Source organism: Schistosoma haematobium, chromosome 3, assembly GCF_000699445.3.
Source record: "Schistosoma haematobium chromosome 3, whole genome shotgun sequence".
NCBI classification, from domain to species: Eukaryota; Metazoa; Platyhelminthes; class Trematoda; order Strigeidida; family Schistosomatidae; genus Schistosoma; species Schistosoma haematobium.
This window is the reverse complement of record NC_067198.1, coordinates 27,382,081-27,526,259: the sequence shown is the minus strand read 5'-3', so window position 1 is coordinate 27,526,259 and position 144,179 is coordinate 27,382,081. Positions and strand designations below refer to the sequence as shown.

The 144,179-nt window shown below is 32.9% G+C and overlaps 4 protein-coding genes across 4 annotated transcripts; 3 read left to right on the top strand and 1 right to left on the bottom strand.

Moving 5' to 3' along the window:
• Window positions 1-30,799: 30,799 nt before the first annotated feature.
• PGAP3 (Post-GPI attachment to proteins factor 3) lies at window positions 30,800-34,759 on the top strand (the record flags this gene model as incomplete). Its single annotated transcript, XM_051213485.1, has 6 exons — window positions 30,800-31,108; window positions 31,144-31,296; window positions 31,329-31,391; window positions 31,429-31,624; window positions 32,619-32,829; window positions 34,678-34,759. The coding sequence occupies 6 exons, from the start codon at window positions 30,800-30,802 to the stop codon at window positions 34,757-34,759; spliced, it is 1,014 nt and encodes a 337-aa protein (XP_051069466.1).
• A 9,113-nt stretch (window positions 34,760-43,872) lies between these two features.
• Window positions 43,873-53,210, top strand: LRRC47 (Leucine-rich repeat-containing protein 47). Its single transcript, XM_051213484.1, has 6 exons — window positions 43,873-44,165; window positions 44,801-45,229; window positions 45,273-45,713; window positions 49,314-49,553; window positions 50,925-51,176; window positions 52,448-53,210. The coding sequence occupies exons 1-6, from the start codon at window positions 44,154-44,156 to the stop codon at window positions 52,796-52,798; spliced, it is 1,725 nt and encodes a 574-aa protein (XP_051069465.1). The 5' UTR covers window positions 43,873-44,153; the 3' UTR covers window positions 52,799-53,210.
• Window positions 53,211-54,740: 1,530 nt separating this feature from the next.
• On the top strand, window positions 54,741-95,749 carry MS3_00005410 (uncharacterized protein). Its single transcript, XM_012942015.2, has 2 exons — window positions 54,741-55,599; window positions 95,627-95,749. Exon 1 carries the CDS (start codon window positions 54,845-54,847, stop codon window positions 55,457-55,459), a length of 615 nt encoding a protein of 204 aa, XP_012797469.1. The 5' UTR covers window positions 54,741-54,844; the 3' UTR covers window positions 55,460-55,599; window positions 95,627-95,749.
• Window positions 71,564-130,274, bottom strand: MS3_00005409 (uncharacterized protein). Its single transcript, XM_051213483.1, has 5 exons — window positions 129,355-130,274; window positions 100,363-100,445; window positions 93,826-93,928; window positions 77,494-77,618; window positions 71,564-72,538 (listed from the first exon to the last, which is right to left on the bottom strand). Exons 1-5 carry the CDS (start codon window positions 129,929-129,931, stop codon window positions 72,338-72,340), a joined length of 1,089 nt encoding a protein of 362 aa, XP_051069464.1. The 5' UTR covers window positions 129,932-130,274; the 3' UTR covers window positions 71,564-72,337.
• Between the last annotated feature and the right edge of the window lie 13,905 nt (window positions 130,275-144,179).

Genomic DNA, 144,179 nt, shown 5'->3' with positions numbered 1-144,179 from the left:
GATTTAATGGGCGATTTGTGAAGTGAATGAATATGATGGATCATGAATATAACTCGGACTGTATTTTTGCGGAAATATACTAACTTACTTAATTACTTACTTACACCTGCTACCCCTCGTGGAGGAGCATATGCTGCTCACCAACATTCTTCATCCAAATCTATCATGGACAATCCTTTCCAGTTGTTTCCAGTTCCTATTCGTATTGAAGATTCTGAGTTGATGTCGACAGACAGTTGTTTCAAGTTCCATATATTCTTCAATTGTAGGAATATGGACTTTGCTTTGTCAATCCTCATATTTACGTCTGCGCCAGATCCTCCTTGTTTATCGATGATGTTGATGAGAAGCTACGTGAAACTTTCCACCTCTTCCATAGCTCCTCCATTAAGTGAGATTGGATTGGTTTTCTCCCTGTTGTATTTTATGATCCTGCTTTTTCACTTGTGTGTGTTGAGGCTGCTGTCACACCAAATGTTTTCATCTGCATTTGTTGATGCACATGGGATAGAAGAGCTAGGTCATATTCGAAGTCCAAATCCTCTAATTGATTTCGAGCTGTCCATTGTATTCCGTGTTTCCATTCAGATTTAGAGGTCTTCATAATCTGGTCAACCACCAGATGAAAGAAAGAGAGTGAGATTAAGCATGTTTGTCCGACTTCGATCCTTACTCGGAATGTGTCTGTCAGCTGTCCTCCATTCACGAATTTACATTGTATTTCGTTGCATGAATTCCGGTTGATGTTGATGAGTTTCTTAGGTACTTTATAGTGTCGAAGAAGCCTTCACAACAAATTAATCCGTAAATTGGCACATATGCCTGGAAGTCAAATAACCTTTTTTAAATATATTTTTTTTGTCTCTCTATCCAGTGTACTTGATATTGCATGTACAGAAGTAGAGATTAAATACCGATACGAGTTTTCTGTTTTAAAATGGGAGTATGTTTAATTTCGTAATGGACAGTCACTAAATTTAATAAAGTTGGAAGATAAAAATTTCTTGCCTGAATCTTTACCCAAACATTTTTGACTGGGTATCTTGAGGATGTGGGTATAGTGATAACCACAAATTTAGAAGAAACAAATGTCGAATTAAATCGAGTTTAATATTATCTTCCAAATGTTATAAGATCTTTATGAAATCTATTTTGAAAATATATCTGTGCGCAGTCTTCAACATAAACTCTTTGTTTAATTTATTAATCAATTCTAATTCACTCTATATTGCATTTTTATCATCCATGCATCTTGTTCAACGCTAGGTTTTGAACTAGATACTGAAATGTCTATAGAATAATATGTCACTTGAGTACGTCAGTAATTAGTTTAATGTATGCCTTCACGACAATGGTCTACCAAATGTTTAATAAATAACACATTAATTTTTTTAATCTTTTTAATTCCCAATGTGTTCTGATTCTGGAGTGCACTTGGTTTATTCACTAAAAACGCCATCAAGAAAGAATTATTTATGTTCCTTCAGTATGTTCTAATGACGTCTTCTCAATGATGTCTTCTCAACATATGGTTTGGATGTTTGAGAAACGATTATGTAGTAGTTAATCACTCACATTAAATAAAAAGAGTTAAAGAAAACTATCTTAGAAATTGTTTTTGCCTATTGAAAGAACTAAAAATAAACACAGACAATGATCTTCTTTTCTGCGTCAACTAATTATTTGAACATATGTTGATGAATGATATATATATATATATATATATATATATATATATATAATTGTTTGTTAGAAGTTTTGTATTCCATGTCTTAACTCTTAAATAAATATTACTCTGTTTGTAAATGATTTTTATAAAATGAATTTTAAGAATCTCTTATATAGTTATATTTGTAAAAACGTTGTACATAAGTAGAGATTAAATACATACGGTTTTCGTTTTAAATGGGGTTTTTATTTCGTATGGACAGTCTATTAATAAAGTTGGAAGATATTCAGATATCGGTGTATATATTTTCTAAGAAATTCGCTTTGATACTTAGCTTTGTCATTATCAGTTTTAATCTCTTATTTTGTCACTGAGATAATAATAATTATTATTGAATCTCTGAATACAAAACTTTGGAAAATTATGTTTCCATAATAATTAATACCAATAAAATAATTGTAATATTTGTTTGAAACTGAGCTATTTTCAGCTAAACTAAATTAGTTTAGACAGAATAAATAATACTTTCTCTATAGGTTTAGTTTTTATCTCCTTATGTCTTTATGTAAGGTAACAAAATCAACTTCAGGTGGTTTTATAAACACTGGTAACTTTAAATTGGAATATTAATGATATGGTGTTTGTCAAGTACTTGAATTAAATTCTGTTAATCAAGTTTCAACATGAATACTATCCCAAATGACTCTATGTTATAATTTCTTTACCTGTAGTTTGATTGAAAGAGAGATTAGAAAGTTACTTCATCAATATCTATTATTCCGTGAATAGTGAGAAATGAAAGCTTAGCAACACAAATAATAAAAGCATTCAGTTTTTTTAATCTGGACAACTAAAACTTGAATAATTGACTTAGATTGGTAGATATGTTACCTAATGACTTTTTATTTATTCAATGTGATTTTCTAAATCAATATTAATCATTGTGAATGTTAACTGGAGTGTGCTAATTGCAGTGTAACGGCACATAATTTTTAAATAGTTTAGATGGTACATTTTATTATTTGGAGAAATTCCCGTTTTCATTTCTCGAAATTAAATATTCTACTTAGTTTTGTAGAAAAAAATTTTGTTTTTAAGGTCAGTTGACTACCATTGTAAAATTACCCTAACCCAGAAGGGTACATTAAATAACTGTGAATGAACTGGTTAACTATCTATTCAATAGCATAAATATCTATACTAATTTAATCATGTCAAATGATTTACGTTGAGTATTACAATTTTAGTGTTGTTTGTTTACAATCAGTCCATATGATAAAGGTATATCACTAATTAAAATGTTTATATACTTTTACTCACATAAATATTTTGAGTATATCAATATGCATGATATTCAAAAAAAAGAAAGGTTAAAGATGAAATATTAACTTATCAACTGGTTATATACTTATATTATTGTGTCACATAAACATTCACCTAAGCTAATTTTAACTAACAGTATAATTATGAACTTTCACGTCTATTAGCGAATGATATTCATTCTGTTGGGGATGTTAGATTCTCAGTAAACTGAAAATGCAAAATTCAAAGGAAAGGATATCTTTTCTTAAAATAAACTAAGTAAATGACATATATTATCGACATTTATACTTTATAAAACAATCCGATGTTTCCGTCGATTGTTTGAGTGAATAAACAATGTATGATTATGAAGATATGAGCACAATTCGCAGTTATATGATATAATTCTAAGATGTTATTTTCATTCTATGATCTCATTGGTATAAATTGCCACTTTGATCACAGACCTATTGCGCAATCTGTATGACATCTCTAGTACTCAAAGGACTGGGACAAAGTGCTAGTAGCCTGATTCATTTGCGTCAGTCACTAGTAGATCCCAACTCGTCAATATAAATATAATGAACCTAAGACAAGGTTTTGTAATCTTTGATTCGATTCCCAGATAGGTCTTCACTGTTCATGGCGAATGGGTTTTATACAAGAACAGAAGAGCAATCAAATGAACCCCAAATTTCTATGGTTTTCTGGGTTACTTTCTTTTGATATAAACTGTCTTCAAAGTTAACTAATATAACTACTCGTTTAACTTAGTGTTTTGATTCTCTTTGAAAACATAACAGCAAAACACAGGTGTCTTGCGCGTCATTAAAACCTGTTTAGAATAGCTTGTTTTTGTATTTCTGTACACATATTGTTCCACTTATTTCTCAACTAGTATGAAACTCGGGTTTACAAGTGACTGCTTCGAGATTGCCAGCAAACCGGCTATCTGAAGTGAATCTAGTACACTTTCTTGTTTCCGATATAAATAGACACTTTTCTTTAGAATGACATTTATAACTGCCTCTTGGAAGTCTCTATACATGACCGAATTTCGCTTTGTGCTTGTGATAACTGCAGCAGTTAATTAAAAAGTAACTAGTTATAAAAAGATAGAACAATTGTAGTCAAAATGTTTCAGACAAAAATGTGTAAACTATCCAGTCAAACTATTTTATACAGTGGAATAAATGTCCTTATGATTCACTAAATTTTATAAGATTTTTTGTGTGAAGTTCATTTAAATTGTTTTGTTATTTACTTACTACTTACTTTCGCGTGTTACTCTTAGTGGAGCATAGGCCGCCGACCAGCACTCTCCATCCCACTTTGTCCTGGGCCTTCTTTTCTAGTTCTATCCAATTGTTATTTATTTTTCTCGTGTCCGTCTCTATTCCTCGGCGTAATGTGTTCTTTGGTCTTCCTCCCCTCCTTTGGCCTTCAGAACTCCACGTGAGAGCTTGCCTTGTGATGCAGTTGGGTGCTTTCCCCAATGTGTGTCCTATCCACTTCTTCCTTCAATGGAATCTGGTTTGTCGCTCCCACAGTAGGTTGTTGCTGATATTGTCTGGCCAACGGACCCGAAATATTTTGCGTAGACAGTTGTTAATAAACACTTGTATCTTCTGGATGATTGCTTTTGTAGTTCTCCAAGTTTCCACCCCATACAGTAGAACTGTCTTGACATTTGTATTTAAAATTCTGACATTGGTGTTGGTTGCCAATTGTTTTAAGTTCTAGATGTTCTACGGTTGTAAATATGCTGGCTCTTGCTTTGCCGATCCGCACCTTCACATCTGCATCAGATCCACCGTGTTCATCAGTGATGCTGCCCAGATATGTAAACATTTTTACATCTTCCAAATCTTCTCGGTCAGGTGTGATTTGATTGGTGCGCGTTTTGTTGTATCAGAGAATCTTGCTTTTTTTATGAATGTTGAGAGTTACTGCTGCTGAGGCTGTTGCTTCACTGGTCGTCTTCTCCTGCATTTGTTGTTGCGTGTGCGATAGAAGAGCCAGATAATCTGCGAAGGCTAGATCGTCCAGCTGTCCGCTATATCCCGTGCTTCTTCCCAGATGTTGACGTCTTCATAATCCAATCGATCACCAGGAGAAAGAGAAAGGGTGAGAGTAAGCAACCTTGCCTGACACCGGTCTTTATTTCTAACGAGTCTTTCAACTGTCCTACATGCACGATTTTCCAGTTTAATCCATTATAGGAATCCTGTATGATATTGACTATCTTCTCAGGTGCACCGTGGTGTCGAAATAGCCTTCAGAGTGTTGTCCTGTCCACGCTAGTGACATTAAATCAATTTGTTTTATATTGTATTTTCAGAGGGAAAAATAAATTTATGTAACAAGCAATTTGTCAGTATAGGGTTGTGGAGATTGTTGGGTTTAGATTGTCATCATGAATGGAATGATGTTAGACCACCACTGAGAACCTGGAAGCACTGGAAGGCCATTTCGTCCTAGTTTGGGACTCCTCAGCAGTGCGCATCCTTGTCACTGTTTATAATTGATTTATAGGGCTTGTTTATTTTGAAACTGATAAAGCGATTATATGACACAATGAATATTCTGTTTACATGAATTTTAAATCATCAATACTTGTGTGAAACGTGATCAACCAAACAAGTGTCAAAATAAAATTAGTAGGAAAGATCAGATTGAATGGTTTTAATTTAGAGGATGGAAAAATTGGAGAAAGCGAAGACAGTAGTACAGTCAAGTCTATGTCAAAATTTTGAAGTAGTTTTAAGCATAAACAAAGCATTTTCTGAATGTATGGAGAGAACTCGAAATTCAATATAGTTACATTTTCAGTACATATGATAGAGTGTTTGACAACCAACTATTCTATGGAGGTATTGAGTCATCACTCAATTTTTTCTGATAATTCTATGGAAATACTTGGGTTTTTAAATTCTGTAATCGTTTTTAAACAGCATGTTATCCAACATTTAGGCTGAAGCTTCTCACTGAAGATGAAAGCATTCAAGGAAGTTTAATTAGAGTTCTATTATGAATGCTGGTTTTTTCATCAAAAAATGTTACACCTCAAAGAAAAATTGATTTCTGTTCCTATGTTTGCGCGTGATTTTACTGATTGGTTGATAAATCGATCCAATTTATCAAACCAATGAGAGATACAACCAAATCAAAGAAGTAAACAATTACAAGTTTAAGGTCAACAAGAACCAATCAACATCGAAGTCTACAGGACAAGATGTGAACCACATATACAGAAATTCTAACGCTTCACTTCTATTTGGAGTTTGTGTTGATGATGTCGTTCAGAATAACGATCAAAGCTCCAACACCAAATCATCCAGCTCAGAGAACAAAACTCCATCAAAATCACCCACCTGAGCTAGAAATCTTCTCTACTGTAAGAGCTAGTCGTTAAATACTGATTTAATTAACTATTATAAACAATGTCATATAATAATAACTTATTATTACAATAAAATTATATACATAACATAATACTTTTGTGATGGAATTCATATTTTAATAAAAGCTGATTATTTTATCACTGTTAAATAAAATAATTGGAATAATGAAAAATATATTCCCTAATAGATCTATGAACAAATTATAACACAATGAATAACATATCAATTGTTAGACAAGTAGAGTTGTATTGTTTATGTAGACACAATTCGAGTGACAATAAATACACTGACAATATTAGAGAATAATTATTTGATTGTAATGAAACTTTTGTTATTTTATAGTGAGAAAATATCAGAGAAAGACTGAATAAATGTATCTCCATTTTCAGCAAGCAAACAATGCATTATTCGTTACTATAACAAGTATGATGGATAGAAACTTTGACGGAAACTCACTATCATTGATTCTGAATCTAGTCATTTTAAAATATTTGAAAACAACAGATTATATGGTAGTTATGAGGGATAACTTAACTCCGCCTATAGCTCTTCTAGTTTTGTTACCGGTCTGAAGCCCAGGTAAAGAAAGAGGGTTTGGCATAGGATCAGCAAACCCATCCCGTAGAAAACAACCTTGCTAAAAATCACTAACCAGGATGAACAAATTAAACTATTTAAACTCATTCCTCCGAATTCAATGATATTCTTTCAGAAGAATTATGGCGCCTCATGGTGGAAACCGAGATTTTTCGGAAGACACGAAACCAATGCCTCTTCTAACTACCGGAGCAGCAATTAATATAGGTACATGGAACGTCTGGCTAGTGTGAGAGACCGGGAGGAACAGTCAAATAGCAGCACAAACGAGGAGACACAAATTAGCGGTCTTGGGATCAGTGAAACCCATTGGACCCAAGCTGGACAGCAAAGGTTAGGTACGGAAGAAATGCTGCTATACTTAGGTCACGAAGAGGTAAATGCTCCACACACTCAGGGAGTTGCTCTGATGCTGTCCAATGAGGCACGTAATGCACTTATAAGATGGGAATCTCATGGACACAGGATTATCAAAGCATCTTTCAAAACAAAGAAGGAGGGAATCACAATGAACATTATCTGATGTTATGCACCCACCAATAAAAACAATGACGGCGATAAAAATCAGTTCTACTCGACGCTGTAATCGATCATAGTGAAGTGCCCAGTAAACGACCTGACCATCCTGATGGCAGACCTAGGTCGGAACGGACAACACCGGATATGAATGTATCACGAGACGACAGAGACTGATTGATAGAAAGAAACGAGAATGGGAAGACATTTGTAAATTTATGTGTATTCGACAAATTAATTATAGGTGGCACAGTATTCCCCCATAAACGCATGCACAAAGCTACATTGGTCTCACCGGATCATACCACGGAGAATCAGATAAATAATATTTGCATGAGTAAAAATTCAGAAGGACATTGGAAGACATGAGAACCAGGAGAGGAGATGACATAGCTTCAGACTCCTACCTGGTTGTGGCCAAGATGAAACTGAAGGTAAAGAAACACTGAACAGCTAGGGAAACAGCATTATGAATGTTTATTACGGCCTTCATTCAAGATACTGACAAGCTCAATAAATTCAAGAATGCTTCCAACAGAGGTTCCAAACCTTGCAAGGTAAGAATAAGAAACTTCTATAGAGGTCAACTGGAAAGGGATGAAGGAAACACTAACTTCAACGTGTCTGGAAGTGATGGGCCGCAAGAAGCAACATTATATGGAAAGGATCTGTATCGAAACACTGGACAAGACTCAAGAAAGAAAGAACAAGAAGGCAGTAATTTAAAACAGTCGAACAATAGCAGAAGAAGTGAAAACACAAGCTGAATACACGGAAGGAAACAAACAAGTACAGAGGAGCATAAGAACCAACAAGCAGAAATACGTGGAAGAACTAACAACAATAGTGGAAAATGCTACAAAAGGAAGAAATATAAAATAACTATATGACGCAACGAAGAACCTGGTGAGGAAATATAGTTAACCAGCGCGACCAATGCAAATCAATCATTGAGATTCAAGAACAGAGGAATAGATGGGTAGAACACTTTGAGGAACTTCTGAATAGGCCAGCTCCATTGAATCCACCGCACACCGAAGCAGCACACATAGACCTTACCGTATATGTTACGTCACCAATGATAGAAGAAATCAGCATGATTATCAGACAAACCAAGTGTAGAAAAGCAGCTGGACCTGACAATATACCAGCTCAAGCACTGAATTCAGACATAAAAGTAACTACAAACAAGCTCCATACTCTATTCGGGAAGAATTGAGAGGAGGAACAAGTGCTGACAGACTGGGAAGAAAGACACCTCATCAAGATACCGAAGGAAAGAGCTCTGCCAAGCGTCGGAATTACATAGGCATCGGTACCAGAAACGTTTTTTCAACAGTGTTGCTGAACCAAAAAGAAGATTCAATAAACACCCAACTATGAGATTGACAGACTGGATTCCGTGAGGATTGGTTATGCAAAAACCGAATCGTGACACTAGGAATCATCGTTGGACATTCAGTTAAATGGAACTCGTCGCACAACTTCTTTGTCTACGAAAAAGCGTTTGACAGTCTGGATAGGAGAACATTATGAAAGCTCCCTCGACACTATAAAGTACCTAAGAAACTCATCAACATCAACCGGAATTCATGCAACGAAATACAATGTAAATTCGTGAATGGAGGACAGCTGACAGACACATTCCGAGTAAGGATCGAAGTCGGACAAACATGCTTAATCTCACTCTCTTTCTTTCATCTGGTGGTTGACCAGATTATGAAGACCTCTAAATCTGAATGGAAACACGGAATACAATGGACAGCTCGAAATCAATTAGAGGATTTGGACTTCGAATATGACCTAGCTCTTCTATCCCATGTGCATCAACAAATGCAGATGAAAACATTTGGTGTGACAGCAGCCTCAACACACACAAGTGAAAAAGCAGGATCATAAAATACAACAGGGAGAAAACCAATCCAATCTCACTTAATGGAGGAGCTATGGAAGAGGTGGAAAGTTTCACGTAGCTTCTCATCAACATCATCGATAAACAAGGAGGATCTGGCGCAGACGTAAATATGAGGATTGACAAAGCAAAGTCCATATTCCTACAATTGAAGAATATATGGAACTTGAAACAACTGTCTGTCGACATCAACTCAGAATCTTCAATACGAATAGGAACTGGAAACAACTGGAAAGGATTGTCCATGATAGATTTGGATGAAGAATGTTGGTGAGCAGCATATGCTCCTCCACGAGGGGTAGCAGGTGTAAGTAAGTAATTAAGTAAGTTAGTATATTTCCGCAAAAATACAGTCCGAGTTATATTCATGATCCATCATATTCATTCACTTCACAAATCGCCCATTAAATCAGTTTACTATCAAGTTATACTCATAAAAGTTCGTTTAAGCGTTTCATAATGGTTACTAGCGAAATCCTATAAGTTGTAAAGGATGAGTTTGCTGAAATGATACCATGCGATACAATATACTAAATTGTGATAAGAATAGTAACTGTTCATAAAGTCATGTTTAGGAAAGCTTTTTATATAACTTTATGTAATAATAAACGAATTGACATAATTATCTAGATTATTCGTCATAACACTAATTTGTTTGGGTGTGTTTTGTTCATGAAACGAGATTCTGCGTATTAAATTAACTTAAACTATGCTCAGCATGACTCTCAGCATGTGATTTATCATAATTCTAGGTATTTTTCATGTGTGTGACTTTTTGTTAATTAGTAGACAAAATGGGTGAACAATCAATATATCAATATGTGTATTTCCGAATAGTGTCGCTGTCATGTTCTGGGTTTATTAAATCTTCACCTGTACCAATCTTGCGTGGATCACCCAACCGCATCATGTAGCAAGAGCTAACTTAGATGCCTGAAGGGAAGAAGAAAGTAAGTATTGGAAGCAAATATAAAAAGATGAATAGGGACTGGAAAGAACTGGGAAGGATTTTCCATGGCCGAGTTGGATGGAGAATGCTGGTGGGTGGCCTTTGCTCCTCCACGCGGGTAAACAGGAGAAAGTAAGTATGTAATGGAGGATGGCTTGATTCAGTTGGACGTTAGCCAACAAGGCTTACAATAAAATAATTCAAATACAATCGTAAGGTTCAAAATTCGCTGTAAACAATTCATATCCAATGAAATATTTGAAGTAAGTTTGAATGGAATAACGAATGTATCGAGAAATAATGAGGTGGCTCATAACAAACATCGATAGATTGGAAACTGGTCAGTTTGACTTCGAATTTGAAGAGAGAAGAAACCATTGCAATTTTTATGATAGATCAGATGAAAATAGAACAAATATTACATTCGATGAATTTTCTTTTAACAATTCCAATAAACTTACCTTTCAACCGAACTAACAGCATATCTGTATTATCTTGGATATTATTAGAATATTTGTAAGAGGAATCAGCACTCCTACTAGATTGTGGAAGTTGTGATTATATAGTGTACAGGGTTAGAAGAGGACATAATGACAGCCTAATTTCATATTGCCATTCATCATGGCCTAGATAAGTATTTATATTCCCAAAGGTGAAAACGTCTGTAAAATCGAAAATACATTTAAAAGATAGACCACTTGGAATTTTCGTGACTGGAAGGTACTGTCTTAATTATGTCGAAGGTCTTACAATCTACTTGATGTTAGTGGTCGCATCAAAGGAGAGCAAATGCTGATTACAAATGTTTCGTTCATAATGATTACTAGTAAAATTCTGAATACATTTCAAGGAGAAGTATAAAACAACTGTATGAACATGGTTTAAAATATTATGAAGTGAGATTCAGATTCTCCACAATCACAGAATGATAAATATCCCAGAAATCTCCAATACTAGTTCATTGTTAATCAGTAATTGGAATTAAGTTGGTTCGAAATGTTTATTATGCTTTTCCAGTGAGTTTGAATTGTTTCTTCATCACATAAGATTAGTTTGAGTTTCTTAACATTTGAGTTATGAAGTGACTATCCAATACGAAATTAAACGTACCTCCACTTCAAAACAGAAAACTCGTATCGGTATTTAATCTCTACTTCTGTACATGCAATATCGAGTACACTGGATAGAGAGACACAAAAAACATATTTAAAAAAGGGTATTTGAATTCCAGGTACATGTGCCAATTTACGGATTAATTCGTTATTCATAGTTCCTAGTCCAAAAATGTATGTTCTTTTCAACAAGTTGAGTGAATATCTCTCTCATCTGATTATTGTTGTGTTTCGAATGTAAAGTTGTGTTTACAAATGAAACTAATCGTGATTAGCTTTTTGTTATAATCAAACAATTATCTGTGATTCTATCTGTTTCACATTCCAACTCTTCATGTCCAGTATGCTGTTGATACACATAATGGATAAATACACATGTTTGATGCTAATACACAATGCGAAGAGATCTGATTTCCAAGTCACATATAATGCATTGATTTAATTTGTTTCTGATCATGGTTAGTTATATGAAATATAACCAAGCGAAAACAAATGCAGAAATGGAAATTGGACAAGAGATATATTTATTATTCAGATCATTATCGATCCAAATAATGAAGAAAATCAAAATCCAGTAACAGAGGTACATACATATAGAATAATTCGCTAAATAGGGATGCATCGATGTTATGACCTATATAAGTGATTTATTTAACCTTTCAATTAACTGGACATGTGTGTGTAAATTCGTGACTGGACCGGACTACATGGATTATTCAATGTTAATCGGGCATGCTAATGAATATTAATTTCTAGGTAATCATGATATTACTGTTGAGTTACTGTAAGAAATGGGGTAGTGTAAATGTGCTTTGAGTTCCTAGTTACTTCAGGTTATGGAGAGCAAAAGTTTGTCTTATGTCCAACGATTCACTCTTTAAAATCGCTTGCGTACTACAGAGATTTGATGAGTACATACGTGTTTACGACAAATGTGAATGTTAAGAAATTGTAATTTTCTTCTGTTGAATATTTTATCTAAATAAATGAACCATATAAGTGATATAAGTTTACTTTATTTCAATAGATTATGTACATTGTATTATATACATTATGAATATTATTTACGAATTCCGCTCCTCGTTTTGTCGATTTGGTCACGTACATTACTCTGATTTTTGTATGAAACGAACTTCGGAATCTGGAGAGCACATGGGTTGACTTCGATAAAACTAGGAGGAAATTCTCAACAGATTTTACTAAAAAGAACGTTACTAATCTGATACTTTATGTTGATAGTTGTGTTCGCAATATTTTGTGGTAGTGCTAATTTCCAGTTAACCGTACATGACGATAATTTAGAAGTGATCGAGATTTCACCAAACCCATAAATAATTGTTGCTTTCAAATGATATCAGTCTATTGATGATGATGATGATGATGATGATGATGATGATGATGATGATGATGATGATGATGATGATGATGATGATGATGCCATCTTAGTTGGTTAAAAATGCAACTGAAGATGCTTTGGTCGCAAATAATAAAGCTGATTCACATTACTAATTTCCAGTATTCAAACTATCATTCCATCTAGTTGAATTAACCCCAAACAATAAATTGTCTTCAAAATACACAAATGATGAGGAGCAATTCGTCGATCACCTGATAATTGCTTCGAATTGTTTAATTGCCAACATAACTGTTGATATATCCAATATGATTTGTGGTGATAGTGATTTAGTTTCAGAATTTAGGTAATTTGATATTTAATATACATATATATATTGTCGAATTGTCAACAGTTAGCATAGTGTTATCATATTGAAACGTACTGTTGTAGGATATTGTTAGTTGACCATTTTCCTCCTTGTTAAAAGACCAATTAATTTATTGTTTTGCCGATTATCTTCTCAATTTCGTGTCGTCATATCAACCCTGTTTATTTGTAGAATAGGGACTGAGATTAAATCATGATCTCACTTGTGAAATGTTTCATTTTGAGAACAAATGAATGTTCGAATATCTGTAGTTTCAAATAACTAATTAAGCCTTACAATGTGGATCTTACATGGAAATACATCTCCCAAGCTTTTCCATTATTCAGGTATGGTTAATGAATTCACATATAACTACTGTTCAGTACATGAAGCAGGTGAATGTTAGTCAACTGGATGTCATAATTGTAATAGATTCCGCAGAATGTTAACTACACATTTTGATTTATTAAATTTTTTTTATTGATTCCTAATGCTTGGTAAGTACTAAGCTATGAACGCTTCATTGTTGATTAATATTATTCATTATCAACTTATTGAACATTATTTATTGACAGGTTAGTAACAAAATTATCAGTGAGGCATTATGTGAATCTAATGATGTATTTTCTGGACAGCTGAGTCAATCAGAATATATGGAAAGAAAATGTAATTCTTGATAAATTATACAGTAATTTTTTCTATTCTGAATGGAAGAGATTTAGATATTCATCAATAAAATAGACTCTTACAGTGATAAGTAGAATAAGTTACACAGACTCATCAGTCTATTTTTAAGAGTCACAATTCATCTTTTTCATGAGTTAATGTAATCATTCGTATACTATATTTGCGTCAATAGATTTTCATAAATCTACGAAAGTAAAGTATTCATCAGATAAGTCCACTTTAAGTTGATATACAGCTCGAAGTTTATAAAAAATACAATAATAACTTTTATTCTACAATGACTATACGTACAGATGGTTTTGCTGAAATTAATGAGACACTGTCTTATGACTCGCTTATAGACAATTACTATTAATACAATGTAATCCGATGATGAAGCAAATATATACTTGAGGCTAAACATGAGTAAGTAGATCTAAACACATGAAAAGTGTGATTTCAAAATCATCGGTTATCATTCAGCTTAGATGTCTAAATTTACTTTTTTAAAACTGTATTTGACCAAACCGAAAAAGAACAACAACCTGGTATTCAACAGACTGTTAACACTAATAGAAATAAACAATGAGAGTCTAAGTCACAATACTACAGTGCTTCCACGTTTTCCATGGTGATCTAGCTTCAATCGACTCATGATTTCAACTATTGAAATTACTAAAATCTCCACAAAACCCCTTCTGATAATGAATAAAGTAAACAAATTTATTTATTTCACCTTAACTCTTTAATTATGGCTGTCTTATATGAAAGTTATTTGTTAATAGAAAATTGAGTTTATTAGGTCAACTCATAATAAAAATTTGATCAAATAACACTTATCGTTTAAAAATCTATTTCATACTAAAACATAAGTTGTTTTCTTTACCTTTATAATATAAAAGACTATTTAGTTAAATTTCTATTAAACTATACTTTATGATAATCTACTTTATTAACTTACAAAATAGAACATTCAATGTTCAACTGTAAATTTTTGCAAATTGAAGAAGGTCATCTTAACATTAAGAATCGAATTTCAGTCAATATCTTAATACACTCGAACAATGACAATAAATTATTGTATAATAAAATTTGAGAATAACTATTACTTTCTTTAGTATTCAGTATGAATAATTGAACATTAAATCATATCTTTCACAAATTTCGTATTACTATATACATCTCTTGACAAAATATTAATATTTGTGATAGTCTGTGTTTAATATAATCCTTAAACTTCGTGTACTATTCGTCCTGATAACCATCACTAGATAACGCTTCAATGGTGTATTAATCAGAAGGTGAATATGAAGTGTTGATTAAGTTTATTATTGCACCATGCACAGATCACCAGAATTACAGGTATGCTAAGTAAGTATGAAAGAGTAGTGCCGAAAAGCAAGCGGGTAAGCAAGTGAGCGAGAGAATGAACATGATTAAAATGTACATATATATACATGATGAAATTAATGAATCATCGAATCAATTAAGAGACTATTAGTAAGGCTAGCAGAATAAATATATGTGTAGGCAATAAGTGTTGCTCAGGCATACATATTCATATAAGTGAAACAATAATAAAGGTACAATGGTATAGATAAGTTGTTATTAAACGAATGACTCTGTCCGTTAAATAAGTTAACAAAATAACTCAACCAAATTAAATATGAACAAGCTCAATTACACGTGAGCTACCATGTATTTTTCTGCTTAATAATTTTATTGTTTTTTTAATCATAACACACGAAACAGCACTGTTATGAAGTCCAAATCTTACTATTTTAATCCTTCTAGGTATGTACCTATTAAAAAGTACAGTCATATGGTATTACCGTGTATAAGTAACTTTTTTTAAAGTTATTCCATATGTGCTTGCCTTTTATTCAATGTATTGCTGAAAGCATAATTTATTTGAGGGTGAATTTTAAACTTTAAATATGGGCTGTGATAAATATGAGAGTTGCAATAAATGTTTCAAACAAAACTAGAATATTCTATCTGATAATGAAAACCTTTTGGTTAAACGGAATTTACAAGAGTCTATTTTAGTGAGCAAACAACACGAGTGGAGACAATCGAATGTATTCGAACACGAAATTACAGAACATCTCACAAAAATAAGAGAACCATACAGTAAATAGTTAATTTGCAAAATATCAATCAATTGTCTCAAACTTAACTGTTCCTTTCGCAAATATCAGTCTATGGCTTCGGATTTCATTGTTCATTCATTTTCGTACCAATTGCTTTCCGTTCCCATTCTTTCCTTCTCGATCTATCTACTGAAATACATTCTATTCCTGACCATCGTTGCATACTACTTATGTGGATATAAGTAGCTCACACCACATGACTTTATAATTCATAAATAAACGAACGCTATATGAATGATTTATTATTCTTTCAGATATCTGTGAAATTTTTACTACACTTAAAGATGGAAATACACTCACCGCTTTAATTCTTTAAACTTCTGAGGTGGAAATTAGGAAAAGACGTGGGAAGTGGATTTGATATACATTACGGAAATCATCAAACGGCATCATGAGGCAAGCACTAACTTGGAATCCTGAAGGGAAACAGGAAAGAGGAAGGCTGAAAAACACATTGGGTCGACAATTGGAAGCATACATGAAAAGGATGAATAGGAACTAGGAAGGACTGGAAATGATTGCCCAGGACAGGGTTGGGTGGAGAGTGCTGGTGGGCGGCCTATGCTCCTCCACGATGGCTAACAAGCGTAAGTAAGTAAGTATTACTCCTGAGTACAATAAACTACCATGAAACATCGGTAAGGTTATGAAATATTTTGTAATATGATGATCATGTTTAAATAAGCACTGGTTCTCATGTCCTACTAAATATTTAATATTTCATGTTTTACTTCATATAACGTTTTCTTCCTTCAGTGGTTCTAATGAACCTATACAAATATGAAGAATATGATGAGAATAACGATTAGAAGGTTAACCTTTTAAAAAGCTTTTCTCACAATTTACAGGGTGAAATTATTACTCATGTTATGTCGAAGTATATTAGAAATATTATTTTTAAGTAAATGTGATTGTGGAAGTACTGTACTAGTATTTCGTTAGCATTCAAATATTTTACTTAGAATTTGCCTCGTAATCGTTTCATAATTTACATGAGATGATGTATCAGTACCTCTTACTCATGAAATAATCCATTAGATGAAGAATAATATATGTCCATATAAAACTCATCTTTCATTTTCCTTCTAAACAGTTTCGTTTCAACATATCGATCGATTTTGATTTTGTTTTTAGTGTTTTGTTTCTTACTGTGAGACTGTTTACTAGTTGAACATTATCTTTTTTCACAGGGAAGAATTAATGTAAAACTACTGAAAAACTTTTCAGTGAACATTTTTCCCCGTCAAATGACGTCATACTATATTTGAATATGACGCGTTACGGTTACATAATGAGGAGTGTAGTAATTAGTCATTCCTAGTATTATTTCAATAATCATCTAAATCATTGCGGAAATCATTTTTTGTAGGTAAAAAAGTCATTTCAATGATTACTGCATGTGTTAGTGAAAATACTCTTTTCGGCAACAGAATTATCAATGTATGAGGACTTTCGTCTAAATTTGATCGAATAGCTTCACAGAATTCGGGCGCATTAGTTCATAATTTAGGGTTTAAAGATCTCCTTCCCTTTTTCTTCTATCTAACAATAAGTTCTGATTGTTTTCCGAGTTTATTGATTTGTACGATATAGAAATTACGTAGCTCAAAGTTATATAAGGGATTTCCAGTGAACGCATAAATGGGAATGCTTATGGTTTCAAACGTATTTGCTATACCTGATAGCATTGTACAGCGGACACAAAATCATAGACTACATAATCTTATTAAAGTATAGATGTTAATCATATTGCTTGAAATAGACAGTTGATTATTAGTGATACTGAACAAATACGAATATTTATCAGATAATAAATAAAGTGAAATATCATTCATGAAGTCATCTTACCAGTTCAGTGGATAAACGAAGATTAATCAGAAATAGTTTGTATATTTATTCCATTGTGTAATAGAGATTGTTTTATTAGAAAACAAATTTTCTAACAACTTTTGATGCGAAATCACTAATAAATGGCTATGAACTTAGTTAACGGGCGAAATAAAATACTACTGCTTCTAATGTGCAGTCAATTTTTATAAATTCTGGCTCTAAACTGATCACGTTATTTTGTTTTATTTCATAATAATGCAGATAAAACATATGAAACAGAATAAGTAGCTGATTGTTAGTAACCACATAAACAAAAGCATTTGTGTTTAAATTTATGGGTTCTATTCTTTTAATAAACATGATTTGAAATTATTTTAGTTTGTTGTGAAAAATAGAAATTGCATAATTGAATTTGATGCATCTAGTATTTTTTAGGACTATTCAATACCGACTTAAGTACTGATAAATCGATCAGCATTCAAGTCGAAAAGTAAGCAGTGAACACGCTCGAAAATTTAATGTTTGTAGTTTTAATTAAACGCCTAATAATGTTCAAAGTAATTACCCGTTAGCATAAACGCAATATTTGTCAAATCCTAGAAAAATGAGATTGTGATGGTTTTATGAACTGATAATTACTTTGTACTTGACTACGAGCTAAATTTTTAATTATCATATAATACTTCTACGTGTCATCACTGTGCTATTTCTTACCTGAGTGTTAAGCTGTTTGTAGTTACCGCAGTATGTATTGAACAGATTTAGGAAGTACTAGATAGCACATTACAGTTAATACTATTACTTCTAATTACTAAGGAAATGCAGGTGTAGTTGACACTATGTTTACATATTTAACAACAAAAGCATAGCTTTTGAGGAGGTGGTCAAAATCGGTAGACAAACTATTGCTTTTCGTTTTATTTTGCTCTGACCAAAAGTGTCATTGGTATTTTTCACTGATGGAAGCTGCAAACTTGCGTTCTATAATGTATATGTTTCACATCTACTTAGTTAACTCATCTGCATAAGGTTATTTAACGACCAATACTACACCATCCATTTTTGCTTATAATGCTTGTGACTGAAGACAATATCGAGGTAATACGCACAGGATGCACATATGCCAATAAGGGAATGATCAATCACAGTCTCAAATATCAATGGGAAGATTCAAACAAACAGTACAATATGACAAATAGTCTGTAGTGACTCACTTTTATCACGAGAACACGATTGGTTTATTGAAAACAGATATTATTATAACCAATTGTACCAGTGACTGCTTTAATATGCTTCTGTTTAACTGTGCTAAAAAGCATCCATTATTCACACACTTTGATTGTGACCTCGCGCGAATTCGGTTACGTTCTGTAACGAAGCTTGTATCCTGGCACGATCTCGGTATCCTTTCGATACCACGAGATCGCCAGCAAATATATCTCGACTTGGTCCATTAACTGCCTTCTGATATTTAGCTTCTCGGGGATTTTATGGATTTATTTGGTTGCGTTCAACCTTCGCCTTCTGATTTATTTGGCACGTGTTTCTCTGTAGCGGTGTTCATAGTTAATCTCGACACGACGCCACGCTACAAGTCCATCAGAATTATTACTATGAGGTAGTCATGTCTGTTAGTTGTTGATTTTGTTGCGGTAGGAAATTCCTTAAAACAAGCAACTTATGTGTATTTAGCATTGATTCTGACCATTTCAGTTTAATTAACCACACAATTAGCTGAAAACGTTCGCTCAAACATTCTCACCAAATCACTTTCCAACTTATTTTGGGAGATATCTCTTCATGTACGTAGCTGTTGAGATGGTTAACATAGACTCGTTCTGCTAATAATTTTTTTCATCATTTACATATATATAATTTCACTAAATCTGTAGGGGATGTGTAATAAGCAACTCAATCAGTTGGCTGGGATTGTCGTCGGAGTAAATCGTTGAATGAGTTTCATATAAATTCTCGGCTCATTTGACTTCCACCAATCACCAACTGCATGATTAAAGGTATTGATCCAACCAACTAATCAATAATCCTAAATCAGAAATTGTTTCTTTCTAAGTTGCTAATGTTACACATGAAAAATAAGTAAAGCTATGGGTCCGCGTGTACGTGTTGCATGCCATCGACTAATTTGGATGTCTTTGTCTTTCAGCTGTGGACGTCATTTTTATCGCCTTAAGTCAGTTATCGTAGTGTTTTTGCTTGTTATATGGCTTTTGCCCTAAAAAGTAGTAGTTTGACGTGGTTGTTGTGCCCTGCCTAGATGAATGTTAAGTCAGCTTTAATATGTTTATTTGTATAAATCTAAGCTTCGGCAGGTAAAATGCATTGTTTATCAAGTCGGAGGTATTGTCAGATGTGTTGACAAAAATGGACTTTTAAAATCTCTTAAGCATGATTCATCATCCCAAAGAATGTTGATGAACGAGGACGTCTGGTAATAGTCTAATAAATCTAGGTTGAGGTGATTCTGAGTTCAGTTATTTTTAAACGTTATATGAGCTTGTAGTATACAACCAGAAGCAATCCTAACCATTATAAATATCATCATTTTTGGTGGAACTGCCATAATGATATGTAACTGATCTAAGAAAGAAAAAGTATTGGAGTAATATTTGACATTGATAGTCTTTTTTACATGCTTACTGAACACATACAGCAACTGTATATATTATTGCTGTAGGTATCGCACTAATTAGTCACATATTCTTCATAAACATAATGTTGAATGTGTGCTTTAAACACGATAACTGAACGATGTCACTAGTTAACACAAACGTATCATGTGTCTGTTATAGAGAATGAGGATGGATTTCTGTATACAGCATCTACAACCATAGACAAAATAGAAAGTTAAATTAATGCATACTGAAGAGTAACTGTTAAATTGTGCTTTCCAATGATATTATACTGTATTCAAACCGTGAACCTGTAGTGACCTACTTTTGCCAAGAGAACGTGATTGATTTAATGGAAGCAATCATTATTATAACCAATCGTACCAGTGATTGTTTTACTATGCTCGCTTGTTTAACTGTGCTAAAGACAGCCATATTACTGCCCCATTATCTTTCGATTATGACCTTGCACGGGCTCGGTTACGCTCGGTAACCATGCTTGCACTCCTTTGGCACGATCTCGGTATCCTTTCGATACCACGAGATCGCCAACAAATACATTTCGACTAAAGTCATCAACTACCTTCTAATATTTGGCTTACGGGGTATTTTGTCGGTTAACTGGCACGTGGTCTTCTTGTAGTGGTGTTCATAGTCAGTCTCGACTCGACGCCACACTACAAACCAATGACAGTATTATGGACGTTGTAACTGGATTTCTTCCAAACGTCATGATAATATTTCAAGTTTACGAATCTGTTTATTTAGTGCCTAAAATTTTTTTACAACAAGTAAAACACCCATAGCTGCATTCTATCAGCTGCCATTCTACTTACGGTTTGAATTTAATACACATTACGAATATAATCATGTTTCTATTAAAGTTAGTTGTAGACCTTTCTGAGGTTTCGGAGGTATTAATCAGGTCGTTGGATGAATTCATATGTTCCATACATGTGTTCTTGGTGATGTATCACGACAGTGCTCAAGAATATGTGAATAGTCACTTCTACCCCATGATTCCTAATCAAATCATGTCACATCCGATAAAATAATGACCTACAATACTGATGTAAGAAAGTACAAAGACGTAAGTAGTTCAAAGAATATGGAGCTCCACTAACACACCAACGAATCACCAGTATTATAACAGCTAAATCACAATGAAACTTTCCAGTGCCATCATACATCATTGTTGGGATTTTACAATCGTGAAATATCCTTGACAAAATCGATAATGTTATTAAAACAAACCCCACCGACCGATTGGAAAAGTACATGAAATATTCTTTCATGGTAGGTTTTACCTAAAAGACGACTTTGTTGTAAGGATGCCACAAGTATTCGGAGTTTGACAACACCTTAACCAGCAACTCCTTTTATGATCAGAACATGCCAATCCAGTAAAATAAGAAGTCAGAAGCGAAGAGGCTCAAAGTTATCTTTGACAGAATATCGATGAATCGAGAAGTGATCAATCTAAGCTGGCTAGCGGTTGTAGGAAATATAGAGCACTGCGTACCCACTCGTGATCTGGTGCGTATGTACGGTCGAGCGCCTTCAGCTAAGTGAATTCACTAAAACTAATGTGGTCAGCACCAAATGTCGAAAACTTACAGAGCTATCGGCGTTGAAGGTTTATTAAGCGCTACAGATCACTCTCCCTAGTGCGGTGGTAATGACCCCAATATTTTGCCAGCTACATATTCAAACCCAACGTTTGTTATTGGTAAACACTTCTAGTGACCTACTTTTATCAAGAGAACGCGATTGGTTCAATGGAAACAATTATTATTATAACCAATTGTACCAGTGATCGTTTTGCTGCACTTGTTTGTTTAACTGTACTAAATACATTCTTCCTTCCGTTGACTGTGACATTGCACGAACTTGCGCTTGCTCAGTAGTTCCGCTTGTACTCCTTTGGCACGATCTCGGTATTCCTCAGATACCACGCGATCGCCAACAAATATATCTCGCTAAAACCTTCAATCGCCTTCTGATTTCTGGTTTACTCAGGTTTAGCCTGTTCTAGTACGCAACCTTCTTGTAGTGGCGATCATAGTTAGACGTGACTCGACGCCGTATTACAAGCTCTTCTGATAGCTTGCTATGTTCAAAAGCGTCTGGTTGTCTTTCTTTACAATAAGTGGCCATGTGCTACAATACAGTAATGAGAAAGAGGTAAACTCCGTCGAATTACACTCGTAAAGACATTGTAGCGGTAAATAAATCCCCAAAATAAATAGCTCTGTAAGTTTTCAAGATTGGATGCTGACAATATGTGTTAGTGGACTCATCTAGCTGAAGGCGCTCGGTCATGGATCCGCACCAGATCACGTGTGGCAACGCTGTGCTCAACACCTACCGCAATCGCTAGCCAGATTAGATCAGAGAATTCCGATATATTGGTTATCGCCAAATACACTCTTCCAATCTCCCTGACTCTGTCTTTTGATTTCTCTTGGGAGTTACGAATTATATTAGAAGGTGTTGCTGGTAAAAAGCGTTGTCAAACACTGAATACCTGTGCCATCATCGACACAAAACGGACGAAAAAAGGAAAACGAACTCATAAACTTCAGTCTCGTAAACATGCAATAATGTGTAAACGATTTTCGCAGAATGACTTTTTGTTCATTTTGAGTAATTAAAAATATACACATATGAGCAAGGATATTAGCAACAAAAATGACATTTATCGGAAAAAATACATGCGTATAACAAAGATAGTTTGCTTATGATGTGGTATTACAAAAAATTCGAGAGGAAATAAAATGTTGCTTTGACGATAAGTCCCTTGATTGTGAAGAACGCTTTTCGGATAAAGAGACGTGCAATTCGGTGTGAACCGTCGATAAAAACCTATTAAGTAATTAGACTTGAGTAGTTGCTTGATTGTGGTCGGTTCCAGATGATTCAGAATAACCGCCAATTTGCTCTCCAGGGGTTGGATGCCTTGGGCGTCAATAGTATGTCCGGGAAAATCTAAGGAGTCAGTGACGATCTAACATTTCTGTATGTTTATAGTAATTTCGTGTTTTTGAAGTCGCTTGAAGACAAGGTCCAGATGCTGAAGATGAGATTCTCTACGCGGACTTGCGATCAAACAGTCATCAACATACGCATATATGAAGTTGAGACCATTAAAGACTTCGTCGAAGAGTCTCTGGAAAGTTTGTGCACTATTTATCCAACTGAGAGGAATGCGCAAAAATAAGAAGAGTTCAAAGAGGATGATGATAATGGCTTTAGGGATGTCGTCAGCAGTCAATAGAATTCGGTCATATGATTTAACCAAATCGATTTTTGAGAAAACCGATGTATCTTTCAAAGTAGCTGCCAAATCACAAATGTGCAGCGACGAGTAACGGTCAGGAGTAGTTTACGTATTCAGTAGCCGATAGTCACTAGTTGGACTCCAACCATTGCTGTTCTTTTTAGGAATCGTGTTCAGGAAAAATGGCCCTAGGTTGTTCAATAGCCGGACGATTCCCAAGTCTACCCTGCACTTGAGTTCACTTTTGGACAACCTTGACTTTTCAGGAGCTAGCCGGCACTCTTTCGAGAATATATATGGTCCCGTGGTCATGATGTGCCGCGCAAAACTGCTGCTTCCACACAGTAGGTTTGGTGGTGTTTCACAAAGTCCAGGGTGTTCGCCGAGTACCCGTTGAGTGTATGAATTGAGATTATGCTTTACTGTGACTGGACATAACCTAAAACCTGAAAATGGTGTTCCAGAAACGGATAATTTAGTGTTTGCGTCTATAACCACCATTTGCGCGTGCCCATAAGCAGATTGTGGTATAATAGCAGACCAATAGCAACGGTTCAGGTAGAAACATCTGCGACATCTTTTGCTGTACGTGTCGATCGGTTTTCCAAACACCGCCTGTATGTTGAAACCTGCTTCATGGAGTTGGAGGTTAGAATTAGCTGAAAGAACACGGTCGGTTGCGCCGGTGTCGACGAAGTAGCGAACTTTCGTCACCACATTAGTGACTTATATCAAACGGCTATGTTCGCCGGCCGCGGTTGCTGTTAACGCGTGCTGACTAAGAAGTCTCCTTAAACTTTTTTCGTGTCAGTTGGTTCGGAGCTCGGAAAACTACAGGGTTTTTCTGCAGTTTTGAGACTCACCCTATTTATTATGATAAAAACATCAATCATAGTTACCTATCCCTTGTGATTTAGAGGCAGATAGTTTTCATGAAGAAGTTTGGGAGTGTCTATGGTCGTAGCAAATACTAAGGTAATTTGTCAGAGTATGACAGAGTTCCGTAATGACATTTCGTGTCGTTTGAAGTTTCTCTTTGACAGAATAGACCTCAGCGTTGGAATTTCTGTTGATCTCCGTGGTCAGCAGATGTACCCAGCTCGTCTACAGCGTTATTTTAAATGAGATAAGCATTGTCTTACATGTTAGAGAAGCCTAGACAACAAAATTCGTCTAAACGGGCCGTTGACCAATGACCTCTCTCATTGGTAGTCACATTTCTGTTGTTGAGCCATGTTGTAGACTGATATTGCTGAAGAGTTGATCTCACTTTGTCGATCAGTTGGAGTTCAACGCTTGAGGATAACCTTTTTTAGAGCTTCGTAAGTTCATGCAACTTCACTAGTAAACATACTATGTGTGGCGTACCTGTTGAAATCTCGAAATAATGCCTTCACTCCTGCAAAGAAATGTGCGCGTCAATATGTCACGCCGTGTTCGTGGAAGTCAGCTTGTGTGTAGCAGAAACAGGCCTCCTCATTGTCGGGTTAAAATGACATTATCTGGAATGAGGGCGGCGAAAGATCTTCGATCCTGAATAACTACTCAAGCAACATGATGATTTGCGCAGATCGACCGTTGACGGAGTAGAGCGAATCTTTAGCGAACTGAAAACAAAATTTTTGCGCCTACTCCAACAATGACAGTACTGAGATTGATTCACGTCACGAAGTAAAGCTGTTTGTTTCACCACTGCTTTTTTTTCAGAACTGCTTCGGTGGGGCTGAAAAGTTATTAATATTTTTCTATGCAAATTATATCCTCTATCCACTAATTATAAGGCTAAAGCCCTTGTTACACTAAATTCTAGACTAGTGAACATCTCAGCGAATTGCTAGACATGAAGAATTATATGGACAACGTTCAAGTCGACGATAGCGATGTGTTATGTCGACCACGTGCATGTTCAAGCATCTAATGAATATTTTGTGTGTATGAGTTCAACAATTATAATCAACGGTTTCAGTTTTTAGGGAATGCATGATACACGTTTAGGACGCGCAACGCCTCAGATCGTGTGAAAGCTTGATGGTGCTTCGTATTATTCTAAACCACAAATCTCCCTGGTAGTCTCCCGGATATCCTGCCGCTGCGAGTTAAATTGAAACATGTACGATGACACGCCTTCACAAATTTTGTTGACTGATATAGTACTTTCGTTCATCATACCCATGAATAGGCATTCCTTGCTTAATCGGCGTTTCAAGGTATTAGTATTTACTTTCACAACAGTATGAACTTCTGCAGATCTATACGGCTATCAGTAAGAGTAGATGCTTACTATGAAACGGCAAGAGAACGATGAAAATTCTTCCTCAGCGTTTTTGTTGTACAGAACTGTCATTTGTCTGTTTCTGCTCCTTGTCTTGTATTTTAACCTTTGTTCAGATCTCGTTTAACCACACCTTTTGTTCTTCAGTCTTCCTCGTCTAAGCCTTTATTATGTGGTTTTGATTGAAGACTTATCTTTTGTTACCTAAGCTTCCATTGCATGTTGTCGGACTATTGACAGTACGGTCGTGTTTGACTAAACTCAAGGTCACAGGTGGTTCAGTGTGTGACTGTTAACCTTTTGACTATCTGCTTCAGAGGATTTTTGGAATCCTGCGGACAGATATTTGATCCCATCTTATTGGGAATATTTTTATCGATTCTCAGGTAGCAAACACTTTAGTATTAACTGTTTCTTTCATTGTTTAGCGCGCTACTTTGCGTTAGAGAAACTTCTGACTGCATAGCATAGGATGTACCGTTTGAGGTATTTTGTACTTTTGATATAATTTGTTCTGTTTTCTAAATCAGAACCTACTATATTTAGCACAGAGTTTGTGTTTTGATATTATATGATACAAGTATCTCAAAAACACGTTGTACGCTATACAGAGGAACGTAGTCTGGTCTAATCGAATAAATTTTGGTTCGTCAGTCCGGCGTTCCAACCGAATACTGGTTGTTCGGTCGTTACATAATATTTGATGAAACTACTTCACGAACATAGAAATTCGCGTAACGAAACAGCCGGTTATAGAGCGAGTACTTTCCAAGTGTTGGAAACAATTATACATTAACAACGGTTAACCTCCTTATAAAACGTTAGTATATTTATAGTTTTTACATGAGAAGATTCCAGAGTATTCTCTAACTATCGGCTAGTGCTGATTGGCTAAGAATTAACCTATCAGTGTGCACTAAAGCAATCATGCATTGAGCATGCTTTAATTCAGTCTATGTCCCGCTAACAGATTTCTTGTAGTATACTGAGTTCATGCCACATCTCCACACTTTCTCATACCTTAGGCCATGTTTCATACCATAAAACAAAACTATACAGATATAGATGCTGGGGAAACTGGAGTCTTGCCTAGTTACAAGTGATTCTTAAATAATCACTGTCGACTTTTCTTTGAGATTCCATCACAAATTACTCTCTATTAATCCAGAATCTGCAGTTTGTGACTTCCCTGGATCCGTAAAAGCTGTAAATACTGCTTTCTTCGTCATGGAAATGATAATATTGTGTTATTATGGAAAATGTTTGTGCCATCTAGCTTCAATGGAGTTCATTGTCCTTAAATATCATTAGCAATGTACCGTATACTTCGTAAATGATTGAGCTCATCTGCAAGAGTTTATCTCCTTATGTACGCTAGAAGGATATTTAAAGCCAGTGAAATCTTACGAAAGCCTAGCCACGTCATCTGGTAGTCAGGTCATTGAATACCGGACAGTTTACTGATCCTCATCACGGTCAAGGACAAACAATTTACACCAGTTAATTGAGTGCGATGGACTGGTCTCTACTATGGTGGCCTCACTCTGTCTCTTATATCCGCTCTGAATAACATATTTCCGTATTAAATCCGTTTATGTTGTACGGTCATCAAAGTAGTCTTAATATCTGGATACGATGAAAGGGTAATCCACGTCAGGTACTAACCGTAAGGTGTGACTTTGACGTTTGCTGGTTGGTCACGTCATTCCTGTCTAGTTCGAGTAGGCCTTCAGTCATTCGACACAGACTATCTATGTTGGTTAACTACTGATATGGCGGTTGGAATACTGGCATGTCACAAACATTGGACAATTTCAGTCACAAGTCTCCCATGATCGACCATGAACACCTAATCACTGTTTCCGTATTCAAAATAGACGTGACTAATTTATTGCAGTTCCAGTACAACTTTCTTCCATAAGAAAAGAGTAATTTGGCCGACAAAAGGAACTATTTATCGTGACGTACCTACTGACTATTATTTTGACTTCAGTAGTTCTCGTTACCGATGTTATGGGATTCCATCTGGTATTACGTCGTTTTCTGAACATAATCAACTTTTAAACCAAAGCGATCGGGCTGTGAAGAGCATTATGTTTCCAAGATCATGTTGCGGAGCCACAATCAAGCTAAAGTATAGGCTTCATTAGTAAAAATTGAGATTTAATGTTCTTTGGAATGATTTCGGGATTTTGTTGCAGCAACAGGCTACTCGAATATGGGAACACCTTGAATTCATGTAATACAACGGGAACCAAACCAACTCAGCAATCCAAGTACGGAATGGTCGCCTAAACCGTTTTCAAGGTTGGCGGGCGGGTTGAGAATGTTGGCAAAGTGTTTAGCTCACTACATTTAGGTCAGGAACTCCTTTTACTTTTCCAGTCTGTCGCCACACGGTGACCTTTTTGAAGACATTCGCTATATATTTAAAACGATCTAAACTATTAGTCTTTGAGAACTTGCCAAACGAAATCCAATTACAAATGAGACACCATGTGTGTACATATACACGTGTTTGCACACAAATTTGACGTCATTTTCGAAATATTTCATCCAAATTGTAAAGTGACTTAAAAATAACCCGTCAAGCTGAAAAGTCTGATGGCGATCTCGTAGTTGCCTTCAGTTGCCTGGTCATAATTCATATGTCCTTACAACCAGTAACCTGGGGTGAATCCATTACATTTATTGTGTAGTCATTTAAATCGTGTCGGTGAATAGTTTGCAATATTACATAATTTTGAGGGCTCATTTTTGACATCTACTGCAAGTAGGGAATTCAAACCTTCCTGTAGTTTCGTCTTATTGCCGACTCATGTGGATTTTCAAACATTAGTCGAATCCACTAATAATAGGACCAATGAGTTTGCTACATTTAGTGACTTGGTCACTCAAAACAGGAGGAGATTCACGGATTGTCTTTTGGGAGATCCAACTCTTCATATATTAAGATGAAAATTCACTGTCCATTCGTACACTTTACCTCCCACCACTAAAAAAGTTATTAATTCAGTTTTTAACTCTGTAACCAATTCTGAAATTTAGGTTTAACCTACTTTAAGACCCAGCAGAGAGACCTTATTAAGGGCTCTATTGAGATCTATATCTGCCGGACCACTATATTTTCTATAAGGAGACTGATCAAAAATACCAGATCTGTCTTAAGGCCGTGTTATCCCCTCACCAGGAGAATATTCCCTTCAGTGTGACCTAGAATAACAGCCCCAGTAGGTTCTTCCACTTCTCTGACCACTGTACTAGTAAGTTTAACTGGGAGATATTGACCAAATTTTTATCCTGTTTTATAAATCTAACTAATCGTATCATCCTTCCAATCTCTTGGTAGTTCTGACTGCTTCAAAGACTTATAAAATACTATTCCCGGTGGTCCAGCAGTTTCCATCCAAGTATGGATATTGTTAAGACCGCGCGACTTATCTGGCTTGATTTATTTCAGTGGTTTTACGACAACTTAATAATCACAGAATCCATCGACATTGTGTCATCATTATAACTAACAACTAATCGCTTATCGTCCACTGTGAAAACCACGGCCATATGACAGCATTAAGTGAAACTGTCTCATTACATTTATTGGCACCTCTACATGTACTGTGACTCACCTTGCATGATTCAGTGGATTCATTTTTGATAAGATGGAAACCCAGACTTCCAATATCAACAAAGTATGATAGTTTAAGCAGATATTTGCAAGTATATAAAAACTGGACAGTTTAGTTTCAAACAAAATAAACCTATAGGAAATCTACACTAGCTTACAAACCTGGCAAAGTGAGTGTAAGGACTTCTGGGAAGTGAATGGTACTCTACATCGTTAGTTTTTAGACCTCCCCATGTTATTTGTCATCATGTTGCTTTCTGACTGACAATAATGCATGCGCCTACCCGTGATATTTGTGTTCTTATTTTCTGTGTTCACATAACATGATTGGTCTGATCATAAATAATGGTTTGTTTCTTAATAATAAAATAGATTTATTCATAATTGTAAACTCTGTTACAGCACTCTGTTACACTGCAATATATTTCTCGTTTTTCTTCAAAGGATAGATGGGAAAAATATTTCACTACGAAGTACAGTGTTTCGGTATAAAATTTCCAGTACTTAGCATCGTGATAGGTTGTAAGCCTTTCATAATAATGTGTGAATGCAAATAGTTAGGATTGATAATTATTCGAGTCAAACAATTTTAAAACAAAAAAGTTTATGGATATATTAATAGAACCGGAAAATAGGTGACCCAAACGCTTGAATAGGTCACTGGGTTATTAGCGAATCGGAAGTATGTACTGCTTGTGGAGTTTTTGAAAACACTTAGATCTTACCATTTCTCTTCTAATGTATTACTTTTGTTTGTAGCAGATCCAATATTCCAGCTTCTGCCGGTCTAATCATTTATCATTTTATTGCTGAAAATGTACCATATCCTTGTGATGTACATTTTGGCTTGTTTTCTTTTAAAATAAATAGTTTTGTAAAACCCTTATTAATAAATCATAACTTCTCTAGTTAAGTGTTTTAAATACCCGTAATTTCTAGTTTGTCAGCTTTATGGAGCAACAGTTATTTTTGTCGTGTAATTTTATGTTTTTGGTGATATTGCTCATGATCCGTTATCCAATTTTATCCGTTTAGGTATCACATTGTTGTGAGCATTTCAGACTCGTGCTGATTAGTCATCTTGTTGCTAATTGTCTCTCAACTTTTCCCCTCTTACTGTTCTTTAAAAACGGTTTGGCGCCTCGTCATGTAGTTTGATTGCATTGGTACACATCTATTATGTATTTTGATGTGATCCAAGCATTTGTTTATGTTCTGTTAGTTGTCATACCTTCTGTAGTTTCATCTGTAGGAGATCAGACTCTTCTGTTTCATGAATGCAATCAGAAGTGCAGAGAGGAAATATGTGAATCTTCTTTGTCAAATAGACGAAGTTACTGGGATAAACACTTTAATTCTTCTCGAGTTGTAATCTTCGAGAATTCAATTCTTTGGGATTGCGAGTCTGAGTGCAAATATCGCTGCATGTGGAATACTGTTTCTGCACTTGAGAAAAATGGTTGGCCTGTCCCTCAATTTAATGGAAAGGTGAGTTAATCATCTTTCTGTAATCTTATTACTAGTGGCCATTCATTCGTCTCTGTGGTATACAAGAACCAGCATCTGCCATATTTTCCCTCCTGAACTTTATGTTTAATTGTTACATGTTCAATAAATTCTACAGATATGTTCCATACAATTCTCCTATGTATAAAACTTGGGTGATGCAAATTATCGTAAGTTTTTAAACACTAATTCTGTATCCCAGTTTTCTATGAACGCGTGGGTTTGGTCAACAATATTTCACACAAGGGACACATCGTTTACTGAAGCAAGTTCATTTTTAAAAATAACATGTGATTTCACAGAAAATGGATTATTTTAGTGCACTTGCATTTGTTATTGCATCTGTTATGGTTTTACACCGGAGAATTTTCAATCCAAATCGATTTATTACTATCCTGTTTTCTGCTCTTCTATCAGCCTTTTTTGTGAACCATGTAAATTACATGACTTTCGTTAATTTTGACTATGGCTATAACTTGACTGTCAACATTTTATTCGGTAAGTTTATTTTAAATAATCTCATGATTCATACACTGTATTTCTTTCTTTATCCCAGGTATTTCAACTAGGTTAGCTACTATACATAAGTTACTGATCCTCTTATCAACAGATTATTTGATTGTTTGATAGCGATGTCTTTAGTCTCCAAGTGATTGTTTAGAATATCAAGAGGAAATTCAGCTTACCTTAGTGAAAATAAAGTGATGAGCGACAGAATTATGGAGAAATGGGGTTGATGTAGTACCATTTTGCACTCTTGATCAGCTTACGGCTGATTAATTACTGAGGTTCCAAGGACAGTAATACGTGAGTTCACATTATCATACCTGTAAGCACCCTAGTAAGTTGAAAGGAGCGAGGATGGAGGAAATTTGAATACTTTTTAAAACATGATACTTATGGCATGTATGACATTTTGGTACATTAGAGGGCACTTAAAATATACTTTAGGTGTGTGATGTCATTTTCTAGTAATCATCATGTATAAGCTGTATCTGTCCGAATTCCACAATAATTAAATTTACAGAAGACTACTGAGTCATATATGATCTCCCAATACGAAAATTCTGTTGAGTGACTAGCCCTTAACCTTATTCGTCTCAATATAAATTTATTCAAATCTAATATAGCTAGCAACCAGTTAAATCTAAGTTTGACTAATGTTCTTCCTCTACTTCAGTACAAAGACCTGATGAGCAATAAAATATGGTAAGAATGGTGATGGTTGAAAGCGTTCAGTTTTCAACTAGTAGGTCTTTAAGCAAAATCGTGTCCTAAGCATTTTAATTTGAGGAATCGGGTAGTTTCAATATCTCAGACCTAAAGTGAGACTGAAGATTGAGTACACCGTCTTGTAAATGAGTTACAATAATGTTATTAGAGGTATAAAAGTGGCTCTCTTAAGTAGAGTACATTCGATTCCTATAACCTATAATTGACATGTTTATTCTTGTTAACATTATGATAATTAGTCGTTGTTTTAATTCAACAGGTCTAATCAATTGTTTTGGCTGGTTATTTTTCTGCATTTACTTTTGTGATTATAAAAGACAACCATATATTATTTATTGTTGGTTATCAGTTACATCCTCTATGGTTTTCATGCTGCTAGAATTATGCGATTTCGTGCCAATCGGTTGGATATTTGATGCTCATGCCTTATGGCATGCTTCTTCCATATTAATAATTATTCCTTGGTACAAGTGAGTGTAATTTATAAAGTAACGATTCCTACAGAATTAAATACTTCCTTCAGGAACAGGCATTTTTAATCACGAAAAGATATTATTTGGGTCCATTTGTTTCGTGTTAGTTTAGAACTTTACATTGGCCAATAAATCGTATTTAACATGTAATAGTTGTACAGTTGTTACTACTTCGTGATATTTATGAGTGGCTTCATAGGTTTCTCTTGCTTTTTGTCTTGTGTAATCTTTTTAGCATAAAATTAGGCGTCACTTTTACGGTCATCAAATTGAACTATGGGAATATCGCGTGTGATCGCTATGCAGAGATTTTGTACGCTTTAATGGTAATTTTTGCTACGGATTGATATTGTCTAGGAAGCCACTAATAAGCAAGGGGTACTGAGAGACAATTTTGTCCTATTTTGGGTTTCCTCAAAACTGTCTGCCTTCTGCTTCACATAGCTTAAACCTAGGGCTCACCAGGTTTCGCGGCGAGTAAAATTCTAAGTAAATGACTATATGAAATCCCATATACACTCCATCCACTTTGTGACTTCACAGTCCTCATTCGTTGTTATATGTGCCTCATCATCTCTCAAATTTATTGACTCCATGGCTTTTCACTGCTTAAAAAACATAAACTGAAGGATAATAAGACTGAAAAGATTTGGTAGTAATCAAACTTTCCTGTGTTCTTGACCAATAGCAAACTACTTGTCAGTAATTAATATCATTCAAATTTTTCTTTGAAAGAATCATTAATTTGTTACCGATTCGCGAATGTATTCTTTCCGTGTTGATTGTTTCCGATCAGTTAGTGATATTCAAAATTCGTTGGAAATTCTGTGAAACGGTGAAGTGCACTCGACTATCAGTAAAGATATACTCCCCTACAATTCTAGTTTGAGTGTATTTTCATTCTATCAAGTCAGTTATCTTGCTAAAACCCACCTCCATTTCATGCTGCATAGATGATGAGACACGTGTAAGATTCTTACTCCCATTACTGTTAAGTTACACTAATTGCTGTTGGGTATGTAATCATGATGCTTAAACTTCTGTTGATATACTGGTAATTAATTTGTAGAAGCGCACTCTGTTGTTCATTAGTCATCAAAAATAACGGGTTTCTCAGTGCTTTGTCTCGTAGCAGCTATCCTGTGATATATTTTCACTTACAATAGTTGTCATCCAACCAATAGATATGTTTGTAACCCACTTCACGTACTTTAATTTGTGTTTAGATAACAACAGTAACTATCATAATAGATACACGGTCTCGCATTTGATTCCGGAGTTAAATTTCAATCAGAATTGACCTTTGTGTCTGTCTAATAATCTCTATCTTAACTCAGTGGTTGTAAGCTAATAGATTCCAAGGTTTTTGAGAGTATTTCAGTTAGAAAAATTTGACTTTTGGATTGTCAGAACGCAATTTTCTTCGTGTAATTAAAAACAAATAATCGATTACTGAAAAATTTGTTTGGCTCAATGTTTCGGAGTCAAATTAAGTGAATTGGAATAACCAATATAACAAATCTGTAAATCACTAATTTCAAAAATTCATTAATAATATGTGCATCAACTTTTTGTATTATCAAGTGACTAATTGTGTCATCAATACCCTTGATTTTTGGTCTAAAAAAATCGTACCCGTTGTTTGGAGTGAGGTGAATTGAAACCACTGAGAAGGTATGGAAGTACTTAAGCCTACAGACGTAGCAAACTTTATTTGTCTAGTTTCATAAATACGGAAATGTAATTTGAAGATTTTCGTCAATTTTATTCAATCCTTATAGAAATTGATAAGGATTTCCTTGGTATCAGTCATATTATTAGTATCCCGTTTCATTATCACTTCAGATTTATCATTGCTGATTGTCTTTATCTATTGGGACAAGCTCCTTCAAAAAGTAAACCGAAATTCAATCGTCTGTCTGCCTAAGAAATTAGTATCAGCAGTGAACCATGCTGTGATTCTCTAACGATTTTCCGATTGATTTGCGTTTATTTTTGTTTCATGATTTCTTTATACTATGATTTTTATTTCAAGTGTCATGATTACTTTATCATGACCGTTTGTCATTTTAACCCAGTTAAAGGTTAACTACGCCTTTTAATCGAATATACAGCTTGATAATAAATTTCTTGTATTGTTTCTTCTGCATTTTTTTAGTTTTTTTAATTCCAGAAAAAGTAATATTGTAAAATTCATTAATATTACCTAATGTAATTGAGTATGTTAGCCAAATAAGTTACATCAATCATATTACGTCGCAACTCATTTACCATCTAATGTTTGCGCACTGGGGTTTGTGTCACACTGTATTAGTTGAATGCTTGCGCTAATGGTTACCAAGATGATGGGGTTGTGTGTATTCACAATTGATTGATCACTGGGTGGTGACCAATATCATGTGTGTCAAGTCCTTATTAGTGCAGATCGATTGCTATCGACCATGATGCAATGTGGCCACCAGTCTAGGTGACTCGACACTGCGTGCACTATTGAGATTAGATGGTGGTTGGAGGTAGTCGACAGGAAACCCTAGATCCGAGTTTCGTGCTACTTGGCGCTCGTCAGCAAGGTGTACCTGTAATCTTGAGGGAACTGGTGCTCCCTGACGGGTTCGATCCCGTGTCACCCAGCTTCACAGTCAGAGACGTTACCACTGAGCTATCCGGGCCGCGACCAACCTCCTGTAGGACTGAGACGTAATCACAATTGATTGATCACCGAGTGGTGACCAATGTCATGTGCGTCAAGTCCTAATTAGTGCAGATCGATTGCTATCGACCATGTGTGTATTGATAGCAGACTGAAGTGTTATGTTTTAAGTTTTATAAATCCTATCGCTAACCACGTTTTAAGTTAGATGGGTGATATTTATAAGACTGTCTAATGCTTAAAACATTTTTGGATATTAGGTTATCCATTCAAAGACATGAAAAGTGAAATCGTAACCAGCCAGTACAGAAGTAATGTAGTTCCATCGGGTTTTGTTAAAAATACTCCACTTTGTTCAGTGATTTACACATGTGTGTTATTTATTTATATTGGTTTGTCAATGCATTACAATTTCTGTTGAAAAGTCAACAGACCCTAGTGATCTTAAGTACATAAAACTATGTGAATTAGTACGGACCATAAATTACTCATCAATATTAAAAAGACTAATCCACTAATGACTTATTAGCTGTGAATTTGAAGTAATATAACGGAATAGTGTAAAAGAAGGCAGAATAAGTGTGTTTATTGTGAAAAGTTATGAAGCATTTACATGATACATATACATAGCCTCCAATAATCGTATCTCTCGATGTATTCCGCAATCCGAACTGAATCGTTTGGTCTCCATATGTTATGCCGACGCCGTTCTTCCTAAATACTCAAACTGCACTTTGTCTAACAACTTCTGCAACTCCAATGCCATGTTCCGCTACTTACAAATAGTCTTTTGAGTAGCACCTACTACCATATGGAACTAGTCCTAATGGATCTAGAACTTCAACAAAACCTAATCGAGAACTCAAAGTATGCAGCATGAAGCTATATTGTATTATTGTGATCGTTTTAAACACGTAACTGTATAGTGGATGTATTGGCTATTCACTCGTTGGCAAAATGGAGATATGTCTTGATCTCCACCTAGTTATTCTGTGTCTATTAACAAAGCCCAGTTATCCAAATACTGGTCTATTTATCATCAGATATTAAACAGCCTAATATAATTCACTAGCAGGTAGATGTACATGTTAATGAAATAACAAGACGTGACTTTATATAACTATTTGGTTAGTTTAGCTTCCCGACATGCTTGCATTCCGATGTTAAGTTTTACAGCATGAATTCAGATATTCACTCACTATTACCTCGTGTTGCTGAAGATTTGAGGGAGTTCCGTTGACTGTAATTGACTTCCTGTCTTTTTTAATGGATTAACACTTTAACGTAACTGAGGCGGCTGTCTTGCGCCATCATTTTTGATAAACAGATGAGCACAGTCTTCAGACGCGATTATGGATGTCTCACATCTCAGTGTGTGGAGAGAAATCTGTTTAAATTTTGAGTATTGTTTGAATTGTTACAAGTAGTTGACTATTCACAGTGAAGACATTTGCGCGATTAAAATATTCAGCTGGATAAGATTGTATTGTTCTGTAAACCAACTCGGCAGTACCAGTTTCAAGCGTTACTAAGGGACGTTTCTAGAGCAACATTAGATGTGACAGAAACAGACAAACCTGATACCCCAGTGCCTTCTAACCAACTAACCAAAAGATAAGAAGAAAAACCATAGTTGCGAGGAAAGGTGTGTTCAGTTATATTCAGGGACAAAGGAACGTTATACCGGCTATTTATCAGAGTGAAAGTGTCTTACATCATGTCATGCTGTAGTCTTCTGGTGGTATTTAACCAAGCACTTCAAACTAACCTTACTTCTCAAAACCAACATGGCTAGGGTCAATGCTTGACGCTTACTGAACTAGTTATTTCAGAGGAGCAGGTGTTTACTGTTACACTTCTTATTTCACCTGGAGTCATTACCAATCGATGTCATTCTAACCTCGAGTGGACAACTGAATCCCTTCAAATTCATTTATGGCAGAGTGGTAGGCACTAGTGTCCATTTACTTTTAGCCAGGCACTACTGTAATTTTTCGAAATGACAGCCACTGTAGACCAAGGTTGTTAGCCTAGTGTGGTCACAAATCATTTCGAGAGTAGTAGTGGTTGGATAGTGTCAAGTTATACATTATGAGACCTGGCAGCCGACGAACATTGTCTCTAGATTAGGTGCATCGATTGGATTAGTCTCCGATATCTAGCACTGCAGCTTTGTTCCAACTATCCTGAGTTTCACATCAAATTTAATATCAAAACATCCCCGGAAATTAATTTTTCAGTGACACTAGGACCTGAATGTGGAATTTTTGAGACATCCTGCATTTTATAGGGCTACTAAGTGTAGCCTTCCATGTGAAGGGTCACACATTAGTCTGTAGTGGATTGTTATTAGTCTCCCAGTTCCATTAGGACACATACTTTCTACTATGACCAACGTCTTAGCCTAGAGAATTTAGTTTTGCTTTTAAAACCATCACATTTCTAAGTATTGAATGTAGCGACAAATGAATCCACAAAATAAAGTTTTGTGAGTCTTTGACATTGATCTTGATCTCATTAGTTATTAGTAACCCGACATCTGACTCTAGTTAGATCGGACGAATAATCGTTATCAAATGATTGTTACCGAATTCGGTTGTACCAAGAGGATTCGATTTTACATTGTATTTTGAAAAGCCGAAGTATTGATAACTCTGGGCTTTTACGACCTAGGGCTTTATTCTCCATAGTCATAAAAAGCTTGTATTTAGATTAATCATTTCTGTCTATCAAGTTTATTATACTCTGAAGTGCATACACGTCACGATGCTTATGACAGCGGTGTTTCAATTTCCTCGGCTTTTTCTTAAAGATTTTAAAAGTATTCTGTCCCCTTTTTGAGCTACAAGCCACATGGCTGGTAATTGGAGCATTGCAGTCAAAGCAATGCGCCAGGATGTTGTATAAGTCAGAAAGCATATTGTCAACATTATTATTTTGGCGAGATAAGATTCCTATAGTGAGCATCGAAAAAAGGTTCAGTGCGCTTTCAAGTTTGTTGATCAAACTTCCTGCTTCAGTACATTATTGGAGCTTTAGAGTTCAATTGTATAGTGTTTAGAGAATGAATAATACGTGTAGGGTCAGTGAAATGTCACTGAGCCCTAGCCAAATCATCCGGCAGTTGGGTCACTCAATATCGAACAGATCATCGATCCCCTTCAAGGTCAAGGGCAACCAGCGCGCATAAGTCAATCGTGTGCCATGCGCTGGCCAATGTGGTGATGGTCTCACTATATTCTTTGTACTTATTCTTATTAATATATTCCCGTAATAACGTCCTTTGTGCTGTACGGTCTTCAAAGCGTCCATAGTACCTTGATACGACGAAGTGGTTATCTACGTTGTGTTGACCGCGAGGTGTGATTTCGACTTAAACTGCTGGTCACACCACTCCCGTCTAATTAGAGTAGGCCCCCAATCATCCGACTCAGATCATCCACGTTGGTGATTTACATGCTCAATATGACTATGATCACTGGTAAAAAAACTGATAATCGACGTGCATTGCGATAGAGTCTATATTGATTTTAAGTAACGGGTCAAATATATTATTCTTCCTAGTCGATTTTCAGACCTGTTAGACCAATCCACAAAGTTCTGATGTTTGAACTAACTTGTTAAATCGACCAGATACCGAAGTAGAACTCCAGATTAAAATCACCTCCGATGATTTTAAGCGTATGCAGTTGATGCAAAGAGATGAAAAATATGTTTGTTGGTAACTTACCAGAGTCAGTATTTATGTGAGGTAGTTTGCATATGTATCCCGCCAGTAGATAATTTTGCAGTCCACAAGTTATGGTAACCCGAATGGAGTCATCTATAGCATCAAGACATTCATTCTTAAATTTACACGCCTGAACGTTTGAACGGATATTGATAATTGTACCCCCTCCCGTTCCGTGACGTCTGTTGGTTTGGTAGAAAACGTAGTTATCTACGTGTGGGGAGTAATCGGATATAGGTAATTTGCACCACGTTTCCGTAATAGGTACAATGCTTGGATCTATAAGGAATAAAAAGATTTTAAGATGAGTAATTTTATTAGACAGAGAGTGGGCGCTGAATGAAGAAATAAGAAGCCGAGAGGTGTCATAATGAAGCAGGCTAGAGTATAGAATACAAGTGGTAGTTCCATGAATACTCGTGGGGTTGGCTAAGGTAATAGTTATGCTCTGTGATGGAGGAGATTATGCAACTTTGTCATCATTTATGATATATTCACCGTTGCCGACAGGAGGGCCAGGGGAACCGCAACAAAGTCATCTAATTGTCATTCATTATAATATCTGATAGACGTATAGTGTACATCTTGGAGGCCGGACCAAGAAGGGTATTGGGTCTATTTATGAGACCAAGTGGTTGTTTATAATTCGAATTACTTTTTATACCTGATGTATGTGTAACACGTTCCAGGTGTTTATTTCCAAGGTTTATGGTTTGTTTTAGCTCCTTCGCAATTTGGAGAGAATCAAGTGTTGTTAAACACGCGATGGTTTGCAAGGTCCGAATATATCGACGTTCAGTGTGTGATCGGTTATATAGATGTTATGACTATTTTGCCCATTAGACGTTGCACAGTTACTGTATCTATGTACTGCACCGTCAGAAATTCGAACGGTATTATCTGATTTGTCAACGGCACAACTACTTGGGGTTAGATCTAAGTCAACGTTTTTAAGGAGGATGGACGTTAACTACATTGGGGTTACTTCCTTCTGTATTTTAAACGTTAAGAGACTTAGGAGACCTTATCGTTGGTGGCATATTTGTAATCAGTGGTCCTATTAGCATCAAACTTGATTTTATGACTTTTCGGATTGATACTTTTGCGAATTTGACGATAGTGGTCTGTAACTAGCCCTTCTTGCTTTTTGCTGGAATGGTGTTCTGTCTGAGAGAATCTCAATATCCTTGAAAATCTGTTTCTGTGTCATCGTATTGGAGAAAGTTAGGAACTCACTGGCGTCTACAGATGAGTTGAATTTGAACAAGATCGGTGAGTACATTCCAGAATGACTTCTTTTTAATCTTGTGTACACAAATGGTACATCTATCATATTGCTGGCTCCAAGCAGACTAGACTTGGTATTTTTAAAGGCACATGTGTCCGTTATATTAAGCACAACTCCATTCCTAGATCGCCTCATTCTTTCAAATACTTCAAAAGCAATGCGATCTGCGAAATTATTTTTGTCATTCATCTGATATAGAGCCTCTGCGAGGTTGAGGTTGATGAGATACTTAAGCGAATTGAGAATGTTTGTATCAACCTGTAACTTTTCTATATCATCCGTTCGGTTGAAGATGTGAGTATCATGATTGTTTATCAATAGACACTTCAACATGTCTGGTATGGGGGGAACTGGCATAAGCTTGTCTGCTTCTTGATGAACGGAGTGGACCGTTCCCTTGAGACTGCCGTAAATCGCGTCGGTAGTGTCGTTAGGTCGTGTCATTTTCCTACGTTTGGCTGGACGCCTAGAAGCAGGGGCTTTCACTTCTCTTTGAGGCATGATAAGCAAATGTTAAGTAGCAGATGGATTGAATAATGTGTTGGAAATAGAAACGAGTTGAAAAAATTGAGGCCGATGGCCCGAGAGAGTCTGGAAATCAAAACCTACGTTAGAAACAACAGTGAATTTATCGTGAGGATTGGCGAAAATGTCAAATACAAGATAGGGAAATGGCAGGGAGATCGCAGTAGAGATGTCGTATGTATATTAGTACATGTATGGAGGGAAAATAGAACATAAATGTGTATATTGGGTAAATTTTAACATGTATTTTACACGGAAAGATAGTTTTATATGATAAAGTATACTAGAACCGTCGATTTTTAGTACAAGACGATCAAAGTAGATACGCTATGTAGTACATACATAAACTGAAAGTCTGCACTAGTTAAATTTGAAGGTGAAGAGATAAGTGGTTTATAAGAGTCAATGACGCATACACAGATCGTAATTCCAATATTTGTATCTGACTAGAGTGATCACTTGAGGATCTAATCAGTCGAATTACTTAATTTAGTTAAGAACTCGAAGGTAAAATGGTGGAACAAACAGGAATCTACTGATGACTACAAAATTTATATCAATATAAACATGTCACAGCAATCTCAACGGAAAGACAGCCAGTCGATACTTGAACATTGTGTTTCGCGTACGTGTGAGGTAGCTTGTTGCACCATGGAATATAGACTCGGATTAGTAACTATGGGAGAAATATAGAGTAGTCCACGTTGTCTCGCTGATAACTTTGTCCGAAATCATACCTATTCTTGGAGTGTTTGACTATTGTCTCATCGTTGGAGATTTCAACGCTCATCATACCAGGTAGACAGCGGTTGCAGCTTCAGGTGGACGTTCTGGCGGCAGCCTCCTGTCAACCATTATTGGATGTGCCATTGTACACCGTATCATAGAAAACCGATAAATATTAACCTGGAACAATGTTCGTCATTGCTCGGCTATGTCTTTACTCACCACTGTAGTGACATCGCCGACATTTAGTACCCCTCCCCACTAACAAAAAGTGATCACGTTGTACTGTAATTTAGATTCCGGACACATAAAAACAGTACCTCCCCCACCCAGTCCCAATATCTGGCGGACTAAAATTCCGGCCATCAGAAAGTGTACTATCTCAGCTGGGTCGATCAATACAGATGGGTCAATCGAAGAAAAATGGAATAAGTTTGAAGCCGTATGCCAGTATGTAACATCGCCGTTAACCGCTGGTCAACACGTAGACTATCAAATTGCCCTATATGGATTGACAAGGAAACGCGAAAGCTGCTAAGACGTAGGAAGTACCTCATGAACTCGTGCTTGTCAACAGAGCACGAACTGTTTAGGTGTGGATACCAAGAAATTCAGGGTGTATGTTAAAAGGCCGTGAATAGATGATACACCACATACAAAAAACAGTTAGCGTATGATACTCTTCCTTACCGAAATCGATTATTTTCATACACTAGACGAAGAACAAAACTCAGTGAGGGTATTTTTATAGTACTGTTGCGTGGAAATTCAGACATATCGGCTGAATCATATCTGGACACGGCTGAAGCGTGATCAAACTATGTCAGAAAAGTCTACTCTACGAGTATTGTTACCATTAGTTGTCATAACCACACCACTGAGATATCAGCTATAGGACCTGTACATGTGACTGAGGAAGCCGCTCTTCAATTTCTCATTAGCCTCAGACTTAGTAAGACACCGGGTCCTGGTGAGTCACTTTCACGAAAGCTGTCATCTCTCGCAAACACTATTTCAAAGCCACTCATGATGCTCTACAACGTGTCTTCTTCCCACGCTCAATTCTCTAGGCATTGGAAAGATGCTATAGCTAGTCTTATATTTTAAGATGATCTGAGAAGGATCGTATCTAACTGCTGACCTGTCAGTCTAGCCAGCATAGTAGTTAAGTTACTCGAAAAGACGATTCGGGTTCAGTTACTAGGTCACACAGAATCATACAATTTGCCAAAAGTCCAGAGTAAAAGTTTGTCTGTCGATGTGATATTCTTAGATTTCAGCGAAGCACTTGAAAAGGTTTCTCAATTATGTCTTATGCAGAAACTCTCGAGCATTGGAACAACAGGTGCAGCACAAGAATGGGTAAGAAAATTCTTCTGTGGCTGAATTCAGAGGGTGAGGGGGAATAAGACACTATCTGAATGATAGCTGATCATAAGTGACGCACTTAAAGACACTGTCTTAGGTTCCTCGAGAGTGCTTGAGTTAGTGACATTATGCCAAAATATAGCAAACATTAAGTGGTGAGGCTGGTCATCTTGGTCTCCAAGCTTCCCTCAAGGAATTAGTTAAACGACCTCAAAGTTTTGGCCTGGAACTGACTTTTAAAATGTGTGTGCGCATTGGACACGGTAACAGTTATCAGTATATTATCAACAGATATCGCCTACATGAGTGCAGGGAGCCATATACTTAGAACAAACAGCAACTCAAGAATTAAAAGCATTTGAGAATTGCAACTTGGCAGCCGCCAACAGTTTCCGGGCATTATGGTCACTTCGTCTGACATCCAAGTGCTTTGACGAGATGTTTCCGGTTTTATACCTCACCCATGTTTGACTAAACCTAGAGTATTGTGTCTAGGCAGCTATTCTATGTTTTGGTAATGATATTAACACAATAGAGCGCGTTCAGCATGTGAGTACAAAGTAAGCAAGGGGTCTTTTCCAACTCTCTTACGATGAGTGCCTAAAACGCTTGAACCTACCCCCTTATCATTACGTTGAACGTGATTTGACCTTATATTGGTATTCTGTATCTTTAATAAATATTTGCGTGGTAAAGAACTAATCATCTCGAAAGCCATAGCAAGGAGATTCAAAAACCGCGATCTCATAAATTTAGGATGGTATTCACTTTTTCTTATCTAGTAGTCAATAGTTGTAGTACCCTACCAGAACAAGTGGTATCACTCATATGAATGAACATTTCAAGGAGAAGCTGAACGTTCACTGTAAAACAAACTGTAAATATTAACGCAGGTTCATCAATCTACTTTCCTTATAACTGAAGATTAAAGATTTTGGATATTGGATATAGGTTAGATTTATGAGGCGCAAAGGTTGATGGTGACGTTGTACTTTAAAAACGTGGGGATCCAGTCATCTATTGTTTCTTTATAAATGGCTCGTGAAGTATGTGTTTTCGTACCACATATGTATTATATTATTTTAAAGCTCGTTATGAAAGATGGGCATTTATTTTGAATGATTACATGATGTTGATATCATCACGAAAGATTGTTTCCTTTGTATAGCATAGAATTCACAGCATATAATACCTCAAAAAGTTCCTCTTAACCTCCTCATATGTCTCGGTAGATATATAAATGCGTAATAATTTTTTGTTTTCACTTCACTACTTTATATTTTGCTTTCCAATCGTATCTTCGATGCCTAGTCTTTCGTATTACCACTGATACTTTTAGTACCCCTTCTATTCTAGGATTTGGCCTGCTAACTTTATTTCTGTGCTAATGTGATATGACAACATGAATTAATGTACATGCCTACCTGGCTCTACGTTGTTACTGACTGACTGACTGACTGAACTTCTATCCAGCCAGTCATAATCCGAGTGGAGCCTAGGACATTTGCACCTCAGCCCATTAAACTCTCACTAAACACTGTTCACTGGTCGGCTATCAACTTGTTTAGGTAACATCACCAATTACAGAGATTAAGTTTTAATCGTTTATTATCTCGATCATGTCAAAACAATAGTTTTCATTTTCGATATCTTGTTCTTTTTGTATGTTTTGTACTTTCAGTGGGGTATTGTTTCGACAGCTCTCGAGGAAGGGAGACGTGAACTTGTGATTTCTGGGAAGGAAATTTCAGAAATGGTCGAAACGGTGGGGCTTGACCAAAGGATTTATGATCTAAAGAAGCTCAATTTTCTGGAAATTTCACATACTTGTTTAGAATTTCTGTCCGATGATATATCGAAGCTTTCAAATCTTGCGCAACTATGCCTTACATCAAACATGCTAAAAGCTGTCCCATCTAGTCTTGGATCTCTCCATTGTTTACGATCTTTGGACTTATCCTTTAACAACATTTCAATGATCCCTGACATTTTCAACCATTTACCTAATCTATCTAGTCTTATTTTATCTGGCAATAAAATACAAAATATACCATCTGTTCAAGGGTTAAAATCACTACATGAATTCTCAGCTTCTAAGAATCAATTGACTGTATGTTATCTTAGGTTTTTTTGTTGACTGTTTCGGCTTTTAGTTACTTCCCGAAGGAATCGAGTTGCTAACTAATCTGGCAGTCTTGGATGTTTCATATAATAACATTTCTAATTTACCGAAGGATTTGTTTAATTTATCAAGTCTCAAGAGTGCGAACTTTTCAGAAAACTCTTTAACTGATTTTCCGGCCAATATTCATCGTTGTCGCAAACTAAATGTTTTAAAGATTCATGGAAACCCTTTTAAAGATAATCGGTTGAAAAGGCTTTCTGTCGATGAACATTCACCAACTGCGCTTTTAGCTTATCTTCGTCGTTTGGACGAAACAGGGAGCAAAAAAGGAAAGAAAGTTAATGACAAAAATTCGTCACTGAAAATTTCAACCGAACCTGAAGAAATGAATAATTCCACCACTCGACTACCGGAAGTTACGAGAATTTCAATACCGCATATTGTCATTCAGCGCCCAAGTGACGATGAAGTATGTTTGTTCCCCTACAATTCTATCAGTATTTCGGCAAATTCTTGAGATTATTTCAATCTATAAATTGGTTAAATAGTTTTATAAGTTGTATATAAATTATAACGCCTATATCTGTCTTTAACTAATAAGCCATAATGTAAACACAGATTCTGCTTAAAATTATTTACACTGAAAACCTAACAGAAATCAGTAACACTAATACTAAATTTCCAACGGATTTATAATATTTTTTAACTCAGTCCTGCCTAATCTGAATTCGTCGGAAAATTGCTTTTAATGAGGTCATCCTAAAATTAATGTAACTAAGATTTTGTTTTCAAATGGTGTTTTAGCTACCTACATATTAATAAATCGTATAATTAGGGTTTCAGTACTAGGATTTTTTAAATATTGTACTCTACATTCTTGTTGAAATGGTTAACTTGATTATTTCCGTTGAGCGAAACTGATATTCTAATATATTATCAACAGGTTGTTTCGAACCTTTGAGTAGTTATGTTGCTATCAGTTGATACTGTCCTACTTTTTGCATATTTGGTATCATTTTTAAAGTACTTATTGATTCAAATACAAGTCAGATTCAGTTTCACTACTGTGTTTTGTATAGGTGAATAATTTTAGTTTGGTTTTTAACATGGAGTAAAGTATAGATATAAACACTGTTGGAAATAAGGAAATGTTAATTAAAATGTTATAAGAGTTCTGAATATAACAGGATATCCTAAATATATTTCCAATAAATAAGAACTAGCACCAATCAGTCTCTTGAATAGGGAATAGGGTTTTGTTACCTTGTCGTACTAATTGTAAGCACAATAGTACGTTCATAAAATGAATGTCTATTGAACTAATGAGATTGGTACAAAAGCAAAAAATATTCAAAAAGCGTCATTAAATTTTTAGAAATAATCTTTGTACGACTAAACAAACACCATAACTACCAACCAAATTGTTGGCAGAGAAAATCATTTAGTATCATACATTGGGTGTTAGACCATGAGATGATTCGGTCGTTCGACTAAACCTGACAGCTTAGCCCATTTAAAGTGTGAGTGGAGCTACCTTGTAGGACTTGCTGTCTGTCCAATAACTATCATAGCTGGCTGGTTTTTGTTCTCAATTGGTACGAATCTTAAATCATCCATAAGACGTAAAACCACCCTTTTTACTTCAGTTGTGTTCGTCGGCGGTATACATAGGATATACAACCAAAGTGGGATAAAAAATAGCCCCTCCACAAACCGAATACATGTCATCTGAATAATGACTTTCATCCGAGGGATTGCTTAAACAGCTAACTTCCGTTTCAAGTAGAATGAAATTCTCGGTAGGAGGTTGCCGCGGCGTTAGGATTTGCGTGATAGATTGCTACTCATCAGCATATGATGTGAAACAATCGTTCAACATATCTTAGGAAAGGTTAGGTTCCTTATATTAAGATCACTAACCGCGGCTTGCTATCCCGTTTCATCGTTGAGAAATAACAGAATGTGATCAAAATGGTGAGAGATCGACAAGGGTGATGTTATTCTCAGTTTCCATACAGTATTATCTTATGTGGATTAAAAAGTAGTCAGGTACCTCAGAAGAATTCAGTTGTCTGCATTGACATCAGTTATAGATGGGAAAGTGAAGGTTTTTAGTCTTTTATAGGGTTCATTTCTAATAAACACTTCTGACACCAAATGTAACAAATGTTCTAATTGTCCGTTGTGAGCTCGTGCTAGGGAATGATGGTAAATCAGTTGATGAGGTTGTGAATCTTCATCGACTGAGTTGGTTGGGCAACGTTTTGCGCATGCCTGAACACCGATTACCACGACGCGCAATGCTAACTAATGTTGGGGACGGTTGGAAGAAAGTAAAGGGCGGCTAAACCAGAACGTGGTATCAGTGCTTGAAGTCACTAACTTCTAGTCTAAGCCATGTTTGTAGATGCAGACTACTTGGTTGGGGTCCTCGTGACTATCGTAACCAATGGTTGGAGACTCTAGGTAACATGGCTAAGAATCGATCACAATTGTGTAGGTGTATACACTCTTTGTTTTCTCTTAAACCGCGGGATTAAGATTAGTTTCTACCTTTATTTTTACGAACTAATTCTTTCTTCCTGTACTATATATGCAATCTTTTATATATTACCACCACTGAATTCACTACTTCTATGAATCCGGTATTCAACTTGTTTTCCTAATGAGGTATGGCAACTTGGACCGATGCACATATGTGCCTGGTCCTGCGTTGTAGCTGACTGACTGACTTACATTTTTGATGAAAGAAGTATCGTAAACTCTGTGGGCTCTGTATGTTAGATTGCAGTGATCTGAAAATAATACATTCTGTGTATTATCTGATGTCATATTTTGCTCTGACCACTAAAGTATTTCACCTCATCTCTGTCAAAATTACATAACACATACTTTTAATTTAAATTTACCAATCATCTGAAATGGCTAAAGGTCGTAGAACCACTTTTGATTCATGAACTACAAGCAAAATCTTCATCCTAATTGGTAATTTCCAAACAACTTTGAAAATGGTCAGTTGTGGTTTGTCACAACGTTTTGCTGGTTACAGGTGGCATCGTTTTCAACCTGTTTCCTTTTTTATAGCTTGAATATTATTAAAGTAAGTATATAGTATGAGTTTAGAGTCTCTGAAAACAAAAAGATCGGTTTACCAATCAAATGATCTACTGGTCTTTATTTGTTTGTTACATTTTATTTATAGCACAGAAATTAAGGTAGTGCTAAGCACAATGATATGCACCACACAAATGTAATGATAATTCGGTAAAGGAAAACAAGAGGTGAAGGTCGTACAGTCCATAAATAAGTGAATACAAAAAACAGTTAATAAAAATTATAGTTCAGTTTAAAATAGCCATGAAAAGGTTTTTTTATATTTAAGGCAGTTCGTCTAATTAACTTGATGTATGTAATGAAAAACAAAAATTTATAATACAAGTCTCAGATATCCTTGATGCATCGGCACCAAATTTTCCAGACATAGCCAAACCTATCCTTTTTCTACCCTGTTAATGTTGGAGGTGACAGGTTTGAATTACACACGTAGCTTCAGGAAAGTTTTACCCAATTTCGTCCGTTCTAACGATAGTTATAAAATCGACCATTCGTTAACTTGAAACAGTTTAGAGAAGACTGGATTTTAAAAAGACACAATCCCATGGTATCCAGTGACTAAAATAGGTTTTTATACTGTTTGTTTCATTAGAATTTTGAAGTTCATGGTCACCGTTAGATTAGAATCATGGTTTTTCAACTTCTCTATGTGAATCTTCCGTATGAACCAACAACACTGGATGTTTCCTTTTCGTCCTCTTAGTTTCTTACAAACACTACGTGAATCCAATGAGTATGACTTCTCTGTTTAAGGCTAACACTACTGAAGTCTAGATTTTTATATTAGTGTGGCAAATAACGTCACCAATAAGCTTACATTTGGTTAACATTCAATCATTTTTAAATTAGATTTAAAGAATAATTATTTGACCACCCTGTTTATTGCTATTGTATTTGCTAATATTTTCAGGTTTGTGTAATTCGTCGTTTTTATACTGTTTTTTAAATACTTTAGGAATATCAAATTAATCAGACTCACTCAGTGAAAACTGGCCCACGTCCTTACATCGTTGCCTGTACGGTTCATGGTGTAGAATTTCCTTCTGAAACTAAACTGAAAGCTTTTCTTCGAGCTCAAGAAAATTGGCATCGTGATATTGGCCAAATGCGTCATCATGCAACTTTAGCTACTCATGATTTACAACTAATCCGTTTTCCGCTTGTTTACACTTTAAAGGAAGCAAAATCATTTCTAGTAAGTAAATATTATTGTAAATATTATTATATTACGTCTAATAATCTTTGTTCCTAGTTAGCATAGTGAGTGTTATATAGTTTTCTCCCTTGATTATAAAAATGAATTCCCCTAAAAATCTTTTGAAACGTAAAAGAGTATCATCAGTCTAGGGGACAGTAGAAGTGCTTCATATCAGTAAGTATTTTCAAAAGTAATTCTAACAAAAGATAAGCAAATAAGCAAAAAATAAGTTCTCTAATATAAGCTGTCAAGTTTCAAAACAACACATTAAGAGGGAAGTAGAGAGATAAACGTACATAACAAAGTATGTAAATTAAATTAATACCAGGAGTAGTGAAGAAATAAATGGGAAAGACTTTAAAAATAACGATTAGATCGGTAAAAGGCGGTACAAAATTCCAATGTAATTTTAGTCTAATGCATTGGCTAGAGCGCATCAGTTTCATATGCCCACCGCTTTACGCAACTTTATCCAACAGTCCTAAGTACTTGGAAGACATCACATTGTTACACTAGGAAATGAACTCAATGGGAATTAGATTATTTCGCTCACAGTGTAAATGGTGTAAGTTAAAGATATTATGACAAGGCTTTTTAAATAGGTTTTTTGAATTTTTTAAACTACGAATTCTTCAATTCTAATGTAATATTCTCAGGTAAGTAATGGTTGCTATGCTACGGCAGATGTTGATTTTCACGAAATCTGAAGCAACATATTAGGGAGCGATAGAAACTCATTTGAAACGTTCTTATTTTTGCTCAAGATATCCATAACAAATGGTAAATTTGATCATTGAGCTACTAGGTTACAAACATTGATTCAAATTTACTCAGTAAATCTGATCAATAGCTCTCAACAATTCATACTTATCCACTCTTAAACATCTAGTCTTTTTAAGGTTTCTGAAATCTCATTTTCATATATGAGCTATATTTATTTGTTATAAGGGTTCTTTTTTTTTAAAGATTATTTTTATCACATGTAATTTTACTCTAAATAGAAAATTACAAACACTATACAGAATACTGATATTAAAATCTTGTTGATTCAAACAGTCTGTTCTCCATTACAATTGTTTTGTATTGTGTGAAGTATAAAAGTTTGAATGTATTTGTCTGAAGTTTACCAAATGATTTTCTTTTGTATATCACCAATGCTTACATCAAAACAATTGTCTCAAAGTCGAATGTATAAACCTGTATTTGAGTTTGATAGGGTACATTAATTTCATTAACACTATATCTATCAATAGTAATTGTAAACGTTTATGAAAATTTTATTTAGGCATTATAGTATATGCCTTTTATTTTAACATGTTTGTATATATGAATATAATTTTGTGTATACATTTTTGTTTTTCATAACAGATTCATCCGTTAAATAGATCTGTTAATGGTACTGGTGAAACATTTTTAAGACAATTAGTTCAAGAAGCACAGTTAGATAGAAAATCTCGTAAACAAACAAAATTTAGTCAAGTTTATCGTTATTTGAATGTATTGGATATTGAAAGTGCAATAGCTTCAAATGTATTCAGTGATGTGTTGGTTCCTATTGTTGTGGATAGTACACCAGTGGTTATCTCAGTCCCTCCACTTACCAATAGTCATCACACACGTGTGGGTTATTACTGTGGTTTTTATATATTGCTAATAAATAATAACCTTGGTGATTATCAAAGTAAAATTCATTTTCTATTATAATCATAATAAGTGTGTGTAAACAACGGTCGCTCACATCGGGTAGCATAAATATCTAGGTTAAACTTTGATTAGTTCTACTCTGGCTCGTTTTATCCTCAACAACTGTGCAGTATCATTGTTTTTTACACAGTGTTAGCTAAAACTATCATCATTAACCTGTGTAGTAAGTTGCACAGAATTACATTCAAGTCGATCCTATCCGAAATGTGTAATAGGTAGTAAGGCTAATTAGACTACATAAATAATATTATTTCAAGGTAGAAATACTGTTATGAAGTATTGTTTTATGAACAGGTTTATGGATTGTTAAAATGAAAGAAATGCATGTTGTTTGTTCGATGAAATTTACTTGTAAAAGGCAACTAAGCGATGTTCTCTCACAACAGTGAAATATTAACGTCTAAGGTTTATTCTTTCTCTTTGCATGTACAATATTATATTAATAAAATTATTCTTAGGGACCATTGCAAATTAGAGTTATGAACCAGTCCACTTCTTATTAAAACTCAAGGTATATTGCTGATTGATATAATATATGCATGTTGAGTCTAGAGAACTAGTAGCCAATCATAATTGACTTTTCGAAACAATGCATTATATCATAAATACTCAAACAACTGGATCAATATATTTTGTTGAGATTTCTGCAGGTCAGAAACATGTAAAAACTGTAATCTAATACAATTTGGTGTTCTTATTGTTATAGAGTGAAAATCTAATTGTGAATGCAACTATTGTACTAAGTTAGATGACCGAAAATAATCGTAACATTGCTTCAAGTAACTTTTTCCTCACAAATAATATCCCGAACCCAACATTACTGCTTACGCGATAAGACAAATTCATGAGGACATTAATAACCAAACATAGCCAATTATTCCGTGTTCCTTTTAATATCGAACGGAGGATCATTAAGTTGTTACTGAAAAAAAGTTAACATAAATATTACAGTAGCGTACTATGCATACATTCTATCCTTGTGTGTTATTGTAAATCGCCTGACTACGATCTTCCGTAAAAATGATTTAATTGATTAGTAAGATTCTTAAGTTATTCATATCATCTTTGTTTTCTAGGTTGTTGTTATTGTTGTGATTACTTCTATTAGGCAGAAATAGATCATGCTTAGACTCATTTTGTGTTGTCGCTTGTTATACTTCCTACTCAATTTTCTTTTATATTTATAGTTAACTGTAGACACACATAATATACTGATTGAAGTTTCTGGAATCAATTTACCTTTATGCAAACAATTTGCTGAAGTAGTCATCGCTTGGTTATTAGAAAATGCTTGTCCACAATCAAAGGAAAATAAATCCAGTGACAAACCAAATACCAGGGAAGTTAATACAACAGAACAATCACAACTTGTTGACGAAGTGGATAAAAGGTTAACAATGAAGTCGATTGTCGTTCCACCTAACTCTCTTGTGGTACGCCCAATCCGTGTTGTCGATGTTGATTTCGATTACAATCTATGTGTCATGTTTCCATCACGATCGGATTTAACTGATGCAAAGTTTAATACCATTCGTTAGATATATTATTTTTATTACTCATATGTTATCAGAAACGAATTTATATCTATACAGATACTTAACAGAGTGGAATAATTATTTTTAACTTTTATTCATTATTGATAATGAGTTTTCTCGTTTAAAGATCCCCATCATATTAAGAGATTAATTATATTAGTCTTTTAATAAGTTTTCTGTTTATGACACGTTTCTTTTATCACCATTAACCGTCATCTTCGTTATTGTTACTGGATCATGTTTCTCATTTAAAGGCAATAAACATGTTTTAATGTATGTGTGTTTGTGATTTTGTAAGTTTGATTCTTTATTCTATTTATAACGTCTTTATTATGGTTAGGGAGACATTATAATTACTTTTCTTCATATGGAATTTGGGGAATCGAAAAAAATAAAATAAACTATTGGTTTATCACTTATCTGCTTGTTGTTTTATTTCTGCTGACAGAAATTTTCAGGGTATTTATCTATTAATTTAACCTTATTTGGTGACTGAAAGAAAATCATCAGCATAACAATGTAATCATGCGTGTAGTTTTATGTATCGGTTGTGAGCTTCACATGTAAAAATTTTGACAATTATATTTATAACCATTCACTAATTGTATAGGTAGGATTATTGAATAAAGTAAAATTCGCCTCATAAAAGACAACATTACTATAGTGATGAAAGGAGACTTCGGGACCCTTTGAATGGAACATTCAAATTCAGTTCCACTTACTTTGCTTTAGGCATGCTTTAAGTTTCACTAGCCTTCAACACAGTAAAGTATGACTCGTAGTTGATTGTATAAAGTTATTCTTAATAAATGAGTTACATAAAGTGAAATAGAGGTAAGTCATTGGGAATTACCATTTGGCTTACTCATATGATGCACTTAGGTGAGGAACTGACTTCTTAATTCATAACAAAATCATCTTGAATGAGATTTTCATTGTCTATAAAGTCTTATTCTTTGGAATTGTAACTACTGTCTCTAGAGATAATAACCCAATCTGTTTCAAAACATGCAAAGATATTCTTTCAGTAAGAATGACCGGATACCTACAATAAGCACTTTTATTTGTAATATAATTTATCTCCCTATCAGTTTAAATGCTATTGACTGACGTCAACTATATGAAATCATTGAAACTCAGTGAGCAGTGAAAAATTACATTCAGTTTACGATATCTCAAGTCGAATTATGTTTCTGATGTGCTTATCAATTAACAAGTCGAAAGTATCTTACCAGTCATGAATCTTGAAATAGGATGGTATTAGTATAATGTTTCCGTACGTTTATCAGTATTAAGTTTATTCAAATTAATTGAATTTTGGCATGATACTTTAATTAGGCGTTAACCATTGATGTGATTGTTACTATTATCGGTAAAATAATAAGTAAATAAGTTTTCAGTTTACATTTAAATGTTAACAGCCATGTTAATGATTTAAGTATTCAATTAATGAAGAATTAATTATTAACATGTTTAATATCCCTAAACTTATATTTATTCATTCCACTAGATTGACTGACTATATATACACTTAACTCATTCTCTCTAAATTATTTAGACCATGTATGACTTGTTGTCCATCTCTGTAAAAATGATATCATTTTAAGTAATGATTAACCATAGATGTTTTTCTTAGCAACATTTTAGCTTACTGTATGGAAATACTGAACTGATGCTTTTAATAATCACTTCCATTTTACTACTGACAGATTGAATCGATCTAACATAGTACATACTTTGTTTTGTGTAAATTATGTTGTTCGTATCTTTTCTGTTCTACTGTAGTGAAATTTGAGTTCCATGTTATATATTATAACCAGTGATAAACTATTGTTATCTCAATCACATGATAATCTGACTTATTAAATTTATAGAAATCAATTTATTTAATTTAAAGTTAGTTCGGTAATTCATTTTTATTCTAGACTGATTATTTATTGAAGGATAAGTTTTTAATATACAATATTCGTTATTAAAATAAACAGGAAGGTAATATTTTACAATATAATAAATTGTGATTAAGTTTTACACATCTACTCTTATTCATAAATGACAAGACACGTAGTTGTAAAGCAACCGGAATGTCTACAAATAAAACCATGTAACAATGAGTATAGAAATTTCGAACAACATGATAGTCAAATGGATATGGTACCATGGATTCAGTCATCTAATAACAATGTGCATAGTTATGTCCAAAAAAGTGATGTAGATTATAATAATAATGATGATGACCATGCAGATAATTGTAATGACATTCATTCAGTATCTGATTCCTATAATCTACGTTGTTGTCTACTGTCAGCATGTTGTGAATCTTGTACATGTTTTACAATCCCAAGAAAGTGTGATACTATTTATTATGCACTACAAAAGTATACAAAATATTGTCCTAGTGGTTGTCCTACTATAGTTCCAAAACCGGAAGAAGAAGAATGGAATCTACCACCAGAGAAAAATGCACGTAGTTTTGCAATGTGTCAGTGTTGTTATTCTCCAGGTGGTATAATATGCATGAAATACTTGGACATATTATGCTGTCCATTATGTCCAATGTGGGATATATGTAAAGGATGTGATTATGGTTATCGACGCTTTCGAATACAAGTCATATTAGACCGTTATAAAGATTCACACAAACGGAGATATATACCGTGTATATAAAATAAAAATGCTTGTCATTTTCAGAACACTTAAAAAATTACAATGTATTTCTATTCGTACTTAAGTTAGTTTACTACATTTTTGCAATAAAAAACAATACGATAGTTCCTTACTGTTGAAAGAATTATCTCCAAATACCTGTAAGTTATTTTTCTTCAGTATATTGAAAGGAATGAGTTTTCATGTTAATATGTCCACTGAAGTCAATCCCAGACCTGAGGCTTGTCCAGATTTCTCAATTAAGAAATAAGATAGTCATAATGAGAAAGCAAGCGTAATGCTAAGCTTAATAGGTTGCGTTTATCAGGATTTAATAACCTAACAGTGCACTTCTTAGTTGGTTTCTGACATCCTGATGCACATACATCTTAGTGAATTTTGATATTCTCGTTGAGACTTGTCGTCAATAGTCATCGTTTCGAAATTGTACAAAAAAGCAATCAGATTCCATATCAACTGAACAACTTGTCAGTTATAAGTTAGAAGAAAGTTAAGAGTGACCAATCCAGAATGTAGCATCAGTCAGCGAAGTTATTTATAGTCGGACTGAGTAGTGTTGTTAGGCATTGACTATCTTGTTTGCGTTGGCTTGTTTATTGTAGCCAGTAATCGGGGACAGGTAACGCAGCTCAGAATTTTTTGCAGTAGTGCAGACGTATTCACTTTTTGTCTTCCCTTAGATCTTGGGTTTTAAAATCATCTCATACTTTCTTAGTTCATGAACTAACGCTTTCTTTTCAGATCATATTATCTATCCCTAATGTTTTCTACTACCACTGATGCTGTTATTACTCCTACTACTCTTGGATTCGTCTTTACAATTTCATCACGATATACTGCATTAACTTGAAACGATGTACATATGTCCCAGGATCTTTATTGATTATGACTGATTGTGAAGGGATCCGAATAGCTCTTTTTATGTAAAAGTTTTTGCAAGTGATGTTGTGTAGAAATACAATGAACGATTCAGAATTAAAGCCATCTAAATCGTAGAATGAAGTACAACTAAGATCCTGAGGATTCAATGTAATTATGTTCAGTACTTCTGTGAAAAGCGTATTGTTAGCAAACTATGTAAATTGTTAGATTCACCCATCGGGAAATAATTAAAGTAAAAAATACTTTATGCAATAAGGTTAAAGAAAATCTGTCAAAATGTGATTATGTATGCCAAAAAGTGTTATTTTCTGAACGAACAACTTAATTTTTCAAACCTCATCATGTTACTTAGTAGTAGTATAAAATAATCCATACAAATTTACCATTGTGTAAAGATGGAACCCATGTACGAACGATACTTGGTAAATGAAGTAGGTATTTTTTATTTTAAAGCTGCGAATGATATTTAGAGACTCCTGCGATTTTTCTGTTATTAACGTCGATTAAATATTAAGGACATTACTAGCAGGACATAGATTGGATTATAGAATGTTCCATCCAGGATTGTGTTGGGGCACATTGATCGACTAAGAGCTAATTAAACAACGGATACCTAGAAAAGACTCTAGGATCTTCTTGTGTAAAATTACAAATATACTAACGTTTTTCCTACTATGATTCCTACTTCCATTCAATTTTGTTTATTTGGAATGTAATTACATTCCTGTTCAACCATCTTCTGATTTGGGGACTAGCTAGCTAGGTTGTAACAAGAGTGATTATAGCGGGCATGGTAATATAATACGTATCTACCAGTCGATACGTAAAACGTAATTACATACCAACTAAACTGTTGAATGGAAGTAGGAATCATAGTAGGAAAAACGTTAGTATATTTATAATTTTACACAAGAAGATCCTAGAGTCTTTTCTAGGTATCCGTTGATTAATTAGCTCTTAGTCGATCAATGTGCCCCAACACAATCCTGGATGGAACATTCTATAATCCAATCTATATTCCGCTAACACCTCTCCTTTGAACAGACTCGTAGGATCTGGTGTTAGAGCTCACATGGATCTGCATGACTGGTCTATGCTTTCGATTTGTCCACCTTTTAGGCAATAAGGAAGTGGTATCACTTTTCGTTTGCACAAAGAATAGCTTGTCAGTTTTTTTGGTTTTAATTTGGAAAATGTTCAACGAAACACTAAGGTGTTCTGCGTCGAGTTTTGTTACTAGAAATCGAAGTTGCTTTTATTCAGCATGACGCACCCAACGTCTGAACCAACTGACACCTCGTAAACCACACTTCCCTTCTTTTACACGATTCGACCAGCTATCCATGTAGGATGCTTGCTACGATAATTCATAGCGAATACTTTTTGACTCACAGTGAGTAATCATCTTTGTACCCCATGATGTCGATCAAATTGCTTACCCATTGATCTGTTTTGTTGAGGCTCAAGAACAGGCGTCGGACGAATGGTACTGAACTGTGTTCGTATTTTTCTGCCAAGTAAAGGTTCTGCTAGAGAGGCCCCGTTAGTTGTCTGAGGAATTGGTATAAAACACTAGATAAGCAAGAACCTCTCTAAAATCTCTTCATTGATTCCCTCTTTTGGTTTGTGCGGAGCATTTTTAAATTTACCAAAAAACGTTCTACTTGGTCATTGGACTAGGGGTGGGATGGAGATGTTCAAACATCATTGATTCCGTTCTGCCGACAGAATTCTGAGAAGATAGCAGGCGTTAACTGTGTTCCATTGTCGCTAAATATCAACTCTGGAATCCCAAAATGACTGGATAGTTGACATAGTTTTTTAACTAACTTACGGTTGGCTGTCCCACGAGAACAATTTTTGCCGACTCACTGTATGCATTAACTACCGAAAGGTAAGTTTGTTCATGAAGTAGACCAACGAATTCCAAGTGTATACGCTGCCACGGTGACTGTGGTATTGACCATGATTGCAGTTCTTCTTTCCACGGTACTTTCATTGCTAATGTGCATCTGGTACACAAACGGGATGCTGCTCCATTTGGGTGTCTAAATGCGGCCAGTATACATAACTTCATGCCAGCGCTTTCATGCGATTTATCTCAGGATGTCTTGTGTGCAACTGTCCAAGCCCTGCTGGCCGCAGCGTATTTGGAATTATGACACTAAGACAAACAGAACAGTCATCAGTGATTGAGAGACAGTCTACGCTGATAAAACTGCTGAAGTTCTGTGGAGCTGGTCTTCGAGGGATACCCTTCTAGATGGAACTTTTTAACTTCTTGTAGGACTGGGTTTCGAGGAGTTTTTACTCTGGCTTCATCTGATGACACTGGGTTATTTTGAAAGGCATCTTCTGATCACTCCTTGTTTTGAGACCTACAGCTATGGAGGAAATGATGATGTCCTCCAATCCAGGGTGCTGAACCCAAAGTAAATGAAAGAGAGCGCTAACTTGACTGATGGTGTTTGTTGACTAATACTCGATATTGAAATCATAGCTCAGAAACATTGTCGTCCAGCACTTTGATCTGCTAGTCGTATAGACAGAGATTCCTTTCCTAGAACCAACAATTGCAATGAAAGGTTTGTGATTTGTTAGTAGAGTTAATTTACGACTTTAGAGCATTTTATGGAATCTTTTAACACCGAAAATGATTGAAATGGCATCTTTTTCAATCTGGTTCTAGTTACGCTCAGCCGGTGTGAGTGTTCTAGCAGCATGATCAGCTGCAACAACAATTCCCAAGCGAGGGTCGAAACGCGTTAAGAGAAGCTTCAAGCTGAGCACTGATTTCACTTTGTGGAAAGATGCTTGATAATCTGCTGACCACTTTCAAGGTTTGTCATTTGATAGTAATTCATTCAAGGGACCTCTCACTCTATGAATTTTAGGTAAAAACGTGTTTTACTAACTAATTGGTCCTAACAAGGATCTTAATTGAAGGAATATCAGTTGGTCCAGGCAGCTTCTGAATGGCCTATGTGTTTTCTGGGTCTGGTTGGCGAATGTTCTTATCCAAGATGAAACCAAAATATTTGTTCGAATGCATGAAGAATGTACACTTTTCTTCACATAGCTGGAAACCACACTCCACCACTTAGTTAAGAACATGATTAAGTCTACCAGAAATTTCAGTCAGTTGAACTCATAGCAATGGTATCATATAGATAACCTGCTGTTCCCGTTATACCTCTTTCAACGCAATCTACATCCCGCTAAAGTGTAGTTAAATTTGAATGTAGAGAATTTCGGCTACCAATATGAAATGTAGTCAAGTTTTCGATGCACTGAACTAATAGAGAAACTTTTCATTTCGAAAACTTGGCTATAGTTTTAAAAAAGTGATTATTAAATTTCATTTAATTGGTTGATAAACACTATTTGTCTGAAAATGTGATGGGCTGATGTGTTTTGTGAGTAATGAATTTAATAAATCCCAATTTCAGGTATATTTCAATTTGTTCTTATCTAAGTTACTCTTACTATGATCTGTTAATTCGCAATTGTTGTCTTAACGCTATTTACTGATAAATTTGATAGTTAAATATTGGTAAAATGCTTTTTGCGGATCGCTAGTTACCTCTGAGGTTGCTCATGACACCATCCTCTATTTCTATGGCTTATGCTCCTGATTGCTTTAAAAGTGTCTGTTAATGCTACATTTTCTTATCAGACTATAAGTTTAGCGTATGGTAATTACTGCTATACTTTGATGTTTATTTACTGGATACTGGAATCTATGGTCAAACAACCTGTTCGATACCAAATTCAAGTGTTTAAAATGTTGAAAACAGTTGGTCGTTCGATACATGATTGCTAGAACATATTGTTAGCGGACAATAAATCTTCATTTTCGTATAAATTTTCCGAAGACTATTCGCTGTTTTCTTTAAGATTTCAAATAAACATAGTCAATTTTCCTGTTATATTGTTCACTAGTTAAAGTGTCTCGAATGACTAACGAAAATTTATTCTCTATTGTGGTAGGTGATAAATTCATTTCAATGTATTTATAACATCTTGTTAATTTTTTTATTGAAATATATATTTACCAAATTTTTAAAAAAACCTGTATATTTAAATAGGCATAAATATGTCAGAAAATCAATATTTCAGTAAAGTTCTTCAATCTATTGACTTTATAAACTCGTCAGTTAGTCAGCAACAACATAGAGCTTTTTACGGACGTACATCAGTTCGAGTTACCATACCATAATAGTAGAAGTAGTAAAAGTATGAGCAGTAATCGTAAAGATTAAGGTTTGAAATTGTTATTCAAAGAGTATAATCTAGTGAAATAAATTTGTAAAGAGAACAAAAAGGGACATGAAGAATTCAAAAGGTTAAGATTTAGGAAAACACAATGACTAGATGCACCTTCACCATACAGTATGTTATTGACTTATTAATACCATTACATAAACGCTATAAAATCTTAAATTTAAGAAAATATCCAACTGATTGTGAAAAAAAGTTTTTATATCATCTAATAAACATTAATGATTTTAAAATCACTTTTCTATCTTATCTCCTAGTACAATCACATATCAAAGATGAATGTACGAAATTCAATAAAGAAAAAAGATATAACTACATTTGTATATTATATTGAACAAATTAATTTTCTGTCATAAATCACCTGATACCAATCTAATATAAAGATGTTCTCTATTATTATTATTATTATTATTATTATTATTATTATTATTATTATTAGCATAATTCACCTTACACTTTCATGCAAGTACAATTAAATAAAAGTAAGACATTGGGAGTAACAGGCGTAAGTAAGTAAGTAAGACATTAATTGTAATGATTATAGCTTATATTAAATAGGTTGGTTTATAGTTAATAACGAATAAACCTTCATCTTTTAATAAATTTATATTACGTATACAAAAGATTCTTTAAAAAAAAAGAAATTTAATACAATAATAAACATTGAATTAATAAAATAAAAATAAGCAGTTAAGTCTATTTAAGTTGATTAATGAAAATTAGCCCCCCCGCCCCCAAATTGAATTCATGTTAATTAACCATGTTAAAAAATAGTAGCAGTCGAATGAAATAAGGCCAATTAATTGATCTCATAAATTTAGTAATGTACATAAAATAAAATTAATAGGATATGAGACTTGAAATGTAGGTCAGCTAGTGATTATTGGATATAATAAATACATAATGTCAAAAGTATAAATTTATACAAAAACCGTTATGTTGTGTTGTGTACTACTTATATCGACATAAGTAGTATATAACGCTAATCAGGAATAAAATGTCTAGCAGCAGAAGGTTAAGAGGATCGAGGAAGAAAAAACGGGAACAGAAAGCAATTGATATGGAAATGCAAGAACAATGAAGTCTGAGACGATTGACTGATATTTGTAAAATGAACAGTCAAGTTTGAGACAATTGATGAACATTATGCATATAAAGTATTTACTGTATGATTCTGAGGTTTTACTAAGATGTTCTGTGACTTTATGCTCAAATAAATTCGATTTTCTCCCAATTGTGTTCTCGTCCACTACAATATAATGAGATATTAAATAGAGAAGTAACTCAACAAACTATTCCTTAGGTTTTGTTGTTGAAACTACTGTTATTATCTCATTATGTTAAATGGCATGTTTAGTTACATTAGTATTGCTAACTAGATTGATATATGTATTTTATAGATAGATATTTGGTGATTGCATAACTGGTATTTATGGCTTAAAATGATGATTCAGTCCTTTATTGATAGTTAGATTGTCAACAAGTAATTGGAGTTACGTTGAAAAGATTAAATCAATTTTTCTTGGAAATAGATATTTTTATCATTCATGTTACTATTTCAGAATCTAATTAGAAACAGGTGGCTAATAGTTTCTGACAAGCGGTTCACCTCGTATTCAATTAGGAAAGAGAACTATTCTAATCATAAACCCCATACTTCTCAGTTGTTTTCAATCAAAACCTTAGCATAATTACGCATGATGGATTAGTTGTAAGATTTATACGTCAGCTGAAAATCACCGATAAAAAGATACTGATCTGATCATTGTCTATGTTGGTATTTATCGGCAAAACGTGTCTTCGACATTGAAGAAACTGACATCTTGTCAAATTTTACGAGTTTACAACAGTCGATAGAGTACTCTACTTTGTAATTCTAAATAACTACCATCAGATAAAAGTTGGGCATTAATTACTTTATAGATTATCTCCATTATCATGGAAAACTATATTACTTAAAATGGCCGGAAATGAAAACATTTTTTTAAGTTGTGAAGTAGTCAATTCAAAATTCTCAAATAATTTAAACTTTATTTGCGCAAGAATGATAGAAGATAGCGAAGTTTACCCTGATATTTATTATAGTTCTATATTATATAAAGCGTACAATGTCTTGTAGATAGGTATATTTTTGTAAATCCTTGTATGTCTCATAAATAATGGCATACTTTGTGTGCATTTGTATATCACCTAACTTGCTCTACATGAAATTGGGCTGTGAGTGTCGTTGTGTACAGAATTTAGATTATCGAAAATGTACTAAAAATTATCTACACATTTCGATACATGTAATTGTGTATGGTGCCATATTGTGTCTATTAAAACATACAATTTTTAGTAGTTATATTTACCCGAATAATCATATTTATTTGTATCACAGGAAATGCAGCTAATGGAAATTATTACAGAACTACACCATATATATATATATATATATATTCTTTTCTACTTTTTTTGGTTCGGTAAATGTCTATCACAATTAAACACTTTATAAATGTTATAATTATTAATAGTTATTCAAGTTTTCTTCATTTCACCAACGATTAATCATATTCTTTTGTTGGTCAGAATCTGTTATCAAAATAATAAGCATCACAATGAATTTTTTTAGTGTGATAGTAGCATTACTTATTTTTTTTTAAATACAGTGAATATAACGATCAATATCACTTATTTTGTTCCAATTATCTAAGTAAACGGTCACGTTTGTGGGAGCTGTTTTCGATCTCTTCATACATATTGAAAAGTGAAATGCACTAACATTATGAAAATAAACTACTACAACAAAAGTTCACTTCCAAATGTTAGTATAGCTACATGAGTACGTAAAATCGTTGCTTCAGTCAGTAGCAACGTAGAACTTCGTACGTACGTACATCAGTTCGAGTTGCCACACCACATTAGAACAGAGATGCAGTTGTCCATTCAAATCCCATAGTGGTAGAGGTACTTACTTACTTACTTACTTACGCCTGTTACTCCTCGTGAAGGAGCATAGGCCGCTTACCAGCATTCTCCATCCAACCCTGTCCTGGGCAATCCTTTCTAGCTCCGTCCAGTTGTAATTCATCGTTTTCATATCTGTTTCCATTATCCGACGCAATGTGTTCTTTGGCCTTCCTCTTTTTCGCTTCCCTTCAGGATTTCAAGTTAGGGCTTGCCTCGTGATGCAGTTTGATGATTTGCGTAATATATGTCCTATCCATTTCCATCGTCTGTTCCTAATTTCTTCTTCAGCTGTAAGTTGGTTTGTTCTCTCCCACAGAAGGGTATTGCTGATGGTATCCGGCCAATGGATGTTGAGTATCTTGCGTAGACAGCTATTTATAAATACTTGCACCTTCTTGATTGTGGTTGTTGTAGTTCTCCAAGTTTCAGCTCCATACAGTAGAATTGCCTTGACGTTCGTATTGAAGATTCTCACTTTGATATTGGTTGAAAGTTGTTTTGAGTTCCATATGTTCTTCAATTGTAGGAATGCGGCCCTTGCTTTGCCAATCCTCGCCTTTACGTCTGCATCTGAACCTCCTTGTTCATCGATGATGCTTCCTAGGTATGTGAAGGACTCTACATCTTCCAGAGTTTCGCCATCAAGAGTGATTGGATTGCTGTTTTCCGCTTTGAATTTGAGGACCTTGGTTTTCCCTTTGTGTATGCTGAGGCCTACTGATGTAGAGACTGCTGCTACACTGGCTGTCTTCATCTGCATCTGTTCGTGTGTACGTGATAGGAGGGCTAGGTAAATAGCCTTGCCTGACTCCGGTCCTTACTTTGAATGCATCTGTCAGCTGTCCTCCATGCACTACTTTGCACTGTAGTCCGTCGTATGAGTTCCGGATAATATTGACAATCTTCTCAGGAACTCCGTAGTGTCGAAGAAGTTTCCATAATGTCCTCCTATCTACACTGTCGAATGCCTTTTCATAATCAATGAAGTTGATGTATAGTGACGAGTTCCACTCAACTGATTGTTCGACGATGATCCGTAGTGTTGCAATTTGGTCTGTGCACGACCGATCCTTTCGGAATCCAGCTTGTTGATCTCGAAGTTGGGCATCTACTGCATCCTTCATCCGGTTCAGCAACACCCTGTTGAAGACTTTCCCTGGTATTGACAGTAGTGTAATGCCTCTGTAGTTTTCACATTTGCTCAGATCTCCTTTCTTTGGAATCTTGACGAGGTGTCCTTCTTTCCAGTCCATCGGCACTTGTTCCTCCTCCCAAATCTTTTTGAATAGAGGGTAAAGCATGCTTGTGGTTGCTTCGATGTTTGACTTCAGTGCTTCAGCTGGTATGTTGTCGGGTCCTGCTGCTTCCCCGTTCTTGATTTGTCTGACGGCCATTCTGGTTTCTTCCGTCGTTGGTGGATTGACGTCTATGGGAAGATCTGTGTGTGTTGCTTCGATGTCCGGTGGATTCATTGGAGCCGGCCTATTCAGGAGTTCCTTGAAGTATTCTACCCATCTGTTTCGCTGTTGTTGAATTTCGGTGATTGGCTTGCCTTCTTTGTCTTTGACCGGCCTCTCTGGTTTACTATATTTCCCTGATAGTTTCTTCGTTGTATCGTGAAGCTGTTTCATATTTCCTTCTCTAGCAGCTTTTTTGCCGTCGTTGCTAGTTCTTCAACGTATTTCTTCTTGTCGGCTCTAATACTCCTCTTCACTTGTTTGTTTGCTTCTATGTATTCAGCTTGTGCTTGGACTTTCTCTGCTCGTGTTCGGCTGTTGTTAATTGCTGTCTTCTTGTTCTTCCTTTCTTTGATCTTGTCCAGTGTTTCTGTAGAGATCCATTCCTTATGATGGTATTTCTTTAGACCCAGAACTTCTTGACACGTTGAAGTTAATGCTTCCTTGATGCCTTTCCAGTTGTCCCCCATACTAGTTTCTTCTTTTTTCAGTAGATCTTGTAAGGCTTGGAACCTGTTGTTGAAAGCTATCTTGAATTCATTGAGTTTGTCAGTATCTCGAAGGAAGGCTGTATTGAACCTTTGTAGTGCTGTTTGTCCACTTGTCCAGTTCTTTTTTAGCTTCAGTTTTAAATTGGTCACAACTAGGTGGTGATCTGAAGCTACGTCAGCACCTCTTCTGGTTCTCACATCTTTCAGTGTACTTCGGAATTTTTTGTTGATGCAAATATGATCTATTTGGTTCTCTGTAGTGTGGTCCGGTGAGATCCATGTAGCCTTGTGTATACGCTTATGTGGAAATATTGTGCCTCCTATGACCAATTTGTTGAATGCACACAGATTTGCAAATCTTTCCCCATTTTCGTTTCTCTCACCCAGTCCATGTCGTCCCATAATATCTTCATATCCGGTGTTGTCTATTCCGACTTTGGCATTTAGATCTCCCATCAGAATGGTGAGGTCCTTTCTTGGGCACTTCTCTAGGATTGACTGTAGCCGCTCGTAGAATTGATCTTTAATTTCGTCGTTGCTATCATTGGTGAGTGCATAACATTGGATAATATTCATTAAGATCCCCTCCTTCTTTGTTTTGAATGATGCTTTGATGATTCTGGATCCGTGGGATTCCCATCCTACAAGCGCATTTCGTGCTACTTTGGACAGCATAAAAGCGACTCCCTGAGTGTGTGGAGCATTATCCTCTTCGTGACCGGAGTATAGCAGCATCTCTCCCGTAGCTAGCCTTTTCTGTCCAGCTTGGGTCCAGTGGGTTTCGCTGATTCCCAGTACTGCTAAATTGTATCTCCTCATTTCCATTGCTATTTGACTGGTCTTCCCGGTTTCCCACATTGTTCGAACGTTCCATGTACCTATAAAATTTTTTGCTCTGGTTGTTAGAAGGGGCATCGGCCTCGTGGCTTCCGAAGGAACTCGGCTTTCACCATGAAGCGTCATAATTCTTCTAAATGAAGACCTTCTAACTCCCAGGGCAGAGTTAAAATGGTTTGGATTATTTTTTCTGGTAAGCGTTTTTTTAGCGAGTTAGTTTTCTACGGGATGGGGACGCTAATCCCATGCCCAACCCTCCTCCTTTACCCGGGCTTGGGACACGCAGTAACCCTATAAGAGCTACAGGCGGAGTTATAGTGGTTGAGATAGTAGGAGCATAAGCAGTAATCGGGAAAATTAGTGTTTGGAGATGTTATTTAAAAAGTATAATCCAGTGAAATAAATTTGGGAAGAGAAAAAAAGAGACGAGGAGGAATAAGGAGATCAAAATTTGGGAGAACACATAGAGTGTATGCACCTGCGCCATTGCAAACCATTTTGAGCCATGTCATTCAGGGTCTCTAACCATCGGTTGCTATCATCTCGCGGTCCCCAACCAGGTAGTCTACACCTATCAACATGACTCAGTCCACTTGTCAGTGACTTCATAGACTTGTGCCATATTTTGGTCTGGCCGCCACTAGCTTTCTTCCAACCTACTCCTATACAACAAACATCGCACATCGAGGCAGTTGGTGGTTGGGCATACGTAACACGTGTCCAAGCCTCCTCAACTGATGAAGTTTCATTACGTCATCAATTGATTTGCCATCCTTACCTAGTACCCGTTTTCTAACAACTGCGTTACTTACTCGATGGTCCCAGGATATACGAGCAATGTTTCGAAGACACCTATGACCAAATACTAGTAGCCTACGAATATCCTCTACTCTTACCGGCCATGTTTAACTGCCATAAAGTAGGACGGGACGAACTGCTGCGCAGTAAACCCGTCCTTTGGTTGATAGACGGATATCTCGCCTACGCCACAAATGAGGCAAGTTGGTAAAAGCTAATCGAGCCTTCTGTATCCGTGCTGAGACTTCGTCACACACCAGACATTTTCCACTTCATAACTCTACAATTAAGTTTACCCTATCAATACACAGAAACATTGATGTACATATTAACAAATTTCCAAATTATTTATTCATATAAATAGAAACAAAGTTTGAAACAAAAGATTATCAGTTAGGAAAAAAACTAACAAATACAAAAAAAATTTTAAAAAGTATTTTAGGATTCATTCACAAAACAAAATGAATATACTTATTGATTTATATGTTGAACAAACGATGCTGTAATGAACAAAAGCACGAGTGGGGACAATCGAATGTATTCGACACGACATTACAAAGCATCTCAACAAAGTCTGGAACCATATAGTAAATAGTTAATTTGCAAAATATCAATCCATCTTCTTAAACTTAACTGTTTCTGTTGCAAACATCAATCCATTGTCTCGGACTTCATTATTCATGCATTTTCATACCAATTGAGTTCCGTTTCTGTTCTTTCTTGATCGATCTTTTGCTAAAATATATTCTATGCCTGACCACCGTTATGTACTACTTGTGTGGATATAAGTAACCTACAACACAATACTACTTAAATAGTTTAATAAGAAGTGTTCGTTTGTTTTTTACAAAAAATATTTAATAGTAATCAGTATTTAATATTCCAATTAGAATTCTAGATTAAATCAACTTGTTAAACACTTAGATTTTATGTTAGTTAATTTATACAATAAGAATCATATAAAGACAAATTTCAGTAGTAATTATAACTAAATAAAATAAAATAAAAATGAATTTTATACACACTTTAAAATGATTAAATCATCATTTGAATAGGTGTCTGGATAGTAGACGGTTTGTTTTGTTGTTTTGTTTTCATTCAAAGTGTAATTCAATCATTGATTCATGCAATCATTAAACAAACTGAATAAAAAATTACCCAATGTATTTCACGTTCATTAGTTCTCCTTATAATAATAATAGTAATATTATTAATAAATTGTAACATGTTGTAATAATTAGGTAAATGCTTGATTGAACTTGAAGAAGAGGAAATGAAAACTTAAAGAATTTTGTTTAGAACAGTTGTATAAAGTGTGCTGGATTGTTCTTGGAAATCTTAAATACAAATAAATATATAACATACTTACTTACTTACGCCTGTTACTCCCAATGGAACATAGGCCACCGACCAGCATTCTCCAATCCACTCTATCCTGGGCCTTCCTTTCTAGTTCTATCCAATTTTTGTTCATTCTTCTCATATCTGCCTCGGCGTAATGTGCTCTTTAGACTTTCTCTCCTACTTTGACCTTGAGGATTCCATGTGAGGGCTTGCTTTGTGACGCAGTTGTGTGCTTTCCTCCACGTGTGTCCTATCCACTTCCAGCGCTTCTTCCTGATTTCTTCCTCCGCTGGGATCTGCTTTGTTCTCTCCCACAGTACGTCGTTGCCAATAGTGTCCGACCAACGGATCCGAAGTATTTTGTTTAGACAACTGTTAATAAACACCTGTATTTTCTGGATGATGGCTTCCGTGGTTCTCCAAGTTTCCGCCCCATACAGTAGAACTGTCTAGACAATTGTATTGAAAATTCTGACCTTGGTGTTGGTTGACAGTTGTTTTGAGCTTCGAATTTCTTTCAGTTGTAGATATGCTGCTCTTGTTTTGCCTATCCGCACCTTCACATCTGCATCAGATGTCAAGATCAAATTTCATGTCCATAAATTTAAGTTTCACTGATCCTTCCATTAGTTTTGATATCCGTTTTGTCTAAAGATACAAATTACCGATTGTTTTTCAAAGACTGTGGTTTTAATGAGTGAACATGTTTATTTATTATCTGGCAAACTCTAGTAAAGTATAGTAATAGGTCACCATTAATTTGTAACTTACTTGTGACTTCTAAATTTAATCGGAAGAAATCCCTGTTATTCACACAAATATTGTAATGTACGAGAACTCCGGTGAGGAAAACTGATGCGTTGTTCAAGGCAAAATCACTCAGTAGCTTAGTGAAATGTGAAAATCATACATTAAATACATCATTTCACGACTTCTTTGCGTTATCCTTTGCGTACGTCACCAATCCGCTAATTCTGTTGTTGTTTTGATTGCTCTTCAAGTTCCTTTCTTTTCTCTTCATTTCAATCTCCTGCTAGTAGTCATTCCACTTTCGATTGCTACCACATACTACTTATATCTGTCAGCATAAGTAAGCGATATACTCTAGAAATCTGTGAGAACGAAGTGATTATTGGAAGATGAAATTTACCGAATAATCAAAGATTTAGCTAACTATGTTCTAGGAATACCCCATTTTTATATTAATATAAAAACTTGATCGTAAAAGTTTCGGTTATAGCTAGACATATAACAATCAATGAACATCCTTCTATTATACCTATGGTAGCATGTATTACGAGGAATAGACCTTCATTATACGTTCAAGCTTAAATATCAGTTAGAACCCAGTTTAGTAATATAGATCGCATCTACAATGAGGTATTCATCTTATTACACTAAATCTGGATGTACTAGTCTATAGTTAAATTAAAATATGTCGTAATAATAGTGGGGTTCCATAAAAAAGAATATTAGTTTAGGAAGGTGAATTGGTTCCAAATGATAGTTGAATATTACTGTTTTTGAATGTTCCGTTATTTTAATAATCTTAAATAGGTTTCCTTTCCATGGCCTTGATTAACTTACTAAATGTAGTGAGGAAATTCTCCTAAGTATATTTTAGGTTGTACATTCATGAAATTGTATAAATTCAAATGAGTTGTGAATGAAATATACAGAATTGAAAAGCAATCACTATATTGCTTATTTAAAAGGTTTTACTTTTTGTTTCTTTTGTGGTAAGTAGTATGATATTCGGTTAAATAATGAAGGGTGCGTCACGTATTATCAGGAATTGTTTACTATTTGTAGTGATTGGGTACGCTTAGAAATGAAATAAAATCTATCGCCGGTTTATTTGATATGTTCCGAACAATTATTTTAATGTTAAAATAAAGGTTAATTCTTCAAAATGCTTGAATTTGAGAAAATATGTGCGAATATATATATATATATCAGAGATTAATGGAAGAATAAAAGTTTAACAAAGCACTGAACCAAATCATAATCATATATGGATTATTGAATTTCAAAAAAGTCATGTTTGAAAAGAAGGCAAACATTGGATGATCTTTATAGTGTGTTACAAAACGACAAGATTAAAATATTTAAACTGGTGGATATTGAAATAATGGCTCAATACTATACTGTTTTTCACGGGACACAAATGCTTTTTGAACAGTTTTGTGTAGAATCTTTATTGTTCACATCTAAGTATTGCAAAACAACTTAGATTATGTCTTTTGTAAATATGACAGAAATTATGTTTTGCATTATTGATTGTACAAAACGAGATCACTGAATAGAATGTGTAATGCATGTTAACGTTACTTATAATTCATTCCTGAAGTAACAAATCAGGTGATTATCGACTTACTTGGTCACTTTTAGATTACAATTTTGTTAATCATATTTCTTTTAGACCATTGTGTATAATATTCCATATGATATTATTACTGCTGTAATAATAGACTTGATTCTAAAATTGTAGATTTATCATGATGTTACTGCTTAATATAAAAGATCTTACGTGGATGTCACATCATTATCTACCCTGACTCATTCGTATCGTAACAATCACCAATATATGATGGAGAACAAGATTAGGCTAGAGATAGAACAATATATTTAATATGAATAAAAGATATAAGATAATATTCAGTAGGGACCACGCCTGCATGACCGAGCCATGCCATCTGATCAATTCTAATTAATTCAATTCATTCTTTCCACCTTCTCCATCGTTGGATTTTTCTCCGCGTTAAATGTTGAACATCTATTTCTCTGATTGTCTCGTGTTCAGCTTTGATGACTGTGTAGTTGGGGCTTAATGCCACTATGTACTCATTATCTTTCAACGAGTTTACCATACTTACTTATTTACTTACACCTGGTACTCCTCATGAAGGAGCATAGGCCGCTCCTTCTTTGTACGGGCTTAGGACCGGCAGTAACTCTGGAAGATCTACAAGCAAAGTTGAGTTTACCATGAAGATATATATTTTGAAAGCAAATAAACATTTGTCAAACTAACTTCACTTAGATTAATAATAATCTAAACATGTCACTTAATTATTTAACGATTAATTCAGTTTTATATTATTTCATTTTAATTTAAACAATAATAAGTTTATATTATACAGAACTAATTTGTTTTATTACATTAAATAAAAATTATGAATAAAGATTTTTTAAGAAAACAGAATATTCTGTACAGAAAGTTTGCTTATTTTAAATCTAAAAGAAAGAAGAACAATAGGTATTGTTATTGTCATTATTATTATTATTATTATTATTATTATTATTATAATTGAAGAAAGGCGCCAAATAAAAAGATTATTCAAGAGACAATGAAATGTATGTAAATAAGTAAAAATCATAGATACATGCATACATACATTCATATAGAAGAAATAAGTTCATTTTATACATTCTCTTATATTAACTTAGTTCAACACCATTTGATATTGTGTATATATATATGTAAATCTAGTTTCTAAGGGTAATGGGGATAGTTAATAAAAGAGAAACAATACAAGAAGAAAGTAAATGATACATATTCTTTTTCAATATTATATTCTATGGAATGTGAAAATATAAATAAAATTTATGAGAATATAAATCATACCAATCAAGTTAAATAAAGATATCTGTGCAATTCAATTTAATAAGCTTCTATTTCTTTAAAATATATATATATATATTTTGTTCTGTATTTACAACATATATTACTAACAGTATTATTAGTAGTATGAATTGTTATACAATAGTTAGATGAATGTGAGAATCAAAAAGATGAACAATATTTTTGTTTTTTTAGAGGAAAAAAAAGTGATGGATTAAATATGTTTCGTTGACCATGTTTCGCATATACGATACGATTTATTATTTATAAAATTGCATCGATTAGTTCTTCTTTGTAAACGACACAACGAAAATTTATCTCTACACATCATTTCATTTGAATTTGGACTAATTGGTAAATAACATGTTTTTGGATTACGGTGATATATTGGATCAACAAATAATACTCTTTGTAACTAGTAAACAAAAGAAAATTATGGATAAACATTTTAAAAAAAGAATTAAACGAGAATAAAATCAATGTTGAGAGAATATAACCATAATGTTTAGATGGTAATCATGTTATTTCAATAGTTTTATATTTCAAAAAGTTGCTTAATAAATGACAAGCTTTTTTATTAAAAGGGGTTCTGTAGAGATTTTGGTAATTTAATAGTTCAATTCATGAGTCAATTGAAGCTAGACCACCATGTTAAACCTAGAAGCACTGGATGACTGTTTCATCCTATTATGGGACTCCTCAGCATAGCGCATCCACGAACTCGCCCGCCGGCAGATTCGAACCCAGGATCTATCAGTTGCGCGCGCGAGCGTCTAACCATTAGACCACTGGCTCGGCATCCAACGGTGTTAATGTCTAACTTCAACCAATCCACGAAATTGAGCTACCGTACACTATTGTCTGCTCAGGAGTCCCATACTAGGAAGAAACGGCCGTTCAGTGCTTCCAAGTTTTTCATGGTGGTCTAGCTTCAATTGACTCATGATTTCAACTACTGAAATTACTAAAATCTCCACAAAACCCCTTCTGGTAATAAAATTCATTGCAATTTGATGGATTTCTGAAAAGCTAAATTACTGAACTCAGCATTAAGTTATTTTTTCTGATCATGCGTCCATGTACAGATATGTTTGAAGCAGAAGGAATAACATTCCATGAAATATTGGCTTCACTTATTAATTTAAATATATTGGTAATCTTATATGCATGAACCATATAATATTTGCTGGAAAAATTATCATATAGTTTAGTTTTATTTAAATCGGTTGATGTAAGATACAGCTACGTATAACAATAAACAGGTTTTCTTTAAACGATAATTATTTTATTGATGGCTTAATGTTCTAGGCGAATGCGTTTTTTTATGATCTATTTGATCTAATTATCTGGTTAAGTCTATTTACTTTTGGGCTTATCGAATAGGCTACAAACACAATAACAGCATACAGTGATTTATTGCAAAGCTAGAATTAAATGGTTCGAAATAGTTAAGATGAAACTCTTAACCTCAGAGAACTGATTTACATTCAAAGTCATTGACCTCCATCACTATCAAGGCTGTCTGCAACGTTACCATTGAGCTGTTAGCGTTTTGATTGGTGTATATGATTGAAATATTTCAACAAATTGGTAGTAAGCAATTTTATATTGAAAATCCCCATAGAATATTCAAAAACAAAGAATATTTGGACGAACAACTATTTTCAATAACCTCATTAACTGGCTCTACAGTTATAAGTTCATAATTATCGTAATATTTTACAAAGACCAAGATAAGACATATATTAATAAATTTAACAATGTTATGTTGATGGAGTTTTGTTCTCTGAGCTGGATGGTTCAGTCATGGAGCTTTCACCCTTCTTCCCAACGACATCATCAGCACAAACTTCAGATAGAAGCTATGTTATGTGTTAAAAATGGTGAACTTTTACATCTGTTATGGGATTAACACTTCAAAATTGTATGATACGGAATTTAGAAATAATAACAGTAATAATAATATTATTAATGAAAATAACGTTGTGTATTTATTGTGTGATATGAGAGGTGTCATTATTACTAATACCTAAATAACGAAACGAAATTTTCCTACTATACGTTTTGTTCATACGATTTATTGTATTACCATTTTATTGATTATAGTTTGACATCTAACAACCAGTCATCCTGACCTTTATTAAATGACCTTCCCAAATTACGAATGATACTATTTCGAAGCATTAATCCCATAACAGATATAAAAGTTCACCATTTTAAACACATAACATTGTCAAATTTATTATTATATGTCTTATCTTGGCCTTTGTAAAATACTACAATAATAATGAACTTATAACTGTAGAGCCAGATGATGAAATTATTGAAAATAATTGTCCGTTCAAGTATTATTTGTGTTTCGATTTCACACTATTTAGTCCTCAATGTTCAGCTAATACATTCAATCAATTTTGATATGAAGTCACTGGCGTGTGTAATTCTATATTTCAATCCTTTTTATCTTAAGTAAGATATTCAAAAGTAAAGTCGTTATGATTTATCTGATAAGTGATCTTGAATAACAATGGCTTGTCGAATAATGACTGTTTCTAACGTAACATGCTATCATCAAGCTTAACAACATAATGTACTGAAAAACAATTGGCATATTTCATAGATGAGGCTTAAATAAGTTGACTAAGTAAAACATTCCACTAAATGAATTAACCATAACACCATAATATTAACAAAAATATCAAACTTTTTGAATTTATCAATTAGAGTATTTGTTTTCTTTTTCATTTGTTCATTTTTTTATATGCTCCCTTTGCATGGAAATTTAATTGGTATTTTCACCACAGATTGACATTTTATGTAAAATTTGAAGCGAAAACACAATAATAATGCTGTGTGTGTCACTGAAGTCGACAGATATAAGTAGTATGTATCATCAATCGAAAGTGAAATGCCTGGTGGCAGAAGGTTAAGAAGATCGAATAAATTTTATATTCAAACACACTTGGTTGTCTTTACTTGTGTTCTCGTTCACTGGAATAATATTTCATTTGACCGACTAGAAAACACACGAATTAACAATTTTCACAAAGATGGATAGTGGCTAGCAGTGGAATCTAGGACTCGCGTTTCGTCCTATTTGGGACTCATCGGCTGGATATGCCTACATCTCATAGTTCATGCTTACTCAAAGATTCGAAATTAGTATCGTTCACTTCAAAATGGGTTCTAGACCCGGAGTGAACATCAATTATGTGATGCAGGTACGTTCAACTGACGACTCCTAAACGGGACAAGACGCACGTCCTGGATTCCTCTGCTAGCCCCCATCCATATCTACTTATAATACTTGGGATTTAAGGCAATATCAAGGCAATCAGTACAGGATGCACATATGTCAACAAGAGACTGATCAATTACAGTTCTAAACATCAATAAGAAAATTCAAACAAACAATATAACAATGAATTAACAGTTAATATTTGCGAAGTTACATCCCCCCTATATTGTTTAGCTGTGCTGTCTTTGTGTGCTTAAAATAGTTTTAAGTAGCGAACCATCAAGAAAGAAATTGATAGAAAGAGTATTACGAATGTAATAGAATGCTTTAAAACAACTGGTAAATTTTTCAGTTACTCTCATGGTTGTTGTTTATATATAAAAATGTTTTTCCTGTGTTGTCTTCTTCACATATTTTTGTAGTTATTTTTTTCCTACAAACATTAATCAGTTATTTCGTAACAGAATAAAACATGCTTTAAACATTTGTGTGTAAGGTTAAACAATGTTCATTTTCTGTCCTTAACCTGTGCTATTCCTACAGAAATATATTTCTACAAATAAATTGTCCTTAATATTTACATTCAATATGAGATAAATAATTTGTTTTGAATAGTTTAAAAAATTTCAGTATCTAACTGGAAAACGATTGTCGTCCGAATGCCAAATATCTTTTTTATTTACGATCAACTACATTTGTACCATACTTGTTTGTCAAACAAATTAGCTTGATATATTATTCGAAGGAATTGAACTATTGTCTAATAATTTTAAAATGAATTGTATTCTTCAAATTTGGTCATATTCTGAATTTAAATTTTGTCCCTAATTCTCAGGCTTCAAATCTTAGACAAAAATGACAAATTGCTCGGTGAGATTGTAGGGCTACGAGGTTACTTAAATCATGTGTACCGATCGATGATTCACCATCAATGCACGAAACAAAAACTGTATAAGAAGAAAGTCTATTCTAAAAGTGGTAAAAATAACCATAAGAAGTTAAGAGTATAGTTTAGGAAGTTATTAACTGTTGATCAGCATTCTTAATAAAGATGCATATTCATTAGTCGAAATGTTACGTGATAAAATAATCTGTAGTTATGCAAACTAAAGAACACATCAATGATAATTACATCAGGATAAGGGCATTCAGTCCTTCCTATATAAGTTTCTCCTTTACTTAGTCTTTGATGAAAATGATATATGGTTTAAAATTTTCTTTGTAAGTATTACAGGAAAGTAAATAAAGCTGAGTTATGTTTCATAAGTCGTGTTGAAACACCATAATGCTTAAGACCATGTACACCATCATGGACCAGTTTTTTCTTAGTCAGAAATATTGTAGAAACATGCCATGAAAATCTTCATTTTATTAGGTCTAGACTAAAAAATCACTGTTTAGTTCATGATGAACAGTTGTAATTGAAAGTTAGAATTCAAGCAGTGAAATAGGAAGCATTGTAGTAAAAGAGATAACAGGTAATGAGGGCCACCAATTTTTTAAAAGCCTATGTAATTGAAGTAATTAGTGAAATGAAAAGAAAATTGTTTCTAAAGATCATGATTTTTTTAAATTGCAATTAAGTTTGGATCTAAGAATACTTCCGGTTTTTAAAGAGAAACACTATTCATCAGACTATTTATACATTAAAAATGCCTATTCCCTATTTTATACTGAACTAGGTTCAGTGAGAAAATTTATTATAAATAATCTAGGATTTTTATTAAGATTTCATAAATGATATTCAGCTCATTTGTCTGATCTAAAATTTAAGTTTACAATAACATATTACATATTGCTTTTAGGTTGAAGATTTAGAACTTATCTTATTACGGTGTTGTGTTATTCCTTATGATTATTTTTTAAAATTGAATGGTTTGCAATAATCAGATGTTAGTTCTTATCTGATATTGCTTTGACCTATTTGACAGGATGATTTGAAAATTGGACGATAGACAAATACATTAGTGGCTTGGAGTTAGCAATAATGTATTTCAACCGTATTTCTGTAGTTAGTAAAATTTGTTTCATTTCTTTCATTTTTTTATCAGTTGTTATCTGTTCATACTGAATACTCTAAATAAAAAAAAACATACATAAACTGTATTCATTTATTATATAATGTGTCCTCTTACTTGACATATGCCACACTGAATGCTATACCGGTTGCGTAAATATCGTTTTTGTTCTCTCGTTACTTGATTCCATGGTGCTTTCCAAGAACAAGAATCAACATGTGGAACACCTGATATGTAAATACCTACAAAAACAAAAGGAACAGAATTATTATAATATTTTTCATGAAGGTAATAACTTTTCAATTGCCTACTGTATATAGAAATGTTAAAGTCATTCAACTTCTTATTTCGATGTCCTTAATGTTACACAGTATTGGAACTGACGATATAATTAAACTCAGAACTTTAAACATTGGAAATCATCAACTGAGATTACTTTTAATCATTTTCTAATATAATTACAAATCAGTATTGTGACTTGCATCAACGAAATCAAATATCTCGAACTCGAACAAGAAAATGTATTTCAACTGATGTTCGCATGAAAATCATTTACCATCTAACTTAACTTAAAATTCTGTAAAACATACAAAAGTCAGAATATTAGTAATAGTTCAGTAAACATTTAAATGAAATTTGTATTTACAGCAAATAAATGACGAATATAACATTCAAGCATAGTACAATGTTAACCTAATTAAGCGTCATGTGACTATACTATATTTACTCACTTGTACTGAATGTCTTAATTAGGAATTAAGCTTAACGGAAAGTGATATTAGATAAAACCTGTAAGATTGAGTACAGTTGTTCTCTCTAATTTAGAAGGCCTAACCATACAACTATCATTATCCTTATAGACTACATTATTAGAAAAATCTTCAGATAGAAGAATAACTGTAAGCTTTTATATGATGATTTAAAACCAGGTACAACTTCTCTACTATGTAAGATTTTGTGTTGTCATAGATACTCATACTTTTGTCATTTTCTTGAAATAAAATTCAACTTTGGATAAACTGTTTATCTTACTTTATAAAATATAATTTTTCTTATTCAATAGTACTTTCCCTTATTTAAAAGATAATTATGTTTTAAAAGAATGTATATTGAAAATATTTGTTAAACAATGTGAAATCAACTAAGAAAATTATTTTGTATCGGTATTTAAAATGTTATTATTATTTCTTTTTTGAAGATTCTTTACATTTACTAGAATTGAACATTGAACAAGAGCATGCGCGAAATTGAAAACTATTTAAGATATTTAAATTTCGAACATAAATTATGTTGAACCATTTAAACATAGAAATATATAGTGAAAAAACAGAACACTTTGTTCAATGTTCATTATTTATTCGAATTTATTTGATTTCTCAAGTAAACTTTACATGCTTTATAAGCAAAGAGGGATTGTAGATAGGAGTGGAATCTGCAACGCATGTTTCGTCTTAGCTGAGACTCATCAGCTAGATGTACCTGCATCCTAGAGTTTATGTTCACTCTGGGATTTGAACGCTATCGTGTTATCTACTTAGCTATTAAGTCCTGATAGCTAAATGCTTGTACAATGGGGTGAAGTTTAAATTTACTTGGTGTTGTTTGCTTGTATCTTCCCATTGTGATTTAAGGCATTATCGAGGCAATGTGTATAGGATGCATATATGCCAACAAGTGACTGACCAGTTGTAGTCTTAAAGAACACCAGTTTAATCTAAACTTTACCTGATTCCAATAATGGTAAATAGAAAAGATTTTCCACAGTCGATTGTAAGTACTGACAATAATATGAAGAAATTTGTTTTCCTGTTTAAAGTTTATATTCTTGTTAATATATTTACTCCAATTAATTTATCTACAATTGTATTCAACGATCTTAAAAAGTCTTTACGAACAAAAATAAAATGATCAACAATTCAATAGTGGATCATAGTTTACTCTCTGAGAACAATTCGAACACTTCACTTCTATATGAAGTTTGTGCTGATGATGTCGTTTAAAAGAACGATGAAAGCTCCATGACCAAACCATCCAGCTCAGAGAACAAAACTTTATCAAAATCATTCACCTGAGCTACAAATCTTCTCCACCATCTCAACAATTGTTGTATTTGGATGCAAAAATCAACAGCTTACAAATAAAGAATGATCGATAGATATGTGAAAAATATTGGAAATATGATTATGTATTTCTAAGTCAAAATATTTTGTACAGAATATGACAATTATGTAAGTATCATTACTAACATTTGGCTTCATGATTTCAAATAAATCGAACATCAGGGGGATGGGTACTTATAATAATAAAACAATGGTATATTTGTAATATCTCACTGACTAGAAAATTGAATTACTGATGTGTTGTGACATTGTGTAATTTTTTTTCTTTAAAGAAAGTAAATAACAGAATTGAAATTAACATAAGTATAGATAGTACAAAGGAACAAATAAAACAAAAAGGCCTAGTTTAAGCTTATACATGAAATTATCTAAAAAATAAATGCATCTATCATAAAAGACATAAACTTTGTGGTTTAATTTACACAGAATTCAATTGAGTAAAACTAGAATTTATGGTCAATAGACGTTGACATAAACAAGACATAATTAGTTACGTTAAATACCATTGAAGTCCTTGTCAAAAACCATAATACTATGTGGCTTTCTCTTTACCAATAATTTTTTACAGATTATTGATTAGTTAGTTCGGTTACAAGCACGATTATGTAAGATAAACAGACATGGTCTCTTTCAGAGATTTCGTTTATTTTACCATGTGATTTTCTGGCCAGAGAAATCATAATAATGAGTTCTTATAGACTGTAGTCAATATCAATTTTAAATGAATTGTTTACAATTGGTTGATCATTGGGTTGATCATGTGTGTCACATGCTTCTTAGTGCAGATCGGATTCTAACGACTAGATTACAATTTTCTGTCAGCCTAAGTGATTCATCATCGCGTGCACTACGTCGAAGTGTAGGTTGGTGGTTGAATGTAGTCGACAGGATACCCTAGATCTAGGTTTCGTACTATTTGGCACTCGTTAGCAAGAATCTGACACAAATGAAATTGTTCACCATCCAGTGATTAATCAGTTGTAAATGCATCTCAGTCCTACAGGAGATCAATTTCAGCTTAGTGGTAATTTCTTCAACTGTGAAGTTGGGCTAAACGCGATCAAATGCTCAAGGGAGCGTCAGAGTCCTCAAACTTATAGACACACCTGGCTGAAGAGTGTCGAATAGCTCAAAACCTAGGTCCAGAGTTTATAGTTGATTACATTAAACCATTACGTTTGCAGATTGTCTCATGCACAAACTATTAGCATGGTCTTCACGGACATAAACTATTGGATAAATCTAGCAACAATTGAACTATTTATTCATTATATATACATATGAAATAAATGAAAGTGTATTAAATCATTGATACCACTACGAATTAGTTTTTCTATGGAATTTGTCCATAAGAACAGTAGTCTGATTTTTTTTCTTTAATACCGACCAGTCTATAATACATCACATTTGATTGTTCTTTATATGGTCTGAAATGTACCAAAAATAAAAACCAAGAATAGACTTGAAAATTTAATTTAATTTTTTTCGTATCGAGTGTTTTCTTCATGCTTTTGTTTTTGAAGACTGACATGATTATGTAATCGTTTTCTCAGTATGAACAATTAAATTTAGAAATTGGATTGTAAAAAGGCATTTAATTCTACATTACAATTACAGAGTTTTATGGTTGCTTTCAATAGTGTGTGTATCTGTTTATCCTAATGTTCACATGTGTAACTGTGTATACTTAACTTTATTTCAAACTCATCAAATAAAAAATTCTCTTACAGTCCTAAGTTAACCGAGTAAATAATTCAGACTGTTTAAATGATAAGGTTATGAGTAATACTTGAATGTTGAAAACTGAAGTGATTTTAAGATGAAATGAAGTTCTAAAGTATTTTATTGTAATATGCTTTTTTGTTTAGTGTATTTACAGTATTCAACTATATCGGTTAATCATAGTTATGCAATAAACTAGATAAATATGCATACATTTTTTCTTGACTATTTAACAAACTGGGAATGAAATCATAATGGTAACTTGTAAATGAATGAATATACATAGATCAAGTAAGACGTCAAGAGGAGATTTCTAAAAGTAATTACCTAACATTAAGTGATATTTATTGAATCATTTGAACTAGAAAGAATTGTAAAACTATTTTAATCTAGTTTTAAATAAACATAACTGTTCATCTAAATGACTCATATAAGATCCGATTTTCATTCTTTAGGTTTCGTAGTAATTCTAAACTTTCCAGGTCAATGAATAAAGATCAGATTGTCAGATATTTCAATTGAAATTAACTTCTACACTGTTTATTCTTTATTTTTAAAGAGTAGTTGAAACATTTTCAATCTAATACTATGATAAGATGAAAACACTAAGTTCAACGAAGGTCTCTCGTTTCTAGAATTATAGATATATATGAACAATGAATTAACCTGATAGTGTATTAGAAAGCTTTTGATACTAAATTATCAAGTGTAAGTGATAACAATAAGAGACTGACCATGTGCAAATAAAGTTTATATAAAAGTAATGAGATAGCAATGAGTTATAATGTGAATGGAGTATAATAATTCATTTTTTTGACAATAATTAATGGTATATAAAGGGTTAAATGAAGTGATATCTGAAAGCATTTTAAATCAAATCATGAGGATTTATGGAATAATTAAAGACATAAATATTTTCAGTAACGAAATAAAACAAAATAATAGTAATAATAATGGTATAATGTCGTGGTAAGGATAAGGATATGAAGTACATCCTTCGTACACACAATTCAGGCTTTATTTCACAGATGTCAAACGCTTCGGATGTTTTACAAAGTTAAATGACAAGAAATATTAGTCAATTTGAACTATAGACAATTATGACGTCAGCCTGCGTAAGAGTAGAGTCATTAGGAGGAATTTCATATTCAAGGACAAAAATTTAATCTCTTTCCTCTCACCTTCGTAGAGTCACACTGAAATATGTTGTCATTTACTAGTTGAAAGCAAGCACTGGCTTCAGCCTATGTATCTTGCTCTACAAGAGCAGGTAAACCGGCAGATGCACATGGAGGCAAACAAACGGAGGGGCTCATACTTTACAGATATGGGAAATAAACTTTTGTCAATGAATGTTATTTGTAGCTTTAGAGCATAGATCCATCTTTTAATGGTTATGGAAACTCGACTAAGTACATCAGAAGTTTGCCCGCTTCCAAATTCTAGATTTATACGGAAATATTTCTTTTTTTCAAGCGGGATTTTTAGACGCTCTCTCAACTTTCTTTATATTCTTTTGTACCAAGAGACTCAGATAGAATCTTTCATTCAATGATTTTCTTAAGAGCCAAAGTTGTTCCACAACTCATTCAGCACTTCATATCCTACGCATTCGCTAATCTATTATTCACATTACTCTCAAGTCATTAATGAGTAAAATTTAACATAAATATGTATATAATCGTACATCCTGATAATAAAGTCGTTAAAAAGAGACTCCGCTAAATTTCATATTTCCAATATTTAAATAGGGTCTGCATATTTATTGAAGATATTTATTTATTATTTATTTATTTTAACACATAAATATTGGCACAAAGTAGCGCTGAATGTATATGCGCCACATAGGTCACGTGATTTCCGTTTGGGCTGTGATACTGCCCGGGTGCCCAAACCGAAACAGGTGGTTTTCTTGGGGGGGCCACGCCCGAAGCATTCAACCTACAAGTCTGATCCACAAGGCAGTGGAGCAACGTAAGGAGATGCATTCCCATGGTAGCCGGTAACGAACGATTGGTTCATACGCATTTGTTCCTTCAGGATACTGGAGCCAATGTACACCATTGGTTTGGAATCAGGGTTTTCCAACTCCCCTGGGTGGACTCTCCATGTCCACCAACCAGGTTAAAGCACCGGGCGTTCGCTTTTCATCCTCTCAATTTCGTAAACAACACCACTTCACGAGAAGACAGTGAGTAGGACTTCCCTGGAAGAGGCTATATATGCGTGGCCATGTGAGAGCACTTCGAGAGGGAGAGCGGACTCTCCCCACTCTCGGCCGTACCAAGGCATTTGGGGGCTATTGAAGATATACAGTAAAATCAATGTTCTTTATTTCTGCCTTACTCTACTTTAAGCCATATCAATTACATAATATTACATTTTTAATTAACTGCATCAAATAAAATTTATTCTAAATCAGATAATAAATTACATTGAATCCTAATGTCCCCAATTCCAATACTTCATATTATCTTTAATATTAAGTATAAAAGTACAAAATTCCACTCATTTAGAGAAATTTAAAACAGAAAAGTTTTCGATGATAATCAGCTGATTACTAAAAGTTTCAGTTAAATATTCATTAAGCATATTATTATCCATTAAGACATTTTGATTCATTTTACAAACTGAGATAGCAATAGGGATTACAAACAATAATAATAATAATAATAATAGTACTAGAAGTATTTTCTTTGTATCAGGGATATAGTTATCACAACCAGTAATTGAGATTTTGTTTGTTTTTTTAAAATCCAAAGAATAAAGTGAATATTTTAAAGTTCAGTATATTTAACATTTTCCCTAACTGTCTATAATTGGTTTCTATAAGTTTTAAAGAACTATTCATTGAACATTTACATTCATATATAAATATACATTAACATACTTTATTGTAATTATATGAATTGATAAATACTAATGTAGTTGAACCATTAGTCTAACTGATGACCAATATATTATAGTATCTATTACCTACATTTGAAAATATGTGTGTGCTTTCATAAGTTCATACGTTATGGGACTGCAATTGTAAAAAGTACAGAATAAGAAAGAAAAATATTCATTTATTTCTATACTATCCGTATTATTGGATATAAAATTTTCGCATATAAATATATATATCATGATAATAGCTTCACAGGATGCAATCTCAGAAAATATGTATAAACCATAGATTAATCAATCTGTTTTATTCTATAGTAAAACTTTGGATGAAACAGTAAATATGAAGGTTAATTGTATCAATTCAAAGTTAGACTGATTCTTTCACTCTAGTTTTCGAATATTTGTAATGATATGACATGTAATTTGCCATTTTAACTGACTTAATTTCTCAACAAATCATAATTGACCAATAAAGCTATAGAAAAATGAAATTTAATGTTTAAGAAAAGAGTTTACAAAGTCAATAAATGAGATCAATTAAAAAATTTTTTCACTGTCATCACAGTTAGGAAAGCCAAACTGTGTTAATGTCTAACTTCAAGCAAACCACGAAACTGTGCGATCATCTTCTATTGTCTGAGGCAGATACCTGCCCCTACCTGACACGGATTAGCTCTTGCGTACAGGATCGTGGATGCTCACTACTGAAGAGACACATACTAGGACGACACAGCTGTCCAATGCTTCCAGGTTTTCAACAGTGGTTTAACATCAATTGATTCATGATCTCAATCAAAAAAATTTAACAAGTTTCACAACTCTGTACTAATATATGAAATAAATCATCTCAAAACACGTATTTAAAAAAACAGGAATTTGTTTATGATCATCTCATTAAACAAAATAATGGAAGTAGTCCATTTCAATTTCTGTTTACGTCTAATGGATCAAAGAAACATGGCTAATTATTTTGTTATTGTCTCAGTATGTATATAGTTTCTTGCATGTGTATATATAATGATTAATCTATCATGCAATGATCGTAATTAAATCTCAGCGTGTTTATCAAAAAGAATAATTAATTCATACTTAGAAATTAGCACTATGAAAAACCAATTCTAAACACACATTTCACTTTCATTTTGAAAAATCCTATCAAAAGAAACAGAATGAGATTTGTTAATGAACCAATATCATAGGTTTAACCAGGCGTGTTATGATGGTTAAAAAAAGCTTGTGTGAACAGAATATGTTTGTTTTAGCTAACTTGAATCCTTATACTACAAATAAAAATATCGTGCGCAGTTGATTAGATTGATAAGTGAATCACATCACTGAGAATTGGTAAGTATTACATACCATTTTTAAGCTAAGTGTTTGCCATGATTTATTCGGGAAATAAACAGTTTACTAATAAGGTATCATTACTAAGGTTTGATTTGACCAATTCGAATAAATCGATCATTGGGTAGATTGTTATAAATAAATAATATATTTGTAATATCCCAATAAGTTGAAAAATTAGATTTTCTGACATTTCGTGACCTAGCATAAGCCATTTCTTCAGAGAATAAATAATCAAATTTTAATTAATTCAAGTTTAGGTAGTACAACGGAACAGCACGAATATTATGTGATCGATCAAAAAACAGGTCTGAATAAATCAATGTCATGTCATTTCAGTAAATTTATGTGTACGTATGTGTATGGTTTATTCAGACCAGTTTTTTTTTATTGCCCAAATAATATTCTTATTGTTCCGTTGTTCTATTTAAACTTGAATTAATTTTAATTTGGTTATTTATTCTCTGAAGAAATGGCTTACACTAAGTCACGAAACGTCAGAAAATCTAATTTTTTTTACTCATTGAGATATTACAAATATATTACTTATTTATAGTTTACTAATAACTTCGTAATTTATCTTGACTACTGAATTCGATTGACAACTTTCCATGTTTTACGTCATGAATTCCTATTTTACTCCCGAAAAAAACAATACAGATTAAACCATTATATCATTTATATTTAATACAGAAAACAACCAGAATTCAATCAAATTGTCTTCCATGTAGGTCGACTGTTTTAATTATTCAATGAAGACCATTTAAAACATACAAATCATACAATCTTTAAATTACTTTCAGTTTATTTAAGGAGGAATGAAGTTATTATATTTCTGTTTATCATTTAAGTCATATGGTAATAATTTCTAAAATGTTAACTAAATTAGAAATTATTGTTTATACCCAAATCTATTTCAGCACTACTTAAATCATCTAGAATAAATGTTGACTTTTTGTTTTGTTATTTTTTTCTTTATATACAATAACAAAAATAATGACTGCTGATCTAAAATTACTGATTACATTACATAACATTACATACTTATAAACACTTATTAAGTAGCAAAGAAAGGTTATCCTAAGGTATTTCAATATTCATTATCATTATAATGTTATAGGATAGGAAATTGTTCAACTGTAAATATAATAATTTTAACTGATTACTTTATACGAAATATAGGAAAGTTTGTTTTTGTGTGTGTGTGTGTGTAGACGTAACCATTGCATTAGAAAAAAGAAACCCAAGCATATTCACACTAGTTACACATTTATGCTTTTACAGTAAACCTAATATAACACAGTAAAAGAGATATTTGTATATAAAATATATATATTACATACATTACCCTGATAGTCTAAATAGTGCTGAGGTCAAATAAATATGTCAATAGTTCTGACACTTTTTTGACCTTAGAAAAACATTACAAGCGTTTAAAAAAAACATGAATAGTTAATTATAGGTCGACTTTATTTGTGTACAGATAAGTTTACAGGTATAAAAATGTCCATAACTTTGATATTCCAGTTCGAAAATTAGAAAGTAATTCATCTAATCTAAGATAAAAAAATTTATAATATCTTTCTTCTATTGTATGCGTTATCGTTCAAAAAAAGAAAAGTGAATGGAGTCCATCGCTGCTGAACGAAGCCATTATTTCTATATTTGTTATGAAATAAAGATTCAAGTCATGTATAACAGCTTTAAAGTCTTGTATATTACGTAGTGGGTGCCAAACAACTGATTTGACTGCAAAGGTACTTCAGTTATAAATATCAATAAAAAAAATAGTGCATCTTGTGCAACCCTCACCACACGAAGCATATCTAGTAAATAAAACTGACTAGTTACAGTTCTTAAGATCAACAACGATAATATTACAATAACCCTTACAAATGGATTGGAATTCATTCCGTTGCACAAGCCAATGTCTGTCTGGACTCAGTTGGTAAGTGGATAATGTGTTTGGATTTTACAATGGAAAGTACTGCGTTCGGAGTCATTGTACAAACATCAATCGTAGAGTGTAGGTATATTCAGGTAATGAGTTCTAAAGAGGATGAAACCCACTTTGTGAACTCAGATGCTAGTTACGATCCAATTCCGTCTAAAAGTAATGAGGAATGTTTGAAGAAGGTGTAGTGTCAGTTATTATATTAAGCCCATATACCTTATTCTAGCTTTCGGACATCCCATTCTATTCATTCTACTTGAGCCATACTTTGACCTTGTTATTTATTCGCTTATCAATCTAGACTGTTTTTATATGAGCGTATGTGTGTGCCCTTCTTATTCCATTAATCACATGTCTGTAGCTTTATTTTGTCTGACTATAAATATTGAGTAACGCTTGACTAAAATGGAGTTGGCTTCCCAGCCATCTTCCCTGCGTGTCATTTTGCTCTACTCTGTTTCATTCGCTTCATATACAAAATATATGTATTCACAAATCAATTCTCGTTATTCGACTTATTTAATTCCGTTATTGGCTAACGCGATTTAAGTCGAAGATTATATACGAGAATAGGCGATAACAATCATTCGTACGATCTTGGAGTCAGATCCACGGGCCACTAAAAGGGAATCAACTATGCGAAGCGTTTTTATATGATCAAACTCATCAACATAGTTCATAACTTGCACTTACCTAAAGACATAAAATGCAGCTACTGACAATCTTATGTAAATAACCATTTCTCGTATTCAAAATACTTCCGGCTAAGCATTGTATACGCCCAATAATGATATAAGTATTTTATTCAATATGAAGCAAACAGTATGGTTTATAAACCTAATAATTTTGAGATATAATTTTTAAAAAAATAGTTACATTTGGAGATATCTACAACCTTCAGTATAGTTAGCGCCCAGTAGTTTGTGCGATCAGTTTTTCAAATATTAGTTTACATTATCATTTCTTATTTAGAATGATAAAAATCATTTGGAGTTTTATTTAGCGCTTTCGTAAAATCTCATACGAAAGTAATAATAGCCAATGAAGTGAATAATCATTTGTGTTCTATCTGCTTAAAAGACCATACATTGAAAGAAAAGATTGCAAAGATTATATGTAGTTTGTTTGGATGCATTTCATAGTCTAATATAAAAATGAAAGTGGCTATGATAGATTGAAAATTCAGTTGGTTTATTTCTTTTTTTATTGATGTCATCAATGGATCAATGTAAGATCACCCGTAAAAACCTGGAAGTACTGGACGACCGTTTTGTCCCAGTATGTGATACTTCAAGAGTGCGCATCCACGATTTCTTAGAGCACTAATGAGAAGCCGTAACCAATGGAGTTCAACTGTGTCTGTTATGAGGCAGTTACTTACCGAAGACAATAAAGGATGGTCACGCAAAATCGTGGATTGCTTGAATTTATACATTATCACCATTGGATGCTGACTCAGTTGACCATTTCTTTATACATGTAATATACGTAAAACAATATAATGTTGTTCATTTGGATACAAAACAATAAAAGAAACAACACATACTTAATACTGAGTAATAAATGATAATATCGGTAAAGCAAGAGCAGCATATTTACAACTGAAGAACATCTGGAACTCAAAACAACTGTCAACCAACATCAAGGTCAGGATTTTCAATACAATTGTCTAGACAGTTCTACTGTATGGGGCGGAAATCTGGAGAACTAAGAAAGCCATCATCCTGAAGATACAGGTGTTTATTAACAGTTGTCTAAACAAAATACTTCGGATCCGTTGGTCGGACAATATTAGCAGCAATCTAATGTGGGAGAGAACAAAGCAGATCCCAGTGGAGGAAGAAATCAGGAAGAAGCGCTGGAAGTGGATAGGACACACGTGGAGGAAAGCACACAACTGCGTCACAAAGCAAGCCCTCACATGGAATCCTCAAGGCCAAAGGACGAGAGGAAAACCAAAGAACACATTACGTCAGGAAATGGAAATAGACATGAGAAAAATGAACAAGAATGGGGTGGAATTAGAAAAGAAGGCCCAGGATAGAGTGGGTTGGAGAATGCTGGTCGGCGGCCTATGCTCCATTGGGAGTAACAGGCGTAAGTAAGTAAGTAATAAATGATAATATTTTTAGAAGGGGTTTCGTGGGGATTTTTTTAGAAATTTCAATAGTTGAAACCATGAGTCAACCTAGAAGCACTGTACGGCCGTTTCGTCCTAGTATGGGACTCCTCAGCAGTGCGCATCCACGATCCCGCTCCCCGCGAGATTCGAACCCAGGACCTGCTTTTTTCACGCGCGAGCGCTTGACCTTATTTTTAGATATCTATGGGTTCGTTACTTTTATAAACCATTGAACACCTTCCTAAGTAGTAATAAGTCCACTGCTTCATTTTCTTCGCTTTATGGTTTTCTAGGTTTTTTGACAAAACATACTTGTGTAAAGTCTTATCTCACTTTTATTTCTATCCGTTCAGATCAAAACATAATCTGTTCTTTTTGGAAAAGCGAATCGTTAAGTCTTTTCTTTTTAATCAGAATAAATTATACTAACCTGTGTATTATATGAGCATCAAATGAATCAAAAATATATGTTTCGCAAATATTATTAACATTAAATTATTTTATGTCGAATATGATTTGTAATAATTTAAAACATATTATATTCCACATGAGATCTTTAACTATTACGTCATAGTGAGTGTATTAAACAAAGTTATTTACACTGCATAATGATATTTGGTTATTTCATAAACTAATTCATTTGTATAACGTTTCTTTTTCATACCATAATTGTCATTATCTAATTAAATTATTTTGACTTTGAAAGTCTCAATACGCTTTAATTACAATATAGATATATATAGAAATGAAGTAAAATTTATACAATTTTAAGTTACTTGTTGTAAGACACAAAATCCTATCACATAATCCATGCATAGCAACTAGTAAGGGATGGAAATGGGATAATTTATTCTCTTTAATTATTGTTCAATAAAACAATACTAACTTCATTTATACGAATATTCGTCAAGATTAAAACGAATAGTTTGACAAAAATTGGGCGACGAGTATAGGGAAGTCATTATATGTGAAAATTATATTTGAAATAATCTCAGCGATTGAAATTTAAATAATTCCAACGTTTCGTCCAGCTAACTTGTCTGGACTTCTTCAGAGTAATAGACAAAATCATCAAAGAAATATATAACTTTCAACAATCAATACTAACGTCATTCAAATTTAATAAGTTTTACTTTAATAGAAGTTGCATATGTTTTAGTGATTCAAATCTTTTATCATTTGATAGTTATTAACTTTAATTCCAAATAAAAAAGAAATTTCTTGTTTCTTAATAAAAACAGTTTGTTTTTTCTAGGGTAATTTGTTTCAACCAGCCTATTTCACATGTCCTCAATTTCTTGTATGTGACATTATTTGAACTATTTTTGTAATATGTATGGTTAAGGTTATTTCTGTATGGAGTGGCCATAAAGTGATATGTATTAATTGATAGTCGAAATAGTATGTTTTATAAATACTTTTACCAACCGACGTTTCTTTTCCATAAATATTATTCCAAGTAAAAGTGATCATAAAGTTGACATAAATCAATCTCCCTTATCCCATTATCAAAAAAAGAATACAATTATTGAAAACGTAAATTGTTATGCCTTTCTTCACTTTTACCCCCTTATATATATATACCCGAGGTTATAAGAGAATAAGTGTCAGCAGTTTTTACAACTTTTGACAATGATCACTGACAGACGTTAATAATCAACTACCCTTTTAAATGTTGGAGCAACTGTACACTAAACATTTTTCTGATGGAAGCTTGCCAAAAAGTACAAACACTGTAGATTTTAGTATCATTGCAAGATACTAAATATTCAGTTGCACATATATTTTTAAATATAAAAATATTACCATACTTTAGTCTTTTCGAAAATTTATTTTATTTTATACGAAGAAAATGGTAAAAGTTGGTTGTATATTTATGGAAAATGATAGCTGTCTAGTGTGATTTATTTTGACCATATTTTAGATAAAATAATTAGTTATCTCTGACAATATATAATTTACATTGGCAAATTTGTTTTAGTCTACAGAACAGGATTTGATCAGAAGAAATTTAATGAACTAAACTATGTGAATTATTTTTCCAGGTCTTTCAAGACATGGATTTGAGCACTCGGTCATTATTTCAAACTGTTAACATTGAATATATTCAGATCTCATCATCACTTTTTGGATAATCGTTGTGTTTATATTTATAAATCATTTATATTAGCGTGGAACCATAATGAATGACTGATCATTGCCGTATCCTTAATTTATATGTAACCGAAAAGAATTTGTAGTTTACCAAAAGTTATCGTATTTATTAATTTATAGTTACCTTTACCTTCTTTTTCCCTCTGTCTTTCATTTACAAAATTCAAAGTACGTTTAGTATATTTGACCCTTGTACAAAAATTCCTCATCTTCATTTGATCACAATAACAACTTCGTTTTAGTCAAATGTTCATCTTTTATTTGTGGTAATTATATCTAGTTATGTTATTTAAATGTTTGAAGTTTTATCAATTTAGATATCAAAGCAATCGTTCTTTCTCATACCGTCATTATTATGATTATGACAACTGACATCATTATCACAATGACTTTATCATTGTTACATGGTTGATAATGCTAATTTTACTATTTGTCTGCCGTAATCATAATAGTTTACATATATTTCTTTTGGGTTTTGTACGTCACAGTTAATTCTGAATTATTTTGTCTACAAAATGAAATTTTATGAATATAGAAGGTAATTATAATTGCTTTTGATTGAGATCATGAACCGATTGATGTTAGACCACCATTGGAAACGTGGATCTCAATCAGAAACTTAACAATCTCCACAACCCCTAAATTGATAATTACCATGTGGTCACTAGTGACATGCTTCGTGAAAAAATTCTCGGTGTTCTAGTGAGAAGCCGTGACCAGTGGAGCTAATCCGTGTCGGGTAGAGACAGGTATCTACCTCAGTACAATGGAAGATTGTCGCGTAATTTCCTGGATTGGTTGAGGTTAGACATGAACACCATTAGATGCCTGCTCAGTGGTCCAGTAGGTTATACTGAAGGCCCTGGGTTCGAGTCCCCCGGGTGGGATCGCGGAGGCACGCTGCTGAGTGCTTCCATGTTTTCAATGGTTGTCTAACATCAATCGGTTCATGGTCTCAATCAAAAACTTGACAAACTCCACAACCCGTAAACTGATAATTATAATAACGCCGTTGGATGCCAGCTCAGTGGTCTAGTGGTTAAGTGCTCGCGCGCGAAACCAGTAGGTTCTGGGTCCGAATCTCTCAGGGGGGCGAGATCGTGGATGTGCACTGCTAAGCAGTCCCACAATAGGACGAAACGGCCGTCCAATGCTTCCAGATTTTCAATGGTGGTTTAGCTTCAACTGACTCATGATCTTAACCATTGAAATTATAATTGTTTTTTTTTTTACTTTTAAACTAAATGGCTTTATAGATGTAAAGCAGAAAATTGCGTTCGGGAAAAACTTCATTTGTTTCTATATTTCAGCGTGTAATTAGAAGATTCAATCGGTACTAAATGAAATGAACTCACTATATCATACAATCCTTATTATTCTTAGTTTAATGAATGAAGAAGCAATGGAAAAAGATGAAATTCAAACGAAGCATTGATTAGGTGATAATAATAAATAAAAATCAAATGGATATGCTGGTAAGGGGGGGGGGAGAAGGTTAAAAACATATTTCAACGCATTATAGAGTACATTTTGAGATCAAGTATTTATGAGAAAATATTAAATCGAAACCCATATTTAATTTGTTGGTTTTGTATCACTATGTAATACTTTGTATTATTTATTATTTAAGACCATTGGTAGACAAAAGAGAAACAGAAAATGAATGTTTTCAATGGTTCTCTAATTGTGAATAAAGTAATCATTAGATAAACAAAAGTTCTTTTTTGTGTTTGCTCCTAAGAATAATAAATTATAAACAATAAATTGAAGTATTGTATATGTAGTGAATAGGTTGTAAGTTTATACATTTATTCTCTCATTCATAAAGACGAAATAAAGGTACATCATATCCGTGAAGACATTTTTCATTATTAAAGATTACATGTTTCATTGGTTATACTTAAATAATGATCTGTTAAGAACCTGAAAATAATGAATACAATGCATTAATATATACAACTATAATTGGTATATTATACAGGTAGTTGATTAAATAGGACAGCATGTGGGATACTGTACTTCTAATCTTTTGGACCTGTTTTCATATTCCAAAATAATTTGTAAAATGTACTTGAATAAATAAATAGCTGTCAATATATATTCATCATTGAAATAATAACAATACCGGGCAGACTCAAACTAACCTGTTATCAAGTATACTTCACCTAGCATTGGACCAGTTTGAAATCGATCACAATTATATACGATTTGTCGAACAAGAGTTGGTTGCATATAATGTTTAATATCCTATAAAATTAAAATAAGAAATAAGTTGAGTGGCTTTCATAATAAAAAATGGGATACATTTTATTTATAAAACATAATAATATAGAAATTCAGGAATAATAAAGATAGATTTTAAAGTGGGGTTATATTAAGAGCTTTCTATATAGTCTACTTGAGGATTTTGATTCTGTAGTCTAGGAAATGATTCTTACAGTCTTGAATGCTGCTACTGATATGCGAATGTTTTAAGAAAACTAGACTATAAATATAAGTGGAAGACTGATATTAGGTGGGTGAAATGTACACAAATAATGAATTTTTCTTGTCAGCTTAAAATTTGTCTAAACAATAAATCATTACTTAATTCATATCTAATAGATCTTTCATTTTAGGAATCATTGAATCTGAAGTAACATGCAGTTTGTCTTCTTAAACAACATAATGAACAACCTATATACTTTTAGAAAATGTGAAAGCCTCTTATTTTTAATAATGAATAACTAACGTGATCCAAAACGTTTGATATCAGTATTACTTCAGACAAAAAATGCTTACTAACTAGATCATTATTAGTAGAACAATAATTTCAAGCAGTTAGCATAAAAGACTAAGTTTTGGTTAGTGACGTCTTGCCTAGCATTTATTTGACCAAAATTCGAGCATCACATACATTTTTAGTGGGTTTGTCCAACACCTCGAAGTGTCTAGGAAGCCTATTGCTGACACCGAGTACGACAAACGTACTCTGGATAGATTATCCCACTCTATTCATCTCGGACACACTCTTTTCCCCATTTAAGACACTTCAATCCTCATGAAGTCAATTTCTACGAGCGTATGTACATTGGAAGTGATAGCTCTACTGAAGCTCAGTTCTTCAAGAATAAACAAAACAACTAGGTTTGGTAAATCTCACATAAAATCAAGTTGATTATTTATTTGCAAGTAATTTTTTCTAGTGATTATAACAAATTAGTCAGTTTTAATTTCATACAATATTCTTTTCATTTAACGTTAAAACGGAAGATTATGCTCTATAACAGATCTTAGGTAATCATACATCCTATTAATAGGAATTTACATAGTATTTGCTTCTTGTCCCATTACTTTATACTAGACTAAATTTGAACAGTCAACTGTTTTAATATGGTCAAAACAAACCAATCCACGTAACAAAATGTCTAATCTGTTTTAAGATTGAAAAATAAACTTATATGAGAGTTCTGGTTAACAAACTGTGATATATGGGACAATGTAATCGGTGATTGGCTAAGGTGCAAATTTAGAGATATCCGGCTAAACCAAATATAAAGGCCTGCCTTATGTATAAAACTGATTCCATGTTTTGTGCTTCAAGTTAGCTTGTTGACAGCTTAATATTCTGTTGTCTTGGTTTGTTTATAGATCTCCAGTTTGGGTTGGATAAATGAGTCAAGTGTATTTCGGGGATTTATTGGGTCTATTATTCTAGTCCTCAGTCTAATGTTTATTCCTACTTATCTAATCATCTGTTATTATGTATCAGATATGTGATTTATAATCGATAAATGTGCTTAATGTTGCTCTTTATTTCAGTATAGTTTGATTGTGTGTTTTAAGTGACATTTCAGTCTTAAACTCAAATTAGCCTAGCAAACATTTTAATCTTAAATTCTATGTGAATTACACTGTAATATCAAAGTTTTCAAATACATTTGGTTTCATCAAAATATTTTGTAGAAAGAAAAAGGAAGAAAGAAGAAAAAACCGTTCTAATTGTCAGTAGTTTTCTCAGTTCCACTATGTTATTCACTATGTGTATTGAAAATATATAAAATGAATAGCTTTTTAATTACAATTATGCAATCAATATTTTTATTACACTTTATATTATAATTATGTATTAAGACACAAATACATTTCGATTTTACTAATGATGGTTTACTGTATAAAAATTATGATTTTGTTAAATTTCACACCAATAATAATTAAAGAGACGCGGTCTATAATTTTGTTACATATTAAATAGATATCTTGAAGTAGCATGAATGGTATATTAGTTTTTGTTGTCACCTGTTATGTCCCGACAAGAATAATGAATGGTAACTTTTGGAATCAACTAATGGACCAATACTTAACGTATATTGCTGTTGCATAATTATTAAGTAACTAAACTATGTATATTCATATTCCTCTTATTATAAGCTTTATTTTGACCCATAAACTATTATTATACGTCTTACCATTCTTGAGTTATACCCAGTATATTAATTACTACCTCCCTCATTCACAGCCACATCTGGCTAATTCCTGTACAAATGTTGTTTCATATTTTATTGGTACGTTGTGGTCTGTTTGATTGGTATATAAACTCAGTATGTTTGAAATATAATGATTCATATTTCAGAGGCTGAGACTGGTGTTCTGGACTTAACTGGCTGGGCTAGGCGGTAAGCAGGATTAATCAGGACTCTAGGCTGCTCGCAAATGTTTTACGCGTCCTTGATCCGATCGATAATTCGCTGCTTCTGATTACCGGCTTTGGGTTATAACATCACCTCCAAATGAATCAAACCTAGCATTCATGAGTTCAAAATTTATTGCTTAATTTTAAATATTTTGAAAAAAATATTCGCTGTAATATTTTGGAATTATTATTAGTAGAAACTAGGTGATGGATTTCATCGCATTTTTAATTTATTAGGCTAGAAGGTCTTTGGTTCTGTTATTTACCATCTACACCCAAATTCTTGAGAGAAATGGGCATGGAAACTAATTTTAGACTAATCAAATATTGAAGTGGAAACAAGATTAGATATTTCTGAGGTATTAATTCAAAAGATGTTTCACAGTGAGAGATGCTAATGAACTAAAGTAATATGTAATATATTTCGAAAAACAAATATAGAACTTCGGTAGGATAAAAGTATGTCAATATTAACTGATATCCAATCATGTCTGCCTTTTAGATACATAGCCTTACTTTTGTTTGAATGTGGCTAACGGTGTAATCAAGAAAGTACCTGTCGTCTCATTCTACACTCATCGGATGGATATATAACAGTTTAAAGGTTCAATATAAGCATTAACATTGAGAAGCACACATACTGTAAATTGACGAGTTGAAAACAGAAAGAAACTTGCTTCCTGAACTTCACTACCAGACATATTCTAGGTCTTATAAACATCCAGCCTATTATTGTTTCTTTGTCTTAATAATTTTGATAAATCATACAGTTATTCACAAAACATTTATATCTACATAAATTTTAATTTGAATGTTGCTATATAAGACACTTCTTTATAATCTGATATCCCAATCACATTAGTCTATGAATTAAAAATCACTAATTACATTTACTCGTAGACTAATACAGATTATTTATTTCTGTATATCGGTCTAATCAAAGACATTAGTAGCTAACAGATGGTTTTTTATTATTCTTATGAACAAAGATTTATTCAACTTAGCGTTAAAATTAACACGATAAAAAGTAGTTATTAAAAAAAATTTAGTTCAAAGAATATCGAATGGTGATAGAAAGACAATAAACAGTATTCTCTTAAGACTTGGTTCAGACAAAAGTTACGTAGAGCTGATGTAATAAAGACTAGTTAATTCTGGCTTTCGTTTAATCGTAAATTAATCTTCTATTTATTTGTGTTCGGACCTCCTCGTTGTTGATGTTAAGGTTTGAATTTTTTTATCAGGTCTCATGTGGATTGTGTTTATTTTGAATGAACATCTGGATATCAATAAATCATAAGCTATTAAATAAATATGGACTCTTGTTTCATCTTAATCGCGACTCGTCAGAAGGTTCTGTCCGCACTCGAGGTTAATGTTCACACTAATTCTAAAACCTAGTATGTTTCATTGTAAATACTCAATACGTTATACATTAGGCTATGCACTATTCATGTTTTACTTAAAAACATGACCATTATCGAGTTGATCTGCCCAAGATGATTCTATTCCACAAGAGATTGATCGAAAGTCAATCCCTAATATTAGCAGTGAGAAGATTTAAACACTTGCTAATTGATAGAAAGTTCATATCTGTTGCACTAGCAAGGGCGTATCTGGACTCAGAAGCTTAATTTATAACTCATCGACCATTTGAAACAAACATTATTATGTTCATGTCTAGAAGTGAATATGTAAATTAGAGTGCAATTACATCCTGTTGGCAAGTCATAAATAGGATGAAACATTTCGCCTGGGCTCGAATGCTAATCAGAGGTAAGGAAAGCTAAAGCGAAATTACACTGTAGTCTAGCAGAAGGTCAAATGCAATTTGTGTGAAAATAGGTACAATCTTGAATCAGCATAGATAAATATCATGCAAACCAATGTTTTAATATTTAATCTGGGGATCTAAATATCGCCCTTAAAGGACCACGACAACAATTATTTAATAATTTCAATGGTTAAGATCATGAGTCAGTTGAAGCTAAACCACCATGGAAAACATGGAAGCACTGGGTGGCCGTTTTGTTCTATTATGGGACCCCTCATCAGTGCTCATCCACGACCTCGTCCTCTGCGAGATTCGAACCCAGGACTTACTGGTTTCGCGCGCGAGCACTTAACCTCCAGATCACTGAGCCGGCATCCAACGATGGTAATGTCTAACTTCAACTAATCCACAAAATCGAGCGACACATCCACCATTGTCCTCAGTGAGTTACTATCTCACAACTCAGGAGTCCCACAATAGGACGAAACGGCCGTCTAACGCTTCCAGGACCACTGAAATTATTTAATGACCTGAAATTAAAATTCTGACCTTTTGTAAGATGTATTGTATTCACTAAATTAGAAGAAAAAACTACTACGGGTTAACGTAACTTATTAAAAACACATGCTCAATGTCTGTTAGAGCATCCCAATCAAAATTCAATTAAGAATGTAATTTAAATATCCTCAAAAGAATCATAGGCTTTTTTATTGTTAATGGCTTTTCCAACATTATGTTTTATTACAATATAGAATTCTCAGCACAAGATATTTCAACAAGTTTCTTTTACAAAAAACAGGAACAAAAACAAAAAAGAAAGTTGAAAAAGGTCACAAAAAAATCTAAAAAAACTGTACAACATCCCAAATTATAGACATGTTAGGAATGCAGGTTATTGAATAGGTTAACTTTAACAACCTGTTCGTCACAGAGTATATTTGCTAGGTAAGGTATTGTAGAACTTCTATACTTTTGCTTGCGTGCATGGATTTTAATGTAATTACGTCTCGTTCTACCAGAAGATATACAAGGAGAAAGATAAGAGTGAAGGGGATAGCTAGTATCTGATAAAATAACACCTGCCAAGAGTTTGCATGGTTTTAAATGTCTATCCACAACCATATTAATTATGACCTCGAAAGATTCACCACACATCTTGCTAACTGCCTTCAGCACTCTCTGCAATACAGCAAAGTCTTTTCTCAAAAGCCCGGGAAAGAATAATGGAGAACAATGAAGAATAATAGGTAATATGCAAGAATTGACAAATTGTAAGAGTAAATGACGAGTAGTCCCAAGAGCATACAATCTCTTTATGTAGTGAGTCAGACGGAAAACGTTCTTCGATAACAGTATAACGTGAGACGACCAGGAGAGATCAGGGGAAAAGGTAACACCAAGATGATTGAACTTCGACATTGTGTTTATCGAGGAGTCTCCAATAGCACAAGCATTATGGGATCTCAAAGTGGTGTTTAGATGCCGTTTATGTCTCATGCTAAAGTTAACGGCTTGACATTTAAATGGATTAAGTATGAGACCATTAACAACAGACCAACAATCAATACGACACAAAAATCATTCATTTCATTCGAGTTTATCAAAGTAATTCAATGTAGTTAGTATCTGCGATAGAACTTAAACTATCCGACCGTCAACTAACGATATTTATATGGGTTTGTGACTGAAATAAGCGCAAAAATTACTATGATAAAGGAATCGTCAACCAAGCATAGCAGCTGTTTAGAATGTGTAGGGAATTATTGTTGATATATATATAAATATCTCCCGAACTATTTAAATAGACAGTGTTTTCAATCTACTTCTATCAACGGCTGTATTTCAAGATAAACTCAAGTCTACTAAACTAATTTTTTGAGATATGAATCATCCTGAAAAGTGATTTGCATAATAATTACATGAGAATTTATTAAGGAATTTTTGGATTTCCTTCAAAATCCTACTTTCTACAGTCGATTTTTGGGGGGGCATCTTTATCAATCGGGAACGTGCTATAATCAAGTAGGTGAAAAGTTAATCAGGATATTCATTTTTGTAATGTACAAGGTGAGTGGAATTTTTTAAAAGTGAAAATATCACCTTGTGATTCACTTGAATATGACGCATAGCTTAAGTTTCAAGCGTTTTATTTAAATTAAGGTAATAACAAACTGTAACACTATCCAAATACATAATATCATGACAGTAAATATTTCATACACTCAATTAACTCACCTTGTATACTTGATAGATATAAGCTAAGTAGTGGCGTTGACCATTAGGTTCCACGGATTCTTTGTAAATATAAACACGTAAAACTGAAATATAAATATAAACAACGGTAATCAGTGACTCACTCTAGATAGATTCAAAATCATGCCATATATACTTTCAGAAACCGTAGAATAACCTCATTTGCAGGCAATCTCAATTTACAATTTAGTAAAGACTAATATTTAAACATAGAATATTCTTTTCGATAAATTCTCTTCAAGTTCTACAAATCATATATCCAAATTAATAATCCGAAAAATGAACAGGTCAAGGGCAAAGTATATCGTTTAAAGCGTGCAAGTTCAGGACTGTCAAACAAAATAGAATAAAATTGTTTACATTGATATGACTTACATAGAGTGTTGATTTGAATCAGATTATATGTTAAGTGAAAATTTAAGATCCATAATCAGAATAAATATGAGTCAGAGAGGATGTGGGACACCGGGAGAGCCTTCCAAATTGCTGCAGAAATGAAGAGATACAACCTAGAGGTGCTTGAGATCAGTGAAACACATTGGACGCAAGTTGGACAACAACGACTAGCTTCAGGAGAGCTTCTGTTATACTCCGGCCGTGAAGAAGAAAATGCCCCACATACACAAGGAGTTGCATTGATGCTGTCCAAACAAGCACAAAATGCACTTATAGGATGGGAATCTCATGGACCAAGGATCATCAAAGCCTCCTTCAAAACAAAGAAAGAGGGCATTAAAATGAACGTCATCCAATGCTATGCGCCTACCAACGTCTACAATGAAGACGCTAATGATCAATTCTACAATAGGCTGCAGTCGATCATCGAGAAGTGCCCAACAAAGGACCTGACCATTCTGATGGGAGATTTCAATGCCAAGGTTGGAACGGACAACGCTGGATATGAAGACATCATGGGACGACACGGATTGGGAGAAAGAAACGAAAATGGTGAGAGATTTGCAGACCTATGTTCCTTCAATAAACTGGTCATAGGCGGCACCATATTCCCACAAAAACGCATGCACAAAACCACATGGACTTCACCGGATCACACCACGCAAAACCAAATCGACCATATTTGCATCAACAAAACGTTCAGGAGAACTATAGAGGACGTGAGAACCAAGAGAGGAGCTGATATAGCATCACTTGCTGGTTGCCAAGATGAAACTGAAACTCAAGAAGCACTGGACAATGGAGCGGACACAAGAAGCACCATCACAAGGAATGGATCACTGTTGATACACTGGATAAGATTCAAAAAAGGAGGAACAAGAAAGCAGCAATCAATACCAGCCGAACAAGAGCAGAAAAAGCCAAGGCACAAGCTGAATACACAGAAGTAAACAAGCAAGTGAGGAGGAGTATCAGAACTGACAAACGTGAATATATGAAAAATTTAGCAACGACGACGTAAAAGGCTGCAAGAGAAGGAAACATGAGACAACTGTATGACACGACAAAGAAACTCTCTGGAAATCACCGTAAACCGGAGCGACCAGTGAAAAGCAAGGAAGGCAAGGTAATCACCAACATTGAAGAACAGCGAAACAGGTGGGTAGAATACTTCAAAGAACTTTTGAATCGAACAGCTCCACTGAACCCACCCAACATCGAAGCAGCACCCACGGACCTCCCAATCAATGTTGGCCCACCAACATTATGGAAACTTCTTCGACACTACGGCGTGCCTCAAAAGATAGTCACTACCATACAGAATTCCTATGATGGATTACACTGCAAAATCGTGCATGGAGGACAGTTGACAAAGTCGTTCGAAGTGAAAACCGGTGTCAGGCAAGATTGCTTACTCTCACCCTTTCTCTTTCTCCTGGTGATCGACTGGATTATGAAGACGTCAACGTCTGAAGGAAAGCACGGGATACAGTGGACATCTAGGATGCAGTTGGACGATCTAGACTTTGCAGACGACCTGGCCATTCTATCGCAAACGCAACAACAAATGCAGGCGAAGACGACCAGCGTAGAAGCAGTCTCAGCAGCAGTAGATCTCAATATACACAAAGGCAAAAGCAAGATTCTCCGATACAACACAGCATGCACCAATCCAATCACAATTGACGGAGAAGACTTGGAAGATATAAAAACCTTTACATATTTGGGCAGCATCATTTATGAACAGGGTGGATCTGATGCAGACGTGAAGGCGCGGATCGGCAAAGCAAGAGCAGCATATTTACAACTGAAGAACATCTGGAACTCAAAACAACTGTCAACTAACACCAAGGTCAGAATTTTCAATACAATTGTCTAGACAGTTCTACTGTATGGGGCGGAAACTTGGAGAACCACGGAAGCCATCATCCAGAAAATACAGGTGTTTATTAACAGTTGTCTAAACAAAATACTTCGGATCCGTTGGTCGGACAATATTAGCAGCAATCTAATGTGGGAGAGAACAAAGCAGATCCCAGTGGAGGAAGAAATCAAGAAGAAGCGCTGGAAGTGGATAGGACACACGTGGAGGAAAGCACACAACTGCGTCACAAAGCAAGCCCTCACATGGAATCCTCAAGGCCAAAGGAAGAGAGGAAGACCAATGAACACATTACGCCGGGAAATGGAGATAGACATGAGAAAAATGAATAAGAATTGGATGGAATTAGAAAAGAAGGCCCAGGATAGAGTGGGTTGGAGAATGCTGGTCGGTGGCCTATGTTCCATTTAGAGTAAATGGCGTAAGCAAGTAAGTAAGTAAGATAGAATGAGAGAAATAATAGTGCAGTTACAATTCCATCAAATATTTAGTGGAAGAATATGGTAAGACAGAATAAGGTGGGATGAATGAGAAGTAAATGAATCATGTATTGAGATTAGTAATTTGAATATATAATTGTAGAACCTAAAGAGAATTTATCGTAAAGTATTTTCTTCGTTCAAATATTAGTCTTTTAATATGATGGCGATCTTTAAACAATTTAATAACTTCAGTCTTAGTTCTATTACATAACAGTAAACTCGGTAATACTCATTTTGTTTTGATTTTCAAACCGAACAGTGACTAAAATATTTTATTTTCTCATTTCTAATTGTATAGGTTAATTAAAACCTGTTAGGACCCAAGTTATACCCAGTAGATTAATTATTACTTGATATGATGGAAAGAAAAGTCAATTTTCGATTGAATTACTCATTATGAGTTTTATTCAATATAACATCCATTTTGATTCAAAATTAGGATCATTCAATGTAGTATTTGATTGTTTTCCCAGTATAATAATTTCTTCTGTATAATATACGATATTCTTGCATTCACTTGACATAAACTATGCTCAGTAAGTGATTTGTTATAACTGAGTATGTGATCTAATCCTAATTATTAATCAAAATGGGTGTACAATCAATATTTGAACCAGTGTATTTTAGACTATATTCGATTCGTCGTTGTTATAGTGTTTGGGCTAATAAATCTTCACTTATACCAGTCTTTGTGTTCTTACTTTCGCTTCGTGGGAATTGCAGTGGTCCCTTGTTCCAAGTATAAGTGATCAGCATTTTTTTTCGGCACAACAATTGCGACGACCGAATATAGCAAACACTTTGTAACTAGACTAGAATCATTAAATACTCTACAGTTTATTTTGAGTTGTCTTAAGTAGATGTTTTAGTCTACCTATGCCTTTCCTGTTGTTTCATTTTAAAAAATTTGACAGATTCCGATAGGCTTGATATTGATAATGATAAAACTATCGACTGGTTGATCAATATTAACATTACCATAACTTAATTATATTTTCTTCTCCTCCAGGAATTAAACGTATTGTACAGGCATTAAAATCACTGCAATCTTGATCATTAACAATGACCATTAGTTTAAACTGTACACAAAAATAATATGAAACATCAAGCTGAAATTAAATAAATCAACAGCTTGATGTACGTTTCGTAGTAAAGATATTATATTTCTGGTTTTGAGAATCACCCAATTTTGTCATTGTACCATATTCTCAGTGTCTCTATGCTTCACAAACACTGTGTTTTGTTATCTCTAATTATTCACTCTGAAAGCGACTTTTACTTCATATTAATAGCAGTTGTCTTTAAAATGTTTAGTCTAAATAATTCACTAATTATGACTTTCATATCATCCTGTAAATGCCAGTAAATTGGCCAGTATATTCATTGTATTTATATACTTATAAAATCTACTCTGTCATTAAAGATCAGAATAATCTTGGTCACAAAGTGAAATTACCTAGAGAGCTTTTTTAAAACGAAGGGGCGGGGGCTAAACAAATCTTAGTTTGATTTCAGACACTCACAAAGGATCATGCTGAATAAAACCATTAATAATGATGCTCATAACTTTCGAGTTACATGGAGAACATGGCTAATAATAAGGAATAAAACATAAATGAATGGTCTCCATATTCAGTTAGTTCGTGAACTTAAATCAAAACTGCATAATTCAGATAATCATAAAAATCCAGGTTAGTTTATCAAACATTTATAGTGTAGATATAAGTAATTTATTAAAATACGCATCATTACTTATGGTACCTTGATTAGCTAATGTCATTAATTATGTATTATCGTCAATCACTTGACTTCTGTCTGTCATTTCTCTTACTTCTACGATATGATATTGTCAATAAACACAAAAATACCTAAACTTTATGTAACTAGATAATGTGCTTAGTTTTAGCTATTGATTGCGTTCACTATAATTACGAGAATCTAAATCAACAATGAACCTGATAATGAGGTTACCTATCATGTAGGAAATTGTAAATCAAATTAAACTTACTTATAACCATTATACTGATACGATACAATCACAAATTAACAGTATCTTTATTATTTTTTTGTTGTTGAAAAAAAGGGGGTTAAATCAAACAATAAATGCATATAATGACCTAGTTAGTTCATTTAAAGTTGTTTTAAAAGAATAAACATTGATTGTTTTTAACTTTTCGGTAAATATACTTTGTCATTATGATTATTATGATCACTGTATTTGCTGTCAAATATGTCTCAAATATCCTTAATTATCTTATTTGAATATTGTAATTATAAACCACACCTAAAATAACCTTAAAAGTTAACTACTTTTCAGTCAGAAATTATTTAAGTTGAATATACGTTAATTTCAACAGTTTAGATCATGAGTCAATTGAAGCTAGAACACCATGGAAAACCTGGAAGCACTGGACGACCGTTTCGTCCTATTGTGGGACTCCTCAGCAGTGCACATCCACGTATGCATTACCAATAATACGTATTATTAAATAGAACAATTATTCATAAATAGATTTGTTTAGTGATTATTATGATTCAATGTTTGACTAGTCAAAATAACAAACAAGTAATTGTTAACATTTTGTTAATTATGTAATAAATTTAATTATACAGTAACAACAAAAACAAACAAATTAAAATTGATTACGCAATATTTACAATGATTAGTAACCAATAAGTCTGATATTTAATGAATTATCATGTATGATTGTTTTTTTTTCTTTACAATAATTTAAATCACTTTGATGTATTCTAAGTCTGCGGCTACAATAATTAATGAATTTCGATAATGCAATGAGAAGATAAAGTTTATTAGAATTATGTGATGTATTTACGCAATACATTTCGAACAATCTGATCACACATATACTTGTTAAGACATTTTTATATGAAAATTAAAAGTCAACTAGACAGGTTAAAGGTAATGCATAACAAAGAAAAAAATAATAAAGTACACAAAAACAAATGTGATTACCACTCTGGATAATAAATCAGTATTACCAGGGTAGGTTAAGTGTAAGGACAAACTGTTTTTGAACGCATAAAGTGGGTTTCAATTTCTGTATAATAAAGGCTTCAACAAACCTTAGTATAGTCATTGAAGTCTTTTGTATAATACTACAAATGCTGACTTGATTTCAATCTTATGAGTAAAATATCTCGGAAATTATCAACCAACTTTATATAAAGTTGGTCATCAAGTAAAATCTCATTTGGAAAAAAAGTTTACGTAAATGTAAAGTATTAAGATAGTAACCACTTAGTTACAATTTAGAATAACGTAAAATAATTATTGATTTATGATACTTTTATTGAGAGTGTATAAATAATCAAGATATTTAGAAACTGAAGTCTTACGTGATAAACTCTAAATTTAAATGTATAACTCATTAGTTAAGATATGTGAATTTTCCCTGATTAAAATCATGAGTCAATTGAAGCTAGAACACCATGGAAAACCTGGAAGCACTGGACGACCGTTTCGTCCTATTGTGGGACTCCTCAGCAGTGCGCATCCACGACCCTGATAAGATATATGACTTGGTTAAAGTTAAATTTTGTTGTACTTAAATTTAATTCGGTCCTATTTTCTATTTTTAATGCACCTGTAAGATATGTTCCAAGTAGTTAAAAGTATACATTCACAGCTTCTTAGTTCTAAATAGTTTATCGAATGATATTAATGTATGGTCAGGTTTACTGTAATTATTGTTTCTTTCATGATAGAAATAAAAAATAGTTGTATCTCGATAATTGTTATTAATATTTTGTCTTAATGTTTCTTCCATTACACAGTTCAAGCTCATAATATTTACTCAGATAAATGAAGTCAACTTTTGTACTTAGATGTTGATTAACTAGACTATATGTTGCCCTAAAAGATGAGCATCAAATCTACTTATTTTACTGTAATGTAGATTAAAAGTATTTTTTGTTTTGATGAATATAATTCATTTATAAGTTAAGTAAATTGTTGTCTATACCATTGAAATGAAATATTCAATGAGTTTTATTGTTAGAAATATTGACTGTTAGAAGTTCACTATAATTGAAACTATTAGGTTAGCAGCCAATAAGTAGGGTTAATTAAACATGTTTTTCATAATTTGTAGTTAGGAAGTTTTTGTAAAATAATGGATGGTTTTAAATTTGTACATCTTGTAATCTTTTAGAACGTTTAAAATCATCTTCAAGAACAATTCCTAATCATGTTTTTCTTAACTTATTGTAATTTTATTCATTTAGTTTACTGGTTTAGTTGTATAAAAAACATACTTGTGAATAATAATATATAACTAAGTCAAGGTACATTTCCTCTAGATAACAACTTTATTGAGAGCTATTCAATTCTGATAAGGTTTTGTTCTCTGAGTTGGATGGTTTGGTCGTGGAGCACAAACTTCAGGTTTGTGCTGATTATGTCGTTTAGAAGAACGATAAATGCTTCACGACCAAACCATCCAGCTCAGAGAACAAAACTCCACCAAAATCATCCACCTGAGCTACAAATCTTCTCCACAATCATATTCGATTCACATATCAAGCTATCCAATAGTGTAACTTAACCAAACATATATGAATATTGGTCACCAGATTTTCATGCTATTCATATCCTTTAAATTTGTTGTTTGATTACCATCTGATATCTGTAAAGACAAACATTTCAGTCAAATGATAAACCATATTTAGACAAATTTAAGTTAAAATATAAACAACATTTATTATCAACAATACGATAAGAATCAAAATATTAAACGTTGTTAATTTTCCATTCTTCAGTTTGATTTGCAGATTAATAGTGTATAGTTATGTATCCTAGTATTGAGGAAAAGAAAAAAACATCCTATCAACAATCAGGCATAGAAACTAAACACTAATTATCATATGGTTAAATGTCGAAAATTAGCTGTCTAATAGTCCAAAATTTAGTTTCTCACAATTAATTCACATATTTAACTGACGCCGATTACTTTGAAAGTACAAATAAATAGGTTTGAAAACTTAATCTTTCTATTTTGAAACTAAATAATTAGAGAATAGTCATGACATAATATATCTGTTTGGCTTAAAAGCTTTTTAATTAATTATCGTGATAAAATACCATAAATATTCATATATCATATGACCATTTTTAATTCAGTATTTTTTCTTACCTATTGGGGAATGTCACTGATTTAAAGAAATAATCTACATAAAAATCTAAGTTCATTTGGTATTATTTGCTTGTATCTTCCTATTATTGTTTAGAATTGTAATTGATCAGTTTCTTGTTGGTATATGTATGCATCCTGTGTAGATTACCTCGATATTGTCTTAAGTCACAAGTTTTATAAGCAAAGATAGATAGTAGCTAGAAGTAGAATCTAGGACATGTGTTTCGTCTTATTTACGACTCGTCAGCTGGATGTACCTGTATTCCAAAGTTGATGTAAGAATTTGTGGGGCCCTTTATTTTGTCGTCATTTAGGTCGGACGATGTTTGTTGATGGGCCCTACACTTTAATGGCCTAGGATCAGACACCAATTCAATCGTATGAATGTTCATTAATGAATTATTGTTATTGAAATATATATATCGCCTATCTTCTCATATAATCATCGACTTAAATCACGTTAGTCAATAACGGAATTAAATGAGTTAAATAACGAAAATGGACTTTTGAATACATATATTTTCTATATGAAGCAAATGGAATAGAGCGAAGCGAAACGACGCGCAGTGGAGAAGTCGGGTAAGCCAACTCTCTTTAGTCAAGCGTGAATCAATATTTATAGGCACACAAAAATAAGTTACAGACATGTGATGAATCAGATAAGAAATGTATACGCACATATGCGCTCATATAAAACCAGTCAAGATTGATAAGCGAATACTTACCAAGGTCAAAATATGACGCAAGTAGAATGAGTAGATTGGCCTGTCTGAAAGCTAGAATAAGGTATATGGGCTTAACATAATAACCTACACTAAAAAATTTAAAGTTTAGTTATTTCATACATTCATTTATTGAATAGTTTATATCAATTATTTTCACTAATGAATAATAAACAGAACTATGATCATATTCACAATTTGGGAAACATAACTGATAAGAATAAATATACATTTCACAGTTGTTATCAGTAGTTAAGTGTGATAAATAAGAAACAATACTTAACTGATATATTTTATTCATTGATCTTTTTCCATTTCATTTATTTAAATGACAATAAGTTCTAGTAGAGTAGTTTGGTTTTCAAGGAATAATTAAATATTATTATGATATTTTGGAGATTGTTGAGTTTTTTCTCTCAGGAAATCACTAACCAATCTAATTTCACACACTAAGTTGAAGATACTGAGTTTACTAGTTAATTGGGAGTTCGTTCGTGCATACTGTCAAGGTGATCCATAATAAGATTGAAACCGTCATTCAGTGCTTTTAAGTTTTCAATGGTTGTCTAGCTTAGTTAGGTTTGTAATCTTAATGAAGTAATCAAGTAATTTAATGTAAGCGTATACTAGCTGGCTTTTTGAAATCTTACTATCCTCTGCTTAATGTTAATTTCTAATGTTGAATGTTTTTAAATTAGTCACTTTTAAATAAACTATTGGTATGAAATCAGCAATAATTATGTGATTGTGGGTGAAAAGTGGTGGTCGACTGAATTGGTTATATCATGAATACGGTATTTATCGACTGAGGACAGTGACTTTTGATCCATTCACTTTGTAAATTCATTGAGTCTGATAAAATATTAGCTCAATTTATTTCAAATGGACGGTTGAATGCTATTGTTGATTCTGTAGATTTCAAAGAACCTGAGTTCACAGTGAAAATGAATTCTAGTCTAGAAACAAATACATTTTTCATTGTTTAACGGTTATTAACCGCTAAATAATGAACACTCTGAAATGATGATTGTTTTGTTTATTATGTGTTACAGCTGAGAAATTAGCATTTATTGACAAAACATTAGTCTTTTCGTAAGCATCTTAACTATGACACTAATAGAGAACGAGCCACATCAACGTAGCAGATATAGCTAAGTAATGAGTATCAGTTAGATATTTTTATTCGAATTTAACTTGTTGCTGCACACAAAAATATTATTTTGAAAACATTTTACATTATTTTTTATACTTTTTAATAAACTATTAGCCAGATAATGATTTAGTTCATTTAATTACATGTTACTTAGCCATGAACTTTATGTAGATTACTTGAGATGATTAAATCGTCAAATTATGTAAGGTCACCTATACAAATTGAATGCATTATCAACATGTAAAATTTAAGTATGTGTAAAGCTCAAACGTCAAGTGAAATTGTCACAGAGGCATGAATTGCGGTTTGTGTGTTGTATTGCAATATTTGAACTGTATATATTTCTGTTATGTTCGTCCGTGACTTACATGATAAATATGAACAAAGAACTATAATGAACTGGTATTTCTTGTGAAATTGTTTGTGTGATTGATGATAAATGAATCAACACTGCTCCACAAGAGCAGGTACAAAAGCAAGGTACATAGGCCATAGCCAGCGCTTGCTTTCAACTCGGATACGGGAACATATCCCAGTTTGGTTCTATAGGGGTGAAAGCAAAGCAGTTAGGAGTTATATACTTGAACACCTGATCGACTGTAACCATTCTACTGATCCACAATTTGATTTTAAGGTTGTTTATATGATACGTTCAAATATACCCAGATTTCTTCTTATCCAACTCGTAAAAATAGCTGAAGCTCTTACCGTCCAGGAGCTTAAACCAGAACTATGAGTACAAAAGAAGTACATCTTATCGTTATCGTTACCTTGGCCTTAATTATTTTGATTATCCTATTATTATTACACAACAATCCTAAAAATCTCTTAGTTTCATCATGATAATTGAAACTTATGATAAAATAATGAAATATATTGTTTAGATTGATAATATTAGTAGTCGATAAGCAAGCAACAGTAGAACTAGATTAAAGTAATATTTAATTACACATACCCATTAAAGAATATTCACTATAGGAATTATATAATATGCATTCTTATTTAACACTGTGTTAAGTCAAACATCAATTATTTAACGTTGTTTTTTTATTTATAAAAAAGATAATAATTCTAATTGATTAACCACATTCCAATATTGACATACTTTCATAAACATTTGGTTGAAGATCCAAATTATACATCATTAGAAAAGTAATTATACGTATAATTATAAAATCTCCAGTTTTAGACTATAAAGCTTAACTAAATACATACAATATATGAATATATTAATGTACGATAATTAATGGTAATTGTTCTACTAGTGTACAAAAAGTTAGATTCATTGCATTCCATATAAATTATAATATATATATATATACATATATTCCAATGGTTAAGATCATGAGTCAGTTGAAGCTAGGCCACCATGGAAAACCTGAAAACACTGAACGGCCGTTTCTTCCTGTTGTGGGACTCCTCAGCAGTGCGCATCCACGACCTCACCCCCTGTGAGATTCGAACCCAGGACTTACTGGTTTCGCGCGCGAGCACTTAACCACTAGACCACTGAGCAGGACTCATGATCTTCACCATTGAAATTACTATAATATCTACAACACCCACCTGATATATATATATATATATATTTATTTATTTATTTATAAGTTGATGCTTAAGATGAACAAAATTCGATATGAAGATAGATATAGAAATACTGTGATACAGTAGTTTGCATCATTTACTTATCTTTCAGTTTAGTCGATGTATTGTTTATTCAATAATGCATGAATTAAATAATGAATCAAACAAGAAATATATTAAACTATAGTTTATAACTTTGATTGTGGATAAGATTCATTTGTCATTCACTGTCATGACACAAGATTTTAATCATGTCAAAACTCATAGAGAAGTATACCGATTTCGATAAATGCTCTGTTCAGATAAGTTAATATGTGATTTCATAATTATAATGAATTTACTGAAGATCACTGATACTCAATCGGTAAATATATGTGTTATTTAAAATTACATTGTACTAGTGTAAATCTAAATACTTAGTTGGTTTATCAAAATAACTTTTTCATATATGATACCACGTGCATTATCTATGAAAATGTAGTCCGGTTAATCGAAAGGGAGATTTTACAATTATAATGTTTATGACTATGAACATTTCGATGGTATACATTACTTTAGGTTTAAGTTTTTTTCCATATATTATCACTACGTGAAATTGTTTATTTTATAGTATATAAACTATTTGTATGATAGTATGTTAACAGCGTTCATGGTAGATGTATTGTACCTTTTAATATGTAACATATTTCACTACTTAAAACAAAGGTAAATACTGTTCCTCTCAACAGATTTACTAAACTACAATAGAAAATCACAGTAATTATTCAATATCAATTAAATCTGTGTAAAATTGCTAATCAAGATTGGATTAATTTTTATCAAAAAACAAATCAAAACAACAACAACATAAATCAGGTTGATCCATTTATACTCATTTAAGTAGTATAATAGTTTAGTTATAAATTTATGAAATTAACTCTAACACAAAATCATTTGTTATTGACTCCAAAAAAGCATAATCTTGATCAATCAAAATCAAACCTAATTTTTGAACATAATGATCAACTTATATTAATATAAAATAAATCTCTACAATCTGTTACAAATGGGTTCGAACGTAGATAACAGTGTTGATTAATTCATGTGAATATTTTCTTATGATTCAATAAAATAATTATGATATTGAAAATTCTCATATTTATTTATTGATATGATTAGATTGAAAAGAAAAAGAGACCAGGATACAGTTGACTAAAGAATCTTAGTCAAGTGCCTATGCTTTTGATAAGGGGTAACATATGCATGTAAGTAATCTTTCATAGGATACTACCATTAAGCTTTTTGAATGCTCTATAATAAATTTTATATAATTATTCAAAAAAATGTTATATTTAAAAGATAGATGACTTTGAATACAATTTAGCAATGACATTATCATTTGTTTTCTAAATCGAATTATATGATTTATAGGATAATTATCATATAACTTTCTACTATATGGTATAAATAAGTTATACATTATGTGAGAATATGAAATGGCGATTATTCAAAAGAAAAAAAAGACGAATAAAAACGAAAGTAATACAATATGAATTCTAATATAAGAATTCTAGAAAGAATGTAAACATCTTTTTACATACATATATAATATGTCTATACATTAAATTGCTAGTAAACAACTGGAACAAAATTCATGAAATACGTTTGTCGTGATTATAGATGTACTTCATTTATTTTTTAAAGAAACCATTGTGAATAAAAATTTTCAAGGATTAAAATGTCAATAATGTTCGACTAGATACCAAATTTGTTTATTTTTTTTTCTGGATTTATTTAATTGATTTAACATTTAGATAATTTTCAATATTTTCTATTTGATCTATTTTCAAAAAAAAACTGACCTTGAAGTGTATTTTAGATTTCACCATTTTTAAAACAAATTATTTCTGTAAATAACAATTTATTGCACACTTATGAGATAATCATGACAATACATTTTTTGATTTGATTTACTATACGTTTCGTCTATGAATACCGTTCGAAACTAAAGTTCTTTCGTCAATAATGAAAATTATTTTGAAAATGAATAATTCTTAAATGGAGATTTATTTATTTTAACACGTAGATATTGGTTCAAGGGAGCACCAGATACATATGCGCCACACAAATCTCATTTGATTTGTGTGAGGGCTGTGATACTGTCTGGGTGCCCTAATCGAAGCGGTGGGTTTTCTTAGAGGACCACACCCGGAGCCTTCGACCTAAAGGTTTGATGCACAAGGCAGTGGAGCATCGTAAGGAGATGCAGTCTCACGGTGGCAGGTGACTAACGATTGGTTTATACGCCCTTTGTTCCTTCAGGGTACTGGAGCCCATGTGCACCACTAGTTTGGAACCAGGGTTTTCCATCTCCCCTAGATGGACTCTTCATGTCCATGAACCCGGGTAAAGCGACGGACATTCACTTTTCGTCCTCTCAATTTTGCAAACAACACCCCCGCCACGAGAAGGCAATGAGTAGGACTTCCCTGGCAGAGGCTATATATGCGTGGCCATGTGAGAGCATTTGGGGAGGTAGAGCGCAATCTCCCCACTCTCGGCCGTACGTGGGCATTTGGGGGCAAAGTGATATACGTCGGCCGGGAGCATTCTACCACTGGACCACTGACGCCCATGTGTTGATGTTTTGAGTTTTCTCATAGTTTATGCTTCAAACGAAAGATACTTAAATATCTTACTAAAGTAATAAATGACACTTTGTTATGATTATGAACTAATCTGAATTAAAGAATCATTGAAAAGCTGGAATTGCTATATGTAACTACAAAACAATTAATAGGTTGTGAAATTTTGTTTTGTTTCAAGTTAGTTTTCATTACAGACTACAACAGCCTGATAAACCAAAATGTGTTTTTATTTATCATGAAAGTTATGATCCACGCAGTTAATTAAAACACCTAGTCACTCTTTGAAATCCTATTGAGAATGGAGTTCAGATAAATAATGTAGATCAATCAATTTCATATCATTCGCTTAAAGTAATCATGCTAGACTAAGGAACCTGTAGCGAATTCCTGTAATGTTTACTTAGTTTCTAATGGAGTTTTGTTCTCTGAGCTGGATGGAAATGGGAGACACAACCAAAACAAAGAAGTAAACAATGACAAATTTAAGGTCAACAAGAACCAATCAACATCGAGGTGCACAGGACAAGCTGTGAAACACATATGGAGAAATTCGAACGCTTTACTTCTATCTGAAGTTTGTGCTGATGATGTCGTTCAGAATAACGATGAAGGTTTCACGACCAAACCATACAACTCAGAGAACAAAAGTCCATCAAAATCATCCACCTGAGCTACAAGTCTTCACCATTACTGAGTTTCTTTTAGAATGAGTTAAATTTATAGAACTTCAGTGGATAGTAAAAATCCGTAGGTCTCTAGTTACTTATAAACGAGTAACGTTTATCTAAAAAAATATGATTCGTTAAAAAAATGAAGAACAAATTCTTCCAGTAAAAACCTCAAAACCTCAAATAATAATTTAAATGCTTCATGAATATAGAAAATATTTTGGTACCTTATGTATTTGCATTTCTAAGAACAAATGATATGATTCAGATTTCATAATGAAAGTCATTAGTTCCCAAAGTATTAAACATCATTTGTGAAGCGCACAGATATAAGATATCAGGATACTAAAATGAAGAACAATTAAATCTTATACTTTAATAGTTATAGGATTCATTTACAATGTTTAGTTAAAAACCAATTATTATGCAATCGACATTTTACGATTATTTTACTTTTAATTATGATTAAATCAGTTTTTAATGAACAAATTTAATTGTTCTAACTGATTTCTTATCAGCTATATGAAAGTTATTATTACTATTATTATCATTATTTATATCTAGAACTTCAAATGTAATTGACTAAACTATAAGAAAACATGAACCACAACATAATCACCAGAACTAACAATTCTTTGTTATTATTCTTTCATTTGTAATTTTTATTCATTTATATGCATTATGTTTATGTGTTATTTGATTATAAATTGTTCTAATTAGTAAAAACAATAAAATGTGTCCATTATTTAAAGTTAATTCAATATTCACTGTTGTAAACATTCGTTTCTATCGCTTATATACATTTTTTTCCATTTTTTTCTTTTTTTTGCTCTTAACTGTGTATATTTTTTAGAAAAAGAAGAAAATCTTAACTGTTTTTTTTTAAGTTTTATATAAATAACATTGAAATTATGATGTCAGTAGAAAATAGTTTAGGTTAATCATAATAAAAACAAAAGATAATGAGGTTTGCTTCTTTTTTTTCGACGTTGATTTCTACGCTTATAATCAATACTAAAAACATAGTGATAGACCTGATAGTTTGATTACTAGTATAGGGGTTGTGGAGATTATTAAGTTTTTGATTGAAATCTCCACAACCCCTATACTAGCAATCAACATGTGCTCACTAATGACTAGCTTCGTGAAGGGAATTCTCGGAGTTCTAGTGAGAAGCCGTGACCAGTGGAGCTAATCCTTATCGGGTAGAGACAGGTATCTACCTCAGTACAACGGAAGTTGGTCGCGCAATTTCGTGGATTGGTTGATGTTAGAAACTATCACCGTTAGATGCCGGCTCAGTGGTCTAGTTGGTTAAGCGTTCGCGCGCGAGACCGAAGGCCCCGGGTTCGAGTCCCGCGAGCGGGTTCGTGGATGCGCACTGCTGAGGAGTCCCGCAATAGGACGAAACGGCCGTCCAGTGCTTCCAGGTTTTCAATTGTGGTGGTCTAACATCAATCGGTTCATGATCTCAATCAAAAACTAATAGTTTGAATTAAATAATTCAGTTATATATACATATTATGATTATAAAATAAATGTCATGTATATTGATGAAATAAATGATCATCTATTCAGTTTTATAATAGAAGATCAAAAAATAGTTGTAAGTCAATATTTCATAAAGAAAAAGTTAAGCTAACTATTACATCATGTATTATCTTATTTTCTTATTAACATATTCTATATATATATATCACAGATAGTAACATATGATTTAATTTAGAAATGTTTAACATTTACTATCACTTTTTATAATCTATTAAAGTTCATGATTTATTTGTTATTACATTGAAGGTGCAATTTAATCATCATTTCACTGAATCGAACTTAATAATTAATAGCATTGTAAAATAAGTCTACCATTTCTAGCATTCAATATCAAATAACAACTTTGGATACTTTCTTAAAAGTTTCTATATTATGGGGGAAAATCTCATCATTTTGTCAATGAATCTGATAAACACAAATGAAAGGTTAATTACGTAATCTCATACACATAGCTCCCTTTATCATTTTGAAAAACGTAATCGTTAAAAAAAGTGTTCAATATAAAACATCTATTTACTAAATCTTACATAGATGTATCATACATAAAATGCTTATGCCAAAACTCAAAGTAAGCAATTAATTGAGATCATGAGTCGATTGATATTAGACCAACATTGAAAACCTGAAAGCACTGGATGGCTGTTTCGTCCTATTGCGGGACTTCTCAGCAGAGTGTATCCGAGATCCCGCTCACAGGATTCGAACTCAGGGCCTTCAGTATAACCTACTGGACCACTGAGCCGGCATCCAATGGTGTTAATGCCTAACCTCAACCAATCCACGAAGTTGCGCGACCATCTTCATTGTACTGAGGTGGACACCTGTTTCTCCCCGACACGGATTAGCTTAACTGGTCACGGCTTCTACTACCTATGTAATTTTTTTGAACATTTATCTTATCAATTCTGTATGTGAAAAATTAAAATAAGTAGACATCTTGCATTAGCTCTCTATACTATAACTCAGTGTCACTATGGCTCTTGTTTCATATCAGAGGATTGTAGGCAGTCACCAGAAGCTTTATCTCGCGATTCTATACTAGCTGACATTTGTCACCTAGATCTATCTCAGGAGTGCTAACTACCTGGAAATTTTGATCTAAGATTTCCCAGACGTTGAATCGTCTAACTATCGGTCTTTAGTTTTCTTTGCTAGTTTATCAAAACAAGGCTTGTTCAAGACTTTATATATGTAGATACGAAATTTTGTTACTACGAACAAAGACGTTTTGTTAACATATCCTTAGAAAAGTATGAGTATAATTCTGTCAAGTTGACATAAGTGATTTAAATCAATCTATGGTTAGTTTGTTTTATTTATTTTACTTATTTAAACACACAAATATTGGTACAAAGGAGCACTGAATACAAATGCGCCACACAAGTCACTTGATCTGTGTATAGACTGTGATACTATCCGGGTGCCCAAACCGAAGCAGGTTGTTTTCTTAGGGGGGCCACAATCAGAACCTTCAACCTACAAGCCTGATCCACAAGGCAGTGAAGCAACGTCAGGAGATGCAGTCCTTTGGTAGCTGGTGACCAATAACTAGTCCACACGCCATTTGTCCCCTCAGGATTCTGGAGCCTATGTGCACCATTGGTTTGAACTCATAGTTTTCCAACTCCCCTTGGTAAATCCTTCATTTCCACCAACTCGATTAAAGCACCGGATATTCGCTTTTCATCCTCTCGATTTCGTAAACAACGGTAATGCCGCGAGAAGGCAGTGAATAAGACTTCCCTTGCACAGGCTATATACGCGTGGCCATGTGAGAGCATTTCGAGAAGGAGAGCGGACTCTCTCCACCCTTGGCCGTACCGGAACATTTGGGGGATGAATGTCGAAATTTCTTGTCTGTCAGTAAAAATTTAAACCCATTTCAGTGGTTGAATTCAGATAGCATGAAAGAATCAAAGATAATAAGTTTTGCGCAACTGGCATCTTTTTTCTCAGTCAGTTGGCCAATTTATGAATCTATCGAATTTCGAATATTTTTGTTTTAATAATAAGTTTTATTTGGATGACTGTACATTTTTATGTAACCGATTTGTGTCCAAGCTACTTTCTTCACAAGACAAAATATATGTATAACAATTTAAACAATTCAAATTAATTAATTCCAAATGATCATTTCTAGTCTTTACCTTCATAACTTCTGATACTCATAAGACATATATACTGCTTTAGTCAACGTTCTCTAATTTCTTATAGAATAGTTTCATCAAAGAATAAACGTTAAAAACGAAACACAAGATTATATGTTTATAATTCGTGTAAATTCATCAATGGTCCATTGAAAATTAATCTGTTAATAATTCAGAGCTAATTTATATATTTGTTTATTGTCTTGCATTTTCACGCTTAATAATTAATAATTATCATTACTTTTTATTGTTAAATTGTATTTTCTCTTTGCTTTAGTTACATCTGTTAATCACATTTAAAAAAAATGATTCACCTGTCGACTAAGAACCAATTTTCACTGTTTTTTACCATAAAATAACGTGCACAATATTTGTATAGTAACTAACACTATGAAGAAATTTGTCTCGTCTTGCTTGTAAACTCATTAGCTTCATATTTATTGTTAGCCAGTGTTGATATCATTACCGGGATCTTAACCACTTTGAATTCTAGAGGATTATTTAGCAGAAAATATTTGATTTAGTTATGTATGAAATGTAAGATAAACTACAAACATTTGAAAAAAAAATATTATCGTCGTATCTCTTTATAGACAGATCATTGCTTCTTGTTAACCTAACATTCTTTAATGAGGTTAGGCTAACGATTTTCTAATCTATACTACTGTAGTGTAGAAGAACACGGGTGAGGACAAGCGATTATATTTAGCAAAAAGTTTAGAGTTACTTGGTAAAATAGAAAAATCATACTACAATTCTTCATTTGCAAAATGTTTATTAATTGTCTCAGACTTTAATGTTCCTGCATTTTTATATTAATTAATTTCTGTTCCCATTCTTTTTTTCCTCGATCTTCTCAACGTTCTGCTGCCACATATTCTATTCCTGACTAGCGTTATATACTATATATGTCAACATAAGTAGCGCACATCACATTATAACACAAAGTGAATTAGATTTTTCAAGTATGTGAGTAATTGAAAAATCATTAGATGCCAAGAATATGTAATATGTTCTTTATTCATAGTTTTGAATTTTTTTAAATGTTTAAATACCGGACTGAATGAAGAATTTTCAATCTATTGTGAAACATTCAGTAGTTTATAAATATTGTATATGTCTTCTAGTTATATAATATACCCATGTGGGCCAGGGTAATTTTACATTGGTTTTCAGGAGAATCAGACACTATTCAGACCTTCACGTGACAACCCAAACACTACAGCTCAGTCCCGTTTAACAGGAGAGCCTAATATGTCTTTTAGGAATAGAAATTTTACGTATAAAATCGTAATTATTTTTTTCACTTCATTTCAACTAGATACTGTTAATTGACTATTATTATTATTATTATTATTACTATTATTATTATTATTATTATCATTATTATTATTAAATCTTTACTTATTCGTAAACTGACCATTTGACCAAATATTCCAAGTTATGGTCTAATGAACATTTTTAAACCTCACTGATTTACAGTTGTACTATTTTGGACTTGATCAGTAACCCCATTTTATTATTATTATTCTTAAACTTAAATACCTCCCTTTTATTAGGACCCAAGTTATACCCAGTAGATTAATTATTACTTGATATGATGGAAAGAAAAGTCAATTTTCGATTGAATTACTCATTATGAGTTTTATTCAATATAACATCCATTTTGATTCAAAATTAGGATCATTCAATGTAGTATTTGATTGTTTTCCCAGTATAATAATTTCTTCTGTATAATATACGATATTCTTGCATTCACTTGACATAAACTATGCTCAGTAAGTGATTTGTTATAACTGAGTATGTGATCTAATCCTAATTATTAATCAAAATGGGTGTACAATCAATATTTGAACCAGTGTATTTTAGACTATATTCGATTCGTCGTTGTTATAGTGTTTGGGCTAATAAATCTTCACTTTCGCATCGTGGGAATTGCCGAGGTCCCTCGTTCCGAGTATAAATAATCAGCGCTTTTTTTCCGACACAGCAATCGGTGACGACCAGATATAACACCTTTTTTTAATATGAAAATTTACTTTAAAAAAATTATGATAAACAAATCATGTAAATCAATGTACATTTGTGTCTAACAGATTTTAGTTTAAATTATACTTCCATGAATTGAGTCAGATTTTAGCGTAATGAAATGACCATTTGTGTTCAATTTATAAATGATTTAATTTATAAAACAAATGTTATTGGTTATGAGTTATACATCTGTTTCTTATTGTCTATTATTTATTTATATTTAATGTAGTACATTAAATTCAGTATTGAATTTTAAAATTTATCATTTTATATTCTAAAGTAAGATATATGATATCTCTAATATGCCAAAATCATTATGATCATAATGTACGATTCGATATTTTAACTATTGAACTAAAGATTATTAAGTCTTATGTCAATGATGCATGGAGGACAGCTGACAGATGCATTCAAAGTAAGGATCGGAGTCAGACAAGGCTGTTTACTCTCTCTCTTCCTCTTTCTTCTCGTGGTCGACTGGATTATGAAGACCTCGACATCTGAAGGAAAACACGGAATACAATGGACAGCTCAGAACCAATTAGACGATCTGGACTTCGCAGATGACCTAGCCCTCCTATCGCATACACACAAACAAGTGCAGATAAAGACAGCCAGTGTAGCAGCAGTCTCTGCATCAGTAGGCCTCAGCATACACAAGGGGAAAACCAAGGTCCTCAAATTCAAAGCAGAGAACACCGATCCAATCACTCTTTATGATGAAACTCCGGAAGATTTAGAATCTTTCACATACGTGGGAAGCATCATCGATGAACAAGGAGGTTCAGATGCAGACGTAAAGGCGAGGATTGGCAAAGTAAGGGACGCATTCCTACAGTTGAAGAACATATGGAACTCGAAACAACTTTCAACCAATATCAAAGTGAGAATCTTCAATACGAACGTCAAGGCAATTCTACTGTATGGAGCTGAAACTTGGAGAACTACAACAACCACAATCAAGAAAGTACAAGTATTTATAAATAGCTGTCTACGCAAGATACTCAACATCCATTGGCCGGATACCATCAGCAATAGCCTTGTGTGGGAGAGCACAAACCAACTTTCATCTGAGAAGTAAGTTGCAAAATGATTTTGGAAGTGGGTAGGACATGAACTGAGGAAATCATAAACTGCATCACGAAGCAAACACTTACTTGTAACTCTGAAAGGAAGCGGAAAAGAGGAAGGTCAAAGAATACATTACGTCGGGAAATAGAATCAAATATGAGAAGGATGAATAACAACTGGAAATTGCTGGAAAGGATTGCCCAGGACAGGGTTGGATGAAGAATGCTGGTGGACGGCCTATGCTCTTTCACGAGGAATAACAGGAGTAAGTAAGTAAGTATTTCAATTAGACTAATATATTTGAATATATCTATCAACACTAGTAACAATAAATAAATTTTGATACAACTTAAAAAAGAGTCCAATGTTATCCAAATTAATTGTCTTATTTCTGACATGGTTAAATGATTACTTTTACCATCTAGATCAAGATAATCTTCGAAATACTAGTAATGGACATAAAATTATTGTTTAACTGATAATTTTTAACTTTCATTTCGATATGAAGATGATTTGCTTAATGAATGAATATCAGTTGAGTTTCATATTAGAAAGAATTAGTTCATCAGCAATTACCGCTTTTCGATATTTCTATGGTTAATATTCATGTGTGACAAAATTCATTATCATATCCACATCTGCTGAAATTAATGGCACAGTTTTGTTAAATTTACATTTGGCCTTTGTTTTTTCTTCTTTATTTTCTCAGGTTATTTTCCTTCAAAACTAATATTGATTTGGTTTTCTGTTATGGAATTATCCTTTTTTTCCATATGTTGAAATATCGAATAATTTGTATTAGAATAGACGAAATGCGGCTAACATTGTGGTAAACATCAAATATTCGATGAAGGGACAACCAGCTGATGAGTCTCAAATAGGATGAAATGCGCGATCTAGATTCCATTGGTATCTACATTTTATCTATTCTATATTATCTTGTGATTTAATAGCTATATTAGGTAATCTTCATAGGATGCAAATATCCTAACTTGGATTAATCAAATCAACAATGAGACAATCCAAACCATTTCTAGTTAAATCAGATAATTTATGTTTACAGAAGTTGCTAATCTTTGAAAACGCTTTGCTAAAAATCTTAAACTCTATTCCAACAGTAATTGTTCTCATAAGAGTATAAGCATCAGGGTGCTAAAGAACCTACTTGTACTTTATTTCTTCACATATTTATTTGTTAAGGGCACATCGAATGTTTACTAACACACATATCCTATGGCTCAGCACGACAGCAAATATTCTTCGTTGATGAGTGGCGATAGAAGGGGACCAAATTCTACTATTCTATTACTATTCATTCTGACCATCTAACGTCAATTAATGAGTTTTAGCTACTCTAAGACATACTTACAGATACGTAGTATCAAAGCAGTTGTATAAAATTTCCGAGTAAATTACTTTAAGTAACAAACCGTTATTTGAAGGATTCCCATGACAGGACAGCAAGAGTTTAGCTGGTAGATTATGTGCACTTTTACGAAGAAATCCAAATCAGTGTTTGACGCATTTATTTTCGAACTATTACTCTTAACATTAATAAAAGTTTGTTAGTATCTACGCTTACATTGATATTCCATACAAATTGTTACTTATTGTCAGGAGATTCATTTTTTCAAAATTCAAATGATGCTAATTAATTTATAATAACCGAAATCGTATTCTGCAATCATATACACTTCATACATACTTTGCTGACAAGTGCAAAATAGCACAAATACTATATCCGGATTTTCTTATTCACTATCTTAAATCACCTAACATTTGACTATCATTCTGTCAGTCTAGAGGAAGTGAAATGACTAGCTTTATTTTAACTCAATTACCAGTGAGAAATTGACAAAAAAAACTAGAGACCGCTTAGTGACCACCTAATGTTGAAAATGCTTTTCTTTGCTAACATTATCAAGTAGTTCACTTGTACAGAATGCATGTTTCCTTTGTTACATATCATCTTAAGAATATTTTAGTTTCAGTTTTTTGATAAAAAAGAAAATGAAAATCTTGTATGGTAAAAAATTTAAATAACTGCTCAGTTGACGTTTTTTCTTCATTAATTAAGTTTGACTATCCAATGAACAGAAAAGTCAAGATCAAAATGCAACGAAATCAGATACTATTATAGTGAAGCTGTAGAAATTGTTCATTTTTAAGTTAATCTCCTTAATAGATTGATATCAACTGGAAATCGTTTATAACAAACGAGCATTTTACAACCGTGTCTCTGTTCCACGGTAAAAATAAAAAAAAACACAGTTTGTTAGTACTCAAATTTTATTGATATATATATATATATATATATATATATATATATATATATATATATCAATGGTGACACTGATTGATCTTCCTGATTATGTCTAGGATGTAGCTTCAATTCAATATTTTAGAGGTATTGTGGTGTATGCTACTTATGTTGACAGATATAAGTAGTATGTAGTACTAATCGGAAGTGGAACGCCTGTGAGAAGATCGAAACGAAAAGAGACAGGAAACACTGAAAGTAATCAAACCTATAACGGTAATAAAGGAACGGTGAAGGCTGTATGAGATAACTGATGGAAGATGTGCAAATGGTGTATGTTTTTAATATTTTATGAACACACACTATAATTTTGCATAAAAAAATAAATTGTTTTCTCTCACCTGATTACAATTAGTATGTCACAAATTTCGTATTTAATCTCATATAAATTGGTTATTCTAAGTAGCAACAGTTTAATGTTTACTTATTCACTAAGTAATGTTAGTCTGTAGGGAACCTTAACTCCAAAAAATGAATTTCATTAACGGATTTCAATTGAAATTCCTTTTAAATTATTATCATTTATTTATTTCAATCTATTTTCAGTTCATTACAATGAGTAGTTTAATAAACAAACTGTAAAGAACCACATCTTTACACCTGAAATATCTATTTGGTGAGAAGAATTAATCAAGTAAAGAGATTTCTTTTCAGAGATACTTCATTTGTTGGTTAAACAAGAAAGTACAAGATGTTTTGAAGTTTTATTTAATTCTATACTATACATTACTATAATTAAGTCATAGTAGCTAAAGATATTTGAGTTTAGTAAGATCATTATCAATAAACATCAATAATTATATGTTACAAAGAAAATATTCGTATGTCAATTGGCTAAATAATTCACCTAAATGTTTCATCTTTGTTACGTTTGTCTTAAAAACAAAACACCGATGTTGTACGACAACAACAGTCGTTCACGTAAACTGTCATTTTAAATTTAAGTTAACTTTTTAATATGTTTCAACATTTTTTACATAATAAAGAAATTACAATTACATGTACAATTTACTAATTAATGGAAGTGATTAATTTTCACTTGTATATAAATACACTACTGAATAACGATGCATGTATGAATATTGTGTTACACCAATATAAAATTAAAAATAAGGATAAATTATACATTTAAAATTTTACGGTAATATCTAGGGATATGAATTAAAGTATCGACTATTTTAATTGTTTTGTTTCTTAGAAATTGTTACACGGATACAAATAAGTACGATAACACTAATTAATAAGTTAAAATCAACTTTCATGACCAGATTAAATCAGATGATGAGCTATTAATTTTAAAACAACTTCAAAGGACTGTCTTCTTATTTTGGTACTTTTTGATAAAGCATATTCGTTAAATAATAGATTCTTTATGTCTCATAAATAAGACGACGCATTCCGGTTGCTGATTCATTTTTGCGTGATTTACATTTTCCAATGTTAGCTGCTAATATTTAGCACAACACATTTATCAATTATTGCCAATACAGAATAATTGACTTCCAGATTTTTATATGACTTCTAATTGAAAATTCTAAAAATCATCTCATGTCTAGTGGTAAGTAAATGACTATTATAGAAATATGTCAAATGAAATTTACGAAATTGCCCAAATATGTCAGCTTAATTCTTTGAATATTTTATGTTTGTTTTGTGATCTAATGTTTTTGGATTAAATTTTGAGTGTGAACTACTGATGTGTATAGCATTCAATGGTTTTCTATAGATCTTTGCTTGATGTCACTCCTTCAGGAAATTTCGCTATGAACTGATCTATTGAGACAAACATTCCATTCAAATGGAAGCAACAATTTTGAGTCTCAAATATTACGTTAAATCTTCATTCGATGAACTAGTTTTCATTACTGTCAATAATGATGCAGATGATTTTATGTGTTTGTTTTCTTGGTTGTTGATGAAATTGAGTTATTGAGCAGTCACTATTAGCGTAAGTGCATTCTGCCCCAGCCGATTATATGCTACAGATAATTAAATTTTTTAGCCTATGATTTCACTTCTAATCATAGCCCAACTTTTTTGTTGACGATCTGGTAAAACGTTTAAGTAATTCATCTACTTATTTAATTAGTATTCCATTTAAAATGTTACCAGCTGATATTCTTCCAACGATTCAGTCGTTATTATAATAAAAAGCTGGAAGAGGTCAGCGTCATACCTGACGTTGATTTACTGGCGAAAGTAATTCTAGTTGTGTCGTTAATAATTTATTCATTCAGAATTGAATCCGAATATGTGGATAGTGTTATCAAATATTAGCAGTCCTTGTGTTACTCAACACTAATGTAATGTAAACTTTAGGCATCGAAAGATTATTCATACTATGGTAAGGTAACTGAATCTCATACATTGTTCTGTATATTTCTACTTTGTTTTCTGTGCAGACGTATATGTTTTCAGACTGTACTTTATTTGGGTTATCAAGCTTTTAAAATGATTTCACTGAAACTATTGTTCTTAATCGAAAATAAGCATCTCCAACAAAGCTGGTTGTTAGAAAGTTTTAAAATTACAACTCTCTTAAGTATTCTTGAAGCAAGGACACGTTTTGGTGGCAACCACGTTCCATATCATGGCCATGATGAGTGTATACAGGAGAAACGAAAACTAATATGCTCATTTTCATAAAATCAATGTAGTCCCTTTTGTCAGAGTGAAGCTTTTACCTCTAGGAACCTATGTAAAGAACTATTTTTTACGATAATATGATGCACTGTCCTTGGTAACGTGAACGATTTTGTTGTAATAATACATGTTACTATAACCGTAAAGATCTGAGTAAAATTAATTTTTCCCATTTAAGATTTGATAGTAACTAAGACAAAAAAGATAATTATAATGACTGAGATATAAAAACAAAACACTAACATTTAAGCCATGCATAAGTTCATTTATATTAATTAAAAATTTGAGATATTTCATATATGTGGAACAATTGCGTAATGAGATCTATTTTTAAGACAATATTCCTTAGGTGATTGTGTTCCAAGTGCTTCATCTAGAATAGATATTGACATTACGTCAATAATCATCTGATACATGCATTCTCTATACGGTGGTATTACTTCGATGAAAGTATTCTCACAAAACACGATTTGTATATTTTCGTATAGATTTTTGAAATTATAGGTAATATCACGAACTGGCTATGAACAGAGAGAACTATTGGATATCAGATAGCACTGGAGGGTGGTCTTACCACAGAATATGGTTGTGAATTAATTCACACCCAGTACTTGGACAAGGATCGTGCTCAAAAAATTCACACCTTGTGGCAAGTGCCTAGCGTTTAAATCAATTTAAATTTAGCACTTGGTTGTCCAATGCTTCTAGGTTTTCGCTTGTTATGTAGCTAAATTCTGTCAGCGAAGTATGCCAATAAAATATCAGTTCATCAAAAAATGTCCCCTTATACAATTATAATGGAGATTCACCTTGTGGAATACTGTGTAAAACGTCGTGAACGGTAAAATTGTTCAAAAATCTTTTTATTTGAATTCCTTTTTTTGTCAATTAAAGAAAGTAATTTTGAGTATTACAGTAGTCGGTGCCCGCTGGAATATTGCTTTTCAACGTCAACATATATCGTATCATGTTTATTGAAAAGGCTTTATTAGACTGTGTATCTTTTTTTGCTTACTTCAGTCTACTAATAATAGTTAATTGAAATGCTTAATATGATACGAACAATATGTTGAACAGTTACATTGATTTTTTAGTTGTTTTTTTAAGCCAACGGTAATTAACATACAATTGTGATTATTATCATCATTTATTGATTTTCTGTCTCTCAGACTGTTGTTATTTTATCGATATTTTTTCTTAGTATATCGGTGAATATTATAATTGCATTCAAATAGGCATTCATAATTACATCTCTTATATTTCTTTAAGTTGAACAAAAGTGATTTCCTGAAGCTTATTGAAGATAATTTTCAGTTTTCATCAGGATCATTTATTTGGTTGTGTTATGATGAAATAATCAACTAGTAAACTACCGAAATGTAGGCGGCTGATTAAGTGTTGATAAACAAGTACTTGATGGCGTAACCTTGCTCTAAATGACAATGCCTAAAGTGATAACAAATGACCAACTTAATATAATAAAAGGGAGAATAATTTGATTTTCATGGTGTTGTGAAAGTTAGCTAGTCACTATATAACACATAGTTATTAACGGTTCCACAGATATGTTATTAAGTAATCAATAAGACCTCTGTGTTGATGGTTTATTTAACCAATAGAGATATTTATAAACAATTGAACAACTATTTATAATGGGGTTTACGTACACTGTTAGTTGATCATTTAAGCTGAGATCAACTCAATAAACAAACATCAAGTGCTCATTTATAGAGCATTGTTCTAACTGGAGTTTGTGCTGATGATATCGTTCAGAAGAAAGATGAAAGCTCCACGACTAAACCATCCAGCTCAGTAAACAAAACTCCACCAAGTCGTTCAGTGTTTATTGCTAACTAAATCACAACAAGTATTTTCATTTATTTTAACGATGAAGTAGGTTGTGAAACTTATGTGTTTTAGCATAAGTAAGCGAATCGTATTCAGTTTCTATCTTCGAAACTAGCAGTTTTGTAAAGAATCGAAAACCTTAAGTCAGTAATTAGACTCATGAGCAATGAAATGAACCCAAGCTTCTGTTTAGTATGTGCTGAAACTAAAGGTGATACTTGGTTTCCGCTCTCATCATAGCACTAAGTTATTTCAAAAAATAATGAGCAATGTTCAGCCTGGTACCGATGTATAACACCAGCTACGGTTTCACTAAGTACATAACAAGAAGTTAACAGGGTGTTAAGAAAACGAAGAAAGAAATTTTAATTAAATGATGGGCGAAATGCTGTTGATCAGTCGAAATTCCTTTAAACATATAATAAATAGAACTTTATTTTTTAACAAATGCAAGTTAATTGTTGCATTATATTTGTTTCAATGTACTAATTTACATTAAACAGTGCAGTATAGACTAGTCTAAAAACGTTTTTGACACAGTATAAATTGGGAAAGTTTCGGTTGCATAATAATTAACATTTTTACGTCGATGAGACAAACAGAATTATATTGCTCAACATTATATTGTTTTTAATAAATAATATGCACAACATATCTTTCATAGAAAACAAATTATTATACAATGTAAAAGCTTACCAAAATCATCTATACAAAATGAATCTTGTAATAATGGTCGACCGCATGATCTACATTTTGGTTTATAATTCCATGGTAATTGCAAATTGTTATCATCATAAGGATGGTTTGGCTCTTCTCGTGGGTATCGTCTATATCGTAAACTGTACCACGAAGGTAAATTATGAAATGCGTTCAGTCCTTCGTGTGGATATAAAATATTAGGTTGATTATATTCATCGATTGGACGTTCTCGATTCCCTTGATAATCAAGATATGTTTGAGAATAAATATTTGGTAGTTGTGGTTGATCTTGTAATTCTTTTCGTCGAACAGAATTCTTTATGACTTCAGAACTCATATTGATTGATGATACATTTCCTGAATAAATAAATCTATTAGAAGTGATTGTAGTTGTTAATACAGATGGTGTTGTAATTTGACGAGCAGATGAAGCACGTTCAATCCAATGACGATTTGAAGGACGTTTAATTTGAACAGCAGTATGGACCTTAATATCTTCCTTTGTTTGTTCAATATATAAAGTAATTATAAACAAGATAATGAAGAGAAGATAATAAGAAGGCGACGCTTCCATAACTAAGTAAAGTTTTCGTCTAAATATCAATGTTTTTTTCTATACTATATAAATTTTCAGATAAGAGTTTGTGTTTGTTATATGTATATTTATAAAAAGTCCAAGAGTATTTTTACTGAAAATCACCATTTAAATAAATCGTTCAATAATGACTGTGTTCAATTGTTATTTCAATCTATATTTCATAATTTTCAGTCACATTCAAATGTGTAAAAGCTAGAAGGTTAGTTTGCATATAACCACAAATTGTTGAAATACATTTTCTTTTTCTAAATTCAACCAAAATTTCTTCTTCACAAACGAATTGGATTTTTTGTTTGTTTTAATATTCAGCATCACTTATTCATCAGTTGAATTAAAGTTCATATAATATTCTTCCCGAAGAAAATATTTTAACCAATCAAAACTAGCTATTTTCTAATATCGTTTATACTTTGAAAGGTGATTGGTTAATTTATTTGTTTTTTTTTTTTTATTCCTTATTTCATTATCTCGAGTAATAATAGTCAAGACACGTGCTTTATCCCATTTTAGATGAATATTCGAATATTGTGTACTTCTTATATTTAATGACATCGTAAATAAAACTATGAACACAATACTGACCACTTAGAAAGTGTGTTATAGAGTTGAAATAACTTTCCTACTTGTTATCTTATACTATTTGAACTTGTGTTCATTTAATTTCTTTTTTTTTAAAATTACTCTCTAATGAAGTGACTTGAATTAATAAAACGTTGGAAGTTCCAATTTTTATTCAATGAGATATTACAAATGTATCACTTTTTTACTATGATCAGTCAAACCGGTGATAATTAATAAAATATTTCAAATAAAATGATTATTTTATCCACAATAAGTTGTTATGAGCACTCAGTAGATAAGTGGATAACGTAATGGAGTTTGAAGCGAACGGTGCCAGGTTTGAGTCCTGGAGTGAACATCAACTCTGTGATACAGGTATTTTCAGCTGACGAAACGCGCATCCTTGATTCCACTACCAGCCACTATCCATCTTTGCTTATAGAGATTGTGATTTAAGGCAATATCGATGCTATACGCTCAGCATGCACATATACCAATAAGAGACTGATCAATTGCAGTCCTAAACATCTATGAGAAGATTCAAGTAAACAACACCAAGTGAATTTGCCTTAAATAGTTATTCATCCAAAACATTTTAAACACAAATACGTAGTTTTTTATATTTTCTTCGGATATTTTAACATTAAGATAGTATAAACTATTGGTGACCAACAATCATGAATCCTATATTTCTATATCGAAGAGTTATCTTCGACATTACTTGAAATATATCTCATTTAATGCAATTTTGGTAGAAACGCATTATCATATGATAGTTTTTTATGTACAGAAATATTAGATTTTTTTAGATAGATTTGAAAGATACTTAAAAGTCAGGACCCATTATTAAAATGTTCATTTTGCAAACGAAGAATATAATCATGTATTTACAACTAATTATTTCTATAGAAAATTAATGTTGTATTCAGTACCAGCTTTGGGTTACTTGATAAAATACTTAATATCAAATGATTTCCACAAGAGGGTACTTTAACCTATTTGTATGCAAGCAAAAGCCTACATTTTCAAATGAAAACAATTTTATACTTCAAAATAAGCAAAAGTCCTTATTCCTATATGCTTGTCGTTTTGAAAACAACTTACTTATACCCCTAACAACAGTTGTGTTCTTGTGATAATCACAAGATGAATCAATATGAATGATAAAATATCGATGGCTTAGGATCAAACCTATGTTGCATAATAATATATTACAGTTTGAAATTGTAAAACAAGCGAACTGGTGCATATTTAAGTACCAGTATAAAGTATTATAAAAACCAACAAAACTGAATTACACAATAGATTTACTTGAAACGGAAATAATATTTCGAGGTTCACATTACTGCCGGACTTCGGTTGAACAACCACCGGAAACCGTAAAGCATTGAACAAGTATTTTACAAAAGTATCAGATGCCTTAGCATTTCACATCTAGAAACTTAGAAAGAATCAGAACTAGGATATTCATACCTCATGGTGAATGTTTAACCATCAGATAACTGAGCTGATACTGAGTGGTTTATGGTTCTTATTTCAGACGATTAGCAATACTGCACAACCATCTTCCACTAGCATTAAAACCATTTGTCTCATGCCCACAAAATATAGTTTGCCGAAATCAAGTATTTATCAAGAATTGTCTAACAACAAATACCACGGTGACTGAAACAGTGAACATTAAATTTAGTTGATTAGAGTAAAGAGATAGAGAGAGCCTTTAAGCAGAACATAACAGCATTCCAGTGAATAAAGGGATTATTTGTTTTCGTGTAATTACAACGCTTTACTACATTTCAATCTTTTATAAATCAGTGAAAGTTTGATGGTTCCCGACCGTTGTTGTTACCTTGATGTGAAAGTCGGGCTTGCCTATCGTGATGAAATTATCAAACTATACTGGCTAGAACAATTATTACTCAAGGTCCTACCATTCCACACAGGTCGGTTAAAGAACGGTAAGATTAAAAGCAGCAAACCCAAGGTCCGCCGGCGAAGCCCTACTGCTAACTGTACAGAGGTGTGACGGCAGTAGTGCGTTTCTTCCAGACAACCAGCATAACAGTGGGGCTGCCTTCCCACAAGGAGGGTTGTGGTTAGAAAACGTCAACTCTAAAAATACAAATCTCGCCTTATCCTACGGTTTTCCTTCTTTGGCGGTAAGGTTCCAATAAGTACGGGGCTAACACGAAAATTACTCACAAAAAGGTCGTATGTTATTGACCCCAAGCAGTTGTACCTTGGGCACTGCGAACACGCTCTCAGATCCCTAAGGTTACCCCTAATCCAACTTCCTTTTCAGGTACCTCCAGAAGAACCCTTCCACGGTGTGGAAACTGAGAAGTGGTAGCTGCCCTCATACCTCTTCCTCTGTAGTTCTATGGTTATCAGTCTTGCTGTAAAAATACTAGGTTCAAATCCTTTAGTCAAAGTACAATGTTTCTTATTCCCATCTTCAGTCATATAACACCACTGCATCTCCCAGAAACTCCAACAAATCATGAAAAAACTGAACTTAAGTTCTCTCACTTCTGTGGTGCTTCTAGGGGTTGTGCTTGAGCATGATGTAAACCGATTTCCAAATAGATAATCCCTAGAAATTGTCAAGACCGATAAATAGTTCTCTGAAAGAAACTGTAAAATTTAAAACTGAAAATATTTTATGAATCAACTAAGATTTATGCGACATTTATTTTATTTCATTCCATATTCCTTGAACCACTTCATATTTGTGATAAGAATGACGATGTACCAGTAAGAAGAATATTTTAAACCAAATGATACTAAAGAAATAAAACGAAATTCAATCTTTAATTAAAAAACCCTCTAATTTTCTTGTCTAAGTAGTGGTGTATCACTTTATCTTCACTACTAATCACCCACCACCAATGCTTATTCAGACAAGATCCAATTCTTTTATACATTTTATTACTTCCAGTCAAGAGAATATTCATTAGATGATGAAACTGAGCAAGAAAGAAAACACACACACACAAAACAAAATGTTAGACTGTTGAAAATAGTTTTTTGATTAGAGAAACATAAAATAACTGAAAAAAACTCTCTGCATGTGTGCGTGCGTGTGTGCGTGTATATGTATGTGAGTGTAAAAGGTGCCGTTTATTAATGAGATTTTTTTTCAACTGTTCAGGAAGAAACTAGGTAAAATTTACAAATTTATACCAAACTACGTATTAACACGTAACCAAAAAAATGTATCCAATGGAATTGTTATTTCCCACTTAAAACTTCAATTTAACCAAGTTTGTATTTATTTTTAATTTTAAAAAAAACAAAAAAAATCTAGTAAATCATATTGCTTGTTTTTTTTCTCTTGTTTTATTTCATTCAAAATTATGTGTCTGAAATGAATAAGATTTTATCGTTACTGTAGATACTATATGTCCTCAATTCCTAATTAGATCAACTAGATTTTGTTTCTCAAAAAAAAGAAAGAAACAACGTTGGGTAATGTTTCATTTTAACAATAAAGAAGAAACCAACACACATGTAAAATATATATTAAAGCAATGTGTATAAGCATATAAACATCATTTAGTTTCAAAATGATGTCTAATAAATTACTAATATTATTATCAGTAGTTGTAGATAATTTTCACATTTTTACAGGTAGTCCATTTTAATTATTCATTAATGAAATATTTTCAAAAAGGTGCAATGTTATTTTTTTTACTTTTCAAACAAAAGGGTTGCATAGATACTACTGTACCGTGTATAAAGTATGGTGTAGTCTCCCTCTCTCTCTCTCTCTCTCTCTCTCTCTCTATATATATATATATATATATATATATATATATATATATATAAAAGTTGCAAAAGATAGGAAAAAGAAGAAAGAAAGAAAAACAGTCAAGTTTGAAATATGAACACCAAGAACTAGAAATTCATATAAACATTCATTAAAGAAATTGTTTAAAGTTTTCTTGGACAAAAAGAATGTAAATGATCATTTTAATTATGGTCTATTAGTTTATTAAATATTACAGTCATTAATATATTTAAATTATTATTTTGATAATGATTAACATTAATGCATCGGTTTTAATGGAAGGTAACAATATAAAAAAAATATTCAAAGTTTACTTATTAAGCTAAGAAATGATTTGAAATGATCATTATTATCAATCATTCTTATTATTATTGTTATTATGATCAAAGCTTATGACATTTCATTTGGTTTACAATAACAGAATTCCTTTTTATGCTTACATTGCATGTTATGTATAACTGTCTTTAAGTGTACTGAATATCCTGGTAGCGAAAATGAAATTCACTAATAATAACACTAAATCACGAAGGTAATTTCATAAACACAATCATTCACGATTTAACTATATGAATCAAAAAAGATTATTCATTAAAACTATATCGGAAAAATTAAAAAAAAACATACTTATTTTTATTTTAAGCGACGTTGAAGAACATTTTTTTGTTTTATTAACATAATTGTTTGGTACTATTTTTTTTCAATTATTAGTTTAAAGATATCAATTCAACTTATCATGCTTGAAGATCATGTTAGGAATTGTTATTGTAAACAATCAGAAGTTAGAAATGAAATAAGATTTATCAAGGACTTGATTCATTTATAAATATATGCGGTACAAAACTTTAGGAGTAAATGTCAAGTCTCTTTATAATGAATGTATCAAATAGGTGAAATAGCACTCTGATGTATAATTTTACATATAACGCTTTCTTGAACCTATAAAATTATCCAATATATGATTGAAATACAAATGTTTCTACCATAAGAGGTGTACAGTAAGCACATTGAGGTATACGTAATGTGAATTAACTTATAATCTTATCAGCAGTCGTTTTGTTTTCTCAAGAATGTAAAATATCAAATCAATTCAATAAAGGAATTTTTCTTTCCAATGATTAAATTTATTGAAGTTATTTACAATCATTTCAAATATACACAAAGGACTCTATAATTACATGAACATCAATGAAAAATAGTACTATGAAAACAGTTTAAAAAACAATATATAGTATTAAAAAGTACTTCAGGAGACAATAATTTTCCACAATAAATTGGTTTGGTTTTATAGTTATTAACCCATAATTATTAAGCTACATACACAAGTTAAATGAGATAATGTTGAATGTAAGAATAATCCGGTCAAAACACAAACTGTATCATTTGTGAACTTGAAAGATCAGATAAAATGACTGAAAAATCATTAACATTAGTAAGTCTTCAAGAGTAGCCTAATTGAATTACACAGACAAAATCTCACCATTTATAACGCATCTTTAATTTCCAGAACAATTAACGGTTTTCAGTTTATGGTTGTGAAGATTATTTAATTTCTTTGGAATCCTGAACTGATCAGTGTTAGACTAAATTGAAAACCTGTAATCACTGAAGGCATTTACTCACTGAACATAATGGAAAATGGTAGCGCGATATAGTGGATTGTTTGAAGATAGATATTAACACCGTTTGATGCCGACTCAGTGGTCTGGGGGTTGAACATTCGCGCGAAATCGGAGGTCATCGATTTCTACACCACGTGCGGGATCATGAACACGCACTATTGAGGAGACCTATACCAGAACAAAACGGCCGTTTACCACTTTCAGGCTTTCAGTGGTGGTCTAACATATATTGATTCAGTAAAATTAACAATTTGGTTGAAGGCAGATAAAACATGACAAAATTAAATAGTCTTAAAACAAATCAGTTAAGTTGATGTAGAGGAAGAATAAACTGTAGATAGTAAGTTTATTTCCTGTTCAAGTCAAATTATATAAAACCAAACAATCACTCAGTTATCATCTGGAACATTCATCGTAAAGTTTGTAATTTTGTTAATACTAATGCAACCTCATTTAGCAACAGATTACGTTTATAGCTTAAGTACTTCGAAATGTCAGTTTAAGATAAACGCAAAGAGTTTTGAGCTTAAAGTTCAAAGTTTTGCATCAAAAATTCCCCACATCATTGCACTTTAGTTGACATTCTGTATTTACCTGAAGATTTCATAACATTGTATGTATGAATTCATGCATTTTCTGGGAATAAAAACAAACATTTTAGTTTGTTTTAATATTTCACCCAAATGGTTTCTCATAATCAAAACATAAAATCCATTTGAAATTAAAGGTGAATAATCATTGTCTTTGAAAACCGATTACATAAATTTAGGATCTTTTCAAAAATACATTAAATATTTACTATGATATTATTGTTCTGATTGTTAAATAATATTTCAGTTAGCTGGACTTGGAAACCTACGTGATTTATGACATATACTACTAGATTTCAAGTGTACACAGAATCATACATAAATCATATATAGTAGAAGTCTTAAACTCTGGTTGCTTAGCAAGAATTAGTATAATCACCTCTTAGTACCTAAAATGCTTGCACTTTCACTTTTAGTACCATTACGTTACCACCGTCGAATTTGTTAATGAAGGATAGAATAACATTTGCTCAGGTATGGTTAAACTCTAGAAAGGCATAATGTACTGATTCAAAATCTCTCATCTAACCTATTTTTAAAGAAGTTATGTGAAGTGATAGTATTTCTGGTGAAGTAACGAGTTTACATGTTTACGATTTCCATAATGTTCAACAACTATTCAACTGAAAAACAGAACTATTTGATAAATATGCTTTAGTAAAAGTTCAGTGTTTACCAAAAGATGAATGACTATCAAAAAGGTTGCTGTAAAGTGTGAACGATATGAGAACATTAGCATAAAGAAAAAAATCATTACAACTGAACCAAGTTCTCACATAATTAAAAGACACTCGCTCCTCATCTAAAGATATCGTTTGACATTACTCTAGATTGTATAACTCAAACACTATGGTCAAATATTTTGCAATTTTTCGGTTTTTTTTAAACTTGATATTTCACTACAATGACTGTTCATTTCAGAGAATATGAGATTGTGCAATAACTGTAATCACACACTGAACAAATATGTAAACATTCAGAATAATAGAAAGTGTTTTCTACAATTTAGCTTAGATATCAAATTATATCTATTAGGTTTGTCTCAATCAAAGCCTTTTGTCCAATAATTATTCAAGCAAATTACTGAACAAAGATTTTTGACCATACTTGAGAATATTTCTTCCTCATCATCATTTACTAAATCAGCCTGAAAAATTCATTAAAATCATTCATCAGTAGAGAATATGCTTAACTTAGCCAACAAAACATACATACTTTTCTAGAATTCGTTACAATTTCCATTCATCATTTTCTCAATCTTAGTCAATGTAAACGAGCTTAGATAAGTTCTCAATTGATTACCCATTAGATTATTTAAAATACTTACGGTTGATTAAATTATTTTAAATATACACCAAGTTGAAATATGTTTTTAAAAAACGTAGCAAAGAACAAAAATCGACCTTGATTTAGTTTCTTTGACGTTTATTTATTTGTATACTTTGTTGATGTACGCTAACATACTTGAAACGTTTTTCTCTTCAATTATTGTTTATTCACTATCAACCTATTCACTTTCAAATAAATTATATTCATGATTATTTAAACTTACATTTTCTTGATTGACTAACGAATGAATAAACCAGTACTGTTGGCTTTTCTTTTTCTTCACAATGAATACATTGGAATGAATACCAGATAAAAGAAAAGAAGATTCCACAGAAATAAGTAACATATAAACAATTCATATTGAATTTTTGATGAGTTGTAACTTATGTCCAATAAATGTTAATCATTTTACAATATACATTGTAAACAACATAATTCAGTAAAGAAAAAGAAAATCTCTTTTTGCTGATTCATCGTTTTATTTTGTATTGACAAACAAAACAATCTTTTATTATTTGTTAAAAATTCTTATTTGTTCAAATAATTCTCACAGGAAATTTTCACTGAATTTATATTCTCAGAAGGAGTTTTGTGAAGATTTTAATAATTTCAATAGTTGAAATCATGAGTCAATTGAAGCTAGATCACCATAGAAAACTTGGAAGTACTGGACAACTGTTTCGTCCTAGTATGAGACTCTTCAGCAGTACGCATCCACCATAACGCCTCCTCGCGAGATCCGAATCCAGGACCTATCAATCTTGCGCGCGAACGCTTAATTGTTAGACCACTGAGCCGGCCGGCATCCAACGGTGTTAATGTCTAACTCCCAGGTTTTCCATTGTGGTCTAGCTTCAATTGACTCATGATTTCAACTACTGAATTTATATTCACTAAAAAATAAATTGAGTTATATGAATTTATTGATTATTATTATTATTACTACAGGTTTTCAATATATAAGTATGATTATTGTATTATTATATAAAATAAAATATTATTATTACCTAGTGGCTTTATTCAATATTATGTTTTTGGTATAATATATAAGTCTCAGCGCAGAGTATTTCAATAAGTTTCATTTTCTTATTTCTTGATCGATCCTGACGATAAATATTGGGTGATCGCCAGTTAACTGTTAGTAGTTCGGAAATCGACATTTGAATAATATACATTTATTTCGATGTATATTGCCAGCAACCACGATATCTCTGATTGGGCCATTTTGTAACTTGTGCAGTGAAATACCGTAAACTTGTCACAAATAGGTCATGCAACTAATGGGCATAATGATGTGTTAAAACAAACATGAAAACAGATAACTTGTTGAAATATCCATAAGACAGGAACAGGTAGCCCAGATATTCAAACAGGCCATCTGGAAGATTTCAGTAAAGTGTTATATTTCTTAGTCTAGGTTATATAGATGGTACTTGAAAACCAATTTTCAATGCTTTTATTAAAAAAAGTGTTCGAGTTTTAACGTTTTGGTTGAAAATAATAGTATAATAATATTCATGTAATCATCTGACAGAAAATACAGTTGACATAATGCAACATGAATAAAAATGAATCGGTAATCGGTTTACGATTTCAATGAAATTTAGTAATATCTATAACCCCTTGCTGGCAATTACCATAGGCTAACTAGTGATTAGCTTCGAGTGAAAAGTTTTGAAATTCTAGTGAAAAGCTGTGACCAGTGGAGCTAATCCGTGTCGGATTTGAGGTGGTGACCCACTAAAGACAACCGAAGACGGTCACGCAATGTTGTAGATTGGTTGGGGTTGAAAATTAATACCATTGGGTCCCGGCTTGCGGGGTGATGGATGCGCACTGCTGAGGAGTTCCATGCTTAGGTGAAACTGACGTCTAGTGCTTCTAGGTTTTTAATGGTTGTCTAACTTGGATCGGTTCGTGATTTCAATGGGATATGAATCTGTTCACCATGTTGTAATATTTGATACTACACGCTATATATACACACATATAATATTTTCTAATTGGGTACAAATATAAAAACAATGCAATAAAACAGTCTAAAATATAGTCTTGAAATTTATGTCTTCTGTCAAAACAAATTGTTCACATATCTCTGCTCGCAATGAGATTGATATGCTTTAAAGAGATATCATTTCAGCTGACGCCGTAAGTATGTCCTACCGAAAAGTGTTAACCGTGTCATAATTCAAAGTAAAAGTACTCTACAAGGTCTATTCATATATGTAGATCAAGATGAAATTTTTTGGTAATATCATGGTACTACAACTGCCATCGATCCAAAACTATAGCCATCAAAAACTTGACAATATCGTCCAAGTTACTCATCATTGCCGGTATAATGTGAATAAATAAACCCAATAAATGGTTTAATAACAAGCCTTTGGCATAGCAGAAGCAATATACTAAAAAATCGTCAACAGGCGATAGAAGACATATATTATGAACATAAAGAATACGTTTGTATAATTAGTAGTGATTAGTGTTTCAGGATGTGTTGAGAAACATCAGTAGTTATTGAAGAAATGACCTTCCCAAGTAAATTAAAATGTTAACTTTTATTTATTTCAAATAATAATCCAAGGTAAATGTATTGGTTGGAAGTAATATTTTTAAAAGTTGATCATAATGATATAAAACAAGGTCATAAAACCACATTGACCTTACTGTTTAGTTGCTAATGGTATATTTTACTCGATAATTTATACGGTTTATTACACAAATATGATAAGAAACGTGATATTTCCTATATTCTGTAATGGTATTTTAAACAATTTCTTTAGTTGCTTGTTGAAAATGTTGTTAAACTAAGTAGTGACTCATATATATATATATATATATATATATATATATATATTATATATTTGGAGTAAGAATTTCCCCATAGTTATTCTCCTTTACAAGAAAAAACGTTCTGTTTGCTGATTAAGCATATAAATAAAACGCTGTCCAATTAAGCATAACAAAATTGATTGTTATTTGTACGATGTAAATAACTTGTCATGCATCTTCAACTATTACGTCATATCCAAAGGAAATACTGTCAAGATTTTCATCTGTATCCAATTATTTAAAATAGAAAATCAATAGTTACTTCAAATAGGTTTATTCATCTTTAAATTCTTGATTCATAATATAATATATTCCACTTGGTAACATTTACAAAGTCGACAGAACAAAAGAACATTTATCTGAGTACAATTAAGACATCACATGATTGTCAGTGTTTTGTAATTTTCTTATTTCTTTAAATAAAAGAAATATTGTTCTAGTTGGTCAGTAAAATTAAGTTTAACTATAAAAGTTATTTCTTTATGTTGATATATTGCATTGTAGCTTCATCAGATCCTATTCTTATTGTTATTTTATATACTGTAGAATTTTAATCTACTTATTCACTATCCAGCATTTTATTTACAAACATTAATAGAAAAGTTAAAATGATTTACTTTAAATCCATTTGTTTTAATAAACAGTTGTCATATGTCTTTTAGACCGTAAAGTATTAAATACTAGCCATATTAGTTGAACATCACTATAATTGTCAACAATATTCACTCACATACAGGAAAGTTGAGGGTCCGAATTGAAGTTTTAGAAACTATCAGGCTTTGCATTTGTTAAGTAACTGGAGTGATTGTCATCAGAACAAAAAGTACAAGAATGTGTATCCAAACAATGTATGTCCAAACTTATTTACAATTAAGATTGTCCGTAAATCGAAAAATTTATGATCTTGTATTGCAAGGTGGCCTGAAAATACTGATGTTATCATCTTCTTTACACTTCCACTTTCATTGTTTAAGTTTATTAGATTTAGCCTATTATATTAATAGTCTTTTACCGCTAGCCGCTTCTTTTTAACCTGACTGATTTGAATTCATAAAGTAGATTAGCTTTGAACGAACACTTGTGATGAATAAAAACAGTGATGAATATCACGTACATTTCACAATTTTTCTACTATTTATCATTCTTAGTTTATCTTCACACGTATATACAATATATCGTTGTAAAGAATATTTAAATGTAGACGTTTTCCCATCTAGATTATATTTGACCACTGACATGTATTTTATTCTAAATAATATTCCAAATAAGAAACTAAAGAAGTAATTGATCTTTTGGCATGTCAGTTCTTAGGATTCAGGATTTATGTGTGGTAGCTCAATAATTAAAGAACTCCGCTTCCAACCACTGGCTTGTGGATTCAAACGTTAGTTACTCCGATTTAGGAAACCAAGTAACATCGTCCGTATTAATACAAAAATTTGCCTTTAGATCGAATACACTGGTCTGTACCTTGATTTTCTGCACTAAACCTAGGTTTCATAATAATTGTAGTTGGTACTTTGTAGCTTTATCACCAACTGCTTTTTGTGATTATACAAGAATTGTAGAATTACAAACCTAGTAATCAGTCGTTCTTTATTACCCTCATTTGTAATAATACAGTTGTCAGATTACTTATTCAATAGGTAATAATTATGAGATGAAATAACAAATATTAAGTAATTTCCAACTAATTGTTATTATTACCATTGTAAGTGAACTAGTAATGATTTTTTAAACATGAAAAAAGAAAATATCCGTTAGAATTCTACCCATCAAAAGTATGATTTTCTCACAGTATACGATGTAATATAGAGCACACGCTGTTATATGACCCCAGAATTACAAACATTATCATTTTATTTTTCATTGTCTATACATTTACGTACATAGTCCAGCTGAAAACTACGTGTACTTCACATTTCTTATCAATGATACAAAAGAATTTAGCAACCTATCATTAGGAAAAGTACAAAGACCTGTCATAGTGTTAACTTCATTGTCCACCCGTTAATATTGATTTATTTATTTCCTTTCACAACTAGTAAAGGTCATTACCTGAAAATATTTCATTATTCTAAATTATTTTCTTTTCAATACATTCTAGAGTATGAAGTAAATACATTCTTACAAAAATAGAAATAAAATAGTACTCGAAGTATGGGGAACCAAAATGAGAAGTATGTTCTAGTAATCGTACACTGATTCTGTGAATTACCTAAGTTAGATAGCATTATGACAGTAAAAGTATTAAGAAGTGATAGACAATAGGGAAGAGATTATTATATGGGATGGACAAAATTATTTTGTGTAATAAAATTAACTAAGAATGGATGCATTTTGTAAATTATATTGCAATCCAAATTAGTCAAATATTCATAGGGTGATTTAAGGTATTTTTATTTTGCCCATTAAATAAATGAATAGGTATTTATTTGAATGTATACTGGCTCTAATTACGGATAGGGTAGGATAATTTTTTTAAAATGTTTGTTAAACATAGTGAAACATGAATGTTCATATTTGATGTATATTCAAATCACTGAACTTGTTAGGAATCAGTTGAATTTAGAAGCATCAAATGTTCTTGTCGATAAAGCTAATATATGTCTTTCAACGTATTTAAGAGAATATTTAGTGAGATTATAACTTTTGGACAACCGCTGAATAACGCTAAAATGACCTCGGAATATTCACCTACTTACTAGGGTCAAATGTGATTTATATAATAGTGTAAGGAATTAGATTTTACAGTTGAACCTTAGGGTTAAGAATTAGATTTAATGTTTTCATCACGACCTAATATTGACTATAATGCCAAAACAGTATCTAATCAAATGAATAAATGAATTTCGCATCAAAATTCAAGATAAACTATCTGATTGATTTGTTCATAGATTATATAGTCTCTCTAAACGTTTTTCTCAAATCCTCTCTTAAAAGATTCTAAGTTTATTGTGTCTTTCTTTATCTTATAGCTTTCATTATGATACATTCATTTTTTTTCTAAAACAAAAAGCTAGAATAACATATAATGTTCTAAGAAATAACTTCATAGGATTTAAGTCTTTCACACATACATTGATTTGAATATATAAGTAAAATGTATAAGAAATGTAATTTTGTTTAACATGCATAAAGTTATTTATTTCATAAGTAATATATATATATGTATATATATATATATTACTTACATATTATATTACTTATATATAAATAATTACTTTCAATATTCCCTTTAGCAAGAATGAAACTATGACGCAATCGCACACAAGAAACATGAGTAAGTTGTTATGGTTACGGTAGACAAAATGAAAAAAAATAAATATGGAGCAACAAAAGTATTCGTAAATTAATCATAATAATGGTAATAATAATGATAATAATAATAATTGATGAAAAGGGTATTAAAGAAAAAAAACGTGATTCCTTAAATGTCTGCAAAATTTCATTAAATCGTATAGAAACAAAAAAGAATTTTTTTTAATTTTAAAAAATTTTCT

Excerpts from the sequence above, each read along its gene's own strand:
- LRRC47 (XM_051213484.1), top strand. Across the intron at positions 45,230-45,272 it reads CTTCTAAGAATCAATTGACT|TTACTTCCCGAAGGAATCGA; the intron begins GTATGTTATCTT and ends TTCGGCTTTTAG. Across the intron at positions 49,554-50,924 it reads AGGAAGCAAAATCATTTCTA|ATTCATCCGTTAAATAGATC; the intron begins GTAAGTAAATAT and ends TTTTCATAACAG.
- MS3_00005410 (XM_012942015.2), top strand. The coding sequence starts at position 54,845 with ATGACAAGACACGTAGTTGTAAAGCAACCGGAATGTCTACAAATAAAA.
- MS3_00005409 (XM_051213483.1), bottom strand. The coding sequence starts at position 129,931 with ATGGAAGCGTCGCCTTCTTATTATCTTCTCTTCATTATCTTGTTTATA. Across the intron at positions 77,619-93,825 it reads TGAAGTATACTTGATAACAG|GTATTTACATATCAGGTGTT; the intron begins GTTAGTTTGAGT and ends TTGTTTTTGTAG. Across the intron at positions 72,539-77,493 it reads TTCAGTGTGGCATATGTCAA|TTACAAAGAGTATTATTTGT; the intron begins GTAAGAGGACAC and ends TTTGTTTACTAG.